The sequence below is a fragment of the Peromyscus eremicus genome, chromosome 9 (assembly GCF_949786415.1).
Source record: "Peromyscus eremicus chromosome 9, PerEre_H2_v1, whole genome shotgun sequence".
NCBI classification, from domain to species: Eukaryota; Metazoa; Chordata; class Mammalia; order Rodentia; family Cricetidae; genus Peromyscus; species Peromyscus eremicus.
Genome location: NC_081425.1, coordinates 64,016,696 through 64,160,874, shown reverse-complemented (window position 1 = coordinate 64,160,874; position 144,179 = coordinate 64,016,696). Strand labels below are relative to the sequence as shown.

The window sequence follows — 144,179 nt, the reverse complement described above, 5'->3', positions numbered from 1 at the left end:
AAAGACTTAGTAAAGTGAGTATTAATATTTAACTGCCACATACTACTGTTTGAAATAATAAAATGTGTGATATAGCCTGGCCTCAAAGTTCTGACTACATATTTTAGTGGCAGAGTTGACACTAAGGTGGATAAAATTCAGACAGTTTTCCAGAAAGACGGCTTCAAAGAAAGAGTCAACATGGAATCTGGAGGCTAGGGGTGTAGCCAAGTGGGGGACCACCTCAAGTACAGGTCTGGCAATAGGTTCAGACCCCAGTGAGGTGTGTGGGGAGGGGGGTGGCTATGGTAGAATTAGAATTGACATAAAAACTAGTATTAAGAATGCTGTAGGAGCTGAAGAGATGGCTCAGTGGTTAAAAGCACTGGCTGCTCTTCCAGAGGGACCTGGGTTTGATTCTCAGCACCCACGTCGCAGCTCACAACTGTCTGTAATCCAGTTCCAGGGGATCTGACACCTTCACACCAATGCACATAAAATAAAAAAATTTTTAAAAAAAGCCAGGCGGTGGTGGCGCATGCCTTTAATCCCAGCACTTGGGAGGCAGAGGCAGGTGGATCTCTGAGTTCAAGGCCAGCCTGGGCTACAGTGTGAGTTCCAGGAAAGGTACAAAGCTGCACAAAGAAACCCTGTCTCAAAAAACCAAAAAAAAAAAAAAAAAAAAAAAAAAGCTGTCTCATGAGCCTGTGGTGGTGTTGTGTGCCTTTAATCTCAGCACTTAGGAGGCAGAGGCAGGCAGTTCTCTGTGAAGTCAAGGCCAGCCTGGTCTAGAGAGTGAATTCCAGGATAGCCAAGGCTACAACAGAGAAATCCTGTCTCAAAAAACAACAAAAAGTGCTGTCTGAGGACCAGGATTGGCATGTAGTCAATGAAGCCCTTTTCCTCCTGCCATCCCTCTATATAAAACTGTGTTAAAGGTTAAGCCCTTCACAACTTCTCTGTAAAACAGAAATAACTTCTCTCTGTTATGTCATTTTGCTTATAACTTCTGGGACCTGCACAGCTTCGGGGATTGGCCTAATTGAGATGTCTTAGGGATTCTATTGCTGTGAAGAGACACCATGACCACGGCAACTCTTTTTTTTTTTTTTTTTTTTTTTTTTTTTTTTTTTGGTTTTTCGAGACAGGGTTTCTCTGTGTAGCTTTGCGCCTTTCCTGGAACTCACTTGGTAGTCCAGGCTGGCCTCGAACTCACAGAGATCCGCCTGGCTCTGCCTCCCAAGTGCTGGGATTAAAGGCGTGCGCCACCACCGCCCAGCCACGGCAACTCTTATAAAGGAAAACATTTAACTGAGGTGGCTGGCTTACAGTTCAGAGGTTCAGTCCATTATCACCATGGAGGGAAGCATGGCAGCATGCAGGCAGATATGGTGCTGGGGAAGGAGTTAAGAGTTCTTACATCTTGACTCACAAGCAAGAGGAAGTGGTCTGAGACACTGGGTGTGGCTTGAGCATAGATGAGACCTCAAAGCCCGCCTCCACAGTGACACACTTCCTCCAACAAGACCACACCTACTCCAACAAAGCCACGTCTCCTAATAGCGCCATTGCCTATGAGCTTATGGAAGCCAATTATCTTCAAACGACTACATGGGGCATCAAGGGAATAAATAAAGGATAGCTTTACAAAAGGATTGGGTGGTCTTGGCTGTCTGATAGAGAAGACTCAGCACCCTATATCTGAGTCAATGCTCTATTGGTGTGAAGAGACACCATGACCATGGCAAATCATATAAAGGAAAGCATTTAATTGGGGCTGGCTTACAGTTTCAGAGGTTTAGTCCGTTATCATGATGAGGAGCATAGAGGCACAGAGGCAGACATGGTGCTGGAGAAAGCTGAGAGATCTACATCTGGATCAGCAGGCAGCAAGAAGAGAAAAATCCACTGGGCTTGGGCCCTTGAAACCTCAAAGCCCTTCTACAATGACATACTACCTCCAACAAGGCCACACCTATCCCAAGGCCACACCTCCTAATCCCTCTCAAGTAGTGCTACTCCCTAATGACCAAGCATTCAAATGTATAACCCGGTGGGGGCCATTCCTAGACAAACCACCACACCCTGGAAACTCAGTGTGTGTTGACCAGAGAGGCAGGTTATTGCATACAGCTGAGCACAGGAAGAAGGGCCATTACATACAGTTGAACAGAGAGGCAGGTTATTGCATACAGCTGAACAAGAAGGCAGGTTTAACTAATCTCTGTAAGGGAGCAGTCTTCAGGCCATTATGACATCTGGGGGGCAGATTACAGTGGACATTTTCTATTCACACTGTCAACATTTTTACCCTAACCAGAGGAAGCTTTGCCGTTCTGAGCCCTGACCAGGGAGGGCTTTGTCAGTCCCATGGAGCTGAAAGCTTAGGTCCTTACATGGCTGTGCCCATGTCAACAACATACATTCACCAAGGACTTACTGGTTCCCTACACTAGCTAAAAAAACATAATAGACCACATAAGCTAGAGCAGTGGTTCTCAACCTTCCTAAGGCTGCGACACTTTTAATACAGTTCCTCATGGTGTGGTGACCCCTAAACATAAATTTATTTTTGTTGCTACTTCATAACTGTAATTTTCCTGGTGTTATGAGTCCTAATGTAAATATTTTTGGAAATTAAAGGTTTGTCAATGGAGTTGTAGCCCATAGGTTGAGAATCACTGAACTAGAGGCCTAAAACAACAGAAATGGATTCTCTAAGTTCTGGAAGTGAAAAAAATCTAAGTCAAGGTATTGAGAAAACCACATTCTCTTGGAATAGAATAGTGAGAACTCCTTTTTGCTGGCTTCTATTTGTTTGATTTTATTATTGTTTTGAGACAAGATCTCAGTATATAGTCCTCAAACTGACAATCCTCCATCCTTAGTCTCCCAGGTGCTTGAATTAAAGATGTCCTCTGCCACACCTAACTGTGGTGATATATTGTCCCCCGCCCCCCCCCAAAAAAAATAATGTGTCTCCCAATAAAATTTACCTGAGGATCACAGGAAAAAGCCAGCCACTATATTAACATAGAAGTCAGGCAATGGTAGCACACACCTTTAATCCTATCACTTGGGAGACAGGGATCTGTCTGGATCTCTGTGAGTTCAAGACCACACTGGGAACAGAGGGAGGCATGCTAATACATGCCTTTAATCCCAGCACTAACCATAGAGGTCTGGAGGTTTGTACAGACAGGAAGTAACAGAGCTGGGCAGGAAGAGGAAGTGATGTAGCTGGGCTGAGAGAGCAAATGAGAGAACAGAACAGAAAGGTGTATAGGTGTGGGTAGACAGGAAGTAGCTCACTTTGGAAGTTGCGGAGTTGGTGAGGTGAGGTTAGCTGTGGCTTTTCCTATTCCTCTGATCTCTCTCAGGCTTTAACTCCAATTTCTGGCTCTGAGTTTTTTATTAATAAGACCATTTGGAGGGGGGAGACAGGGGAATCCGTGGCTGATATGTAAAATTAAATTAAATTATAAAATAAAAAAATTTAAAAAAAAAGAAAAAGAAAAAAATAAGACCATTTAGCAATTCATCTACACCTATGTAGGAAGAATCCTTCTTTGTTCCTTCCTGCTTATGGCTGTGGCCATCAGTCTTTGGCGTTACTTGACTTACAAGTTGTCTCGATCCAAGATCCACCTCTATTGTCCCCTGGTGTTTTGTTTTCCTGCCTTTTTTTTTTGCTGTCTCTTAGATTGGATTAAGGCTGAGCCCTACTCCAGTGACCTTGTCCTAACTAGTACATGCATAAAGATTATTTCCAAGATTATTATTCCTAATTCCTGGGGGATAACCACCTCAGCTTATCTTTGGGGAGGCACAACTCAGTATAGAACATAATTTTGAATCTAACTGAAATGAATCATCTTGCCTTTTACTTTGGAAGTTCTTGAAGGGAAGAAGTACTTATTGCAAATCAGTGCCATATGGGTAAGAAATATTTGGCAACTGTAAAACAAATGTTTGAAGTTTTCTGGCTAATGATTCAATCAATCAAATAGTCTCTGATTTCTAAGTGAGTACCCCATGTGTCCCAAAAGATATTAACTTTACAAGGAAATATTTCAGATCCACTTCCTTGTCTTTTTTTTTTTTTTTTTTTTGGTTTTTTGAGACAGGGTTTCTCTGTGTAGCTTTGTGCCTTTCCTGGAACTCGCTTTGGAGCCGAGGCTGGCCTCGAACTCACAGAGATCGGCCTGCCTCTGCCTCCCAAGTTCTGGGATTAAAGGCGTGCGCCACCACCGCCCAGCATCCACTTCCTAGTCTTAAAGTCATCTTTGGGGCAGGTTGTGATTTTTTTTAGGCAGGGTTAGGTTTACAATAGCCCCCTGGTAACATTCTGGAAATATGTCTATCTTTGGTGCTCACAGGCATGCATTAACTCATGCTCTTGCCTGTAAGTGGTAGGAACCAGCATCCCAAACCCCTTCTGTTCCTCATTGGGAGCATGACTTCACTGCATCTCTGCCACTGCTTCGAGTTAAGGTAGGGTCATGATGTGAGTGGAGAAACTGTATTTGATGACCCGGACCACGGGTGAAAGAATAGTGAAGAGAGGAAAAAAAAGTCTTCAGACTAGAAGACCAACTGGAAGGCTGAGGCAGTTCCACAGGCATGTTGAGGGTAGCCTGAGGCAGGGTTGCGTTCCACAGGCATGTCGAGGGTAGCCTGAGGCAGGGTTGGGTTCCACAGGCATGTCGAGGGTAGCCTGAGGTAGGGTTGGGTTCCACAGGCATGTTGAGGGTAGCCTGAGGTAGGGTTGGTCGCAGAGAGAAGCTGTTCCGAGCTTCAGATCACCTTTGTTGCACTGATCCAAAATACAGCAGTGATAGAAGAAAATGGAGACTGAGAAGACCACACCCTCCATCCCCAACCTTTATTTTCTCCACATCTGACAAAAGAAATAGAAAAAAAAACAAGCCTTCAGTCTCTCAGACAGTGGCCTCCTTCCTTCCCTCCCAGCCTCCCCCTTCTCTCTCCTTTTTGCCAGCTGCCAGTTAGCCTGATGACTGATTTCTGGGTTCTCCATTGCAGCCACCAGCAGGAACCTAAATATAGGTCAAGTTCTCTCTCTGGGTTGAGGGGTAACAGGAAATCATTAGGACTTACATAAAGCACATGGATGTGGGTGTGGAAAGAGTGAAGGTGAGCCAGATGTAGCACACCTGAGATCCCAGCACTCAGGAATCTGACACACTGAGAATCTGAAGGCAGGCTGGGTGGGCTACAGTAAGACTTTGTCTCAATAAACAAAGAAATGGATTTATGTATGTGAACTAAAGCACAATTCCACAACACATGAAGAAATCTAGTATTAAGAAAGGATGCAAGGGACTGGAGAAATGGCTCAGAGGTTAAGAGCACTGACTGCTCTTCCAGAGGTCCTGAGTTCAATTCCCAGCACCCACATGGTGGCTCACAGCCACCTGTAATGAGATCTGGTGCCCTCTTCTGGCCGGCAAGGACACATGCAGACAGAACACTGATAAATAAAAATAAATCTTAAAAAAAAAAAGGATGCAAATAAAAAATCAGCAGAAGAGGGCTGGAGAGATGGCTCAGTGGTTAAGAGCACTGACTACTCTTTCCAGAAGACCCAGGTTCAATTCCCAGCACCCACATGGCAGCTCACAACTGTCTATTACTCCAAGATCTGACACCTCACACACTCACATATATGCAGGCAAAATACCAATGCACATAAAATAAATTTTTTTTTTTTGGTTTTTTCGAGACAGGGTTTCTCTGTGTAGCTTTGCGCCTTTCCTGGGACTCACTTGGTAGTCCAGGCTGGCCTCGAACTCACAGAGATCCGCCTGGCTCTGCCTCCCGAGTGCTGGGATTAAAGGCGTGCGCCACCACCGCCTGGCAAAATAAAAATTTTTAAAAGGAAAGAAATCAGCAAAGGAAATGATGAAGGGGCTGGGGGTGTGGCTCAGTGGTGGAACATAGATCCCTCACAGGAGAGCACCCTCTTTGAACCCCTGGAAAAGAAGCCATTAGCCCAGAAGGCATGGAAACACCAAGAAACGTTTGAGCAAACAGGCCTTGCCGTGCTCCTGTTTTATTACCATTAAATCACACCTTTCTCCTCCAATCACATTTCCACTCCACCATCCGTAAGAATGGATGGGTTCCCTGTTTGGATCTTCATTTTTAAAGACTCTATGTCACATAAAACATAATGATAAATACATCTGGACGCTTCTCTGTTGCTAACCTTTTATTATAGGTGCCTCAGTGATGGAATTCACAATGGATTAGGAATCATTTCTTGACACACTACCCACATAAAAATCTTTTTGAGAACTGCAGGAGGGCTGTGTCTTGCTTTAGGAACAAATGACTCAGAAGATTCTGCCAACCAAAAAAGGCAAGTTGAGGCACATGGAGTATGAGAATGCAGAATCAGAGGCAATTCATGATGGTCACTGAGGGACCAGGTTCTAGACATCCCAAACTTGAATCCCCCTGATGGTGTACAGGGGTCTGGGGCTTTTCAGGATTTTGTATGTGTGCTAGGGATTTTATGTAGGGCCTCAAGAAAAGCATGCACTCTAGTCCTGTCCCACTTTACCCTCAGCCCATGTACAATAACTCCCCAAGAGAAAGACACAGATAACCCCACTGATTAAGCCAATTAAAAATATAAGAGTTCTTTCATTTTTGGCCAGTGACTAAGACTGGGCTTATGCCTCAAAGTCTTTTGGTGTCAAAGCTCAGAGGGACAGCATTTTTAAAGGCAAAAAACACAATTACATCAATGTTCGATGAGGGTCAGAGTAACATTTGTTTTGACAGAACATAGTAGTTATTTCAGACACAACATGGCAATTAATTTTGGCTTATACCTTCTTCAGTTATTTTAGTTTAAGTTTGTATAAATATTAATTATTTTGGTTAATACTCTGGACCATGGTCAGGAACATGGAAATCTCAAATGTGTTGCCAAGGCAGACATGACTGTTGCAGGAGTAGAGGGCTGAGAACTGTCTAAGCAATTACAAAATGAATCAGGGCAAGACGGCGTTACCTTCGTCACCTCATATGGATGGGCTATTATAGATAAAGAATAAAAAGATGGAGGGTGTCATAACACAGTTTGTCACAATTAGAGTGTTTGACAAGGACAGTGCTGGATGGTGATTAGCAGTGCTCACTTGTAATTGTGATAAGTACTGGGTGTGTGTGATGCCCCCAAGGCACACATTTCCTACCTTCTAGGTCCCAGGTTCTGTAAAAAGGACCAAGACCTTAACACAACTGACTCCATGATGGAAGTACCATTCAGGTTGTAAAACTCATCACATAGACAACACCACCTACGGAAACTAAAAAGCCTAATCCATCAAAGTCCATAATCCTGGGAAAGTCTCTCTAAATGAACTAACTTTGCTTTTTGGCTTCTGTAGTTCTGATTCTTGCTAACTGTTCTTCTTAAATAAAGTATGTCAACCCAGGACATGTTTTTTTGTACTTAAAAGCTTGCCCTGAGAATGGCGCAGGGCTACACTGGGATCCCGAACACCCGTGTAGTCACCAGCTGGCTTATAAAGACTTTCTATTGGCTTAAACCCATGTCTGAGCAGTCTTCTCTGGCGGGTACTGTTAATCCCAATGGCGAGAATAAGACCACTTCCACAATTTGAGCCAAATCTGAAGTAAGCTTGATTTTTTTTTTGTATTAGGGTGCACCCAAGAGCTGGCTAGCAACTCCCTCCTAAGTCAGGTTAAAAAGAGCAGCCCCGTATCCACCTCTTGGGCCCTTTTAAGGAGTAAAATCATGAGTGGTTTTACAGAAGAGAGACAGCGGGGCAATAAGGAAATAAACAAACAAACAAACAAACAACCATGTCACCATGTGGTTAGGGAGGGATCAGGGAGGTGAAATGGCCATCCCCTCTTATAACAGGACTAAACCTAACAGGGCCAGTTGGTTTTTTCCTTTCCCAGGGGCCAGTTTACTAAGACCTCTGCCCCATATTACCCCACCATCCTATGTTGACTCATGTCTGGCTTCAATCAGACCCTCAGGAAGCATGTACAGACTAGTCTGGTAGCCAATCAGGGTCCTACCTGACCACAAGCAGGAACCGTTCTAGCTATTTTCAGTCAAACAGGCCCCTGACACAGCAGACAGACCCCTGACACAGCAGACAGACCCCTGACAGACACTGCAACCACAGCACCACAGGTGCTGACCAGATGTCACCAGCCAATCATAAAATGACTCCTGTACCAGTAAGAGTCTATACCCAATCACTTCAAAGTACACTTAACTACAGCTGGAATTTCCCTAGCCATGCTTAAAAGGCACCTGCGAGCTTCTCCTGGGGCTGCCACTTTGATTTTGCCGCTTTATCTGATGGTTTGACCCCAGCATGCTGGAACTTTTTATTCAATGCTTTTGCTGATTACACACATGACTGGTGGTCTTTTGTGAGACTTCTCGAGGACCCTAACAAGAGGGTAAGGGAGGGTAAGGGTATTTTCAAAAACAAGTCAAGGCCATGGGTTGGGGAAGGTCAGGTCCCAGAAAAGAGAAAGCAACTCAGCTCTTATAGTAAATAGAAACTTATTTTTTAACAATACAGCATAATGGCTCCTGCCTTCAAAATGGAGTCAGGCAGGTTCAATATACCATAACAGGTTCTTATGTTACTCAGGGTTCCCTAGAGGAACAGAGCCAATGGGAATTTATAAATTATATATATATATATATTCAGATTCAAATTAGTCAGCTTTCAAACAATAACAACAGCAGAGTCAGATTTGAGAGCTGAGAACCTGATTGTTACTTAGTCTTGAGGCTTTGTGTCTGAGTGGCCAGAGAAGTCCCCCAGGAGCTGTCTCTCACTAGGCTCCCTCCTGACGACCCTTAGTCGCCCAGTCCACAAGGCAGGGTGCCTCAGCAGTCCCAGGCTGGTGCCCGAGAGCCTGGATGGTTCCTGAGGATTAGCTGGTCCCTAGCCCATGTTGAAAGCTTGGGAAAGCTAGTTGTGATGTCAGTGAAGGGAACGGCGGCAGTGGCGGGGCAAACAGCGGCAGTGGCGGGGCAAACCAGCAGCAGGAAGGAAGGCCAAGTGAGCTAAGGGCAAGATGATTTTCCTTCTTCCCACGTCAGTCATGGCAATCAGGACAGTTGTTCAGTTGAGGAGCCACGCTCCAGTGATTCTAATTTGTAGCAAGTTGACATTAAAACCATAATAGTTCCATCCTTAGTACCCCAAAACCAACCAAACAAAAACAAAAACAAACAAACGAAACAAAACAAAACAAAAAAACAGGAGGCACAAAGTCTGCTCTGAAGTAGCTTTTTTTTTTTTTTTTTTTTAATTATTGTTTGTTTTGTTTCTGTTTGTTTTTGAGACCCGGCTCCCCATGTAACCCAGTCTGACCTTGAACTCTTTATTCTCCTGGGTTTTCTCTGCAGTGCTGATGGTACAGGCATGTGCCACCAAGCTTGCCTCTATATGTGATCTTTGTACATTAGGGCCTGTAGAAACCTGCAGTGTAGATCAAAATGACTAAGGTGACTGACTGTCTTAGTCACTGTTCTGTTGCTGTGAAGGGACACCATGGTCAAGGCAACTCATAAAAAAAAGCATTTAATTGGGGGCTCACAGTTCTAGAGGGTTAATCCATTATCATCGTGATGAAAGGTAGACAGGCATGGCACTGGAGCAGTAGCTGAGAAGTTTACATCTTCATCCACAGAGAGACAGGAGGAGAGGGGGAGAGAGGGAGGGACCTGTCATGAACTTTTGAAACCTCAAGCCCACCCACAGTAACACACCTTCTCCAACAAGGCCACACCTTCCATACAAACTTCAGCACTTTCCCAGCATGAGATTCCTGAGGAAATTCCAGTTTCCTGGAGCCAGCATTTCAATAATCTGATGATCAAAGGGGCCCAAGTGTCCCTGTTAGCATCCCTTCCCTACTGCCAGGTCACATACGCATCTGGTAGCGAACAGGCCCAAATCTTGACACCCACCCATTCTTCTCCAACCATGACTTTTGTTATTGTTTGTTTTTTGGCTCTTAGCTCTTTACTGTTTACTCTTTGGGGGCCCACCACTCTGCTTCCAAATAAATCCACACGGAGGCTTATTTTTACTTATAAATGTCCAGCCTCAGCTTGGCTTGTTGCTTGCCAGCTTTTCTTAACCTTAAATTAACCCATCTGTCTTTTGCTTCTGGGCTTTTACCTTGCTCTATTTTTGTATATCTTTCTTTCTTTCTCCATTGCTGGTTGTGTAGCTGGGTGGCTGGCCCCTAATGTCCTCCTCCTTCTTTCACTCCTAGATTTCTCCTTCTATATATACTCTCTACCTGCCAGCCCTGCCTATCCTTTCTCCTGCCTCGCTATTGGCTGTTCAGCTCTTTATTAGACCATCAGGTGTTTTAGACAGGCACAGTAACACAGGTTCACAGAGTTAAACAAATGCAACATAAACAAAAGTAACACACCTTAAAATAATATTCCCCAACAGATTTTGCTGAATGTGGAAGTGACATTTGATGGTGTATTTTTATACAGCAGAAGAAAACATGCTTTAGTAGAGTTTTAGATTCTGGTGGGTTTTGTTTGTTTGTTTCCTTATTTTTTTTAAACTTCTCAGACCATCTTACTTTTATAGATCAGTTGGAAAATCAGCACAGAGAATTTCTGTAGAGCCTTCACCCAGCTTCCCTGAATGTCAGCTTACAAAACTGCCAAGTATTTATCCAAACTCAAAAATTAGCATGGGTCCAACAATATTACCTAAGCGACACACTTCACTGGGATATCACAGTTCCTACCAAGGCCCTTTTTCTGTCCCAGAATTTCTCATATATGTGTAGGTGTTGGGCTTTTTAGTCAGCTCTAGTCTGGCTATGGTTTCTCAGCCTTTCTTTGTTATGCATGAAAAACACTTTGGAAAAGTACTGGCCAAGAGGCCCAGAAAAGACAACACAGTATTCTCACTTGCATTTGGATTCGAAACAATCAGATTCACAGAAGCAGAGAGAAGAATGGTGTTTACCAGAGGTGTGTGTGTGTGTGTGTGTGTGTGTGTGTGTGTGTGTGTGCATGTAAGAATGTTGTTACAATGCTTCAGTGAGACCAAAGGGATGCATTTTAGTCCTTGGTGGCACAGCATGGTGATCATGATGGTATTTTGCATGTTTCATATTGTTGAGGGTAAGTTGCAAATGCTCTAACTACAAAAATAGTATTTGAGGTGACAGGTGTATTAATTTGACTTAATCATTTCATTTTTTGTGTTTACATATGTATATATATATTTACATATATGTTTTGTGTTTACATATTTGCATATATATAATCACTTAGTACCTCAATATATGCATTATATTTTTTTTTATATATTTATTTTGGTTTTTCTGAGACAGGGTTTCTCTGTGTAGCTTTGCACCTTTCCTGGATCTCGTTCTGTAGACCAGGCTGGCCTCGAACTCATAAAGATCCTCCTGCCTCTGCCTCCCGAGTGCTGGGATTAAAGGTGTGCACCACCGCCGCCTCGCTTTTTTTTTATGTATTAAATTTATTTTGGCCCATTTGCTATATTTAATATTACTGTGTGTGTAGTCAAAGGACAATTTGTTGACATCAGTTTTCTCCTCAACCTTTAAGTGGGTTCTAGAGATGAACTTGAGTCACAAGCCTTTCAGGCAGGTGATGAAGCATGAATCTAATTAATCTTATCAATTAAAAACCCAGAGTCGGGCTGGAGAGATGGCTCAGCGGTTAAGAGCACTGGCTGTTCTTCCAAAGGTCCTAAGTTCAATTCCCAGCAACCACATGTTGGCTCACAAGCATCTGTAATGAGATCTGGTACCTTCTTCTGGCCTGCAAGCATGCATGTAGGCAGAACACTATATACATAATAAATAAATAAATCTTAAAAAAAAACAAAAAAACAAAAACAACAACAACAAAAAAATCCGGAGTCAGGTATTATGGTGAAAGCTGAAAGATCAGAGAATCAGAGCAGCTAGCCAACAGAACCTTCTTACCTCTACGAAATCTTGGACTGAAATGGGGGGATCCAGTCTCTACAAATCCTTTGACTGAATGGGCCAAGATCTCCACCCGCTCTCGCTTGATCCTCCCTAGTGCTGGGATTAAAGGCGTGAGCCTCCCATGTGCTGGGATCAAAGGCTTGATCCTCCCTAGTGCTGGGATTAAAGGCGTGAGCCTCCAATGCCCGGCACTGTTTCTCTTTTAGACTGGCTCAATCTCACATAGCCCATGGTGGCCTTGAACTCTTGATCTTCCTGCTTCCTCCTCCCAAGTGCTACCATTGCCTAGTCTCTATGGTTAGCTGGTAGCTAGCTCTGCCCTCTAATCTCCAGGCAAGCTTTATTGGTTAGAACACAAACAAAATATCATCTAATAAGGTGCCTTTTCCTGAGAAACCATCCTGTGGGCCCCCTTCTCCCATTTACTATAAAAGACTTAGTCCCTCAACTGCCAAAGCTACTTTAGTTAAAAAAAAATATATTTTTTTTCAATTTTGAAAGGAATGAGCTATTGTAGAATTTGAGGACAAGTCCTGAAAAGAAGAAAAGAAAGAAAGAGAGAAAGAAAGAAAGAAAGAGAGAAAGAAAGAAAGAAAGAAAGAAAGAAAGAAAGAAAGAAAGAAAGAAAGGGTTTGGAAGCAGAGGATCTCTGGGAATTCAAAGTCAGCCTGGTATACAAGTAAAGTTCCAGGCCAGCCAAGGTTACATAGTGAGACCCTGTTCCCCACCCAACCCCAATCCAAAACAAACAAAAAGAAAAATGCTGTTCAGGTATTTTGTAGAAAATTCCTCAATTTGCGTTCATCTGATGATGGTTTCTCATGACTACACAGAGGTTGTGAATTTCTTTCTTTCTTTTTTCCTTAAGATTTATTTTATTGTTATATGTACATGTTATTGTTTGTTTTAACTCTTTGTGGTCTTGGTCTTTTGGGGGTCCTGCCACCCAGCTCCCAAATAAATCACACACAGAGGCTTATTCTTAATTATAAATGCCCAGCCTTAGCTTGGCTTGTTTCTTGTCAGCTTTCCTTAACTTTAATTATCCCGTCTACCTTTTACCTCTGGGCTTTTACCTTTCTTGCTTCTGTATATCTTACTTTCACTCTTACTCCATGGCTGGCTGTGTAGCTGGGTGGCTGGCCCCTAGTGTCCTCTCCTCTTTTTCTTGCTCTTTCTTCTCTTTCTCCCAGATTTCTCCTATTTATTCTCTCTTCCTGCCAGCCCCACCTATCCTTTCTCCTGCTTCGCTATTAGTTGTTCAGCTCTTTACTAGACCATCAGGTGTTTTAGACAGGCAAAGTAACACAGCCTCACAGAGTTAAACAAGTGCAACACATCTTTGCATCGTTAAACAATATTCCACTTCGTGAACAAATGTAACACATCTTAAAATATTATTCTACAACATCGATGTGTGTGCCTATGTGAGTTTTTTTTTTTTTCTGGTTTTTTGAGACAGGGTTTCTCTGTGTAGTTTTGGTGCCTGTCCTGGATCTCACTCCGTAGACCAGCCTGGCCTTACAGAGATCCGCCTACCTCTGCCTCCCAAGTGCTGGGATATAGGCATGTGCCACCAACGCCTATGTGAGTTTTTATGTGCACCATGAGAATGTAGGTGCCCACAGAAGCCAGAGAGTATGGGATCCTCTGGAACTGGAGTTACAAAATAGTTGTGAGTCACCTGAGGTGAATGCTGGAATTTGAACCTTAGGCTGTTTACAAGAGCAGCCAGGGCTCATAACCGCTAAGCTATCTCTTTATTTGCCTGGAGTTGTGAATGATGGGAAAGGAAATCATATAGGCAATATGCGGTGCCAGAGGCATCATGCTAAGTGCATATGTCATCTGCACAGGACTTTCTGTAACACTTGGTTTTGTCTTAAGGTGACATCTCCATGTTTATCTTAGTTAGGGTTCTATTGCTGGGATAAATACCACCGCCCAAAAGCAACTAGGGGAGGAAAGGGTTTATTTTGCTTACGGTTCCATAGTACAGTCCACCATCTAGAGAAGTCAGGGCAGGAACTCAGGGCAGGAACCTGGAGGCAGGAGCTAATGCAGAGGCCATGGAGGGGTGCTACTTACTGGCTTGCTCCCCATGGCTTGCTCAACCTGTCTTCTTTTCTTATTTTTTTTTTGTTCCTCAAACAATGATAATTTTATTCTACCATTTCCACCTTGTCACGTGCCCTTTTCCCCACCACTTCTTGTAGGTTGTTTTACTGAGCATGACATACACTTGAACTCTTTTAACACACTTGGCAAATGTGCTGAAAGATTTACACCCTGATGGTCTAGCAAAAGTGCCCACAATGCCCAAATCACTCTGCACAGTACTATAAGCCTGAAGGAATGAGGTCAAGTCCATCAATTCTCACTTGGGTCAACCTGTTTTCTTATAGAACCCAGGACCACCAGCCCAGGGATGGCACCACCCACAATGGGCTGAGTCCTCTCATACCAAGCATCAGTCAAAAAAAAAAAAAAAAAAAAAAGTACCAGGATTGTGGCAGGAATGTGACAATGATCTGTGTACCCCAAGGAGGACAAGGGGAGCCATAACTGCTGTCTGAATGCTTGAACTGCAAACACCAACAGGAAGTCAACAACAGCTGTATCTACATCAACAAAATCAACACAGGAAATGGATGAGAGGACCATCCATGCCAGAAGGGCGACCACAAGTAGGTGGTGTTCTTCCATACAGTGCCAGGCTTAGGATGCCAGGTGCCTGTACCATGTAGGCACTGCCACACACTGTGGCCACAGCCTGGGGAGTGACCTCTTTCTCCACCTATAATAAGTGCTAGTTTCTGGAGAGAGAGAGAGAGAGAGAGAGAGAGAGAGAGAGAGAGAGAGAGAGAGAGAGAGAGAATGCAAATGTACCACAGGCTTGCCCACAGTCCAGTCTGGCGAGACATACTCTCAACTGAGGTTCCCCTTTCCAAAATGACTCTAGCTTGTGCCAAGTTAACATAAAATTGAGGCATCACAATGGTAAAGGCACGGTTTACCCCTTTCTAACCCGGATCACTTGAGGAGAGTTCCTTTTCCACCATAGAGTTACAAAGGAATCATCCGTGCTGTCTGGGCACGCTGGCAGGCCACACAGGGATTAATCAGCACTCAGGAAGGAGGTAAAGGAGGCTTACAAAGATGACGTTTTTCTCTAAAATATTTACTGGTGACTTCAGTGTTAACCAACCTAAGCCATAGCCATGGCTCTGCTTTCTTCCCTCCCTCCCTGTCCTGTGTCTGTCTTTCTCCTCATCGTCTAGGTCTATCTTTCTATCTGATATTTTCTCATTCCTCTCTCCTCCACCCAAGAACCCTTCAAGAGGTGGGAGCAGGTCGGAGCTGGACTCCCACAGACTCCTTGGTGAGTATTTACCATCTCTCGGAAGGCTGAGCGTCTTCTGCCTATGTTGGGCTGTATTTGAAGAGGAAGGAAATAGACCTTGGCCTTTGTTCTTTGTGTGGTGGCTTGGATGGGAGTGGTCCCCAAAGGCTCCTATGTTTGAATACCTCATCTCTGGTTGATGGAACTGTTTGGGGATGATTAGGTGGTGTGTCTTGTGAAGTAGGTGTGTCACTGGGGTCTGGCTTTGAGGTTTCCAAAGCTGGCCCACTCTGTTTTCTCTCTCCCTTCTTCGAGGTTGTATCTCAGGATGTGAGCTCTTGCGACTGCCCCAATGCCATGCCTGCCTGCCTGCCGCCATGCTTCCCACCACGATGGTCACAAACTCGAACCCTAGGAAACTGTAAGCCCCAAATAAACATTTTTTTTGTAAGTTACCTTGGTCAGGGTATCTTATCACAGCAATAGAAAAGTAACTAAGACAGTCTTCCTCTAGATACGTATCTATTTTTATTTTGTGGCATGTCATTCCCCCCCCCCCCCCCCAAGACAGGGTTTCTCTGTGTAACAGCTTTGGCTGTCCTGGAACTCACTCTGTAGACCAGGCTGGCCTGGAACTCAGAAAGATCTGCCTGCTTCTGCCTCCTGAGTGCTGGGATTAAAAGTGTGCCCATTACTGCCCAGCTGCATGTGGTCATTTTATCAGTCAGAGTCCACATTAAGTATTATAACAGAAAGTTTGATTTTTAAAAGACGAAGTGTTTACACTAGGTATTAGGGAATTTTAATCACAGAGAGAACTGGAGTAATCCCTGTTGGAAGCAGCTATCGTGTTTGGGGCCTGGCTACAGAGGCAAGATGTTGGAGCTATTGCAATCTAAAAGCTTGAGGGAGCAGCCCTGCCTGCTCAGGGAAGAATGCCTGGAGGCAGGGGCTGGTGCCTCTGGGGGTGGGGTGGGGAGAGGACACACAATGAAGCTGGTTCTGGGCATGCCAAAAAAAAAAAAAAAAAAAAAAAGAGGCAGCCAGAGACTGGTACCAGAGGGTGCAGGGATGAAAGCTGAGACTGGAGACATCAAAGGGCTTGTCTTGGGACTCCAGGCTTGCAGCCTCCCTTGTACTGCTCACTGTGGGCACAGCCCAGGATGCTGGCAGCAGGTACAGGGAACCAGCATCCCCCATCGCTGCCTGGCATCACTGTGTGCGTGGAAAAAGAATGCTGGAGCAGTGAGACATAACAGCTTCGCCATCAGCAGGATCCTGCAACTTCGTTTATCCACTCACACTTTACACGGCCGCCTAGAATTCAACCATTTAATCCACCTTTCCATTTTCACGGTGCTGGATAGTCATGTGGTTTCCAAATTTTATTATCTGAAAGGATGCTGCACCGAACAAACTTTTCCTTTTCTTCGGATCCTAAACTTTTGTACTCGGGGCTACTTCATACAGTTATGACTCATATACTTGAGGAGAAAATGTTCATAGTTTTTATTTTTCTGGGCCTTAGTGTTCTCACAAATATTGTGCAAACTGGAGTGTTCTAAGCAAAATGTGCTCTGTGTTCATTCTCCTGGAAGGAGGATTGATTCCTACCAAAACAAAGGTGAGCCCCTCGCAGGCGCACGGGACAGTGTTCAGGGAAGCTTTGGTGGTGGTGACGCCGAAAAAGGAACTTCACCACCCGGCCAACATTCCTTTCCTTCCCCTTCAAATACAGCCCGATGCAGGAAGCGGGCGCTCGTTCTTCCCGAGAGCTGATAAACACTAAGTCGTGGCAGTCCACAGCCCGGCATTATTTTTTTTCAGGTGGCCTTTGAGCGATCCTGTGCCTTGCCTGGGCATGCTTTTGGAATGCAAGGGTGCCATCTTGTGGAACTTTTGTATTGAGTTCTTTTTCTTTGAAAGTGGCTGTAGTTATGCGGCAAGTGCTTCGTGTCATCACTGTTTTCTCTTCTAGTCTCATTTACTCTGGGACACTGAAGTAGTTGTACCGTGAATTTGCACTCCACATTTTGAGAATATGCATTCTTTCTTACGATGAACCTTAATGTGCCTAAATTAAAGAAGAATTTTAATTAAAAATGTTTTCATTTATTTTGTATGTGGGTGGGAGAGCCAATCTGGAGGTTACAGGGTAACTTTTAAGGGAGTCAAGTTCTTTCTTTCCACCCTGTGGATCCTGAGGATTGAACTCAGGTCATCAGCCTTGGTAGCAAGTGCCTTTAGCCATTGAGCCATCTCATAGGCCCCTGAATATTTATTTATTCTTGAGACAGGGTCTCTTTATGTAGTCCTGGCTGTCCTGGAGCTCTCTGTGTAGACCAGGTGGCTTTGAATTCAAAGAGATCCTCCTGCCCCTCTCTCCCCAGTCCTGGAATTAAAGGCATGCGCCACCACACCTAGCACCCTTCAATTTTTAAAAGAGTTACAATTTATTTTATTTTGCAGTGCTGGGCTGCAAAAATCAAACTGAGCTCTGGACACATCTGATTCCCTCATCTGTCCTGTGCTGCCCTCTCTACCGAGCTGTGTGCTTATCTGCAGTTTACAAAGCCCCTACTATGTGCCATCTCAGTGGCTCTGATTTATTTTTATTTATTTATTTATTGTCCTGGCTGTCCTGGAACTCACTCAGTAGACCAGGCTGGCCTCGAACTCACAGAGATCCACCGGCAGTGGCTCTAATTTCTGACTTACATAAATTGTGGTTGCTATATATAGATCTCATTTCCCATGTCTTAAGCTTATTATGTTGGACGCATATTCCTGCTGACTCAGGCCACAGTTCTAACCAAGCACTGTCTTCCTTGGCTCATTTTATTTCTGCCTTTCCTTAGTGATGAACACTGGTGTGGGCAGTCCTGGCAAGAAAGCCTTGGAGTCACCCTCGAGCACATTAGCCTGCTCCCCTGGGTGCATCTGTCCAGGAGGCAGGCTCCTTCTAGGTTTCCTTAAGACTGCCTATAGCCAGCAGGCACAGGGATCTTGTTTCCTGAATCCATGCTAACCTTTGCAGGATCACATTTCTACTTTTTGCCAATCTGATAAGTATGGATTGGTATCTTGTCTTAATTTGTGCTCTGCTTACTAGTGAGTGCAGTGCTCTCTTAGGGACTCAGATCAAGCTGTGCACTCTCACATCTCATGGTGAACGCAGTCATCAGCTCCCTTCACTCCTTTCTGACCTAACTTCTCACTGTTGCCCAGGTTTGCCTCAAAACCTTGAACTCACGTGATCCTCTCCTCAGCCTCCCAAATAGCTGGGATTACAGGAGCACCCAATTGTGTCCAGCCTCTTCAATTGTTCTCTACCCAGTTGCTAGATATTCTAGAGGGCATTGACTCAGGCTATTCCAGAAATGTGAATTTATTTAGGGAAACTCTTCCAATATAGTTGTGCCTCAACTCCTGGTTACACACTATTTTATTTTATTTATAATTCATGTGTGTTACAGCTTTATCTTAAAAAATGAATGTGTGGTGCAAGCCTTTAATCCTAGCATTTGGGAGGCGGAGGCAAGTGGGCCCAGATTCAAGGCCAGCCTGCTCTACAGAGTGAGTTCCAGGACAGCCAGGGCTACACAGAGAAACACTGTCTCGAAAAAAAACAAAAAACAAACAAAAACTCCCCCAAAAAAGGAAAAAAAGAAAAGCAATAATGGAAACAAACAGACAAACAAATGTTTTGAAAGATTAATAAAGACTGCTATAGTTGGGATACTTTTATATTTAATCCTTTTATCATTTATTTAATTTATGTGTGTGTATATGTGTGCATTCATGGGCTACTATATAACTGTGGGAGCCAGTTCTCTCTTTCACTTTGTTTTGAGGCAAGATCTCTCGTCTCTCTGTTGTAGAATATTAAGATATATTACATTTGTTTATGCTGTGGAACATTTCTTTAATGATGCAAAGATATGTTGCATTCTTTTATGTTGCATTTGTTTAATTCTGTGTTACTGTGCCTGTTTAAAACACCTGATTGGTCTAATAAAGAGCTGAACAGCCAATGGCAAGGCAGGAAAAAGGATAGGTAGGACTGGCAGGCAGAGAGAATAAATTGGAGAAATCTAGGAGGAAAAGAAGTAGCAAGGGAACAAGAAGAGGAGGAAGCCAGGGGCCAGCCACCCAGCCACCCAGCCACCCAGCCACCCAGCCACCCAGCCAGCCATCGAGTAAGAGTGAAAGCAAGATATACAGAAGTAAGAGAAAGGTAAAAGCCCAGGGGCAAAAGGTAGACGGGGTAATTTTAAGTTAAGAAAAGCTGGGTAGCAACAAGCCAAGCTTAGACTGGGCATTTATAATTAAGGACAAGCCTTAGTGTGTAATTTATTTGGGACCTGAGTAGTGGGCCCCAAAGAACATAGAGCCAAAAGTTTGTTGTTAAAAAAACAACAACATTTTGGCATACCAACATGGGGCTTGAACATCCCTAGGGTCTGAGAAAGCTGAAAACAAACAAACAAAAAAAAAAAAAGAAAGAAAAGAAGAAAAAAATATGGATACCACTCTTTTAAGAAGTTCTGATGTACAGAAACAGCCTTTTTCACATTAAATAGAAATGAAAAATGCCTGCCACTGTGCAGGGCACTGGCAGTCCAGAGTTGGGGGTTTGAATGCAGTTCCTGGTCCAATGCACCTCTGACCAGGCCATGAGCTTTAGGCTTGGCTCTCAGACTTGAGAAGCAGGTGCAGCCAGCAGATAGAGCAGCAAGAAGGATCCAGCTATAGCTTAGCAGTTTAAAGTTTGCTCACACAGTCAAAAAAGACTAGAGATACACAGTAAAATAGGTCCAGATTAAGAAAAAACAAAAACAACAAAAACCTCTAAACAGGCTCCAGTGTGTTTTACAATGTGTGTAGGCTCAAGAAAGAAATAAAAAGAGTATGGACAATCACAGAAAGACATAGTTTAAAATAATAAAGTCTTCAAAGAGAGCAGTACAGTAAAAAAACAAAATCCACACAATGATGGAAAATACACAGGGAGTCTGGATCCTGTATTTTATTGTGTTGATTTTGAACTTTTTTTTGAATACTGATGAGCAAATACTAGACAGCTGCTAGAAGACATGGGATTGTGAACAGTACTGTAAAATTGAACTAACCTAGATACTTTAGGGCTATCTTAACTTTAAAGCAGAAGTCAAAAAATGTATTTGTAAAATGGAACTTAAAATATGCATTGCTTTGGAGAAGTGGTTTTGTGTTTGTTTCTACAGGAAACAAGAGGCTGTGGATTTGTTCCAGGTTAATATGGATCAAGTTTGATTAAGGGAGACCTCCTGAACCTTGGAAGGTGATATCAACAAAGATTATAGCTGGTCTTCCCAGGACTTGGCCATTATCTCAAATTTTCTAAGGGACCCTAAAGATGTCTTTGCCCACAGACAGAACATGATGCCCACATTCCCAAGAGGGGTGTGGGAGACTTTTGGCTATTTGGTAGGTTATGGATGTTTGCTATATTTAGGGGAATATAAGAATATAGGATAAAAAGACAACTAGCAATCTCAGATATTTTGCATTGGCATGGATTTTGGTATATTGATACAAATTTAACGTTAATTTTATTGCACTGTATATATATTTCTACTTTTGTTTAGGGTATTGTACTTATGCAGTTCATTTAAAAATGAAATGTATAAGTAAGAAATGTGGTTAGTAGTTAATGTATAATAATTAAACTTGTAATAATTAGGTATGCTTTCAAGGTTAAATAAATATATTTTAGATTAAATGGTCTTCAAATACTTTAAAGACCTATAGAATATGGCATTTACAACATTTTGTTAACATAAGGTTTTCATGACAATGAGACACATCTGCTCCTGGCAGCACCAATTTACTTCAGAGATGATGGACATTGAAGAAACTCCTTGTGGAGTTTGCTTTCATTGTGGCAAGGTTAGACACTAGGCAAAGAAACTGCTGTTGCCTTTGACTGCTGACAATGTGCTCTGTAGACTGGACATGCAGGACACACAAGAAAAAGACTGCTGAACTTTGCCAAAACAAGGCAGGACAGTCCTTCAAAATTCCTGCTTCACAGAGGAGTCTGCCAGATATTCTGCAGGACACAGAGGAAAGCAACTGATGAACTTTACAAATACAAGGTGGGATAGTGCTTCAAATTTCCTGCTTCAGTGAAGTCTGCCAAATACACTAGGCCTGTAGGCCGAAGATGAGTGCTCCAAAGTTGCAGAGGAACTTTGGGTGACTGTCTAGGCAGCTAAATGTCTCTGTTGTTAGATAATATTACATCCTTCTGGATATTTGATGGAGTTAAAGACTAAATTAGTTGTATTTCCTTAGCTATGATAGAAAGTAAGTTAGGTATAAAAATTTGGACTAAGATAAGATATATAATGGAGTAGTTTAAATATGGTAAGTATAAATGGACTGAATACTGTAAATTAATTCTTACTTGATAACTGTTTTTGTTTATGTAGTTCTATTATATTAAAGTTAAAACCTTTCATTTTTATTTAGACTAAAAGGGGGAAATGTGGAATATTATTTTAAGGTGTGTTACATTTGTTTATGCTGTGGAACATTTGTTTAGTGATGCAAAGATGTGTTGCATTCTTTTATGTTGCCAGTTGTTTAACTTTGTGAAGTGTTACTTTGTGTTATTTTGCCTGTTTAAAACACCTGATTGGTCTAATAAAGAGCTGAATGGTCAATAGTGAAGCAGGAGGAAGGATAGGTGGGGCTGGCAGGCAGGGAGAATAAATAGGAGAAATCTAGGAGGAAAAGAAGCAGGAACAAGAGAACAAGGATGTCAGGGGCCAGCCATACAGCCACACAGCCAGCCACAGAATAAGAATAAGATTTACAGAAGTAAGAGAAAGGTAAAAGCCCAGAGGCAAAAGGTAGACAGGGTAATCTGGTTAAGAAAAGCTGGCTAGCAACAAGCCAAGCTAAGGCTGGGGCATTTATAATTAAGAACAAGCCTCAGTGTGATTTATTTGGGAGCTGGGTGGCAGGCCCTCCAATAGAGTAAAGAGAAAAAGCAATAACATCTCTCACTATGCAACAGGTGTGAAATCATCCTGTCTTTTCCTCCCATCTCTTGTAGGAATGCTGAGATTAGAGATGAGCCACCATATCCAGTCCTTTTTGTGGGTTAGAGAGACTAAACTCATGTCATCAAGCCTCTGCAGCAAATGCTTTTATCCACTAAGCCACCTCACTGGTGGGATCTTAAATGTCCTCCAAAAACTCATGTTTAAAAGTTTGGTCATCATTTGGTGCTGTTAGGATGCAGTGAAGCCTTTAGAAGGAGCCTAATGGGGAGGGCTTTGTGTCATCAGGAATACGTCCCCCAGGGAATGAGAGACCTTTGTTGCTTGTTTCCTCTTTCCTCTTCCCATCATTGCCATCTTGGACCCACAATAGAAGCCTGCAAGCAATGGGTCTCTACCTGATCATGGCCTGGAAAATCTAAACTTATGAGCTAAAAGACCTTTCTCTTTTTACCAGTTGATTACTTCAGGTATTCGTTACTGGGGTAGATATCTGAGTAATAAACGGACATTATAAATATCTGTTAAAGATGGTGGTGGTGACCAGCAAGATGGCCCAGGGTGTAAAGACAGTTGCTGACAAGACTGAAGATGTGAGTTTGATCTCTGGGACCCACATGGTGGAAGGACAGATTTCCTCAAGTTGTCTTCTGACATCCACAGGCATGCCACGTCACACATGTGTGCCACCCCCCCCCCCCAAATACATGTAATTGAACTTAAGAAAAATATTAGTGGTTGTGGGGAGGAAAGTAGGAAAGGATGAGAATTCCAATGTTAATCATTTGTTTTTTCTTGCTATTTCCAAATACTTCTCTCCAATCTATTGATGAATCTTTACAGATATATTAAGATATAATTCACATCTTATATTGCTCACTCATTTCAAGTACACATTTAATGGGTTTTATTACACTGCTAATCTAAAAAATTGTGATAAAATATATATCACACAAAAGTGGAAACTTTCAGTATTTACAAATGTGTGACTCAGTGACATCAGTCACACTGTTATGTAACTATTACCAATAAGTGTTCATAAAATTTTTCATGAACTTGAACTAACATTCTTCAACACAAGTAACTGCCCAATCCCCTTCCCCCACTCAACTCTTAGCTCTAGGTACATGACCACAGTACATCAGTCCTTTCTGCTGGCTTTCATTTTGCATATGTAATCTTTTCAAGGTCAATCTGTGGTATAGCATGTGCCAGAACCTTAACCCTATATAACAGTAACACTGCACTGTATGTATACAAAACATTTTGTGTTTCTACTTATCTTTTGATGGACACTAGAGTGTTTACATATATTGCCTAAATGTACAATGATTATCAGCATGTAAGTGTTTATTTGAATTCCTAGGAGTGTTTTTTTTTTTTTTTTTTCTCAACGTGACACAAACTAGGATTATCTGAGAAGAGGAACCTCAGTTTAGAAAATGCTGGGATAAGACTGGTCTGTAGGCGAGTCTGTGGGGGCATTTTCTTGATTAATATCAGTGTGGGCAGGCCCAACCCACTGGGAGGAGTGCCACCCTTGGGCAGGTGGTCTCAGGTGGTGTAAGAAAGCAGACCCAGTAAACAGCACGCCTCCAAGGCCACTGTCAGTTTCTACCTCCAGGTTTTTGCCCTTTCTTCATGATGGGCTGTGATCAGGAGATGTAGGCTGAAGTAAACGCTTTCCCTCCCAAGTTGATTTTAGTCATGATGTTTGTCATAGCAACAGAAAACAAACCAGAACAAAAATTGGTACCAGGATCATGAGGGATTGCTGACAGACCTGACCAGGATCACAGGGGATTGCTCTGACAGACCTGACCAGGATCACAGGGGATTGCTCTGATAGACCTGACCAGGATCACAGGGGATTGCTCTGACAGACCTGACCAGGATCACAGGGGATTGCTCTGATAGACCTGACCAGGATCACAGGGGATTGCTCTGACAGACCTGACCAGGATCACAGGGGATTGCTCTGATAGACCTGACCAGGATCACAGGGGATTGCTCTGACAGACCTGACCAGGATCATGGGGGACTGCTCTGATAGACCTGACCATGTTGTTTTGGGGAGGACTGTGAAAGGAATTCGGAATTCTGGGCTAGAAAATTATTCAGCGTCCAGAGCTCAATGAGCTGTCATGGGAGCATGGAAGATAGGAGTATGTGGATATGTAGTTTTCCAGCATATTTTGTTGAAAACCAAGCTCTTCCTTTTACTTAATGTTCTGGGTGCCTTGTGGAAAACCATCTCATCACATCTGTGGGGCGTCTCTGCTGTAATCCATTAGTCTGGCAGGTGTGTACAATCTTTAGGTTGAGACACATCATTGTCACCATGTCCTTTAGTCCCACCACACAGGAGGCAGAGGCAGGTGGATCTCTAAATTCAGGGGCATCCTGGACTACATATCAGGGTCTAGGACAGGCAGGGTAACATAGGAAGACCCTTTCTCAAAACAACCCGTGCCCAACTACAACAAGCCCACAAAAATCTCCTAACATTTTATGATCTGTGTTGTGGTGACACCGTTTTTGGTGAGACACAGACAAATGTGCTCACCGGACAAAGGACAGGGTGCTGGAGAGATGACTCCAAAGTTAGAGCACCTGTGTTCTTGCAGAGGACCTGGGTTTTGGTTCCCAGCACCCACATGGTGGCTTGCAATGTCCACAGGTACACACAGGTGCACACAGTGTAGGTAAAACATCTATACACATGAAATAAATAAAAAAACAGACCAAAGTAACAGTATCATCCCAGTCTAGCTTGGTGAGGTAATGGGTTTATTGGGGTTGTACTTCAGGATCACGGATGAGGGGTTATAGGAACAGGGGCTTCCACACACATGTACATGCCCACCTGTACACACATACATAAACATGTACATACATCTCCCCATAACATGATTTCATATTGATTTTATTGCCTTCTATTTTATAGTGCCATCTTGAATGTTTCCCACAACCCAATATATCTTATAAGACCTTGATCTTATGATGTGTGTGTGTGTGTGTGTGTGTGTGTGTGTGTTTAGGAAAGTGTGGTACTCAGCTGTGTCCTATGCAGGCTGAGCCTCCAAACTCATGTGTTTGGGAGAGGGTAATGTATTTATATCTCAGAAGCATGGAAAATTTAAAAGAAAGCACATTTTTCTTGTATCAATGTACATACTTTATCCTGCTTCCAGACAAGACACTGTCACATGTTATTTTCAAGGCAGGGAACACACTGCTAAGGAACAGTCCCACAGGACAGAACACAGCGAAGCAAAACGGGAGCAAGTGTTTGACTACATTCACTCCCCGGGAAACCACAGCTTCTGGCATCCATCCCTGTCTTGAGAATTAAGTCCCTTTCCCTGGGGCACTTGCTTAGCCTTCTAGAGAGCATTTCACATCCTCATGTCCAAGAGCTCAGTGACGACCTAGAGCCTCCAGCCTACCAAAGCATCTCTCTGCATACAGGCCTCTGACAATGCAGTGTGTGTTTTTGTAGAGGAACACTTTGTTCTTTTTATTATAAAGAACTGACTGAGTCACAGCTGGTGATTTGGCTTTTCTGGTAAAGGCACTTGACGACCCAAGTTCAATCTCTGGGACTCCCATGGTAGGAGGAGAGAACGGCTCCCACAGCTGGCCTCTGGCTTCCACATGCACACTGTGGCACACACTTATTCCCCCGCCCTCCCGATTTCCTGAATCAGAAAATGAGTACATGACATCTCTACATTACAAAGCAACTCAATGAAGACTTAGAGAAAAACAGTTCATTCTTTGAGAAAATGTCTCAAATTCTGGCACCTCAAACGATGTAATTGCTACCCATCTCTTCCTTAAAAGGGGCCCTTTCCAGCTTGTTTCCAGGCTTCCTTGACGCCCTTGATGCTTTCCTTCTTCACGCATTTCCAGTATTCTTGCACGCTCTGCTGCTGCGGCACCTGTTAGAGAGAGAAAGACCAGCAGTCACTGGAATCAGGCTAGACCAGGTCTCCTGTCTTCCGGTCCTGCTCATTGCCTTTCCAAACTTCTTTAAAAAAGCTGAGTATGGGCATGGTCTCCTGTCTTTTTTTTTTTTTTTTTTTTTTAAAGACAGGGTTTCTCTGTGTAGCTTTAGTGCCTGCCCTGGATCTTGCTCTGTAGACCAGGCTGGCCTCGAACTCACAGAGATCCGCCTGGCTCTGCCTCCCAAGTGCTGGGATTAAAGGTGTGCGCCACCACCGCCCGGCATGGTCTCCTGTCTTATGGTCCTACTCACTGCCTTTCCACACTTCTTAAAGAAAGCTGAGGGTGGGCTATGTTGCCCAATGTATGTAATGAAGACCATATTTATTAACTTCCCCCAGATTACATGTGCTATGGGAATTGGGATCTCTTTTCTAAGTTGTAAATGAATAATCTTATGCTACGAACACAAACATCAATTCTCTATTATCCCTCTTTCCTGGCTCTCTTCCTAACTGTGTACTTACTGTCTGTGGAGATGCTTTAGACCCAAGTTATAATGCAAATTTCTTTCACGAGAGTATATCTTGTAGATGCTAATGCAAACAAAATTCTGGGCTTCATTTGTTCCCTGGTCAGAGCCCAGCACATGACTATGAGCAGCCACGACAAGTATTGAGAGTTCTGCATGCTTTATATTTAGTTCCCAGTATAGCTATTGTTGGTAAATCTATTAGTTTTCTTACTTATATAGATGAGGTTTCTGAGGCACAGAAAAACTAAGTGGCTTTTCAAGATTCTCAGTCAATACACGACAGAGCAGGATTTGAACCTAATGATCCAAGGTCAGTTCCAAAGTCAGATCTAAGGTCAGATCCAGAGTCAGACTCCAGGTTAGACCCAAGGCTGTGATTTCTGAAGAGTGGTTTTTCTACTAGATTCAGATTTGTGCGTGTGTGCGCATGTGCACAAATATACAAGTGTGTGTGTGTGTGTGTGTGTGTGTGTGTGTGTGTGTGTGTGTGTGTGCGCGTGCCTGTATGTCCAAGCACATGTGCAAGTATGTACTATGACCGAGGTCCGAGGATAGCCTTGGGTGTTATTCACTGGCCTGAAGCTCAAAAAGTAGGCTAGTCTGGCTAGCTAGCAAAACCCTCAGACCTGCCTATCTCTGCCTCCCCACAATTGAGATTACAGGCACATGCCACCATGCCTGGCATTTATATGGTTTCTGGGGACTGAACCCAGGTACTTACTAACTGAACTATTTCCCCAGACTCAGGTTATTTTTTAAAGCAAAGAAAACACTAAATATTATTCTTTGTAAAAGACAGCTCAGTGTTTTGGTTGTAGTTTATAGTTTCTGTATAAACGATTAAGATTCCACTTAACATATTACATTTGTCCTAAATCCTAGGTTTAATACCATTGTCACTAACATGTAAGAACACAGGTTTAAAAAAACAAAACAAGAAATAAACTAAAAATCTGTTACCCATAAACCTCGATGCATCCTGTTTTTCAATACTCCAAGAAACTCCCCGTGGCTTAGGCACTCATCACCGTCCAAGTCAAAGATCTTGAAGACAGTGTCCAGAATATTGTTCGAGAGTTCTTGTCCAGTTGCTACTTTCACAGCTCTCTTAAACTCCGCTGAAAAGCAGAACAAGAGACTGCCAATCAACCAGATAAATTAGTCTAAGTGACGTAACCCACAGTGCCATGATTTGTGAGGTGTATTCAAATCATGCATTTGGTTGAGAAATGCCATGAGAGTAAAGCAGGCCATTTCCAGTTAATCGAGGCTCCTAGTAACATAGTTAATTCCACTCCCTTCCCTCTTCCCCCTTCTTGAGAGTAAGAAAATAAAAGCAAATAAAGTAACTCTTGAGTGTGCTGGTGCTACGAACTGAGAATGACCAAGATGCATTATTTTACTGCTTGCTAATCATCTCCTTATCGGTATCATCTACTGAATGGTGAAACTACTTACAGACAATAAAAATGAAATGATCCATATCTTACCCAGTCTTACAGGGCGATGAGCTAAGCTAAACATTTGCATGGCGATAGCAAAGTCTTCCAAATGCGTTGTAAAATGGCAAAATGACTTGAACTCATCCAAACTAATGCTCTAATAAAAAGAAAGTTTTTTAAAATTACAATTTTGTATATACATCAAAATCTTATTGATGTTAAGTCTTCTATCCTAAAGCTTATGAACTTCGATCTCTCTAAGCAAGTTGATGAAATGTTAAACAGGATAAGAACAGATACTAGATTCTCAGCTGAGGAAGGTCCATGAGAACAAGGGCTACCACGTGCTGTGTGGACCGGGTTCTCTGGACCAGCCCTGGTTTCCTCCTTAGGCTCATTCTGAAGTTCTAACCCCCTGGTAAGGAGGCTGCGGTCACAGGAGGGTTGCAGCCTGTAAGGCTGATGTCTGAGGGAATACTCATTAGTGCCCATTGCCGCTCTGGTTCCCGTTCTCCCTGCATACATGTGCACACACCCCCAAAGCAGCAGTCATACGACAACACAGATGACACTGTGTGGAAGCTGAGAGGAATTTCACCAAAAAACCAGTTCAAACCCAGCCTTGCTGGCATTTGATCTTAGACGTCACATCTCCAGAACACAGAGAAGACAACAGGTTTCTGTAGTTTGTGACCATGGCCAAGGAGACTAACACAGCCTGTTCAGTGGGCTACTCCTACTTAACTGGTGTACAGGCACTGAGCAAGGTGGCCTATGCTGAAACTTCAGCTCTGCCATCCATGATGTGTGAGACCTTAGCCTAAATCACAGGCAGGCACCTCTTAGGTTCCTTTGTCCAAGGTCTATGGAGTATAACAATGACATATGAACCCTGGTCTATCTGATTTCAGTATCTATGTACTTAAAAACAAACAAAACCTAAGTTAAAAAGCTACTCTTTCCAGTAAAAAGAAATCAGAGAGGGGCTGGAGAGATGGCCCTTCCAGAGGTCCCGAGTTCAATTCCCAGCACCCACATGGTGGCTTACAACCATCTATAGTGGGATCTGATGCCCTCTTCTGTTATAAAGCCATACACTAGATAAAGCACTCATACATAAAATAAATAAATCTTAAATTAAAAAAAAAAACTCAGAAAACTCTTCTCCTCCTTCAACCGATGATGCCTGGATTGATCTCAAACTCATTATCCCTCTTGCCTTGATCTCCAGAGTAGCTGGATTATAGGTACACGCCAGCCGAGCCACAGTGTGAAAGTTCTCAATCTTACAGAAAATTCTTCCAGATCTTATCTTTGCAGGGCCTTTTAGGACCTGCCCTCTATCCACACATGGTCTACACAAGTCTCACTGCTTTCAGTTTTTGTGGGCCTTTGTGGAATAATTAAAGTTTTTTTTTTGTAAAAACTACAACAAATTAAAAAATTTATTATTTTTCTTGTGTGTCTGGGTGTTATCTATGTACCACTTACACGCCTGCTGCCCACGGAGGCCAGAGAAAGCATCAAGCCCCCTAGACGGAGTTACAGACAGGTGTGAGCCACCATGTGGGGGCTGGAATCAAACTGGGTCCTCTGCAAGAGCAGCCAGTGTTCTTAACCACTGAGCCACCTCTCCAGTCCCAACAAAAAAACTGTGAAGAATATACGACCAAGGTTAAAAAAATGTCAGCAGTGTGAAGGATAAGGAGCCTTCCTTCCTCCTCCGACCTCTTCTGACCTCACTGCAAAGGCATGGACAGCACCTGTATGCTTCCAGAAACACACAGCTCATATAAAAACAGCTGTGCACCCCACACAACACAGACTGCCCGTCCGACTCGGGAACCACCTTCTCACGCGTTTCTGCACTCCACCTTTTTCTTTTTCACAGTGAATTTGTCAGCAGTTGTGAACAGGGACCATTTCTCTGTATATCTTGTCATGATTTTAAAACAGGCATGGAGTGCAGCCATTCCGACGCCCACTTCTCTCTCCAGCATGCTGAGGCCTGAACGCAGGACCCTGTGCATGCAAGGCTTTTCCACAGGTGGAAACGGCACCTCATTCCCATCTGAACCCGAACATCCTCAGAATGAGGTTTTACACTGTGCATATGAGATTTCTCTTCTGGTGACTGTATGTCCTGTCCTGGTGACAGTTATCATTGCTGTGATGAAACACCATGACCAAAACAACTTGGAGAGGAAAGGGCTTATTTGGCTCACACACCCACATCACTGTCCATCACTGAAGGAAATCAGGTCAGGAACTCAAGCAGGGCAGGACCCTGGAAGCAGAAGCTGATGCAGAGGCCATGGGTGCTGCTTACTGACTTGCTCAGCCTGCTTTCTTATGGAACCCAAGGCCACCAGCTCAGGGGTGGCCCCACCACACGGGCACCCTGACTACACAGTGTTTCCCTCAGACAGAGGACTACTTTGTTTACAGCCAGTATAATAACAACAAGGCCTCCTTCTGCAGAGAGGTCAGGAAACCTTGCTTCTGGCCTCTTCTGAAGGACTGATGTGTTTGACTGTGGATGATCTCCTGCACGGCAGCTTTCCTCAGGGACTCTCCCAATCACTGTTAGGGCTTTGGGTAGTAAGGGTAAATTAACACAAACAGGATGCTCACCCTCGTGCTGTGAGTAATGGTTGTTTTGTTTTATTTATTTTTATTTTTTTGGTCTCTGACCCAATAATCTTGTATCTTCTGTAAGCATCCATTAAATTGTGCAGGGTAATTTGGAAACATAAAAATTTCAGATACTTTGTAGTAGTTGACAGACTGATCTTTTAAATTCTCATATAAATAGAGAAGTCGCAGATCCTTCTGAGTGTTTGAGAGTCATGGGTTTTAAGAGTCCATCCTGTGCTAACTAGCTCCAGCTGTCAACCTGACAGGCCCAGGAGGAGCATTTCTATGTGAAACACTTGTTTCCTCTTCCACACCAGCGGCAGCTCTAAAACCAGCTGTTTCCTTGTATCTAATCAGGTTGTAAACATTTCTTTCCTTTTAAAAAATTTTTTAATTTGGGTTTTTTTTTGAGACAGAGTTTTTCCTTGTAGCCCTGGCTGTCCTCAACTAGCTTGTAGACCAGGCTGGCCTCAAACTCAAGATCTATCTGCCTCGGTTCTGGAGTACTGGGACTAAAGGCGTGCATCACCACTGTAAATGTTTCTTCATTTTAAAAATTAAATTATTTTTTTTTTTTTGGACAGGGTTTTTCTGTGTAGCCCTGACTATCCTGGAACTGGCCTTATCTGAGCCATCTTTCCCTAGTTCTGGGCTCCAGGGTCAGGGTGGGTTTCTTTAGCCAGCCCCTTTTCCCTACACTCCTGGCTGTCACTCTATAGACCGGCTGACCTGGAACTCACAGAGATCCACCTGCCTCTGCCTTCTGAGTGCTAAGATTAAAGTTGTGTGCCACCATGTCTGAATCACTCATATTCTATCTTTTCCCTTTTGTTGGAAGTAGCTCTAAAGGCTGGAGAGATGGCCTAGCAGGTACTAATACTGGCCGCTCTTGCACAGGGCCAGAATTCCACCCCCAACACCTAGAGTGGGTTGCAAACTCCTGTAACTCCAGTTCCAGAGGATCTGACACCTTCTTCTGGCCTCCATGAGCATCACATATACACATTCATAAACACACATGGGCACACATAAAAAAAAAGAAAGGGGTTCATAATTTAAAAAATAGAAATAGTTTTTAAGACCTTATATAAAAATACTTCTTCATGCCAAATCCATTTTGCTTACATAAAATTACAAAGGAAGAAAAAAACTGTTGACAAATGCCTGTGGTTGCAGCTCCTTGGGAAGCAGAGGTGAAAGACCACCTGAGCTTCCAAGTTTAAGATCAGTCCCTGCAATATGGCTAGGCACAGATTCAAAACAAACAGAAATATAACAAACAATCCCTTGAAATTTCACTAGTGGACAGAGGTCTGAATGAGAAGGGCACCCATGGCTCACAGCTCATATGCTTAACTACCTGGTCCCCAGCTGGTAGAACTGTGTGAGAAGCGTTAGGAGGTGTGGCCTTGTCGGAGGACGTATGCCACACTTTGAGGTTTCAAAAGACATGTGTCGTTCCCAGCGTCTCTCTCTCTCTGCCTCTAACTTGTGGCTTAAGATTTGAGCTTTCGGCTGTTCCTGCCACCATACCTTTGCTATGTCACCATGGACTCCAACCCTGAAACCGGAAGCCCAAGTTAAATGTTCTCTTTTGTAAGTTGTATTTAGTCATGGCGTTTTATCACAGCAACAGAAAGTAACTCAGACACGTGCAAAAGCCATGATTGCTAGTTTGGTGATTATCATTTTGTATCTCATACACACATCATACTTTCTCCCTTAAAATGTGTACACAGGACAGCCACTTCTAACATACTAATGACATAACAGGCATTTCACTGAATTCATATTGTTCCTAGTGGTTTTCAAGTGGGTTCTGTTGGGCTCGCTGGCTGGAGTCAAAGCCTATGTAAACAGGGACAACATGGCCCCCTTTCACAGTTTTACAGTCTTTACCAACAACCTTGCTCATTTTCACTGGCTAAGCTCTCCAGAGCAGCAGTCAGCACTGGGGAGAGCCCTGTCCCACCGTGGAGCTGCAGGGCTCAGAGGCTGTCCTCTGTCTGAGGCAGCTCACGACAGGGAGACTGTACACAGAAGATGTCCCTGACCGCTTTCATGCTTCAGTAACAGGAGCACTGTCTCAGGTAATTTAGAAGTTACTTTCCTCGGTTATATGAACTTTCTAGTTTCATTTCTATCCCACGTATAAGAAAAAGGCGTACCGACCTCTCCTACCGACAACTTTTCTCTCACGTTTTTCCAGTAGATGTCTTTGTTTTCAGTGTTAGTGAAGAAAAGGAGCCACTCTGCAAAGTCTTCCTTTCTCATGAAATTCAGACCCTTAGAAAACTGAAGGAATTCCATTTCTTGAACTTCTGTTTGTAAATTTTCCATAAATCTAGATATTAAAATACAAAATTGGTATAATCAGCTAGTGGCATTCCACCCAATATTGTAAGTGGGGCTTCACCAAGTGGCTGGCCTCTGGCAGGAGAGCATAAGGAAGCATCAGGGCTGTGTCAGAGTGTGGAGGAGCAGCCAGAGAAGCCGGTGAAGTCCAATAGTCCAGCATGTCTGTGCAGATTACACCTGGCAACCTAAGCTGTGATCAACGTGAAGGCGTAAAAGTTATGCAAAATGTTGCTTTAATAGATCCACAGAAACTAACATCCTGTGGAAAGCATTTCTTCTAATGTAGAAACATCAATAACTGGAAAAATTAAAGTTTAAGAGAGGACATTCCTTTTAGCTTAATAATGAATGGACACCAACACAGGGACAATGACTTTGTATCAGAAGCTTAGGTCTACATTATCTGAGTTATCAGGGCAAAAGTGTGAAAGTCTACAACTCAACAAGCCTTTTCTTTTCTTTTTCATAAAAACAGCATGGCACTTTGAGCAAAGTCACACCAACAGCTTCCTGGGAAGGTACAGGTTGAATAGCTGCAAGATCAAACTTTTACTTCTTGAACAAGAACCTAGAAGAGTTGCACTAGGGATTATTACCCAAGGCATGTGAAAGCCATTCTGAGCATCCTATGTTTTCATGTGTTGCAATCTCCTTTAAAATACATTTTTATTTGTGTGTGTGTCATACCACAGTTTGAAATGGGTGCAATAGATACATGGGATAAAAAAAGACACCTTCAGTCCAGTGGGAGAAAGCACCATTGTTAACAGCTGGCTTTAGGGTCTGCATTCTCCTGCAAACTTCCTCGAGTTACAGGCATGTGCAGCGGCGTCTGCTTCCTCACCAGGCCCTTGTGTTTACAGAACAAGCACTTCACAGACTGATCTGCCTTGGGATCATTACAGAGTCTTTACTTGGAGATGAGTGTGTAGCACAAAGAGATGTGCACAACAGAGCTGTGCTGTTCCTCTCACCTGTCTTCTGAGATAGGAGGAAGGCGGTAAGAGATCGGTAGGCTGACTGAAGAAACGGAGCAAGAGGCAAAGAACTGTGCTGGGTTGCTGCAGCACTGGGGGAAGTGAGGAACCAAGAGATCACGAGAAGGGAATTAACGGTATTTGGTGACCAACTGGACAGAGGAGGAGGAGAAAGCAGAGGGGCCGCCTCGTCTGAACGGCACTGACTACAGTGTGCGTCTGCTCACTGGTGTCAGTTACGAAAAGGAAGAACACGTGTCTCTTCTCGCTTCAGCTTCCTTGCAATGCCAAGGGCCTTTTAAAAGAAAACCATCTGATAAACATATGAGAACCCATATAACTTCATGGGCTACACACCTTCACGGGGGGGGGGGGGTCTCCCCTTCATCTACATGGGGTAAAATCAGCGAGTAGGTCACCTCTTCATTGACAGAAGCACTTAGTGCAATGCATCTGAATGGTGTGCATGTTATCACATAGCTTGCAAAAGGGATTAGTGTTTGAGACACGGCCTGACATACAACACACACACACACACACACACAAAATCTCAGCAGAAATGCAGTGAGCTGAATAAGGTGCAGGCCCTCTGCTTTCCAGATCAGTATTTTTCTGGTGTTCTGATCTGCTGCTTTCTAGTACCTGCTGAGAGACTATTCCAGAGAGCACTACAGGGAGGCCCTGGGAGGAGGTAAGCAGGGCTCCACTGTGTTAATGTCAGCAGAAATCAGATACTCTATTGGCCCAATTTTACAAAGAAATGAATTCAGGGAAGTTAAGCAAACTGCTTAAAGTCAGTGTTAGCATAAAGCTTTATCCGAGACATGGAGCTGCCTGCTTCCTAATGCACTGTTCCAGCTGCTTTCATAATATAGCTGTTGGGTTATACAGATTATACTGGGCCTCTACAGAAGAGGCCTATGTAGACCAGAGCTGAGTCCCCACATCTCAGAACAGCTTCATTGCACAGTAACTCCGGCTGAGATCAGCTGGTGCTGGCCACAGCAGAGCTGCACTCAGGGACACAGCGCATGGCCTTGTTTTACATTCAATGTGGCTAGCTGTTTTGTGTTAAAAACAAAATTGTTGGGCAGTGGTGGTGCATGCCTTTAATCGCAGCACTTGGGAGGCAGAGTCAGGTGGATCTCCGTGAGTTCAAGGCCAGCCTGGTCTATAAAGTGACAGCCAGGAGTGTAGGGAAAAGGGGCTGGCTAAAGAAACCCACCCTGACCCTGGAGCCCAGAACTAGGGAAAGATGGCTCAGATAAGGCCAGTGAAAGAAACACAGTTTGGCTCAAATCAGAGTTATCTCTGCCCCTGGCTAACAGACTTGTGAAACCAACCAATCACAGAGTAGGGCAGTAGAACCCTGGCCCTGGGGCCCAGGACCAGGGAAAGAATACAGCCTGGGTTTGGGACCTGAGCCACAGAAATTAACACTTTATCCCCAAACCCAGAACCAAGGAAACATGCCCTGACTCTGAAACTAGTGCCAAAGAAACACTCTTGGTCCCTAGAGTCAGAGTCAGTGAAAGAAATGTACCCTGGCCTTAAAAGCTAAGAAAGGCCAGTGAAAGAAACACAGTTTGGTTCAGTTCAGAGCCATCTCTGCCCCTGGCCAACTGACTTGTGAAACCAACCAATCACAGAGCAGGACAGCAGAACCCTGGGCCCCAAGTCAACCCATGGTTGACTCCACCCCCAAGACATCCTATACAAACTGCCCTGCTTGATCAGTTAAAAAGAGCTGTTTTCTCCACTCTGGTAGAGGCAGCCACTCTCCTGGACTCCTCCTTCCCAAATAAACCTTTTTCTCAAGAGTTTTGGGTGTGAAGACCTTCATTCACTGGCATAGAGAAGATCCTCGCTGAGATGTCCCTTAGTGAACAGAGCAAGGAGGAGCTGAACAGAAGATCCTTGCTGAGACATCCCTCAGTGGACAGAGCAAGAGAGAGCTGAAAAAGTAACACTTTTCTCCAGAGCCGGAGGAGATTGCTACATTTCTGCAGGGGTTTCCCTTTTTGCAGAGTGAAGCAAAAGAAGCAACATCCTAGGTCAGAGAAGCAGAGCTCTGCTAGGAAGTCCCCTTAAAGGAGGGCTGAGCAAAGCCCAGCTGTAGTGGCTCTCCAGGAGAGGAGCAGGATTGCTATATCCTGCGGGGAGTCCATCCCCCATCACACCAGGTATAGCTTGACTCTCCCGAACAGTCAGGATACCTTTCCCTGCAGAGCTCTTGGCAACTCCACGCCTGACTCTCAAACAGTCAGGATACCCTTCCCTGCTGAAGCAGTTCCAGGCCTGACTCTCCTGAGCAGTCAGAATTCCTTCCCTTCCAGGGCTGAGTTGTCTCTTTGCATCTCCAGCCATCAGAGCTATCCTAAAGCAGCTCCAAGTGTCCAGGACACCTTTAGGGCTCAGCTGTCCTGAGCAGCTCGAGGTGTTGGGGATACCTCGCTTTCCATGGTTGAGCTGTCTCTTTTGCAGCTCCAGCCGGCAGAGCTGTCCTAATCAGCTCAGGTGTTGCCTGACTCCCCAAGTAGTCAGGATACCTTTCCCCAGAGTTGCAAAACTCACATTTTGGTGCCAAAACACGGGACCAAACCCACAGAGTTGCAACAAATTTACTTACAAGGAGCACACAAAGAAACCCTGTCTCAAAAAACCAAAAACACCAAAACAAAACACCTTTGAAGTGATGCTAGGGGTATGTCTCTTAGTTGGCAGTATCAAGTAACCAAAAAGAACTATTACGTTTTATAAATGACATTATTTTTTAAATAGGCTAGACTACTTTAAGAATAGTAACTTTATGTTTTATAGGTTAAGTTCTCAGTGATAAATACCTTAAAGAACCATAAATAGAATCTTAGTCTAGAGCAGTGCTTCTCAGCCTTCCTAACACTGCTACCCTTTAATACAGCTCTTCATGCTGTGCTGACCCCAACCATAAAGTTATTTCACTGATACTTCATAACTGTAATTTTGTTACTGTTAGGAATTGTAATGGAAATATTTTTTGAGACAGAGGTTTGCCAAAGGGGTCATGACTCTAAAGCTGAGAACTGCTACCTTACAGTCTGCAGTTCTAGGAAATGAGGATATTCAGTTTCTTCATTTTTTTCCTTTTTCTTTTCTTTTTTGGCTTTTTGAGATAGAGTTTCCTCTGTGTAGCCCTGACTGTCCTGGAACTCATTTTGTAGACTAGGCTGGCCTTGAACTCATAGAGATCTGCCTGCCTCTACCTCCTGAGTGCTGGGATTAAAGGTGTGTGCCACCACTGCCTGGCCAGTTTCTTCATTTCTTACATATAAAAATTTCCCAAATTTTATGTTTACCTTCGAAATTCTTTATAATGAAGTTTTTTTTCTCCTCTTTTCCCAAAGAAACGCACTTGAAGGGTTGTGTTAATTCCAGGCTCTTTCACTGTTGGTTCCTATAAGAAAGGACAAAAAGGAACCTGTGGGTGGGAGCTTGGGGAAATATCCACAAGTGTGTCCTATAGGACAAGAAGGGAGTGAGGGCAGTCATTCCTGCTTATTCCTTGACTAACTCCCCCCCTCCACTTGACATCCTTTTGTGATAAAAGCCCTACAGAAACTAGTACAGAAGGGACACGTCCTAACAGAACAAACCTACAGTTGAAATTATACTAAATGGGGGAAAGTAAAAAATCTAGAAAGAGTCCAGGGTGTTCATTCCTTGCCCTCATTCGGTACAGGTGAGATTACAGGTGTGTGTTACCACACCTGGACTAGTGGTGTAAGCCCCTTCTACTGCTCCTTGAAATGCTTTTGACACTGCTACCCAGAAGGCTCTCTGCAGCCCACACCACACTGGTCTGGAGTCTAGTACCCTATGCTCCTGTCTTCAGTGCTGACTTCTCTCTGTATAGAGTGGCAGTTCAGTCAGGGGCTGTCTAACTCAAATAACTGAAGGAGGGAGCTCTTTGGCACCTCTTAGTAAAGGCCTGTGTCCCACACAGGGCCCACAGACACCATTAGCTGTGAAAGAGTGTCTTTATTCTCTCTCTCACTGTTTGGCTATAAACTAGAAATTTTTATTTTTAGATTGAAATTTCCACAGTAGTAAGGTTCTACATATCTAATGAAGTTAAGGGTATCTGCCTCAGGATTACAGAATCAGAGGACAAATCAATTAAATAGCCAAATGTCCCCAAATTTAAGCTCAGAAAAAAACTGTTTTATTCCCAAAACACTATATAGTATTTACTGATGGGCTAGCTATTTAATAGTAGGTGACTATTATGATTGTGCCAGTAATCTGAGTAACATTCAACTTCATAAAAATATGATCCTTGTTAATTCTGCGGGGTATAAGCTATGTGTTTAGACAGAACGTTACACTTCCACATTCCCTTCAGAAGGATAGCTTCTACTTTTGACATTTACCAAACATCAGACCAAATGTCAAAGCATGAATAAAAGTTTATGGTAGCTAAAATATTTTTATTAATTCTTGGAGAATTTCATACAATGTATTTTGATCATATTTACCAATTCTTCCCCTTAATTCCCTGGTAATTTTGTTTTTCTAGTTAGATTTAGATTAAGTCTTGTTCAACATAAAATTAAATGAAGTGACAGTCTCACATAACATCTGCTTTAAAGTCCCTATTTATGAGTTGCTGATTTTACTTTACAAGTCTATTTTAACTTTTGTTCTTTTAAGACAGGGTTTCTTATAGCAAGGATGACCTTGACCTCCTGGATATAGGACTGCACCTCTATGCTTTATTTATGTGGTGCTAGGAACTGACCTTGGATTCTGTGCATGCTCTGTAAGCCGATACACTGAGCTGCATTTTCAGTTTCCTTGCCCATTTCCCCTCTTTAAAGATCTGTGTACATGTATGTCTGTACACCAGAAGAGGGCATTGGATCCTATAGGCTTAGAGTTATAGACAGTTGTGAGCTGCCATGTGGGTGCTGGGAATTGAACTCAGGACCTGTGGAAGCGCAGCCAATCCTCTTAACTACTGAGCTATCTCTCAAGCCTTATCTTTTTTTTTTTTTTTGAGTTAAGGATCTCACCATAGCCCAACTTGGCCTTGAAGTTGCAATTCTACCTCAGAGGTCCAGATTCTGAGATTCAAGAAGTACAGCACTGTTTTAACAATGTGAACATACTTTGCTCTAAGCAAACAAATATTTCTAAGTTTCCATTTGTTTCAAGGAGTTTCCCATTCATGTATTATACATATCTGCCTTTGTGTATGTGTGGTGCATGTGTGTAGATGCTCAAGGCTGACACAGGAACTCCTTTGGATTACTCTCCACTATACTGAGGCAAGGTCTAACTGGGCCCTGACTGTCAGAAGCCCTGTATCTGCAAAGCTGTGATCACCATGGCCGCTCTACCTGCCCAGTATGTACATGAGTTCAGTTCTTATGTTTCCACACAAGTGCTTTAGACACTGGGCCATTTCCCCAGCTCTTAATTATTGTTATTTTTAACAGTGTTTGTGTGTGTGTAGGCCAGAAGACAACCCTAGGTGTTACCCTCAGGAATACGTCCACTTCTTTGGAAACCAGGTCTCTCACTGGCCCAGAGCTCACCAACTAGGTTAGGTTAGATGAGCTTGCCAGGGAACCCCGAGGATACTCCTGCCTGCCTTCCCAGTGTTGGGATTACAAGTGTACACTACTAAATGTAGCTTTTACGTTGGTTCTGGGGATTGAGTTCATGTCCTTGGGCTTCTAATGCAAGTGCTTACCAACCGAGCAATTTCCCAGCCTAGACTAACTTAAGTAAAATACTTTTTCTTCCTAAAAAGACAACTTTGGCATCAGGATTAAATCCTCCCTGCTGTGCTGTCAGTGGAGGGGAGGCTGTTTTGGTTTTTGACAGGGTCTCACTGTGTAGCCCAGGCTCGTCTTGAACTCACAGAGCTCTGTCTGCCTCTGCCTCCCAAGTGCTGGGATACAGATGTGCTCCTGGCAGAGGTTGTGATTTTTAAAAATTTACACATTTTGAAATAGATATGTTCTAAAGATGGAGTGATTCAGAAGTTTAAGTAAATCTCACAGGATGGAGTTACATTTAATAGAACATTGTCAGTCAAAATGTATTGGTATACACCACTAGTGGAAATAAAAATTCATGTTCCACAGGACATACTGGTTAATATTCATCAAAGTCTGTTAACCTTATCAACAGTCATACTCTTGATCCAGCAATTGAATTTGTGGTAAGTTATCCCTAAGATACAGTCACATGCCTATAAAACAGTGTAATCTTAAGATTATTCCTTGCAGCTTTATGAACTATGAAAGAGATATATGCTAAATATTCCCCAAAAGGAAATGACAGCATAAATATTATAGCCATACAACAATGTACTTTGAAGCCACAGTGAGATGAGATATTGAGCTATGGGGACAGTTGTGTGTGTAGAGTACTGACCACACAGGAGTGGGGACTGAGTTCAGGTCCTCAGAACCTACGCACTGTCAGCACAACAGCACCAGTTCATGATCCCAGCACTCCTGTGTGGAGATGGGAGGTGCAGAGGGGAGAGTCCTAAACAAGGCAGGCAAAGACAGACATCAGAAGTTGGGGTCTGACTTCCACACCTGTGCTGTGGTACACACATACTCCCCACAAATTAAGAAAAATGTGTGTGTGTGTGGGATATACAGTATACTACTGCTTATATAAAAATGAAAATCAAACTGGGCATGTTGCACTAGGGAGGCTGATGGAAGATTGCTAGAAGTTCAAGATCAGTCTGAGCTACAAAGTGAGACTTTGTCTCCCAGAAAAACAAAAGAAAAAAAGCCCCTGGCTATACATAGGAACCTCACTCGATGCCCAGGGCAGGGGCCTGGCACTGGCAGGACAGCCCTGTGCATCTGCACATAGCTGTGTAGCTTGGTGGTATGTAGGCTAGACACCAAGTCCTTCATGAATCCCACAATAACCTGGGATGACAGCTGTTACTGACCCGTGTATTTGGAAGGGTTTCCTTACATACCTGGTATTCTGTCTCATTAGTCTTCACTGTCTTGAAGTCATCTTGCTTACTTATGATCTTCTGCAGCTGAAAAGATTACAGAAATGAGCTTACAAGTCTGTCTAATAAAGGTTTTGAGTAATAAAGTAACCTGGAAACAGATGCTAAACTGTCAGAGGGCATCTAGCTGTCTGCGGCTGACTGCTTGCCATGTAAGACTGCAGGAGGAAGCAGGTAGAGAGGCCACCCTGGCCACAGTTCTCTGCTTAGCTGCAGCTCCTCCCACAGACGAACTCTAATGGCTGCAGTCTGCAAGGCTTCTACCTCGTCTTCCTTCTGGGCCATTTTTATTCAGGCACGTTTCTTAAACCACTGATAGTTTACAGCCACATTTTCAGATCCGTACCACATACAAGGCCACTCCTCTATACATGCGCTTCCTTTTATTTATTTGTAACATGCTGAAATACTTACACTTTTGTTAATTATAAAACTAACAGTTTCTTAAAACCGAGTATGTTAAGTAACCTACCTACCTTTAGAGTCATTTGTACCAGTCTTCACATGGAAAGCAAATTAAAAGAAAAGGATTAAAGAGAAATGAGATGTACACACAATCACAAACTGTGGTTTAAATCAACTAGGAAAAAGTCATCAGGACTTTCTTAAAAAATGTGACTTGTTGGTAATTACAAACTGCTAACATTAAATCACAAATTATCAATCTAAACTTGGCACCCGGTTCTATGTTTGGTTAGACAAATGGCTTGTGCTGGGTTCTCTAGAGCCCTCCCTCCCCTGTACTCAACACCTCTGTGACTTAAGGGAAACAACTGAAAGCTTGACACTGGTTTCACCTTGTGTTGAAAACCCAATGGTACAGTGCTGGCCCACTTCTCGCACTCTGTAGCCCTCCCTTTGCCCCACACCTTCACTTCTTTCACGCAGACATGAACATAACCCACTAGACTACCATGTAAGGAGCACTCAGCCTCAGGCAGGAGCACTCTGCCATGCTTGGCTCAGCTGGGCTTCACCTGGTACTCCCTGCTTGGTTACTATGGACAATGCATCAGAGAAGATTACACACATTAAAACCCAGATCCTAGCCTTGCATACTTGAAAATTTTTCTCTCTGTAGTTCGTCTGTCCTTCCTGAATGTCCATGGAGGCAATTCTGTTTTTGGCCTCTAAATTAACTTCACCTGGTTTCAAGCGGAACTGAACACTGCACACTGTTCTCTGTGTGTGTGTGCCTGCATGGTTGTCTTGAGATTAATCCCTGTGGCTTGTTTCTATTCACCGCTGAGCTTTGTTGTACTGTCTGACTACAACACTATTCAACTTATTCATCTGCCGGTGATCCATGGCTGCGGTTTTGGCTATCTATGAATCACACTGTCATGACCATTTCTGTAGAGTTCAATTTTATGGACGCTGGTTTAATTTTTCCTTGTCTAGATATGCAACAGGGTAACTGCGCTGTTTAACTTTATTTAAAACAAAACAAAACAAAACAAAACAAAACAAAACAAAACAAAACCTGTCAAACATTTCCAAAGTGAACTGAAGCCTTGGCTGTCCTGGAACTTGCTATGTAGACCAGGCTCCCATTCACAGAGATACACCTGCCTCTGCTTCCCAAGTGTGGGATTAAAGGCATGTGTGCCCAGCCATTAAATGAAGTTCTTTCTTCCTCCTTCTCCTCCTTTTTTTCCCCCCCCTGAGACAGGGCTTCTCTGTGTAGTCCTGGCTGTCCTTAAACCCTTTGTAGCCCAGGCTGGCCTTGAACTCACAGAGATCCGCCTGGCTCTGCCTCCTGAGTGCTGGGATTAAAGGCGTGCGCCACCACCGCCCGGCTCTGTCATGGACCTCTTTAATTTCAGCTATTCTCTTGGGAGTGAGGTATGTGTCACCATGGCTTGCATTTCCTTAATGTAAGGAGCAATTTTTCCACATGCTTATCACTCATCCATATATTTTTTTCTTGTAAAATGTCTATTATAGTCTTGCCATTAAAAAAAAATCACCAAAGCCAGGTGGTGCTGGTGCACGCCTTTTATCTCAGCACTCAGGAGGCAGAGGCAGGTGGGTCTCAGTGAGTTTAAGGCCAGCCTAGTCTACAGAGCGAGATCCAGGACAGCCAGGACTACAGAGAGAAACCCTGTCCCGAAAAACAAAACAAAATTTACTAAGCTATAAACTTCATTATATACATTCTATCCCAATCTCTACGGTGTCTATTTTCTCACCATGTAGTCTAGGCTGGCCTTGGACTTGCCTCAGCCTCTGAAACATCAGTATTACAGGTATTCACTCATGTCTGGCACACTCATTTACCCACGGTGTTTTCCAGCAGAAACTTTTCACTGTGGTGAAGACAAGTCATCATGGCTGTCTTTTGTGGATGCTGCCTTCAGTGCCCTAAGAGACTGCCTTGGGCTGGGGATGAAGTTCAGTGGTAGAGCATTTACCTAGTATGTGAGAGACCTTGGGGTTGCACGTCCCCAAATTGTAAACAAAAATACAAGAACCATAACATACCACACCAAACCAAATTACTCAGCCTCCCCTAGATTCTGAAGATATTTGATGATACTTTCAACCCAGAGGCTTTCTTTTTAATTTTCTTTTTATATATTCTTTGTCTCTTTCACATCATGCATCTTGATCCCATTCATTTACCTGTCCCTTTGAATCTGCCCTCTGCCCTTGCAACCTCAAACACCAAATAAAATAAAAGTTAAGAAAAAAAAGAAGAAGAAAACATCTCGTCATGGAAGCTGCAGTGTGGCCCAGTGAGTCACTCAGTACACCCTTTAGTCCATACATCTTTACTTGCAAGTGTTCACTGCAAAGAGTCATTGGTCTGGTTCGAGGCCTCTGATTTCTGCTACCCTATTGATGCTGGGCCCTCACTGGGACTCCTCTTGGATATCCTGTTGTTGTCCTGTGTCATGGAGATCCTGAAGCTTTGGGTCTGCAGGACTGGCTCCTTTATGCACTCCTGCAGATTATGGATGGGATGGGCCAACTCACAGCTCTGGTTCTGTCAATCCAGAAGTTTATTTTTGTGTATGGCTAATTTTCCTTTCATATCTCTCAGTTATTCTAGCACAATTTGTCAATTAAAAAATTCTTTCCCTATTTATTGACTTGGTGCCTTTACTGAAAACCAAGTGAGCACAAAGTATGAACTTTGTCATTTTCTACTGATTGACCTCCACGTCAGTACCACAGAGCCACAGAGCCCTGTCTGAGTCTGTCAGCTGCTGCCTCAGCCAGCTTCGCTTCTGTTTCTCAAGACTCATGTCTCAGCCCTCTATTTTGACATGTACACTTAATTCTTCTTCTTATTTTAATTATTATTTATTTATTTTTATTTTTTTAAATAACAATTTTATTAAGAGTTATTTATTTTACGCATATGGTGCTCTATCTGCATGTACACCTGCACGCCAGAAGAAGGCATCAGATCCCATTATAGGTGGCTGTGACCCACCATGTGGTTGCTGGGAATCGAACTCAGGACCTTTAGAAGAGCTGCCAATACTCCACCACTGAGCCATCTCTTCAGCCCTATTCTTTATATATTTTTTTTGAGACAAGGTTTCTCTGTATAGCTTTGGAGCCTACCCTGGAACTTGCTTTGTACACCAGGCTGGCCTCGAACTCACCGTCCAGCTTAATTATTTTTAACTTTTTAAACTAAGCCTTCTATTGCAGACCTGGGGATTAGAACCCAGAGCTTTGTGCATGCTAGGTAACCCACACGTTTGTAAAACCACTTTGCCAACGTCTATAAAAACACCTGCTTTTCGTTTGCTTGGGAAGTTGATTCATCCGACAAGCTCAGGGAGGCAACAGCTCTGCTGACTTTTGCCTCCTTATGTTCCCACCAGCAACTGGGCAACACTTTCTTTGCCTGAAGACTGACTTACTTTTGGAGAGTTTTGCCTGCATGTATGTGTGTGTACCACGTAGCTGCCTGGTGCCCATGGAGGTCAGAAGGAGGAACTGGATCCTCTGGAACTGGAGTTATGGGTGGTTGTGAGCCATTATGTGAGTGCTGCAAGCTGAACCCGGGTCCTCTGCAAGAGCCACAGTGTTCCTAAGGCTGAGTCATCCTACCAGCAACACCTGAAGCTTCAGTGCAAGTTTTCTGTTAAACTTACTTGTAGCTACTTTCTGTTAGTTCATATTGTCCTAAGTGGAGCTGACTGTAGTTTTACTTTCCAACTATTTCTACCCTAGGAACAGATTTCATTTCTGCACACTGGTCCTCTAGCTGGGGTTCATTTTAAACTCGCTTGTTCGAATGGGCTGTACGTCTGTTGTTGGTTCCTCGTGCCAGCTGGAGAGAAGCCACATTTGGCTTATTCCATTCCAACCTTTTCACCTGTTTTATTTTTTCCTCTTGAATGGCTGCTATCACGGGAATGTCTATCAAAACACTGAACATAAGAGTTAAAAACAAACTTCTCCGCCTTGCTACTGTTGCGGTGTGGAAGACATCCAGGATTTCCCACCCTTTAAGCAACATGCTGGGTTTGCTTTTTAGTTGCTTGATGCTGGGGGCTGAACTCAGGGTCTGATGCAATTTAGCATGTGAGCTACTGAGCTATCCCCCAGACCCTGTAAGCTCTGGTAAATGCTCTTTATCAGAATGAAGACACTGTTTTCCTACGTCACTGACTTTTCACAATGATTCATTTGGTTAAGTGCCTTGTGTACACCGACATGATTAGCTGGGCACGATGGTGCATGCACAGACCTGCAGAACTTGGAGGTGGAGGCTGGAGGATCAGGAGTTCATGGCCAGTCTGGGTGTTACATAAGAGTTGTCTCAAAAGGCCAAAGGTCAACAAAGAAACAGACAGCATATGTATACATGGCCTCTCTGCTGTTACTCTGTCGGGATGGTGGCCTGCACCCACTGATTTCTTCCTGTCGAGCTCACTATCTGGACCTCATCTGCACTTCACACAGGGACTGGTTTGCTTTTCTGGGGAAGTGCAGAATTCTGTATTGGGTTCGTGAGGACAGGACTAGAAATACTTCTTGGCAGGTCTTTCCCAACATCCTGGGCTTCCTTTCCTTTGTCTTGTGTTTCTAGAGGGTTTGTAGACGTTTGGCATTACCGCCTTCTTAATCCCAGTGAACCCATCTGCTCTTCAACGCCTCTTTGTGGGGAGATTCTGGGACCGTGATTTCTAGGCTTCTAATAAAGAGTTGTTCATATTTAGATACCATGTCTCGTTAGTTGTGTTTAAGACATGAGTCCATTTCTCTGAGCACATATGAACTGGCTGCCACAACACTCCATTTCTGCATTTGGCTTTCAGTGGCATCTGTGACACTGTCTCCTTTGATTCAAAGTACTGTTAATGTATCCTTCCTTTCTAGATTATTTATTAATATGAAATTTGTCACATAAGGGGTCAGAGATGGTTCAGGGTTAAGAACATTTGCTGTTCTTGTAGACTCTACAGTGCTTCTCAACCTTCCTAATGCTGCGTGTGACCCTTTAATACAGTTCCTCTTGTGGTGACCTCCAACCGTACAATTATTTTGTTGTTACTTCACAACTGTAATTTTACTACTGTTATGGATTGTAATGTAAATATCTGATATGCAGGATATCCGATATGCAACTCCTAGGTTGAGAACTGCTGTGAGGATCTGGATTTGGTTCTGAGCACCCACAAGGTTCTAAGGAATCTGGTGCTCTCTTCTGGCCTTCATGGGCACTGCATGCATGTGGTGCACAGAAAATAGGCAGACAGAACACCCATACGCATAAAATAGAAATAAATAAATCTCTAAAAAGTTATTGTGTAAATAAGTAAAATTGAAAAAACCACACATGGATGCTTGGCCTAAACATATATATGAGTGCACACTACATGCATTGCTGCCACGTACAGAGCCCGGAAGAGGGCGCTGGATGCCCTAAGCTAGAGTTACAGACAGTTGTGAGCTGCCAGGGGGTGCTGGGAATTGACCCAGGGCCTTTGCAAGAGTAGGTAGTGCTCTTAACCTCTGAGTCATCTCTCCAGCCCATAAATAAAAATTTTAAATAAATTTTTTAAGATGGATGTAATCAATAAAATGGCTAATTATAAATTTTCTAGACAGCTTAAAACTTGTTTTCATTATGAAACATTAAGTACAGTTAAATTTAATCTTCATATAGTCTTTCTTCAAAAAGTTACAAAACAAAGAAACCAAAAAAATATGTGATTAGTTAATTAAAGTAAGAGTTTCTTAGGAGGCTTATTATAACACAGTGTGAAATTTAGAACAGCAAGAGTTTTGTGCTAGATAAATCTTATCATGTCAGGCTTTACCTAAAACACTTCAGTTTGGATTCAGAAAGAGGTTCAGATAACCTCTGAACACTGAAGATTGTAGTGGTTAAAAGTGCTTGCGGCCAAGCCTCGGAACCTGAGTTCAATTCCCAGGACCCACAATGGGAAAAGAGGGAACCAACTCTCACGAGTGGTCCTTTGACTTCCACACATAGGCCGTGTGTGTGTGTGTGTGTGTGTGTGTGTGTGTGTGTGTGTGTGTGTGTGAGAGAGAGAGAGAGAGAGAGAGAGAGAGAGAGAGAGAGAGAGAGAGAGAGAGGGAGAGAGGGAGGGAGGGAGGGAGGGAGAGAGAGAGAGAGAGGGAGAGAGGGAGAGAGAGAGAGAGAGACTAAATGTGACTTAAAAAAGATTAATAGTGCTTGTATTCAGCTTTGTACTAACATTTCCATTTGAGAGTACGACCCTAAACATCTCAGTTTGACACTCAGGCAAGAGGGGCTTTCTCTTCCCCTAAGACACTGACATGGTAGCGTAGGACCCGGCTCATGTCACAGCTGCATGTGCCTGCTCCGTGGGAATGCACTGCTGGAGGAGCTGGGGAGAGAGCAGTGAGGGACAGAAAGCTCCCCTGCTGTCACTGAACTTCCATTCTAATGAGCTGAAGAGAGCAGACAAGTAGAGCAATTGCAGGTGCTGAGCACTGTGAATAAAACTCTGAAGCAGGGGACAGGAGAGACTACTGGGGGTGCAGGAAGCTTCCTCCAGGCAGTTCTGCATGATTGAAAGTGCTGAAGGAGTGCAGCAAGGACATCCAAGCAGAGGGAAGAACAAGGATCTGGGCACAGGAGTGCCAGGTCATAGAAACAGAGAGGTAGAGTAAATTAGCTGTGGAAGACTCTCAAGGTGCCCCTTTGCTAGACAAATTCTGAATGACAGAGGACGTATTGAATGGATTTCTGAATCTCTGTTGATCAGCACTTTCAATTTCAGGCAGAAAATGAATTAGGCAGAGTCAATTTTACTCCTCTTTGCTTCTAAGACAGTTTACATTCAGGAATGGGAGAATCATTACAAAACCAAGGAGGATAAATTCTACCAAAGGCTTTTCTCTGTATTTAGCAGCAACTCTAGCAGGTGCATTTAGTTTGATCAACTCCTAACACTCCTATATTAAGAGCACAGTCATTTCCACCAGTATGAAAGCAGCTCGGAATGAAGGGACCACCTAAGGAGCCGTTTCCCTGGTGAATAGCCTGGTCATTAATCTACTGTCTAGAGAAGCTGCTTAAAACCCTGGCACTTGGCCCACAAGCAGATGCACCATCTATCAAGGTGAAGATTACATGGATCAACTCTTACTGGCTTTGATCACTGTCCACACTGTTTATCACACCTGACAGAGAGCAACTCACGGAGATGGCGAATCTTTCACCAGTTCTCAGGCTGAAGAAGTAAGCCCCGTGCTTCCTGACATGGCGTTTTCATCTGGATGTTAATAAAGCACAAATGCTCACAAGTATTGAAGTTACAAACCGAGGCAATTGCGTGTTAGGACACTTTCATAAGACAGTACATTGGTGTATCTTATCACTGCACCCCACACCTGGCTCTTTCAAGAATATGAATATGTATGTATGTATGTATGCGTGTATGTACGCATGTATGTATATGTATGTGTGTGTGTATATACTATATACTTAGGTTTATTAAAATAAGGACCATGGAGGTGAAACAATTAACATAATTAATATAAATATCTTCCTTGAAATCCTTTCTTCAAAAACTGACACACGTGTCAATCCCCTTTGGCTATCAAGTCCCATTTCTACAGCCAGCACTAAGAACCCACTATAGGCATCTAAGGTTGGCTTTATATCCTTAGCCTTCCAACAACCAGGGATGCGTCCTAATAGTTTCCTGTTTTCTTTCTATATGTGGTGCCTGTGCATGTGGAGGTCAGGGATCAATCTTGGGTATTCTGCCATTAGTCACCACTGTCTGGAAGTCATCTTGAGTACTTACCGTCTTCTGTAGCTGACAAGATTTCAGACGAGCTTTCATGCCTGACTACCAGCTTTGTGATTTTTGCCTCACGTCACCCCCCCCAAACATTAATAAAGTGCAACATAACTCTGGGCTTTGGAATTGTGATGGTGATACCTGCAGGGGTCTTGTTCACTATACTGAGAAAATAACCTCTAGCTGGGCAGTGGTGGTGCATGCCTTTAATTCTAGCACTTAGGAGGCAGAGGTAGGTAGGTCTCTGAGTTCAAAGCCAGCCTAGTCTACAGAGAGTTCCAGAAAAGGCAGGGCTACACAGAGAAACCCTGTCTCAAAAACCAGACAAAAAGAAAGAAAGAAAGAAAGCAAGCAAGCAAGCAAATCACCTCTAACTCCACTACCAAAGACATATGCTTCATGAGTACCAGGAATAAAATCACAAAGTTTATCCAGGTCTCAGAGAATAACACATGTGCCAATTCTTTTTAATATATTTTATTGATTTATTTTTACTTTATGTGGACGTCTGTCTGTGTGAGGGTGTTGGGTCTCCTGGAACTGTGGTTACAGACAGTTGTGAGCATTGGCAAGCCTACTTTTCGAGGGTTCCACTCTTTTACAGTTCATTCTCTACCTCAGTCTTTTTCTGCTCTTCCTCTGTTCCAAGACTTTGCAATAGTTTCTTGTACAAAATAAATCATTTTCAAAGTTATAGTATGAAACTGTGTCAAAAAATTTTACGAGGTGTACTTTACACAGAACAAAATACACCTTACATAGCCACGTAAGCACCAGTGATCAAGACTTGAAGTATGTTCAGCATTTCTTCTCTCTCCCTTTCCTCTTGTAGGCAATCGATCGACCCTTACTCCTTCCTGGCTGAGTCAACCGGGGTCTGCTTTCTTTGAGTACAGACATGGAGAACTGTATATACACAGAACCGTAAGTTTGGACTTTTTCTTTCATTTGAATTCATCCGTATTGTTGATTACTTAATACTCTGTCCCTTTTTGCTGCTGAGTGGAATTCTACTACATAAACAATGTTTATTTATTTAGTCACTTGACAAACATTTTGGTTGCTCCTGGATTGGGGTTATTATGAATAAAGCTGCTATGTGTATTCATATTCAAGTCCCGGGTGAACATATGTTGTCTGTCTTTACTATTTTTTGAGACAAGGTTTTACTACGTAGCTTTAGCTGGCCTGGAACTTGGTATATAGACCAGGCTGGCCTTCATCTTACAGAGATTCACTTGCTAGCTATTTTGTGTTTTTGAGACTGGTCTCTCACTGTAGCCCAGGCTGATTAAGAATTTACTCTATAGCCTTAGTTGGCCTAGAACTCATGGCAATCCTTCTAAATTTACTAAATATTGGAATTACAGGCTTGAGCCACCACACTCACCTATATATTCTCTTTTCTTTGACTACAGATCTAGGAATAAAATTCTCAAGTAATATGCTACGCATGTATTTAACTTCGAAAGCAGATGGTGATTCTGTTCTTCACACCGAGCATCATCTTGTTTCTAGCAACACACACACACACACACACACACACACACACACACACACACACACATAAATAAATAGAGTGCTATTTGCTTTACACCTCCTCAGCTGGGCATAGTGGCCCACACCTTTAACACCAGTACTAGGGAGGCAAAGGCCAGCCTGGTCTACAGAGTGAGTTCAGGACAGCTAGAGCCACATAGAGAAACCTTTTCTTGGCAAAAAAAACAAAAAACAAAAAAAAACCCACCAAAGCCCCAAACCCCTAAACCCAACCAACTAACCCATCAACCAACTGAACAAAACGCCACAAATCAAAATGCCACAAATCAGTCATGTATGTACACACATAATTTGTCATTCACATATCCTCACTGGTTTATCATTGATGCCTATAATCTACTAAATTCGTTCTAGGGATCCATACACATTTTCTCCCTCTGCATTTAACGACAGAGCACACCTAACAGTTTGCACTGAGGTATTTCTTTCACATCAGCACCAGCTTTTAGGAAACAGAGTGGAATTCACTGTTTGGAGGTTTAGAACTATGTCCTCGGAAAAAATATTATTAAACACTTAGTTGTACTTACAGTCTTTCAAATATTAGCTGTACCCAGTTTCTAAAAAAATTGTGCTAATTCATATTTTTTGGCATATTATTCTTCACAAAGGCTTCCCTTTCTATTATTTGTTTTTGATATGAGAATAATTTAAAACACATCTCTAACATGTATTCTTTAAAGCACATATATGGTCTATAAAGCCCTTTTTACTGTATAATTATGTACTGAAGTCCTGAAAATACAGATGCTCAAACGTCACTTCTCCTTTTAGAACCTTATGCTCTAGTCACTTGTCAGTTTTTCCAAGACTGTATTCAGAAAGTGTTTTTATTTTATTTATATATATATAATATTACACACACACACACACACACACACACACACACACACACACACACACGTTTTGCCTGCATGTATGTTTGTGCACCATGTGTGTCTGGTGCCTGCAGAGGTCAGACGAGGGCATCAGATCTGCAACTGGAGTGACAGTCAAAACCTGTCACGTGGGTGCTGGAAATGGAACCCAGGTCCTCTGCTGTGAGTGCTCTGAAGTGCTGAGCCATCAGAAAATAGTTTTTAAACATGTAAATGGTTTGACAGTTCATGTGCAAACAGTGACTACTGTTCTGACTTTGAAGGAAATGCACAATCACTGCACAAGCACCAGCTGTTCTGACAACCCCGATCAAGCATGCGCTCACCTTGACAAACTCCTTTCTTTCAATCATCTCATTGCCATCTGCATCCAGCATTTTAAAAGCAACATGGAACCCAGTGTGAGGTTCTGCAAGGAAGTGAACAATGGACAATTATTTCATTGTTGGCAAAATGCTAAGCATTTGTACCTAGGAAAAACTTCAAATTTGAAATAAATAACCAAAAAGTATATAAGCAAGAGCTAGACAGAAAGAAGGAGGATCTGTTTCATATTTTCCTTCTTCTTATTATTTTTTTCTTTCTTTCTTTTTTCAGACAGGGTTTCTCTGTGTGGTCCTGGCTGTACTGGAACTTGCTCTGTAGACCAGGCTGGCCTTGAACTCAGAGATCCACCTGCCTCTGCATTCAAGCGCTGGGATTAAAGGTGTGCACCACCACCCGGCTAAGAAGGTTCTTTTCAAGTAGTACTTGATGTTGAAGCTCCTGCCTCTCAACATCTCCCAGGGGGCTGTGGCTGGCCTGCTCGCCCTTTGCAACAGATTACTGTGAGAACTTGTTGATTCACCTCGCCTCTGGCTTTCTTGTATTCTCACAGCACTCCTGCTATTTTCAGAGCAGTTATTATTACTATTCTTTTTTACTTTCCTTCCTAGTTGTAACTTTTTATTTCGCCACTTTTTGACAACTACAATAATGTATGCCCACATAGCCTTTAGCCAGCTTCCTCTAGGGGTTAACACTTTACATATCCACAGCACACTTATCGAGACTAAGATGTTAACATTGTTGAAGCATTACGAACCATGAGCAGCAGGTTTTATGATTTTCACTAGTGCTGTGTTTTGTTTTAGAATCAATGTAAAGTATTCTGCATTTAGTTACCATGTCTGCTCAGTTTCATCCACGTATAAGAGCTCCTTAATCATGTCTTAGTTTCCACCACTGGAATACTTTTGAAGGGCAAGAATCCTGTTCAATGTCAAATAAAGTTGTTTTTTAAAAATATCCCTAAGAGGCCAAACATGGTGGCCCATGCCTTTAATCCTGGAGGCAGAGACAGGAGGATCTTTTTGAGTTCAAGAGAGTTCCAGGCCAGGTCACACTGTGAGACTCTTCATAAAACAAAACCAACCACCCCAAACAAAACACAAAATTCTCTCTCTCTCTCTCTCTCTCTCTCTCTCCCTGTGAAGGCTAACTATGATTTTTCTCTTTCTTTCTCAGAGAACACTATCCATGACTTTTTTCTCTCTTAGACAACACTGACCATGATTTTTCTCTCTAATTTTCAGACAACACTAACCATGATTTTTCTGTTCAGTAAATGTTCTTTCTGTCTCAGAAACATAAAGTTACAGGGTGCCATAGTGTGTGGGGTAGAAGAACACACTCTAATTTAACATTATCATTTTGTAGAAGTAGAGATTAAGGTTCATGTGTACGTGGTGTGTACATTTGAGTCTGTGCACGTATGTGTGGAAGTCAGAGGCTGATGTGGACAGCTTGGGTCACTGCTCTCACTGAAGCCAGAGCTCTACCCACTATTTTACTAGACTGGCTAGCCAGTGAGCCCCATTCCCCAGCACTGGGGCAAGAGGTACAAACCCTATGCCTGTTTTTTCTGAATGCTAGGGGTCTCAACTCAGGCTGTCATGTTTGTATAGTAATCACTTTAACCCACAAACACCACATTTCAAGTCCTGTTTGTTCAGGATGCAAATGCCACATGACTGTTGTAAAGAGAACTAATATACTTACTTGTGAGGATTGTAAGTAAGAAAAGATACTCGGTGTATGAAATTACCCCTGAAGGAGAAAAAATAAGAACAAGTCAGGAGATAAATTTTAGATGAGAACCATGGAAATAACCAGTATTGAAACTTCATCTTTGTAAAAACTGATTTTTTTTTTATTCTCCCTCTGGTATAGTAGAAAGCACTGTATTTGATATCAAGAGTTGAAATACAGCCAGTGCTTAAAAAGAAAGACACCATGCTTCAAGTTTTACCTCCAGCAAGGAGGTCATGATAGTGAATCTTATGTGCCAGTTTGATTGGGCAAGGATTGGACATTTTTCTGTGTGTATCTATGAGGTTCTCCAGCTGAAGTCAGCCTATGAACTGGTAGACTCAGTAGAGGAGACTGAGCTCTCAACGTCTGGGCATCACCTAGTCTGTCCAGCAAGTGCTGAGGAAAGAAGAATTCGGGCCTGCCTTCCCTTTCCTTACCTGCTGGACATCCTCTACCCTGAGACTGGGACTTCAATTCCTGCCTCTCCTGCCTCTTAAGACTCTGGGCTGAGACTGAATCCCACCATGGCTCTCGGGTCTCCAGCTTACAGAGGTCACACACACCTGCAAGTCTCCTTGTGGGCTCTGCTTCCTTGAACAACCCTGACAGATGCTGCTTAGCAAGTAACAGAAACTCACTAGCATTTCATCTGTAGGTTGTGCCATTTAGACTCAGTTTTCCGGTAATACCTCACTTGACTGAGGGAAATTTAAAATTACAGTAGTACAGCTCTGGAGATACAGAAACTCAAACTGTATTAGTTAAACTAATGTAACAATTCAATTGTTGTTGCAGTAACTTTCTGTCTCTTTGAGAAACCATTCTTTTTCATTCTCAAACATGCAGTTTAGGTGGGATGCCTTGCTTTTCCTTCCATTTCCACGAGGCTGAAGGAAGGATGCTATTTTAGTTAGGTTTCTATTGCTGTGATAAAACGTTGTGACCAAAAGCAACTTGGTTGGGGAGAAAAAGGTTTACTTTCGTTTACAGTTCTATATAACAATCTCACATATGAGGAAGTCAGAGCAGGAAGCAGAGACAGGAACCTGGAGACAGGAACTGAAGCAGAAGCCATGGACAAGTGCTGCTTACTGGCTTGCTCCCTATGGCTTGCTCAGCCTGTTTTTCTTATATCACTCAGGGGTGCCACCACACACAGTGAGCTGAGTTCTCCCTTATCAATCATCAATAAAGAAAATGCTCTACAGACTTGCCATAGCAGCATTTTCTCAATTAAGATTGCCTCTTCCTGAATGACTCTAGCTGGTAAACAGGTTGCAGGAGTGTGGTTCTAGGGAACTGGTTCAGGGATAATTCATGACCTAAGTTGGGCTACTTTGAGTGGTACTGCATGATTTCTACTGAGGATGCTGGATCACTGACTTCTTTCGTGGAAAGGATGGTGCGTGTTCTCGATGACGTGAGAGTTATACTCAGGACTATAAGGCTATGGGTAAAGTGACTGGAACTGACACAAGGCAGTATTCAGAGCCTGAGAGTCCATATTTAACTGGGAGGCTTCAAAGATGGGTACTGCGTATGTCTAAGCTCCAAATTAAGGAAGCTTTAGGGCAAGCTCTGTATTTGGTCACTAAATAAAACTGTTGTCTCTGGATCAGAAGCACAATTTACAACTGAACACACTTTATCATGAACAACTCAACGACAGATAAAAGTACACAGAATGATACTTATATATTAGATAATGATATAACAAAACCCAAACTTAATAATTATCAATTTGTGAGCCTTATTTTGTCTTTTAATCCCCACCTCTCACTAGATTATTCTGAAACAAATCCTACGTATCATATCGTTTCAAAGCCTCACAGGTAAATACTCAAATGCTCTCTATTTACTTGATTTTAGAGCAGTTGTGTTCTCTCAGAGTGAGGACATGTAGTCAGTCTTCAGACACTTCTTTCTGAAGGCTGTTCAATGTTTACATAAAGGGAAAATAAATTCTATGTGTTTGTCATATCTTGCTCCTGGCAGAAGTGCTCTAATGTTAGTTTGAGGATCAAAGCATTTCATCCCTTGGCAGCCTGAAAAAAAGTGGAAAATAGTGTTTTTCTATATTTCAAAGGAATAGAGCAAAGGGGGAAAAAGGCCAACTTGTAGATTGTCCTGGGCTTGGCGCCAAAGGAGACCTCTCTTGTCTTTAAACACAGGTAAATGTCCTTTAAGCATAGATGATTTTTGAAAAGGAAAATCCCAGCGACCTTCTCTGAAACACTGACTTCAGTAAGAGGTTTAAATAAGCACAGTTGAGAAAGGGTAAAAACAGCAGCTTGTGCTCAAGATTCAGGACAAGCAAGAGAGAGCCCTGCAGCGCCCCTGCAGCTACCTCGCTACCTCAGAATGCACTTGTAGAGACACACATCTGAGGGCACACGCAGGAAAACAGCTCAGCGCCTATCTGTTACTCGGAATGGGAAACTGAATGCTGTAACTGGCAGTTTCAAAGCTGCATGATAAACAGGAAATTTTTATTTATGTGTATTGGTGTTTTGCCCACATGTCTGTGCACCATATGCATGAGTTACAGACAGTTGTGAGCCGCCGGGTGGGTGCCAGCAATTGAACCTGTGTCCTCAGGAAGAGGAGTCAGTGTTCTCAACCACCAACCATCTCCCCAGACCAAACGGGAATGTCTCTAAAGCTTACTTTAAAGTTTTGATAAAGAATCTTTAAGGGCTACTAGGAACGATGAGTGAACAGTTCCTACACTTTCAGAAATATTTTAAAGTTGGAACCACACTCAAACATGGTCTGTTCAGTAGCAGCATTCCGAGAACAGTATTTCCCAAGGTAGCTGGGTTATCTCTCTTCCATGGGGATCTTACAACAATGTGTCTTGTAACTTATGGTCAGAACACCCTTGAGGCAAGTGTGATATCGAGACTCTAGCTCAGTTAAAAAATTCAGAATAAGCAAAACTTATAATATACTTGTCTTTCTAACGCACAGTGAATTATTTCTCTTCCATCTCAAGAGCATTCCACCTTTTGTTGGTTATGTTATAAACTGTGACTGATCTTATACGGGGTGAAATGCAGTATCTTAAATTGTTCTTTACACATTTTTATTAACATTAGCAGTGAAGTCCGGGTGAGCCTTTCCTTCTTCCTTGGAAATACAGAATTCAACAGAAAACTACAACAAGCAAGCAAAATCCCTGTTTAACCCCTCCTCAACTTTTTTCTATCTCTGATGACTAGACTTCATTATTAGTTAATGCACCAGACTCTGGAATCCCTGCTGAGATAACGGAAAGTGGAGAGAGCGTGAGTGCCAGAGTTTATCTATCCCTGCTTCCTCCTGGTCACAAATACAGGAGAACTGACTGTGCTGACTCAGAACACATACATCCCTACGAATTCCCCATATGAAAACTGTAGGAGGTTATTACCTCTAAAGCTCATAGGTTTATTCCGGTGCTGTGATTGGGAGGGATCCAACTGGGAGGCAGTGGTTCTCAACCTTGCTAATATTGTGACCCTTTAATACAGTTCTCATCGTAGTAACCTCAACCATAAAGTTATTTTGTTGCTACTTCATAAGTGTAATCTTGCTACTGTTATGAACTGCAATGTAAATATTTGATATGCAATCTTTTCACAACCCACAGGTTGAGAGCTGCTGCAATAGGGGTTACTACAGTGTAAAGATTATTGGGTAATTCAGTATAAGCAACATAATGAAATCTGTACTGCCTGCTACATACCGAGGAATGAACAGAAATGGACACAAGCAGCTATCAATTACTATTTACTAAAATGTACAGTGGTGCGCATACAAGTTTTTATTTTGTGGACTTGGGGATGAAACACAGGGCCTCACACATTAGCCAGGAGCTCTGCACTGAGCCATACCTCTAGAGCTATTTTGAAGATTTATAAATGTTCATTTCCCAAACCAACCACTCTTTCCCCACCATGTATGCTTTCCAACTTCACTGGTAGCTTTCTCTTGACTTTTTAACTTTCTTCTCTTCATCTTCCTTCCTATCTGACTTCCTTTTCTACTATCCTGTTTAGGGTCCATGGATAATTAGTCAAACTTTCTCTAGTAGTCAATATTCTCAATGGCTTTCTCCAGGACTGTCCTCTACTTGACCAACATAACCCTAACTCAATTCAAGTGCACCATTCTACTGTTCCATGGGAGATGCAAGATAATCACACAGCTGACCAGTGGCTCTAATCTTCATGAACTACATCTCTGCTTACAGCTTTTCACAATTATTTTGTTTCTCTATAGTTCACTCCACTATTCTATCTTGTCCAGGCTGCTCCCCAGTACTCGATACCAACACAGTACATCAGACAGGCATCATCTATTCACTCTTCTCTCCTGGGACAATAGAAAAGCTAGCAGCCAGTGGCATGATGGTCTTTCCCTCTGGCTTTCAAAGAACCCTCTTCTCCTTCTTTCTAGGATTTCATCATGTTCAAACCTCCCCCTCTTTTCTCTCATCAATAAGAAATGTGCTCATGTCTCTCCATCATGACTAACTAACATGCCCTCACTATCTGTCTTCACCCCCATCTTCCTCCTTCTACCTCCCCTGCTCATGCCCAGGTCTCTCAACTAGGCTTCATTAAATTGTCTCACGATGGCACCCATTTCTCAAAAATTTGCAACATGGCTTCCTATCTCACCCCTCACTGACCTATATCACTCTAAGTATCAAGTGCTCAGGACAAAAATGGGCTACCAGCTGGTTTATGTGAAAGATGGAGGAGAGGAGCCAGGATCAAACAGAGCAGACTGGATTCCAGAGGGAGAAGGGGACAGCACCGGAAACCACCAAGGGTGACGGGATAGCTTGGAGAAATCATGGCTGACTCAGCCACACAGAGTTCCAGCGGTACAGCTCCAGTGTGGGGGTGGGGAGCAGAAGCCTATCTGGAAGGAAATGCAGGAGGCCATGGCGAGGGACTGGCAATATTGCTCACAGCACAAGTCCACAGTTCTCAGAAACCTCCGTCCAGTTTAGGTTTTGGTGAGAAAGCGTGGTCCACAGTGGTGAGCAGTTCCATACTGTCACTCCTCACGACTTAGAGGGCTGTGGCTGGGTGCCCTCTTGACCAGGAACCTATTGTTAAAGACTGATACTTTGAGGCCTGAGCACAAGGGATAATTACACACCAAAGACTGTGGCTGGAGGCTGGAGTCGGGCAGTGAAGATACAGGAGGAAGTCCTGCTGCTCTTGGCGGCTGGGGCAGACCTCATCAAATGAGAAAACAATGGAGTCTGACAGCCCTAAGCTTGAGGTCAGTGGGTAGGTCAACCTCAAGAGCCATCTATTTGCCACAAGGATCCTGTTGTAGAGACTAAGAGTTCTGAAGCTATAGGGAACTGCCTGTCCACAGCTGCAGCCCTCCAGCAGGGTGTTTAATACTTAGTGGGTTTGAAGGTGAAGGGGACAGGTGTGCCTGGAAAGATCTCAGTGCTGTGTTTTCTTCCTTTACTCCCAACACACTTGGGAGATGCTCTTTGGGATAACAACTAAGTCTCAGGAGGACGGGAAAACCTGCCTGGCCCACAGTCTGCAAAGCTAACTGTGGCCAGCAGAGGGCCCCTATACTCAAAGGGAAGCTACCTAAGTGAAGACTGCCCTGGCTGATTTCTAACCCTTGTCCAGTCCAGCCTCACACCAGTGTGAATCACAGCATGACAGAAGTCTCCAAGTTCAACTGACAGTGCCCTTGACCTCACTGCAGACTCCGGTCCTAGAGTACTCAGACAGAGCCTCTCTGACACTTCATCTTTTGTTACTGTATTTCCCTCTCTCTCCTCTATACTATTCTTTTTATTAGTATTTTGTCTTTTTCTAGTATTTTAAGAATTGTATGTGTATGAGTGTTTTATCTGCATTTATGAATGCATGTGTACCACTTGCATTCCTGGGGCCTCCAGAAGTCAGCGAAGTGCACTGGATCCCTGGAACTGGAGCTATGGATGGGTGCTGGGAACTGAAACCTGGTTGCCTGTAAGAGCAAATTAACTGAAGATTCTTCATTGAATCTCAAGCATCATAGATCAAATGGACCAACGAGACAGTAACACAGTACTCTATCCAACATTCTTCTGAGTACTTCTCTAAAATAGATGACATCATAGGCCGTAAAGCAAGTCTTAACAAATATAAGAGAAGTGAAATAATTCCTTGTATCTCTTCAGATCATAGTACAGTAAGAGTAGAAATCAACAGCAAAAGAACCTATTGAAACTATACAAGTATTTCTGTACTGTACAGTATACTCTTAGGTAACAAATCACTGGGTCACCGAAGAAACCAGGAAGGAAAATGTCAACTTCCTCAAATCAAGTCAGAGTGGAAGGACACTTATCAGAATACAGATAAGGTATCTGCAATGCTTCTAACTATGACTGCTGTTAGGAAACCACAGTGGGGCTCACCATCAACCACATAAAAACCCAGGGCAGAGGAGCATGCTGTAATGGCAGCACTGAGGAGGTTGTCACAAGAAGACCTCCTGGGCTGGCTGGCTAGTCTAGACTAATTGGTGAGCTTCAGGTCAATGAGAAATCATGGCTCAAAAAGGTAGACAGTGTTCTTGAGGATGACACCACAGGTTATCTTTAGGTCTCCATGTGCAACTTCACACATGAGCACGTGCATATACACTGAGAAACAGTCATCTTATATCTGAGTGACTTAAAGAAGCATCTGAAAGTGTTCAAAAAACAAGAATGAGACAAACCCCAAAGCAGTAGATAGCAAGAAATATGAGGGTAGAATTAATGAGCTGGACCAAAAGAACAATACAAAGACTTAATGAATCAAAGTAAGTTTTTAGAAAATAAACAAGAGAGAAAAACTATTGGTCAAATTAAAATTTGTTGAGCTAAACCAAAATGTATATTTTAAAGGTACCTTGACTTCAAAATTTGGATATAAGGATATGTTGCTTTGGAAAAGAGTCTCTGCTTTTGTTTCTACAGAAAGCCAAAGGCTATGGATTTGTTCCAGATTAAGATACATCAGGTTTGACCAGCCAAGACCCCCTGAAAGGTCTCTGATGACACCATGGCCCAGATGATCCAACATCCAGAATGGTTTGAAGGCAACTGGCTCAGACGATACACCCTCATGGACTATTCCATAATCCTAAAATTTTCTTTGTGTCCCCATAAGATACAGCGCCCCCTTCCAGCAGGAAGTAGTAAGATAAGCTACGCCCAAATTCCCAAATTATATGTAATTTTACTTTGTTAAGGTTAAAACCTTCCTTTTCGAAAAAAAAAAAAAAGGGGGAAGTGCTGTGGGATGGTCTGTATGTCAAGTGTGTTACTGATTGGTCAGTAAATAAATCACTGATTGGCCAGTGGCTAGGCAGGAAGGATAGGCGGGACAAGGAGGAGAAAAAAGCTGGCAAGTGGAAGGCTGAGTCAGAGAGACACTGCCAGCCGCCACGATGACAAACAGCATGTGAAGATGCCGGTAAGCCACGAGCCATGTGGCAAGGTATAGATTAATGGAAATGGATTAATTTAAGCTGTAAGAACAGTTAGCAAGAAGCCTGCCATGGCCATACAGTTTGTAACCAATATAAGTCTCTGTGTTTACTTGGTCGGGTTTGAGCGGCTGTGGGACTGGCAGGTGAGAGAGATTTGTCCTGACTGTGGGCCAGGCAGGAAAGAGAGATTTGTCCTGACTGTGGGCCAGGCAGGAAAACTTTAGCTACAAGAGGGAGGATGCAATCAATCAATTAAACATGAAACAGCAACATTACAACAGATACCAATGGAACCCAAAGGCTCATTTGAAGGACTACCTTGAAAATCCATATTCCAAAACCACTAGAAGCGAAGCCACAGCACAGGTACCCGCCAAAGTCAATCAGGAGGACAGAATTCGTTTAGGCAGAGCTCTACCAAGCAAGGAGACTGAAGCGAGAGGCTCTCACAGCAAGCAGCACACAGACTCCTTCCTTCACTTCACTAACCCTACCCAGGAAGAGGCAACACTAACACTCTGCCAACTACTCACGAAGCAGAAAGCTAAGGAAACTGCAAACCTCACTGTGAGAAGCTGGTCTTAATCCTGGTACTAAAACCACATAAGCACACAGCAGCAACAGAAAACTGAAGACCGATTTTCCTGATAAACAGACATAAAAATTCTCAATAATTTGCACATTAAATTTAAGAATGTATTAAGGAGCACAAACATTATGACCACGTTGGTTCTATTTTAGGGATTCAAGGATGGTTCAATATATGTAAACCAAGAGATGTCATATAGACTCAAAGACTGAAATCACATCATCATTTCAATCAGTGCAGGACAATCTTTTGACAAACTTAGGCGTCAGGGTACTTCAGGTGTGCATCTGCATGCCTGGCCTAACTCTCCTCTTTACCATGTTCTCTCAGCCTCTGTGAAACACTCTCAGCGTTTTCCTCTGGCCATTCTGCCTGGCCTTTTTATGGCCTCTTTGCACAGTACTCCTCAGGGTTCTCTGAGGCCATCTTTTGATTTCCACATTGGCCTCATCCCCTACTCTCCACTTTCCCTCATTCCTTCTCTAGGACTTACTCACTGATGTTCTAATAATTTATCTTTAATTGCTTAAAAAATTTGAGAAAGTTATCTCTTAATCATTTATTATGCCATGAAACATCAGTTAAATTGTATGGTATAAATATCCCAGTTTAATTATCTAGTACTACTTAATTAAATAAAATTTATACATAGAAATTTAGTAATGATTAAAAATTACCTTTATCACCCAGGTCTCTAAAAAAGGTTGATCCACAGCGTGCTGTTTGGATTCCTGATAGTACATCCTCGATATCCTTTGAATACACAAGTTAAAAACTTTCAATTTAAGGTATATTAGTTCATTTTCGAGGTCACCCCCCAAAATAAAAGCCCCAGCAATGCTTACCTTTCTTGCCAGCTTCTTGACCAGGGTTTTACCTACAACAAAGAAGAACCATGACTGAGCACTCACATTTCTTCCACAAACTCAGACTACATTAAGGACGAAAATGATCTTTAAAACAAACACCTTACGTAAGAAATAAAGCAGTCAATATCTCTAATGTAAAATCAGGAGCCAAAGAACTCTGAATCTGAACACAAAGATAGTACAGTTTTCTGCAAGATCAATTTTCAGTCTCACACATGTGAAATCCCAGAGTCTTTATTCCTTGTGGGCACTGTGCATTGATTTGTGCCACACGAGTCTCTTTTTCTTTCTTTCTTTCTTCCTTCCTTCCTTCCTTCCTTCCTTCCTTTTTTTTTTTTTTTGGTTTTTCAAGACAGGGTTTCTCTGTGTAGCTTTGCACCTGTTCTGGAACTCAGTTGGTAGCCCAGGCTGGTCTGGAACTCACAGAGATCCGCCTGGCTCTGCCTCCCAAGTGCTGGGATTAAAGGTGTGCGCCACCACCGCCCGGCAAAATGCCTGGACACATTTTTTTTTCTTTTTGGTTTTCAAAACAGGATTTCTCTGTATAGTTTTGGTGCCTGTCCTGAATCTCGCTCTGTAGACCAGGCTGACCTCGAACTCACAGAGATCGGCCTGGCTCTGCCTCCCGATTGCTGGGATTAAAGGCATGCGCCACCACCGCCCGCCTTTCTTGACTTGTTTTTTAAAACCAGTCTTTTGGTCTCCCTGACTCGAAGCAGTCACACCAATAGGGTAGTGTTGGGGAGCTCCCCTGTTCCGTCCGGATCTTAGGACGCACTCTCAAGTGTACCACTTTCCAGCCCAGCTGGAGAGCTGACCAAGACTGTCCTAGTTGCTCTTCATAATGTCAATTAGACAACAGAGACCTAAAGTTCTTTCAGGTTTTCAGGATCCTTCTTAAAAACTTTAGTATTAGCTGAGTGGTGGTGGTGCACACCTTTAATCCCAGTACTCTCCAGGCAGAGGCAGGCGGATCTCTGTGAAGTCAAGGCCAGCCTGGTCCACAGAGTGAGTTCCAAGACAGGTTCCAAAGCTACACAGAGAAACCCTGTCTCAAGCTCCCCCCCCCCAAAAAAAAATTTATTATTATTATTACTATTATTATTATTGTGAGTGTTGGCGTGTGCATGCCACAGCATTTGCAGGGTGATCAGTGGACAACTTTCAAGAGCCCCTTTTCACCACCTTGCTAAGGAGGCAGGTCTCTCATGTTTTCGCTTCCGTGTGTACTCCAGGCTAGCTGGCCTGCAAGTTTTTGGGCGGCTCTCTGGTCTCCACCTCTCATCACACTGTAGAAGTGCTGGAATTACAGATGTGTGCATTTGGCTCTTATGTGGGTTCCATAAGGATTTTCCAAATCCAGAAAAGACAATAAATATCAATGAGAGGGAAAAAAACCCTAGAAATAATAAAAAGTATCTACCTCAAAATTAGTGATGAATATTACTATGCAGTTGTAGAAACATCTATGATCATATCTGTGAGGTTACATGCTACTATCCCAGTATAATTTTTTTGCTGAGCATTATGCACCTGTGAGTGAAAGTTCTTGATTGTCAGGTGCCATCATAGCATCTTACTAGCTAGGTAAATTACTATCTAATCTACATTTCAAGGGTCTGTAATACAGTGTGTATAAGATGTAGTAATATAATGCTGATTACTTGCTCTAGAAAATGGTGCAATATATATTATATATAATGTTAATATTTTATTTATATATGTTAGCTTTTTGTTTGCTTTTGAGACAGGTGATGTTATATAGTCCAGACTGTCCTGGAACTTGCTTTGTAGTACAGATACACCTGAAATCAGCCACCCTTCTGCCTTGTTTCATGAGTTTGTGTGGCAACATGCCCAGGAGTATTTTAACTCTTAATCTAACAGCTTAATTAGGCATATAATTATGGAGGTAGTTTTATGACTTTTAATTAAAATTCAAAATATTTACTTAAAAGAAATTGATCATAATTCAAATTTATCATAATGCTTTTCTTTTTTATTTCTTGAAGGGTAGCCTTGCTATGTAGCTCAGGCTGGCCTAGACTGGTGACCTCCTGCCTTGGTGTGCATCATCCTCTCGATCTCCTAATGCTTTTTCTTAAAGTTTATGTGACAAAGTTCACTCCCATGCCTATTTTATTTCAGTCTTACCAGTTTTTTTTAAAGAGACCGCACTCTACTCAGGAGGCAGGCGAGGCAGCAGTAGCTGGCAGTGTGACTGCAGAAGAGGGTCAGGAGTCTGAGGTGGCTTTTATGTGATAGTTAGATCCCCTTTTTGGACTTTAAACAATACAACAATAAAGTCATGAGGGATAATATAAAAGCTCCTGAAGAAGGGAGACGTCATATCTGCTTAGTTGTGTAGGTGGAGTGCTCAGCATGGAAGTGTGGAATTAATACCTGAACAAAAAAAGTTAAATTTCATAACATTTCTTCTAGATCCTGGGCTTCTAGATATAGTGTTATCCTCATCTTACATATGAAACAAATGAGCAAGAGGACTTAGGTCATAATACTGGCACTGGAATTTTGTATTCTCAACCAGATTTTTGAAAAATCAGGTACTGGCCAACTTGAGCCAAGTGAAGACAGTAACGGACTATGGACTCTTCCTCACAGAACTGACTCATCAGTTTTGTTGTTGTGAATAAAAATTAAAACAGAAACACTGGTTATTTCAAATTGATTACAAGGTCTGTTGATCTGTACAGAGGAATCTGATCATGAAACAGAGGAGTGGGTGTTATAAACACCAGGCTGGTCTGTGGCCTGATGTGCCACCACACCACTCCTCAGTCACAGGAGCATGGAGGCAGGACCTGGGACCAGCCTCTGCTTTATGAACACGGTAGAATTAACGTGGGAACTCAGTGAAATGCTTCAACTGCCAAAGGGGAGAGGTTGCCGTGTTCTGGGCACTACGTACGTCTTCTGGGCTAACACTTCCTTGACGTTATATTCCCAAACAGTACAACCTGGTGTTGAGAAATGAGCTTTGAAAGATGAACAGTAAAACCCCTATCAGTTTCCCATTGAAATAAACACAAAAGTAAAACAGAAACAGTGTGTCTGATAGCTGTTTTTGCAGTGTGAGAGGCAGCAGTGAGTGCGACGACAATGAGTAGATCGACAAGCAAAAGAAATGTCTGCAGAACTTAGAAGAGAAGGGTGGTAACATTCCCGCATTGGAAGGGAGATGCAGTCTGTCCCAAAGATTACAAACGACACCTGTTCTTCAGGTAGGAAATGCAGCCAGTCCCCATTTGGGGACGTGATGATGATGTACCAGGGGACAAGAAGTTTCAAATTATTTGCCACCTTGCAGGGTGACAGCTGACAATATCCTTGTTGGGCTCCATCTCAAGAGTGTACTTGTGTGCTCGTGTGTTTTCAAAAAGCCCAGGGTGAAATGTCATCTATCAAGTGACTGTGAAGCTGGCTACTCTTGTACCAGCCTCAAGTGCCCTGAGAAAACTGATTTTCTATTCAGCAGGAGTAAGGGGGTACAAGACTCCTTAGAGTCCTTGCAAGTCTTCACAGCTGATACAGTTTTTGAACACTGACTTTATAAAGCACTCTCCTGTGCTTTGAAAACTTTTGAATTTCCATGTTCACCACTGCATTACAGTACAGAACCAGCTTAGGTGTCCACACCAGATAAAAGGGAAAAGGAAACACGCTCCAGATACATAATGACACCTTTTTCAGCCACAAAGAAGTTGTGTCATTTGCAAGAAAATGGAAGGAACTGAAGAGCATCATATTAGATATTAGTTAGAGTGGGCTTAGAAAGACAAACACATTTTCTTTCATATGAAAAATCTTAATAAAAAGATATAAAAGAAAGGAAGAGGATGGTGTGGGGAAGAAGAGTGAAGGATGGGAGGCAAACATGATCCAGCTTCCTCCAGGGCAGATATGGAAATACCATCTGTAACTCACTGCTCTGCACACTAAATATGTTACTCAGAAAGGGGGTGATGTTCTCTGTCCATCTTTATTACTCTAGGGTAAAACTGTGCTCTTGAAATCTAAAAGTAGTGCTTCTTGATAAATGTAATGAAATCAAACAATTTATTATTGAAAAGTTGACGAGAAAATTTCCAGTTAGGCAGGAAACAGAATCATTAGATTCTTTGTTTTAGTGGACAATTTGATAACAATCTTAAGAAGTCTCAGTGTTTGTATTTCATGATTACAAGTTCAGAAAATTATTTTACAACCAGTTAAGCAAAAACTTATAAAATAACTATACTTACTATGAAATTATTCATATTAGTAAAATAACTGCAGACAATTTAAATGCTCCAATATAAGGGAACCAATTAAATTATAGCATACAATGAAACAGTCAAACTTTTTCCAAACACCACTGATGAAAGGAAACTACTCATTATGGATTAAACAGAAAATGTTAGGTTGTAAAGCACATAGTAGACAATGCGTGGTCTTACATTTATAAGTAAAAGAGCATGTTTTAAAGGGTAAACCTCATGGCATGTGAACTGTATCTCTGTAAAAAAAATTTACAGGCCCAAAAAAGGTGTGTGCTAATAACGCTGGTAACTACTAGGTGGCGGGCGTCTGGTTCTGCTGACTGTATTTTCTATTCTACAGACTGTAAAGCTTCAGTTTTAAATGGACAGACTTTTTTCTCATTCTCTCTAACTTCATCGTCCCTACAGCACTCTGTACTACTATTCTGTGGCTCTACAAACAGTCAGGAGAGGCTTTGGTGCTAACCCAGCGACACAATGGGATTGACCCCAGGTCCCCGCACTCCCATGCACTACCTTCTGCCCTAGCATAGTGACACATCCCGTGGTAAGTCACTTCACATATGTCCAAATACTTCTCAAACTTAACTGATCGGAGTAATACCTCAAGGGTACTTGACAAAAATACAGGAGCACAGTGAGACTGGCCCACAGAGGCAAGGGAGTGACAGGTCACTTCTGTGCCTCTAGCTCAGATCTCTTGAGAGACTGCTATCTGGCCCCACATGAAACTTTAATAAGGCTACTGACAATCAATCACACTGGCTTTCTTACTCCATTATGTCTTACTGCTGAGGTTACTTCTGCAAGCCATTTGATATGCCTCCTTTTCTTACAACTTGTAACTGCTTTCTCATTCACCGAGAACATAGAAACAGAGGGACGGTATCTATCGCTTTCCTGATGTTATAAAGGGCCTTTCTAAGATCCTCCTTAATTCCAGCTTCCACCATGCTCCCTCACCCTTGTCCTCTCAGGGCCCTTTCCCTAGAAAAATCCTCCCTTCTACCCTTCTGTGCCTCAAATCATCCCCCTCAGTCCAATGTTAAAGATCTTCTTGACAAGTGTGGTGGCTCATGCCTTTGATCCCAGCACTCGGGAGGCAGAGGCAGGCAGATCTCTGTGCGTTTGAGGCCAGCCTGGTCTACAGAGTAGAGTTCCAGGACAGTCAGGGAAGTTATACAGAGAATAACTGTGTCAAAAAGCAAAGCAAAACAAAACGAACCCCCGCCCCCCCAAACTCTTGTGTTGGTCACATTTCCAGCAGCTGAAGGGGAGATGCAGCCTCCTGGTGAACAGGGAGGGAGGTAAGCCCTTTCAGGTAAACAAGACGGGGAGAGGGAAAAGGCTCGAGTTAAGGCAGCACGAGAGAGAGGCTGACCTCCAGCCTTCATTTGCTCAGTTAAAAACAGGTAAAATCTTATCATAAAAGAGAAGGAAGGATGTGACAAACAGGGTGAGAAGTTGAGCAGTTTGGGAGAGCTGAGGAAGAAGGGAGAGAACGGGAACCGGACTAGGACACATGACCGGGAGGATCTCGTGGAGGCTGAATTTAGTGGCTCCCATCTGTGTGTGGCTTCCCAGCAGTTCAATAAAAGGGAGAAGAGGGATACTATCAAGCAGTTATCAGATTGACAAAGTCACAAACCTGTGGCTGCAGGGAAAGTGGAGAAAAGGACCTTGGAATGACAGAACAGTGGACACGAGACACTTCTATGAAGTCAGAGAACAGACATATTGGGTATCAGGTAAAGTGGAAGATAACTAATCAGCTGTTGCCAGAGATGCAAATTCTGAAATGTGACTGTAATTCTGGGACAATTCCAAAGCAGCATGGGATGTGAACAGCGGAGACAAATGTCACTGGGAAGGAGTGCAACAGCAGGGAATTAAGGAGGGGAGACGGGGTCCTGGCAGGGTAGCCTGGGCTGCAAGGAGAGCACACGGCAGAGACCCAGCATACAGGAACCCAGTAAAGGGAGCTGCCAGTGTCCATTTGGAAGTGCTATGCAGAGTGCTTACATAAGCCTCATCAATTGTATTAATAAAGCATTTTATTAACAAAAGGCCCAAAAGATAAATGCCAGGTAAATGAGTTTAAAATCTAATAAATCTTAGAGTGTTTTGTATCATTTCATTTACCCAGAGACCACGGGTCAGTGGTTTGGCCGAGGTTTTCTTTGTTTTGCTGTTCATTGTGATCCGTAGGAATGTAACCAAGATTATCTTATCCACGATGAAAAATGAAGATGAAACATCATATGCATAAAGGATGTATTATCTGGCCTGCAAAATTACTAAAGTCTTGATTTGGCTCAGTGCCTTCTGATGGTTTAACTGCATTCCAATGAATAATAAAAGTAAAAATGTCATAGTCTTTAATCATAGTTTACTCTAGTTCTTTGAACATATTTTAGGGGCTATTTGGATGTCTTTTTCTGTTAAATCTGTTATCTGACTGCTACACAAGCAATTCCTGTTGCTTGCTTCTGCCCAGTGACGCTAAATATTCTTGTTTCTTTGTAGTTTCATGCTTTTGCTATCGGGCCCTGGACATTTCAGATGACACACTGTGGGGGATCTGGGTACCAGCTCCTTCCCCATGGCTCATTTACTGCTTGTGAATGTGCACAGTGTCTGGCTGGACAGTTTTTAGTAAAGACCGTGTCTCACCCTGCCCTCTAACAGAGCTAAGCACTTGAGGGAATGCCCTAGTGAGGCATGGGGTGGTTTTGGAGTTCCTTCCTGACCTCACTAGGGTGCTGAGTCCAGACATTTGGCCCTGTTGACTTGATGAGACTCCTAGACACATACTGCTCTAGAGATCATCTTTCACACTCAGGCTCCCATGAAGGAGTAATTCCCATTGTTGGTGATTAATATTTGTTATGATCCCTGGAAAGCCCCCAGTTTTGTCTCCTTCCTAAGGGTTCTTATGCAAAGCAGCCAGCACACAGGTTGGCCTGTTATCATCACTGAATCTATCCCTGACCGCTCAACTACTTCTCACCACAACCTACACCTATTTGTTTGTTTGTTTGTTTGTTTATTTATTTATCTTAAAAAAAATTTTTTTTTGAGACAGGGTTTCTCCATGTAGTTTTAGTACCTGTCCTGGATCTTGCTCTGTAGACCAGGCTGGCCTCAAACTCACAGAGATCCACCTGCCTCTGCCTCCTGAGTGCTGGGATTAAAGGCATGCGCCACCACTGCCCAGTGTTTATTTATTTACTGTGGAGTTCAGCTGGCCTCACATTAGCAATCTTTCAGCCTCAACTTCCAGAATGTTACAATTAGAGGCATTTGCTAGTGTGCCTAGCTAACCTGTACCTGTTTCTGAGAGTGCTTGAAAGTCCCCATCTTATATTAAACATGAGGAGACGGGAAGCTACTTATGTAACCTATTTCCATCACCCAGGCCTGAGTTCTGCAACCAGACAGAAGGACAATGGTCCTGCTCTTTCTGAGTAATGCCTGGTACAGCAAGCGGAGCCCAGGGCTTCATCTCCTTTTCTGGATACCCTCTCTGCCTTTCAGGTCAGAACAAGGGCAGCCAGGTCTCTAGCGGAAGAGCATGCAAGGCAGAGCCTCCACTCCACAAATAAGGAATGGGTGGAAGAGGGTGCTCCACCCTTCAGCTGCCCCACAGCACTCCACCTCCAGGAGCAGGGCAGGAGTAAAGTTCTAAAGTCAAGTCTACAGTACTGCTCCTCCCCACAGCACTCCACCTCCAGGAGCAGGGCAGGAGGAAAGTTCTAAAGTAAAGTCTACAGTACTGCTCCTCCCCACAGCACTCCACCTCCAGGAGCAGGGCAGGAGGAAAGTTCTAAAGTAAAGTCTACAGTACTGCTCCTCCCCACAGCACTCCACCTCCAGGAGCAGGGCAGGAGGAAAGTTCTAAAGTAAAGTCTACAGTACTGCTCCTCCCCACAGCACTCCACCTCCAGGAGCAGGGCAGGAGGAAAATTCTAAAGTAAAGTCTAAAGCACTGCTCCTCCCAACAGCACTCAGAGCTGGGTTCCTGCTGTGAAGTTTAGAATGAGCTTCCATCTCACTGAGCTGCAACTGCTAGGGAGAGTGCGCGTCTTAGTTAAAGTGCTCACACTCGAACATTTTCTTAACAATTTCAGTAGCTTAACTTAACTTGAATAGGTATTTCTAAATTTCCTATAAAACCCCAGACTCATTTCCAGAGACTTTAAATGTGCTTCTTCATTTTTTATTTTATCAGTTTCAGTGAGCACTGGATCTGTGGGTTCTTTATGCTGCTATAACAGATACTAAGTTTATTCACTCTTATGGATTAGAATTCCCTGGTGTGAACACACCCTGCTTTAGCTATTCTCTCACCAGTGGACGTGTGGGCAGTTTCTAGCTTTTCTGCTAACCTAACATTGTTGCTACAAACATTGTTTTGCATGTATCCTATGACACACCAGCAAGTGTTCCTATTGGGTATAGAAATCTATAGAAATCTATCTAGGAATGTGGATGTTGGTAAAAAAAATTCTGTAATATTTAATTTTGCAAGGCAGGTACAAGTTGTTTTCTAAAGCAGCTGGAGTTGTCCATTTCCATTTCCAACTAAGAGTGTGTAAAAGTCCTTGGAGCTGTCCACCTCTGATCTACAGCCTCCTCAATCTTTGTCGTGAGACTTGCCAATATAACAGGTGTAAAATTTTATCCCACCACAATTACAAACGAGGGAAGAATTTATGTTCATTTTCTTGTTTTCTCTTCTGTGAATATCTATTTCTTCCAGTTTTTAATAGCTGTCCAGAGGAGGGAAGGGTCAAGAAAAAGATCAAGAAGAGGAGAGGACTCTTCCCTCCTAAGTCTTCTTGTGGCAGTTCTAAGGATGGAAGCCTGGGCCTCACACAGCCTAGGTAATCACCCTCAGCCCTCAGGAGGGCTCTTCGGTCGAATCGAATGAGTCGATTAAGAAGTCTGTTTTATTAAATTGACACTTATGTGGAGAGCCTCACAAGAAAGGGGAGCCTGAAGAAACAAGCAAAGCAAGATGCTTTGATATTTATACAACAATCAATTTAGGAAGGACAGACAGAACAAATGAATCTCTTGACTAAAGGTAAATCCTAGGGATGTCATTAAGAGATAGGGGGAGGGTAGAAGCTAATGGAAGCTAAAGGTTACTTCAAAGAACTTGTTAATTGGGGTTGTGATGAATTACTGCAGTCACCGGTCTGGTGAGCAAGGCTGTTTTTCTGGCTTTACTCTGTGAAAGATGTGTCTCTCAAGAGAATCTTTATGGCTTGCTGCATGCAGGAAAGATGTGTCTCTCAAGAGAATCTTTATGGCTTGCTGCATGCAGGAAAGGACAGGCCAAATGGCCCTTTCTGTAGTGACAGTTTCTCTAGTGATGTCACGCTGAAGTAATTACCATGTCACTTGGCATACCCTGAGATGACCCGATCTTCACTCTTCCATGGCATATCCTTTTTTAAAATAGTTTCATATGTAAATATTAACTCTTGTCCATTCTGTGTATTATAAATAAATTCTGCCAGTTTGGGGCTTGTTTTAATTTCTTTAAGGAAACTTTTGATGAATAAAGTTCTATTTTAATATGGCTGAATCTTGTCCTTTGGTTAGTACTCTGTCTTATTTAAGAAATGTTTCTCTATCTCAGGGAGACACACACACACTGCCAAAAGGAGAAACGATGTACACGTGAACCACTGGAGACTCAAATACACATATTAGTAACTGACAGATGGCCAAGCAGGGGGCAGCTGAGCAGAATGGCACCCTCAGCGAAATATATCAACTCTCATAAGATACTCATTTTTTTAAAAGATTTATTTATTTATTATGTATACAATGTTCTGTCTGCATGTATCCCTACCCAGCAGAAGAGGGCACCAGATCTCATTATAGATGGTTGTGAGCCACCATGTGGTTGCTGGGAATTGAACTCAGGACCTCTGGAAGAGCAGTCAGTGTTCTTAACCTCTGGCTGGAAAAATACTTATCTTTTGTGAGAGCAAACTGTTTGGCTGTAACAGTCTAGAGACGACTTTGTTTTGTTGGTTCTCTTCTTCTACCCCACGTGGCTTTGAAGGATTGAAGAATTGAGTGCTCCTATCTTCCAAGCCATGTTACCTGCTCCTCTCCAGGAGTTTTTAATCTCTCAAGTTGGTCCATATTCTGTTGTTGGTTGGTTTTTTCTTTTTTAGGGACCTGCCAACCAGCTTCCAAATAAATCACACAGGAAGGCTTAACTATGAATGCCCAGCCTTAGCTTGGCTTGTTTCTAGCCAGCTTTTCTTATCTTAAATTATCCCATCTACCTTTTGCCTCTGGGCTTTTCCCATTCTCTTACTTCTGTAAATCTTACTCTTACTCCATGGCTTGCTGTGTAGCTGGGTGGCTGGCCCCTGGAGTCTTCCTCCTTCTCGGGCTTGTTCCTTCTTTTTTCTTTCTCCCAGATTTCTCCTTCTATTTATTCTCTCTGCCTGCCAGCCCTGCCTATCTTTTCTCCTGCCTTGTTATTGGCCGTTCAGTTCTTTATTAGACCATCAGGTGTTTTAGACAGGCACAGTAACACAGCTTCACAGAGTTAAACAAATGCAACATAAACAAAAGTAATACACTTTAAAATAATATTCTACAATAATACTCAAGATTCTAGCAGCTTATCAATCATCTTTTAAATACTTCTGACATACGGTCCTGGGAGATTCTGGGTAGCCTTTGATCTGAGCAAGCCCTAACCAACCCTCTGGATCTACCTGTCTCCAGGGTGCCCTGTGACCTTAATTCTGTTGTGACCCTTGATGGACCTGAGTTGTAGATTTTATATTTTTCACCTTTTTTCTTTTTCTGCTATGAGGACAGGAGTGATAATGTCCAAGTTCTCTTCATGTCAGAGGTTAAACTACTTTATTATTTATTTATTTGTTTGTTTTGAGACAGGGTCTCAACTATGTAGTACTAGGTGTCCTGGAACTCACTCTGTAGACCAGGCCAGACTTGAATTCACAGAGAATCGCCTGCCTCTGCCTCCTGAGTACTGGGATTAAAGGCATGCACCACCACATCTGGCACAAACTTCTTTTTAAATCCTTGTTTAGTATCTTACTGTATCAATGTAGGTCTAAATTTTTAAAGTTTTGACATATACTGCTAAATTTCCTTCCATGGGGCTTTATTAAAATAATCTAAGCACATTTTTATTACTTTATTTTCTGATTTCCAAATTGTCATTGTTCCCTCAAGATGAAGTTCACACAGCCTGCCAAGCATTCATTCCTTGGGTGGGTGAGCCGTCACTGAGATCTTTTGTACAATTTAGCCCTTATTTGTTCTTCAATGTGATCACAGGGAACTGCCTCGCCCTCTTCATCTACAGTGACTGGTGGGCTTCCTGTCCCCAGGATGCTGGATCGTGTTCACTCTGCTTTGGCCTGCTCTGCCTTTCCCGGGCACTCCGTCCTGCTGCCTGCTTGCTCACCTTGTCCTCAGACTTCTGCTGTCCACGAGCTTACTCACAGAGACCCAGCATTTTGTTCCATGTCAGCAGGAGAAGGTCTACAGCACCGTGGTGCACACACAACCTGCTGCAGCGAAACCTAGGGTTTCTGCCATCATGGGGTAATTGCGAGTCAGTCTCCTCTTTATAAAGTCCTTGTACTGTTATTTTAATTGTTGCTTATGTGTTTTGCTTCAGGAATTTTCTACTTACAACATAAAAACATAGTAACTCTGAGAAAGGCTCTCCTTAATAGTTAATCTTTTTATAAATATAAAAATAGTTTATTTTTTCCTCTCAATTTAAAACCTTAATTCCACCAAAAACTAATATCTAGTCAAATTATTAAAAAATCTTTTTAGTGGAATCTTAAAAACTCAGTTTTTTTTTTTAAATTTAGAAAAACCCATACAAGACATACAAAACAACTAAGATACGTATGAAAGTTTTTACGAGACAGGGTTTCTCTGTGTAGCTTTGTGCCTTTCCTGGATCTCACTTGGTAGCCCAGGCTGGCCTTGAACTCACAGAGATCTGCCTGGCTCTGCCTCCCAAGTGCTGGGATTAAAGGCATGCGCCACCACTGCCCGTCAATATAAAAGTTTACAACTGTCACATTGTAACAATAAAATGCACAAAACTCGAATGGTGATAATTCAAATGCAAAAAAGCTGTCACCAATTTTGAAAACAGGTTTTTCAACGCTCATGTTTAAGCTTTTTTAAAAAAACAAAAAACCACTCACGCTCTACTTGCTCAAACATTACTGAGAAGAGGAAGTCTCGGGGTGTCATGTAATATTCTCCTTCATGCTCCAGGGACGAAAACTGCATGAACCGCTGTTTACGTAGAGAAAGTTTCTCTATTGGTCCCAAGTTATTTTTCTAAAAGAAAAAGAAATAATAATTAAAAAATGTTTTCAGTATGATTGCCAAACTCAGCTACCCCTAAAATTACATTTAAAGAGTAAGTTAGGTCTCACAGTCCCCAAAGTTTACACTAGTCATACAACAAATATCAACTAAGTCCCTCGGTTTTAGGCACTGAAGGTAAAATACCAACTGGGACTAATTGGAGGGCAGTTACTTTTAAGTGGGAGAATGGCACTGGCAGATGTGTAAAGTCACCGAGATGGGACAGCGGTAGCAGGTCTCTTAGGTGAGACAGGCTGTCTTTTGAAGGGATGGCACTTACAGAGACTGCACACAAGGGTGAGTGAGTCCTGTTCTCCTGAGGAACAATGTCTTCAGGAGGAGCAGAAGGCACTGTCACCACGGTGACAGGAAGAGAGTGGCGGAAGTCACACCAGACAGATGTGCTCCCATGAGGGGCTCTGTCCACACAACTATGAATAGCAAAGTGCAGAAAGGATGCACACGGGTCAGACACTGTTGGTGCTGGAGCCTCAGGTCTTAGGGCCGGGCCTTCCCAACAGCTGAGGTCAGCGCTGAAATATCCCAAGCTTTCTGTTCCACTCAAGGCCTTCAGCCTCTAGTTTCCACGTTATCCTCCCACACGTGGATGAGCCTGGTGCTGGACAGACTGACATGTGGTTGACAACACTGGAGCCGATGTGGAGCCTTGACGTGAGACAGCGCTGCTCACCCTGGACTGCTTTCCTACAGCGCCATTTTCACTGGCCTACGCATCCTCCCAGGACACACCTACTTCTCAGACTCTGCACGGATCCCGGAATTTACCCTGACCTACAGGCCATACACAGTGACTGCCGACTCAAACCAAAATGTAAGAACTAGGAATTCTGGCTGCTTAACCCTCCTCACATTCAAGGCCACCAGAGGCCTCTTTTTGCTGATGTGAGTCCCTAACTAGTTCTGTCCCCTGAAGTAGACAACAGGCTTGCTGAGCGTCCAGTTTTGCTCCTTCTGCATTCTATTCAGTGCCTACAGAATACTAACAACATACACAACGCACATCAATGCTAGCGTCTCTATGTACTTTCTGTTCTTTGCCCATACACTGTTACTATAAAACTACCAAAAGGTGAGGTGGGAACTCGGTACCTCGCACAAGCTGGGAAAGCGCTACCCTGACCTATAACCCCAACCCAAGGGCAAGTTTTATTCACAGGCATCACACTCATCCTCGCAACTAGGAAGTGGAATCATAGTAACGCTTTCTGAATGTTATATATGAAGCACACACACACACACACACACACACACACACACACAGTAAAACATAGCAATATATGTATCATTTTGCTTAACAAAAGAAAAAGCAATGGTAAGTCAGACAAACACTAATTTCCGACAAAGTCTCTTGTGCTTTGACAGTGAATTTGTAAAATGTATGGCCAGGAAAGGGAGGGTGGGTTGGAGCAAAACCAGGAACCTAACTGCATTTGCAAGCCCTAGGGATCAGAACAGAAAAAGGCCAAACATGAGTATGTGTCGTAACTATATGGAAGAATTTTAAAGGCATAACGTTAACTTACTGTCTATTAAGAAAATAGCAGCTGGGCAGTGGTGGTGCACGCCTTTAATCCCAGCACTCTCCAGGCAGAGGCAGGAGGATCTCTGTGAGTTCAAGACCAGCCTGGTCTACAGAGCGAGTTCCAGGACAGGCTCCAAAGCTACACAGAGAAACCCTGTCTCAAAACAAACAAACAAACAAACAAACAAAACCAAAACCAAACAAAAGCAAAATGAATAATCACAACAGAGAATGCACACCCTCAAACCCTGAAATACTATTGGTGCTTTTCTAATTTCTGTATCAAAGTTGTTAAAATTTCCTTTTTTTGGTATTTCCTTTTGTTTAAATTCTTTTCACACCTCAACCAATTCACAGTCCAATACTGTATTCAACCCTCTGTCTATAGGTCTCCTAACCAGAGTGGTGATTGACCGTGTGTCTGTTCTGGTTTCAGGTTGTCTTCTTCCTTGTAACAATTTTAATTCAACCCTCTGTCTATAGGTCTCCTAACCAGAGGGGTGATTGACCTTGTGTCTGTTCTGGTTTCAGGTTGTCTTTTTCCTTGTAACAATCTTAATTCAACCCTCTGTCTATAGGTCTCCTAACCAGAGGGGTGACTGACCTTGTGTCTGTTCTGGTTTCAGGTTGTCTTCTTCCTTGCAACAATCTTACTTTTCCTGGGCTTAATTGACTTGTAGGAACACACAACTTACCGCTCTCTCACAGCAAGTTGTGTAAAAGATACCATATTTCTTTTTTCTAGAAGGTTTGGTCCTAAAAGTTTCTCTACCTTGTGGTTATCTTTTTTTTATTAAAATACTTATTTAATTAAAAACAATGTGCTGTGGGATGTTCTGTATGGCAAATGTGTTGCTCTGATTGGTTGGTAAATAAAACACTGATTGGTCAGTAGTCAGGCAGGAGGAAGTATAGGCGGGACAAGGAGGAGAATAAAGCTGGGAAGTGGAAGGCTAAGTCAGAGACACTGCCAGTCGCCACCATGACAAACAGCATGTGAAGATGCCGGTAAGCCACGAGCCATGTGGCAAGGTATAGATTTATAAAAATGGATTAATTTAAGATGTAAGAACAGTTAGCAAGAAGCCTGCCACGGCCATACAGTTTGTAACCAATGTAAGTCTCTGTGTTTACTTGTTTGGGTCTGAGCGTCTGTGGGACTGGCAGGTGACAGAGATTTGTCCTGACTGTGGGCCAGGTAGGAAAACTCTAGCTACAACAATGTGAATATGTGCATATGCCACATGTGTGGGTGTCCACAGAGGCCAGAAGATGGTGTCAGATCCCCTTAAGACATGGGAAACTGTTGAGATGCTTGATGTGGGTGCTGGGAATCAAGCTCCAGTCCTCTCCAAGAGCATCAAGTGCTCCTAACCATGGTTATCATTTTCCATGTGCCTCTAAGAACCTTTCACTCACAGACTCACATTTCTGAAGAGCCAATCCCTTAGGAAGTAACATTTTATAGAGTTGGATAGTTGACTGGGTTGTTTGCATCCAGTTACATTTTGGCTAAATATACTTTCTAGTGAACAATAAAAGATAGAGGAAATAAGGATCCTTTTTACTAGCTAATTTCTAAGCTTGAAGTTTGCATAGAACTGTAGGTCATGTCGACACAAACAACTTCCAAATGCGACCTGTATCCATGACTCTCTCCATCAGCAGATGGCTGAAACTCTACAATACCGTCTGCCAGCACCCTTCCAATTTAATTTGGTATGGTAGTTTTCTGAATTTGTTACTCCCTAGTATAAACAAACCCATTCTACTAGCCCAAAGCCTTTCCATCCCCATTATCAGCATTGATACCCTGGGTATCCTCATCAGTGGTATTCTCCACAGCCTCTCTCACTGAGATTGAGTACTATCCTATCCAGTCAACAGTACCCTTCTATTTCCTTTATGAAGTATACAGTGGATGCTCCCAGCTCACATCTTACTACCAATCTTCCCTTTCTTTATCATAACTTTACCCTCTTTGATTTAAACACTTAATTGAGCATCTACTAATTTCAGAAACACACTGGGAGCCAGAATGCAAATGAACCAAAGGGGATAACTGTGTAGCAGAAAATGTCAGCAGCAATGAAGTAGATAATTAAGTGAACAGGATGTACAAGGCAGGCTGGGAGCATCTTTATAAGCATGTTCTCTCAAAATACCCAGTTGCAATCAAAGTTTTTTAAAAATCACCCCTGTTTTATAAAAGAAGGGATGTAGGCTTGTTAAGGTCAGCCAGCTTGCCTAGTTTAACACAGTAGTTAACTGATGGCACAGGCCATATGGCCACATGGCACCAACTTCAGTCTCTAACAAGTTCCCAGAGTAGCTCCTGTGAGAGAAGATGCAGTGTAGTAAGATCTCATGTAAATAAGGGGAGGCTATAAACTAGAGTCTAGAGATTAACAAAGAAAAGGTTTAGAATTAGCCATGCTTCAAGTCCCAGGCTAAATATTGCCCATTTCCTAACTAGTATGCATTACTACCCTGGTTATATCAAATCTAGGTTGAGTAGAATGTCCTGAATAGGTTTGTTTGCTACTACAAAATTTAAGCGGGGTAGGAGGTGGGGGTGGGGTGGGGAAGGACTCTGTGAAATTATCATTTTACAAATGAATGTACCAACACAGTTTTGCTTGGGCTATTATTATTATTTTTTAATCAACCAGTACTCAAATTTTAAAAGTAAATTCTGAAGGCTCACAAGTGCAGTAAGTGTATACTGTACCTTTATGGCTATTTTATATAATTTGGATTGACTTGCCAATGCCAGTTTTATTGCTTTAGTCTTTTTTTTTAAAGATTTATTTATTTATTATGTATACAGCATGTATAACTGCAGGCCAGAAGAGGACACCAGATCTCGTTACAGATGGTTGTGAGCCACCATGTGGGTGCTGGGAATTGAACTCAGGACCTCTGGAAGAGCAGTCAGTGCTCTTAGCCTCTGAGCCATCTCTCCAGCCCCTGCTTTAGTCTTTTATCTGTTAGGCTTTATCTTGCTTTACTTTACATTCATAACTATTTTGATCAAATTTCAAACCTACTAGATGGTTTCAATGGACAATAAAGCCAACAGTCAGCCATGATACTACTAAGAGAAAGATGCTTTACTGTGTGATTTCCTAAGGATGTTCTATTATAAACACCCAAATTCCTTCTGCTTGGTTTTCAAGTAGACCACCAAGCCTGGAGTGATGCCTCAGCTTGTCTTACTCTAATGCATAGCAGCACACTGAGCTGCTGCTTTGTACACAATAGAAGTACAGTTGTTATTTACAACCCAGAATTTTTAAAAGAATTTGTTTATTATTTATTTTTTTAAATTTTATTTTATTTTACAATACAACTCAGTTCTACATATCAGCCACGGATTCCTTTGTTCTCCCCCCTCCCGCCCCCTGAATTTATTTATTTTTATTTTGGGTGCACTGGTGTTTTGCCTGCATGTATGTCTGTGTAGGGGTTTTGGGTTCTCTGGAACTGGAGTTACAGACAGTTTTGAGTTGCCATGTAGGTGCTGGGAATTGAACCTGGGTCCTCTGGAAGAGCAGCCAGTGCTTTCAACTGCTGAGCCATCTCTTCAGGCCCCAGATTTCTTTACAAATTAAAAAAAAACCCCTTGTTCTTTTACAGTTCCATACATGTATATTATGGTTACTCACACCTCCACTATTTTCCTCCTATCAACCCCTCTGCTCCCTACAAGTCTCCCTTTCTCACATTCAGTTTTTTTTTCTTTGCTTTTTTTCTTTTTTGGGAGGTGGGGTGGGGTGGGGACTTGTTACATACTAGGGTTAACCAGGGCCACCTGTGTGACCAGGGGTTTCAAATTTTCCATTTTATCCTGGTGGGCTCGCTCACCTGTGGGCACAGAACTGAAGACAATGCCTGCCCTTCCTCAGAATTTACTAGTAGCCGAAAATTCAGCTGCATGAACCTTCTCCATCCATGACTGACTAACGACAGGCTCAGTCTTGTACAGGCTTAGCACAGATAACCTCTGCTGTTTATTTTTTAATTTTTATGTTATTATTATTATTTTTATTTTTGAGACAGGGTTTCTCTGTGTAACCCTGGCTGTCCTGGAACTCACTCTGTAGACCAGGCTGGCCTCCACCTCAGAGATCCACCTGCCTCTGCCTCTGAGTGCTGGCATTAAGGTTGTGTGCCATCACCACCCGCCTTAACCTCTGCTGTTAAGGGATCCTATTTGCAATAGCTGTGTCATGCCCAGAAGACAGCATTTTGCAGCCCTTCTTATGTTCTTTCCAAACTTCTTTCTTTTCTCTGAGCCGTGGAGGTGGTGGTAGAGATGCTCTGTTAATAATAAGTGATGACTTATTCTATGGACTTGTGCAGCCATGAATCTCTGCATTCACCACAGTCCTTTGCAAAGAGAAGCTTCTCTGATTGAGGTTGAGTGTAGAATTCGTCTATGGGTATAAATAAAATATTTATAAGGAAATTTGATGCCATACCAATTTATGTAAGCAACTGTAGTTAAATTCTCTAAGAACTTGTAGCCACTGGATCTTGACTGTGTTCACAGTACCAGGAATAAAGTCCCTCTTGTGAAGCAGGCCTCAGATCCAGTCAGACAGCAAATGGTTACCACCGTAATGTTGTGCCATTAATACCTGTGTGCATGTATTGCCTTCCAAGTTGGTACTGTAGCTTGTAGGGTTCATAGACCATTGATGGATGCCTTTTTGCCCCCAGTAGCATGCTTAGCTCCTTCTGGCAACGTGAAAGCTTGCAAGCAGGGAGGAAGTTTCTGGAGCAGTTCTAGCTTAATTTCATATCTTGCAACAAAGATATGTGGTGTCTTCAGCAAAGGTACAGCCCAGAATTTTAGGAGTTAAAAGGACCTAGGGAGCATCTAGTTCTAGCTCTGTGCAAACACCAGCATCACAGCTTCTGAGTTCCTGACCATGTTTGGTTATACAGGGTACGGCACAGGACCAGATGCCGAATCCTGCTCTAGAGCCTTGAACAGTTTTGCAGCATGCTTTGGCGGGAGCCCTCACTCTTCCCTGTCTGGTTCTTTTGTTCCTTCCCTCCTTCCTCTTGTCTGTTTTTGGCTTATCCCGTGTGCCCGGGCTCTCTTCACCATTCTCCTTTGTCCCTCCTCCTCACATACACACACAGTGCCATCAACCAGCCACACTGTTTGGGGCGCTGACTTCCTTCCTCTCTGTCTTTTCTCTCACGGACTGTGTACCTTTGTGGCAGGCTGGAGTTCACAAGTGAGTGAGGCGAAGGAAGCGGCTTGCAGACTCAGTGAGCACAGTCAGCTCAGTTAGGATGGAGAAGAGGAGGTGTAACAGATGTCAGCTGGCTACCTTGGTTTTTTGAGATAGGGCATCTTACTGGCCTGGGGATCACTAATTTGGCTAGGCAGATTGGCCAGAAAGCCCCATGGTTCAGTCTCTGCCTTCCCAGTGCTGGGACTAGAAGTACATGCTATCATGCCCAGCTTTTAAAATGTGGGTTCTGGGAACTGACCTCAGTCTATTCTTATGCAGCTTGCAGCTTGTCAACCGAGCTATCTCTCCAGTACCAAAGATCATAGATTTTGACACCCCCCCAAATGTATACAATAATCATCACATATAAAGATACTAGGGTTTATAAAGAAATGCAGAAGCAGGATTTTCATATCATGACTGAGCCCTTACACTTAATCTACATATTTAATAAACTTGGTTATTTAGTTTACTACAAACATTCTATTGTAAATTCATGTTTTACACTGAGTTCCATGTAAATATTAACATCCACAGACTCACACTCATGGGAACTGGAATATGCTATGACACCTGAACCAAGTCAGGGTTCTAGTAAGCCCATCACTAATAAAAGGCAAGGTAGACAAAACTTACATGTGCCTTAAGGAAGTAACAATTCTGTTTTTTTGCTTTTCTGTATGTAATAGAAACAGTATTACTATTCTCTTATTTTATCTTTGAGATTATAGTATATTTCCTTCCTCTAAACCCTCCCATAGCCCCCTCCCCCTGGGTTCTCTGAAGGAAAAAGGAGATAGGACAAATGTTTTAAGTGTCCTGTCACTGATACTCAGGGCCAGAATCTCACAAGAAGCTCATCCTCCAGACCGAAAGGCTAGCTGCAAAAACAAAAGCAAACCAAACCAAACCAACAAATTTGTAAGCAGTTATGATTTCTTCCTTTCGCTTCTTGATCAGCTGAGGTCTGCTTTGGCTGGTTTAAAAAGCCTGTCTCAAGCAAGGAATGGTGGCATATGCCTGTAATCCCTGCTGTAGGGATGCTGACACAGGCTACGAGTTCTGTCTTAGGGATAAGAAGCCATGCAAGAAAATGAATGCTTGCCACTGTGCGTATACAAAAACTGGTCAGGCACAGTGAATTCAGCTATGCTCGCTCACTCGCTCGCTCGCTCGCTCCCTCTCTCCCTCTCTCTCAAATCCCATGGGGGAACAGGTCCATAGTTTCTGAGTCACACAAAGCTCTCCACAATGATTTTCCAAAGTGGTAAGCAAAATTAGTGATAAACAGTTGGCATTCCCTCTGCCTGTTCGCTCTTTGGCCACTACCTCAGTCAAGCTCGTGTGTGTGTGTGTGTGTGTGTGTGTGTGGTAATGGGAAAAAGTAAATTCTCACCATTAAGTCTGTATTGATTAAAAAATGCTCCAAATTTCTAGTTTTGTGCTATTCTGAATTCAGGGTGTGTGTGTGTGTGTGTGTGTGTGTGTGTGTGTGTGTGTACTTGGACAAATATTCAGTCTTTACGAAGCTCCCAGAAGTGGGGACCTGGGAAGATAAAAGGCAGAGTGGTATTGAGACACTGTTAATTTTACAAACAAAAAATAGACTAAGCCAGAGTGATGGTATGACATATCTGTGGTAGATAAGGAAGCAGTGGAAATTCTTAATTGTTCAGATTTTATACAACGTCCAACTCCACACTTTTATTTTGATAAGGGTGTGACATGGTTATAAATTTCTTTGAACTTCTGAATCCAAACAAGAAGTGTAGAATACTTAAATTTCTTACATACTACGTCTGAACCATCTGTAAAGCATTTCTCATTAATGTTTTCTATCACATTCTCCATTTTAATCTTTTGCCAATTTTTTTTAAATTTTATTATAAAAACACTGCAAATAAAAAAACCCCACATACTGAAATTAACCAGTCCCAAAGACTAAACAATGTATGCGTAAACACCACATAAGTATCTACTGGATCACAGCCTTCACTATCTGCACGATACAGTTCATTTTTACTGAGCACAATGAGTCTTTGAATGGATCATCCCAAATGTTTGTTTTTTAAATAACGAACTGTGTATTTCACACTGAAAAACTATATAAATGCTGGAGTCCAACCCACTACACTGCTGCAGGGAGGCAGTGAGACAGGGGAGATAAAAACACATGGCTGCAAAGGTTTGGGCCAGCCAAGGTTACCACAGTCAACCACGGCCCCAATGCACATGGTAACACGAGTTACCCTCAGAAGCCACTCACACACAGAAAATGCTGCTAAAATGTAGGAAGATGAGAAGTACAGCTTAAAAGCATTTAATGTAAATCTTTTATGAGAAAAACACCTTCTAACAAATGAGCTGGAATTATCTGGAAGATTCACTGACATGACAGACCTCACACTCTACTGTGCTGTATGAAATCAGCATTACTCCCTGACTCCCCAGACGGCCACAGTACTCTATAGAGTGCACGCTATAGACAAAGCAGGGCTTTGCTTATATAAACTGCAAATGATTAGAGCTATGAGTGAAAACAGAACGTCTTTCGGAAAAGTACAAGTAGACAGAGTTCTACACTGTCATGAATAACTGTTACACGTCAAATAAAACTAAATCACAAGGCACACATGCTTTCATCTTCCCAATAATGTCAACACACACTTTTTAAGAGCTCACTATTAGTTCATTCTTTGTCATAACGAGGCACCAGGAAAAGAACCTTTGTGAGCAAAAATTCAGTGTGCTGACACACAGATTTGGGATTTCAGGAAACCAAGAAAAATGTGACTGAAATTATATCCTAGGGTTAAATCAACTGCTTACAAAAATAATAACTATCAGAAAGCAAACTCTTAACTTTAAGCACTGTACTTTGTACATAAATTTCAGTACTGATGTTGCTGCTCATGCCTAGAATCCTTGTACTGGACCCTGATCTGCATCTGGAAGGAGTGGGAAGCTCCAGGTGTTACTGGCTCCCTTTCCTATGCACTTTGGCCTTTGTGATTTACTCTCATTTTATAGACAAATCCAGGAAATAAAATCTGGGGCCATCAGATCTACACGCTAGTTTTCTTCAACCCAAACAAAACAAAAAACAAAAAACCCCAGCACAATATATCTTTCTGATGACAACTCTTACTTAAAGCAAAAGGTCATTTAAAAAATTTACAAACTAACGAGATCAGTAAGTTCTTGACTGTTACCAAAACACCAAAAACCCAAAAGTAAACAGTGACACTAAAATTAAAGATTTTAAACTTGACTTAAAGGGCCTTCCTTCCAGACAGTAAAAAATGTGTCTGAAACTCCAGGATAACCCAGGCAGAAGCAGTGTCTTCTTCCAGGGAGAACAATGCAGTGTGTCTGCGCCAGTGAACTCCTGAGGCACCTCAGGTGGTGGGGCTGCCAGGCACAGGCCATTAACTGCATGACTCCAAGGGCACTCTACTGCAGCTCAGGTCTGTGGGCAGTAAGGTGTAGACGAAGGAGTGTCTCCTGCTGGTGTGTACAATGGGCCTGCACCATTGCTGTCAGGGCTGGACAAAGGCAAGAAAAGAGCAGAACTCCTACTTCACGTTCCCATCACTCTGTGCCTAGTGAAGGCCCAATGTCAGCCCTTTCCTCCCATGTCCTGTCCAGGGAAGGGCCAGCATCATCAAGTTGTAACTTCATTGGGAGAGGAACATACTATATTTGTGGAACTGATCTAGGAACTGTAAAGCTAAACTGGCGGGTACCCCAAAATGAGAGAACAAATGAAATTGAAAAGCACACCCCCACCGGATATGATCAGCTCCAACCTGAGCACAGGGAGAACTTGCAAGCACATTTAGGTCACAGGTACGTCCCTAGCTCAGTCAGCCACCTCTGAAATCTTCTACTGCTCAAGTACTGTACAGCAGAGGCTACTAGGACCGCTGAGTTCTTCAGCTGGTATTTTAATGCAAAGATAAAAGAGCCTTAGATCAAGATGGACAGGGTCAGGAAAGATATTCACATAATTTTTGCAAATGGCATAACTGGCTAGAATGTCTCCTTAAAATCTAAGGTAGTACCTATGCAAAATTCCGTGGGAACAATGAAGGCAAGAGCAGCAGCAGGGGACAATGGAACCATGTTCTGAAAGAGAACGGGAAGATCAGGACATCAGTGAGGCAACAGACTGTCCGGAGAGCACAGGGAAGAAAGACATGGCACTCCCTGGAAAGGGATCTAGCTAAGTAAAACACAGAAAAAGACCGGTATAGATAAAAAAGGGAAACACCATTTTTCACTGCCCTGTATGTGTGCATTCTATATTTTCTAAAATAGGCTTTCAAATATGGTATCTTTATTGCTGAATTCAATCTTTTAAAACTTGTTTAAACACACACACACACTCACTCAAAAAGCTACAGTGTGGGGTTAGAATTAGCTCTAAGATGATTCTTAAAATGGCCAGCAATATGGCTCAGTTTCAATAATTTTACAATACCTCAAAAAAGACTGATCAATTTTCATTTTCTAAAATAGGCTTTCAAACATGGTATCTTTATTGCTGAATTCAATCTTTTAAAACTTGTTTAAACATACATACACACACACACACACACACACACACACACACACACTCACTCAAAAAGCTACAGTGTGGGGTTAGAATTGGCTCTAAGATGATTCTTAAAATGGCCAGCAATATGGCTCAGCAGGCAAAAGTGCTTGCTGCCAACTCTCTAACCTGAATTAAATCTGCAGAACATACATGGAGAAGGAGAAAGCTGACTCCTACTAGCTGTCCTCTGGCTTCCATGAGAGTATGTCCTTCTCAAGCCCCATAAAACAAAATGTTAAAAAAAACCAAAAACCCAAAACAAAAAAAAAAAACCAAACCAGAGCCATATTTCCTCGTGCCGTAATGTGGAGAAATGATGGCAGCAGATGTGGGCTGTGTCCACACGTCCACCTATGTATCAGCACTGAACTTAATTAACCTGGGAGTTTGGAATTTTTTGTTCCCTCTTACTCCAACCTGTTTGTTATAAACAGAACTATTCCAGAGGAATGGAATAAACACTACTTACTAATCTTACTCTTTATCTGAACGAGATTTCATAAGGTACTTCTACAAATCGACTCTGTTGGCCAGTGTATACAGTTACATATAAATAACGAGGGCTCCACTGCAAAGCAGCTGCCTGAGGAGCCAGCTCCTAGGGAAGAGGGAGGGTTAGAATGCTGGGCTGAGATCAAAGGCTCAGGCCTGCTGGAGGCTCTGTTACCCTAAACCTAGGGAGACTGTTCAGAGACTTGCTAGGTGGAAGCTGGTGAGTGGGGGTGGAATTCCTCCCATTACCCCATGACTGCTCCTCAAACCTGCATCTAAGACTAAATATGCGGGAAAGGAGGAACTGAAAAAAACTGCTGGGATTTGGGGCTATATGAGCATGTGAGAACCATCCACATGGTTCTAGTTATATATAAAATGCTCCATGGATTTCAAGGATTACTTGTAATGCAGTAAAAAATGTGACAAAGGAATTAAGAGCAGTGAGTGATGGGAACTGGATAAAAGAGATCTTTGAAAGCTGATGACTTCTGTTAAAACATTTCACTCATTTATTGCCTTTAAAGCAACAGGTGCTTCACCCTTCTGTCTCTACTTTTTATCCATGAAGTGACAAATTACAAAAAGTAAGTTCTCTGTTCTTTGTTGAACATTCCTTGGTGTCCACATTTCTCAAGAATAAAGTGGGAACAGAAAGGGCCTTTCTTACAGTATTACAGCTTTCAGAACATCTAATACACACACATTGCATTAGACAAAATATAGTAAGTAAGACCTAGTCATCTGGGGCCTTTATTTTGGAATTGGTAATAATCTGGATGAAATAAATTGCTTTGCTTCTGAACACTCTGTGCCACGACTGAATCTCTTAAAGAAAACTTTATGATTGGAAATTTTCACTCATTACACATTTTCTACTTTGTTCCGGATGAAGGAGATTTTATTGTATATGAAACAAAACACCTCAGACTAAATTAGAAATCTTCACTGGGTAAGCGATGTCTCATGATAAGTTCTACAGAATGACGGGGCCTTAGCCAAGGAGACAAAAGTTATTCCCAGAAAACCTGGGCACTGGGAACACCTCCCTGGCGTTTCAGTACTGATTCTCTAGTGATGATACTCCAGCCTTCTTTTGAAGCTAGGGGAGTGAAGGGGGCTTTGCTTAGAAGAGCACAGCAAGAGGAAATGGCGTGTGTGTGTGTGTGTGTGTGTGTGTGTGTGTGTGCGTGTGTATTATATACTGTTGTTATGTTTTATTTCTATTTAACACACAGACCCTGACGCATTTCATCCCCACCACACAACTTGTGTCTAGGGCAGAAAGGCTGTCAGGAAGTGAAACACACATCTTCTCTGTTTTTTTTCTTCCTAACTAGATTACTTAGCACAATATTCATTTTTCCTTCTCCACTACTGCCTTCTAAGAACCACATCATAACTTCTGTGATCTAAACAAGTTTAGCTTAGAACTCAAGTGATCACACACACACACACACACACACACACACACACACACACACATACACTCTAGGGTCTTCAGCTAAAAGCTCAACATCATCCTAAAATAGCACCAGTCTCCTCCACTCCACTTTAATTAAATAGTGTTTTTCTTAAGAAACAGTTGAGTTACTATGGCTTATTCCCTACATAGTAGAAGGTAGACAGCACTGTGTGAACTTTTTCAACAATTACTAACATCAGTATTTAACAAACAGTACACACCTCCTATGACAAAGCACCACGCAGAGATAGAAAGACTATCTGCTTCCCAGTGGAGGGACATTCCAGAAGGTGGTGCTGGACCAGACAGGAAAGAAGTGAGCAGCAGTTATGTATGTTCTGTAAGAGTAACAGTTAAGCTCCCACCATTATTTTTGAAGGGTATAAATCATGGCATTTTGGTTTTCTATTTTTCAAGGATTTTTCTTTTTCCTCCCCCAACCCCCAAAGACAGGTTTTTCTGTGTAGCCCTGGCTGTCCTGGAACTCACTATGTAGACCAGGCTGGCTTTGAACTCAAAGGATCCTCCTGCCTCTGCCTCCCAAGTGCTGGGATTAAAGGTGTGTACTACTACCACCACCTGGCAGATTTCTATTTTTTATGAGATATGCACCAGACTAGTATCTTTAAAGATTTTGTAATTAAACTTATGCATAAACTAGTAAGAACTTTGGTACCAGACCGTTCGTTTGTGGTGTGAATGCTCCTTCCTAGGCAGCTGAGATGCTGAGCAGTTAAGAGGGAACTTTTGTGACAGACATTCTGATCTAGTGGAGGGACCAAAGGCACCCATGCAAAAAAGCTCTTGAGAAACGGAGTTTCAGAGAAGCCTGGAATACTGTGGGGGTGGAGTCCTGAACAGAAGCTGCTGCAGGGACCCAGCACCCAGGATAGTGTCCTGCAGTGTGTGACACAGAGTGGAGCAGGAAGGGCTGGATTAAGGGATTCCCTTCCTCCTCCCACCCCTTCCTGAGAACAGCTGCAGTCCAGCTATGAAGGAGAGGGATTCATTCAGAGATGACTTTGCCACACTTTCCCTGTGCCCCCCCAGTCATAGTACTCCCTCACCCTCCATCCTGATCCTTGGCACATGGCTTCAGCTGCTCCCTCAGTTTAAGTGGAAAACAGTGAGGCGGCTTTCCAAAGCTCACTGCTGACTAGTGACAGCAGTCTCTCAGTCCCCACATCTTAATTCTATACAAACACGAAATTCTTAAAAAAATAAACACCTGGAATGCATGCTGACTGCGTATAAATGAGGACTTATTCAGAACAAAGAAAGAACAGAAGTTTTAGAAAACTCTTAGGTAAATGGCAAGATTCTGAAAGCTTAAATGTATTTGGTCGTAAGTTTCACTAAAGAAGTACACATGAACAAAACTAAAGAAAACAAAGGGGCAGATTAGCAATTTCTCATCAAAAACCATATTTTCATTGATAGTATTGTTCTTTCATGAATGGCCTCTGTAAGAAGCAAACCCATTAACTTAAACTGTCAATCATAGTTCTTATGATTGTTGTCAGGACTGTTTTATAATCCATCTGGGCCGCTGGGGTGTCCTTCGCTTTAGCACTCATTCTGCTGCCTTTAATCGACTTCAGTGAACCTTTCCAGAAGGCGGATAGACCACTTATTTGCTTCTGACTGCAAAGAAACGACGTGACAAAGCTAAGTGTGCTTACAACAAGAAACAGCACGGTCAGGTGTTTCTCGTAGTTGTCCTCCTCCTCCTTGTCCTCCTCGTCCTCCTCGTCCTCCTCACCGGGCAGCTTATTTGTAAAGAGCTAATTACCTTCTCCAAGAGCCCTTCCTGGAGCAGCCATGTGGGGTAGGTGTCCTCCCTGTGAGAACACTTGTCAGAGCTCCAATGCCCTATATTGGGACCTGACTGGAGTACTCAACAACAGGAAATGTACCCCAGTGCCCAGGACACATCGAATACGGTTAGTGCTTTGAAGATACATACCATGACAAGGGAACCAGTAAAATTTAAGGTGTGCTATTATAAAAAAAACTTAAGAGTTTAGTCTTAGATTCAATATACAAAAATCTGCTTTACACATATATCATAAAGCATTAACAATGTATTAAAAGTTTTAGATACCTTGGTGTGTGCTCTGCGACATGCAATTTCACAAAAGAACCACACACATGACCAGAAAGAAAAGCTCTTTGTACTCATTATATTACAAATGCAAATTATGCATATTCATTACTATAGATTTTCAAATGCTCTCCTAAAGGGAAAAGAAGAAACGAAGCCATTGACGGGTACTGGCTGTGTTAACTACACCAGAGGGTACTGCTTTGGTTCTGCTCAGCACAGAAGCCATGGAATCTCTCAGAAACAGGATGCTCTGAACCTGGATTATACCAGCTAGCTATCTCACACTCCCGTAAATCTCAATGAATGATCTGATGGATTTCAGGCTTTCTACATGGTTGGTTTACATCTCAATGGATTTTTCCCTGTGCTTCATCTTTGAGTCCATCAACAGCCTGAAATACTGTATTTCTGAAACAGTTCTGCTAATAGAATGTATCTGCAGGAAACGAGCAGAAAGCCAATGAACAGGCAGTAGCACCGGTGAGGGCACCGAGATGCTGTCCACATTTTGCGGGCTCATAACAAGTCACCAAAAGCTCAAACAATACAAGAACCACAGGCTGTAAGTGTGCAATACAAAGAGCAAACAGGATTTCATAGTTCAGGCAAAGACTGCTCAGGATCCGCTGTGCACAAAGGTAGTAAAATCATCTAAGACCTGGGGTTTGCCAACACTTCCATTCCACTTTTACATCACTCTTTCAACAGAGTTCATGATGATATATGTATGCTCTTATCAATTTCTGAAGATACTTTGATAATGTTTTTTTCAAAAACTCTGTACTGAATTTGATGTGTAATTCCTGAAAAACCAAAAATAAAAATAAAACAACTGGTAAGAAAGTGAACCTGTTTCTTTAATAGGCGCTACCACTACTAGTATCCAGCATTACTCTTTTTTAGTTTCTGCGGCTTTTATGGTAAGTGGGGTCAAACGGGGAATGTGAGTTCTTTACCTTAATCTGAAGAACAAGAAAGCAGCAGTGTGAAACTGCCAGAGAAGCCAGGTGGGTGTGCTTGCTCACACCTGCAATTCACTTGGAATACTGAAGCAGCAAGGTCAGCCATGAATTCCAGACCAGCCTGGGCTACAGAGAGACCCTGTTTCAAACAACTAAACCAAACCAACCTGAAATGTGGTGATACATTGTGTACCCTAATAAAATTTGTCTGAAGATCAGAGGACAGAACAAGCTACTAGACTAAACATAGAGTCTAGGCAGAGGTGGCACACACCTTTAATCCTAACACTCGAGAGGCAGAGATCTGTCTGGATCTCTGTGAGTTCAAAGCCACCCTGGACTACATGAGATTGTCTCAGTCTAGGAGAGAAACAGAGCCAGGCAGTGATGGCACACACCTTTAATCCCAGCACTTGAGATCTCACACCTTTAATCCCAGTATTTGGGAAGCACACACATCTTTAATCTTTAATCCCAGCACTAAGAAGGAGTGATATGGCTGTGTGGAGAAAGGTATATAAGGTGCGAGGAGACAGAAACTAAGGCCCTTTCGGTTACAGCTTTTTCAGGCTGAAGAGTCCTAGAGGTAAGACATGGCAGTGGCTTGTTCCTTTGTCTCCCTGATCTTTCAGCATTTACCCCAATATTTGGCTCTGGTTTTTTTTTTTTTTTTTTTTTTTTTTTTTTTTTTTTTTTTTTTGGTTTTTTTTTTTCGAGACAGGGTTTCTCTGTGTAGCTTTGCGCCTTTTCCTGGAACTCACTTGGTAGCCCAGGCTGGCCTCGAACTCACAGAGATCCGCCTGGCTCTGCCTCCCGAGTACTGGGATTAAAGGCGTGCGCCACCACCGCCCGGTGGCTCTGGGTTTTTAATCAAAAGATCATTTAGTAATTCGAACTACACCCGAACAACACACACACACACACACACACACACACACACACACACACACCCCCCAAAACAACCTGCCAGTGAGTCAAGTGTGCAGAGCTGGTAACATGAGTCAGGCAGCCTGTACCCAATGACGCTCTCAGAGGTATGTAAAGCAAAGAAAGAAACAACAAAAACAAACCCTGGAAATGCCAGTGAATTTAAAATTATTTTACAATTTATTTTTAATTACACATATGCATGTATGTCTCTGTGTGGGTGTGAGGGTATATGTAACTTGAATACCCCTAAAAATCTTCTATAAGGAACAAAACCAGTGGGGTAGAAAGATCGCTCAATGGTTAAGAGCTCTTATGACTAATCCAGAGGACCCGGGTTTAGTTCTTAGAACCATGCGGGTCGGCTCCCAACCACCTGTAATCTAGCTCCAGGGGATCAGGTGCCCTCTTCTGGTCTCCACAGGCACTGGAATGTTTGTGGTCCACATAAACCATGTAGACAGACAGACAGACAGACAGAGACACTTTGTCTCAAAAAACGACTATCACCACCACCAGAAAGAAACAAAACCCGGAGAAAATATGCAATTTTGTAAGTTGTTACAAACTTTGAGGGTAGAATGTGGATGGAGCCAGCATTTGGGTCATCTTTCACTTAGTTTTTTCCCCCTTATTTATATATTACTTATACTTGTGTTTGAGTGAGAAAGTGTGAGTGCACACCCCTGTACATGATGCAGTGGTATGTGTGTGGAGGTCAAAGGTCAACTTTCAAGAGTCATGTTTTTCCTGCCATAGTCTGGGTCTCAGGGTCTGAACTCTGGTTGTTCTTGCTGGCTCAATCTTTCTCTTTCAAAATGTGCCTGGTAAATCTACTCCTATACTGGTGATAATTAATAGATAATGCTAGGCTTGGGGAGAGAGTGGAACACACACTTGCAGCCCCGAGTAGACAGAGCCTGAAGCTCTGAAATGGTTTAGGCACCAGATCTGCCCAGACTCGTTCTTCCTGCCTTGCTAGTGAAGTAGCAAAGAGTAACTTCGAGTTTTCGAAAATTTGGGTAGATTTTGGAACTTTGTTTAAATTAGCTTTAATATTTATAGGCTATTTATTGTTTGTATAGTCTCTCAATTTAAAATTTTGTAAGCTCTTCTTTAAGAATTTATATATGTTCATCACTGATATACATATAAATATATACAAGAAACAGTAATTTTTATATTTACTAGTATTAATAATGTACCTATAAATTTATAAGTAGACCCGCTAGGCTGTGAAAACTTGAACTACTCAACTCACTCACAGGCTAGAGAGGGAACAGAATAATCTTCAAGTTCCATAGATAATGAACAACAGACAAAGGTGTCTGTTCCCATTTGTAAAGTTGTAAAGGGATAAGAGAGTAAAACGGGGCTCACAGAGCATACTGGAACAGAAATAAAAGGCCCAAAGAACTAAGTGGTGCGGGACGAGAGGAAAGGCCATAAAGCACACGACCTCACGGCAATCGCACCTGTGCACTTGGAGCAGAGAAGCCATTCTCTCTCGCAGACATTGGAGACATATTGTGAAGACTTCCAAATGTTAAGAACCAGAAAGGTACAAAGACAGATCCTAAAAACTGAAAACATAGTCCTTTTACTTTACCCTGTATGGAAAAACATCCCGAGTTCTCGTCCATGAAACCTAATGGGAAATGTGTATCTTTTCAGAGACGGCACCTAAGAAAGAGAGCCAACCAAAGCTTGTCTTGATGTAGTCTCACATGGATATCTGTAGAGTTCTGATTTTGTTTTCACTGTTGTTTCCTTAGCACTGTAACAAAGCCACTGTGGATGTCTTCCTTTGTGGATGCCGTCCTCACTGCTCTACACGGAAGCAGATGTCCGAATAAGCAAAAAAATACACCTTTACCACGACACAGGGAAAGGTGCTTTTCCAGAAGGGTAAAGCACCTCACTCTGCTAAGGTGAGAGTGTTTGGAACCACCATAATTATTACCTTCAGAGCTAAAAGGTTTAGTTTTATAACAGAACTTAGGGGGTGTGTGCGCGCGCGCTCACGCAGAGCTACATGTTGCTTGAGTTGGCCTTCAATTTGGTATATAATGAAGGATGATCTTGAATTATTGGTCTGTTTCCTAACTGCTGGGAGTACAGGGCTGCACCACTATGTCTGGCTTTCTTCTACAATATGAATGGGCAATAATTCATTTACTGCCAACTTTCATAATCTTTTGACTATTTGTTAAGTCTCTGAAAAAAAAAAAGCACAGACACGTCCTACATAATTTCATGAACTTAGAACATGGTCCAGTCTGCAGTGTCCAGTAACATACTAGAAGTTCAAGGTCTCTGACCTGAAGCTTTAGGATATATCTTTGTCCCTTCCTGGGTCTTAAAGCATTGTAAAGTTTTAAGTAAGTTTAAAGAAACCTTTCTATTTAAGGTATAGCTTCCAAAGTTCAAGAGTAACTAGTCTTTTCAAGTTATGCCAGGAGGCAGAATTTTTTACATTTCTTTTTTTACTTCACCCTAAATTTTCTATAATATATAAATACTCCAATAAGAGGAAATATGAGCCAGGTGGTGGTGGTACACCTTTAATACCACTACTTGGGAGGCAGAGGCAGGTGGATCTCTGTGAGTTCAAGGCCAGCCTGGTTTACAGAGTGAGTTCCAGGACAGCCAGAGCTATACAGAGAAACCCTGTCTCAAAAAACAAACAAACAAACAAAAAGAGGAAATACAATTTTTAAGAAACAAACAAACATCTCCAGATCCTTTCCTAACATATTTCAAGGAGTTTCAGTAATTATATATTATTTTAGTTTTTCAAGAAATAATTGTCATGGCTATAACATAAATGTACCTAATTGCTGCTGATATCAAATCTACTGGCAAAACATGAAGTCCTAATTTAAAAAGAAAAAGCGCTGAAGTGTTGAATATGCAAGTTTCAATCACTGATAAGACATGATTAATCAGTAAGGAATTTCTGAGAAAGTGTCTTTCTAGAAAATACTACTATACTGATTGTTTTTGTCATCTCCACCCCATGTTGTTTATTTTATGGGTAAGAGTGCCTTATGGACATATGCCCACTTGTGCATGCTTGGTGCCCTGGGAGGCCAGGAGGAAGGCCTGTGTCCACTGGAACTGGAGTTACAGGCAGCTATGAGCGGCCATGTGGGTGCTGGGAACCAAGCCCAGGACCTCTGTAACAGCAGTGAATGCTCTAAACTGCTAAGCCACCTCTCCAGCCCCTTGACGGTTCTCCTTGATCACAGTGGTTTGTGGCCAAATTCCACAGCTTCCTTCTTACTTTGTCTGGTTGTCACTAAACTATCTTTTATACTTAGTACATCTGAGTGAGAACTACCAGGAGGGCTAAGCAAGCTTGCCTTTCCATGCAGGTAGGATGCTGGCTCAGCTAACCATGTAATGATCAGATGAGCCTTCAGGCACTCAGCAGTTAACTGCTTTCCCTTGGCAGTATGGCAGTCACAGCTCCACCTTTGGGGCACCTACTAAGCCACATATAGATAAAGGAGCACTGCCACACAACCACAGTGGTGCTCTGGCCTGGACTTCCATCTTGGAGCAATTCCTCGTATCCCGCAAACTCCAGGACTGTGAGTTTAAACAGGCAGAGAAGCCTTCCTAGGGGTCTGCTTTTGATTTAAGCTGGTTTCTTAATTGGGTGATTATAGCTAAATGAAACTGAAAAAGACTTTGTTTTAAAAACACAAGGATGTGATTTAATCTCTTGACATCCATACTGCATACACAAACCACAGAAAGCAACTCATGTACAGCTTCTTGTACATAACCCCAGGAGACAGCCAAGCCCTTTACAACAAGCCTGCCATACCTTGAGCAGTTTGGTGACATATGCCTGGGCTTTCAAAAATTTCATTCTACCTAACTTAAAAAGCGATTTTCATTTCCCAGGTGCATAGCAGCTAAGGGACTGAGGACAAAGATACCTGGGATCGCCGGGCAGTGGTGGCGTACGCCTGTAATCCCAGCACTCAGGAGGTAGAGGCAGGCAGATCTCTGTGAGTTCGAGGCCAGCCTGGTCTACAGAGCGAGATCCAGGACAGGCACCAAAACTACACAGAGAAACCTTGTCTTGAAAAACAAAAACAAAACAAAACAAAACAACAACAACAAAAGATTCCTGGGATCTTAAAGTATGAGGCTCCTAGTATACGACATATGGAACACTGAGTGTGGGTAAAAAGCTAAGATCGGATAAGGCCTTATTCACAGTAATTACAACTTTTACTCTACATATCATACATTCATGGAACTTTCATGGATGAACATTTTGATGATTCATGAAATATTACTTTAGATTTAAGTTGCATTGAAATCCAGAAACATTAAATAATATGGTTATCTGTGGAATTAGGTTATTTCAGATTTGTTACTCCTATTATAGCATGCACTTGATCTTTAAGGTCATACACTGTTACCAAGAGTGGTTCAGAATATGCACTGGTGTCATTCTCAAAATGTTAAAAGGGCCAAGCCACAGCAGCCCTCATGCATGCAGCACAGGCCACAGCAGCCCTCACAGACACAGCACGGGCCACAGCAGCCTCACAGACACAGCACAGACCATAGCAGCCTCACAGACACAGCACAGGCCATAGCAGCCCTCACACACACACACACACACACACACACACACACACACACACACACACACACACAGCGTAGGCAGGAGCAACTTCTTACTTGGGCTCAGTGAACTAACTAGAGCTAGGGAAGGAGAGATGAACTACCTCCTGCTTTTCTCACTGTCAGGGTTTTTCTTTCGTCCCTGGCCCTGCAGGAAATCTCCTCCCCAGATGTACAGTAAGACAGACAAAGTAGGTTCTGTTACGAGGACAGGAAGACAGGCTCTTATTCCCGTCCTATAAATAGCTACGCCAAATCACAAATTATCTCTAATTACAGGGGATAGCTGTGGCATCTTTCTTTTCATAATCTAGCCATTTATACACTTTGATTTTTTTTGACTTCCATTTGGGTTTATTAACATCAAAGTTTGTCAGCATTTATCTGTTTTCAGGCATTTTTACCTGAGGCAGTAAGATTAAGAATGAAAAAAAAAAAATGCCCCAACCTTCTCTGCATTCTATAAGAAAGCTTTACATTCGCATTGGTCTTATAGAGTTTCATGGTTATCACACTTTCTTTTATATTTTGCTGTAAAGTTCATTACCTGGGCATATCAATTTAAATGAACACAAATACACTCAGTACAGGCCAGCAAGTCTGTTTTACTCACTGGTAATATGTTACCATCTTTTTACTCCTTCGCCCCCCAATACACACCACAAATACAAAAGCACCACTTACTCCTAATGCCGTCCTGTGACTCTGTGATGTGCACACGTCTGCCGCCACTTACCCAACACTTTTCGGTTAGACGAGCATTCTGCTTTAGAGGATGGGAAACGGCCACACAGAGGACTTTGCTATATTCACTATCCGACAGGAAACTCCAGGAAACAGGAGGAAACACTATTTCTGTCATGGGATCAGTTATGCTTCTGCATGAAGCATGTAATGGGCCTGCTCCTCTCCAAACTCGCTGAGTTCCAGTCAAATGTATGACTCACTTGAAGCGCAATGCAGACCTCACAGCATTTTCACTGCCACGGCCTGTATGACTCGTAACCATTTTCTCTCTACTAGAAGCCTGTACCCAGCAACAGCACTTTTCTAAGGCACCACAGATCTTTCCAGTATCTGGTCAGCATAAACAAACATCTGAACTCAGCAGAAGGGCAGCAGCAGAACCAGCGGGGTGAGGCTTACTTTTATCTTCCTAGATATCCTGGAACATTTGATTTATGACAGAAAGAAATTGAACTTTCTCTTATTTGAATGCCCAATGAAGCCTTGAAGTAGCTCCCCACAGAACTTTTATTATCCAGTGATGACATAATACTTTTTAAGTCTACAGTGAAGAAACCTGATAAACACTTCCTCATCATATGATAAACTATTACCAGGAGGAAACTCCGTCCCCTACCTCACCTTCTGATCTAATGCACTGTAAGGACACAGTGTGGTTAGTAGTATTCCTAACAAAAGTACATAAACCACAAGGAAACAGCAACCAATTCTTTTAAGGGACAGTCTACAAAGCAACTAGCCACCACTCAGTGACAGGAGAAATGCTTGGAGAATGGAGATGGACTGAAGCTAAGAGGAAAGGCCCACTGATTTTTAATTAAGTGTAGCCTTTTGTTCTTTTTCTTTCTTTCTTCCTCCCCCGCGTACCCCCCCTACCCCCAACCACTTTGGTTTTTTGAGACAGGGTTTGTGTGTATAGCCCTGGCTATCCTGGAACTCACTTTGTAGACCAGGCTGACCTTGAACTCACAGAGATCCAATTCTCCAATTCCCCAGTGCTGGAATTAAAGGTATGTACCACACACACATTTTTTTGAAACAGGGCTTCTCTGTGTAGCCTTGGCTATCACGGAACTCATCTTGTAGACTAGGCTGGCCTCAAATTTAGAGATCTGCCTGCTTCTACCTCCCAATTGTTGGGATTAAAGGCACACATTTTTTTAAAAAAGATTTATTTACTGATTATGTATACAGTGTTCTGTACTGCATTTATGCCTGCACACCAGAAGAGGGCTCCAGATCTCATTACAGATGGTTGTGAGCCACTATGTGGTTGCTGGGAATTGAACTCAGGACCTCTGTAAGAGAAGCCAGTGCTCTTAACCTCTGAGCCATCTCTCCAGCCCTGGCACACACATTTTTGAGATGAAGTCTCCCTCTGTAGTGCAGACTGGCCTCCTTGAACTCAGAGACACACTTGCTTCTGCCTTCCAACAACATGTTTTTGTTTTAAGAGTCTTTTCTGTACTCATGATTTCCTTTTTCCTAAGGATGAAAATCTGTTAAACAATGAACATATCTTAACTGAAGTGAAGAAGTCATGTCTGAGTTCTCAAATTCTTATGCAATGATAAGCCATGTCTGCCACCAGGCCAAAACAAAGGTTTTGTAAAGCACCATGGGTTTATTCTAAGATGTATACAGGTTTCAGACATGTTAAAATGTGTGTTGGGAGGTGTTCTTGAATAGGTTAAAATATAAGTATAGAGGTGCTAGGATACTCAAATCTATTCTTAAAGTGATTTTTTTTAAAGTTATTTGGCATTCTGATAAGTAATATTTAAACAGTGAGCTAGATCACACTATAAAAACAGTCTGAGCTTCACAACTAGTAATATTGTTATAGACATTAGATTCTTATAAGAAAATACAAATGCTAATAGCATGAATAGCATCTCTGTGGATAGAATCAGGATGAGCAGGAGGAGATAGACAGTGAGAATAACTGATACCAACAGAAACTAAGTGTCACTGTGGGTGGCAACATTTTAAAACTGAAGAGTAATCCTAGCTTCCTAATACTTCTGCAGTCTGTCTTGATGTCCCTGAAATGCTCAATCATAGTAAAAAAATGAGGTGATATTGAAAGGCAAAATATATGTCTAAAGATACGGATCATGGAGGTGATTATAAGGGACATAGATGCAAAAATCATACTAATGCATTATTTCTAAGGTATGCTGACATTTATTATTAATTTTATTATGCCTACCAAATATTTATAAAGATCTACCTTAAAGCATTTGTTGCAGGACATAAGAGGGCAAGTGTACATATGAACTTACAGTGACTGCTCCAGTGTGCACAAGAGCCGGGCAAGCTCAAGTCAGAAGAAATCCCAACATGGAGGGAGAGAGGCATGGAGGGAACTAGGCATCTGATTGCTGCTGGAAGGGGGAGAGTCAGTTTTCTTTAGAGTCAGTTTTCTTTTCTTCCTCTTCCTCCTCCTTCTTTCCTTCCTTTCTTCTTCTTCTTCTTCTTCTTCTTCTTCTTCTTCTTCTTCTTCTTCTTCTCCTTCTCCTTCTCCTTCTCCTTCTCCTTCTCCCTTTCCCTCTTTCTCTCCCTCTCCCTCTTTCTCTCCCTCTCCCTCTTTCTCTCCCCCTCTCTCTCTCTCTCGGTTTGTTTTTGAGAGAGTCTTTCTACACAGCCTTGGCTATCCTGGAACTTACTATGTATTCCATGTTGTCCCAGAACTCACAGAGATCCACCTGCCTCTGCCTCCTGAGTGCTAGGATTAAAGGTGTGCGCCACCATTCCTAGCAACTATCAGTTTTCTTTAATGGTGTGTGTGGTAATCTGAATGTAATTGGCTCCCATAAGCTCAGAGGTAGCGGCACTGTTAGAGGTATGACCTGGTTGGAGGAAGGGTCACTGTGGGGGAGGGCTTTGAGGTCTCCTATGCTCAAGACACTGCCCAGTGTCTCTGTTCACTTCCTGTTGTCTATGAAAGATGTAGAACTCTAAGTTCCTTCTCCAGCACCATGTCTGCCTGCAAGCTGCCATGTTCCACCATGATGATAATGGACCGAATCTCTGAACTATAAGCCACCCAATTAAATGTTTCTCTTTATAAGAGTTGCCATGGTCATGTTGTCTCTTCACAGCAACAGAAATCCTAAGACAGCATGACACCTGGTCTATCAACTACACTTTCAGTACAGGCCCCATAGTTCAGCCACTGCCATCTTCAGCAGCTGTGATGACCTGCCAGAGGCCCTCATAAGATTGGGTCTGTTGAGTTCTCTCACAGGAAAGGAAGACCATCAGACCCTCCTCTAAGACTTCAGCCACTCCCTCCCACCTACACCCCACACTCTCAGCTATGTGTGATTGGGTCCCTGCTGTACTTGGCCTTGCAAGATGCTAGAGTATATGTAGGAGGCAGGAAGTTAATGAAGTGAGAGACTTCATCTTTGCAGTTTGGGGGAGGCTGACACCCATGCCAAGGTAGGACATTTCAGTGACACAGCTGTTTTGTCATCACCCATGCTCCTGCAACTAAGCAAAACAAACTTACTAGTTCACTAGCCTGCACTGATGAACTCTTCCTTTGGTCTACCAGTGCTCTATCTAGGGTGACTAGGTACTTGTTCACATCTCTTCAAAGTTCACATATCAAATCCTTGCTATCACTAGTCAACTAAGAGTTTCCTCGTCCCTTGAAACCTGGTGCAACTGTCTTCACTCTATACCAGTTATCCGTGTATTGTTTCTCAACTCCTCAGCCACTGTTCTCAGGTCTGTTCTTTGACACTGGGGCTGGAATTGGTTATTCTTCTCCTTTGCCAGCTGGAACAACTTTAGCCTAACAACAGAGGACAGTGGACTGATATTGTAAGACACCAGAAATAGAAAGGCATTTGTTCCTATGTCCCAGTCTGTCTTATTTGTTCAGAGATGGACCCCAAAGGCCCACATCAAAGGTTAAGGTCACTTCCAACCGGTAGGTACAATGGTTTTGGCTGCACCTTCAGGAAAAGATCCTTTACACCACAGCATTTCCAAGAAGCTCTACCAAGCAGCTTCCATGGCAATTCCAGAGGGGTCTTGAGTCTCACACAAGATGCAGACATTATTCTATAACCTTCAGTTGAGGTGAGCAGTATTACACAATGCATGCATTTAACGAAAAATTAAAACATTTATTTGCTGATTCATGTTGTATGCATACACATGCACATGTTTGTGGAGGTCAGAGAGGAACTTGCAGGAATTAGTTCTCCCCTTTGCCATGTAGGTCTAGGGACAACTCAGGTTGTCAGGTTTGGCAAATGCTCCTTTACCCACAGATCCATCTTGCCAATCCCTAGCATCTAACCATCCTATAACACCCAAATATATTATTCAGTTGGCTTTTGTCATATGCCAGGACTATATAAATTAAAAATAATCTAATTAGTTTGAGGTTAATTAGTGGAAGCCTCACAATTTAGTTGGAGTAAAATAATTGATTTTACATAAATTCTAAAATTGACATTTGCGCTATTAAATGTAATAGCAAAAGAAAATCTTGCTGTATAGAGACACATATAAATGCTAGTAATATTAAAATCTCAATTTCATATGGATAGGTAAAGGAGATGAAGTTTTACACTTTTGAGAAAATAACATAATTATTATTAGAATTATGGCTATATCAATTTATTTACTCACTTAGTTAATATTTATTGCATTTATATGCCAGTCACAATACACTTGTTAACACAGAAGAAAAGAGTATAGTCTCATCTTCACTTTTTTCTACTGGGAACATGGCATGACATGTCTCTAGGGTTCCAAGAGTATCAGAGTTGATTTGGGACAATGCTTCTGTCTAACCTTTCTATAAATGCCAGCTAAACCAAAGACACTTTATTTGGCAGTACAGTTCAGTTCATTCCATCACTGTTCTATGCACAAAATGCAGAGATAAAATGGACAGACAAATGCCCATTCCAGCAGAAGGCAAAATAAGTAAATAAAATAATTCTAAAAGGGAAGAAAGGAAGAACCCGATTAGTGGAGCAGAAGTTTTTAAGAATTTATAAATACAAATGCAACTAAACCTACTAAGGGGAATAAAATATGAATGAATTTATATAATAAATGTGGACTAACTCCTCACTTTTACTTAGAATAGAGAAATGCAGTAATGTCTACTGTTAGGCCAAATAATTTTACTATTTAAATAGTAGAAGACAAATCTGTCACTGAGAAGCAAAGAAAATAAATCTGAAATGAAGCCAGGGAAACTGCTAGTATCCAATATTCTATATAACTTGACAAAATTTAGAAGCAATTCACTTACTAATGAACCATAAAACAAGTTCTACTACAAACTCTGGCAGGAGGCAGTATTGTGTTACCCTGTTGTACTCATTATACATTCTGAAACAGTACAGTCACATTTACATAAGACATGTGCAATTCAGATCTGTACAGCTTATCTTGTAAACCAGTCCCCTGATAAGGTGCCACCATTTCCTGATTACTGTGACAACTCTGTAACTCGTTTTTAATTCACTCATTTTTCTAAGGCCTTGACATTTTCCCACAGAGCAAAGCAAATATTATATAGCTTGATAAGATGGCGGGCTTCTCAGGGATTGCAAAATGATACTGAGATGCTGTAATAATTATAATAGGAAAGTAACATTTCTATTCAAGACAGAATTTAGAACGTTAGTGCCAGGCTTCTTAAATTTTCCCATCCTGATCCCTTTTTCACTGAACTTTTTTGATAAGACCCTACGAATAGAGATATGCAAAATAGGTATCCAAACCATTTACTGACAGTAAACTATCAAGCTATCTGACAACCACTGCTTTTTATATATACACTTTTACCATTTATTAAAGAGGAAAACACATTTTGGGGTAGGGATGGGAAGATGGCTCAGCTGTTACAAGAACTTGCAGCAAGTTAGGGGACCACAGTTCAGACCCCAGAGCTCATGCAGACACCTTAAAGGCCAGGTGAGCCGGGTGTGGTGGCCTGCCTGCAGTTCCAGTTAGGAAAGAAAGCAGACACGGGTTTCTCAGAGCAATCTGACTAGCAAGACCGCCCCGAATCTGCAAGCTCTAGGAAGATTCCTGACATCCCTCAGACCTCCACTTGTACCCATACCCATATTTACACACAAGCACACACTCTACACACATACATTAAAAAAAAAAAAGAATTAAAAAAAACCCCAATGTTTTTTTGTTTTGTTTTGTTTTTGGACTTGATTGACACTTTGCTTTTCTAGTTATCAATGCAAACACACAATATGCATAAAGACACATGAGCATTTAAGAGCACTTCAGAAACTGTTGGAAGTTATGTCTTAATCCCAAATCAAAATTCATGTAATGACTTTTTAAAATCAGTAACCTAAATTTTTCAAAGCAAATATTTACACATAATACAATTACATATTATATAATAATTTGATACACACAGGAATGGTAGAAACATACTGAATGTCTCTTTTCTGTTATCAAACCACTATGTTTCTGTAAGAGTAGAAAACTGTACATACAGCAAAAAATACTGCAGTTCATAACACACAATAGTCTGGAATCTGAGCCAAAGTTGTGTGTTCAGAACAAGGCTCCGGTGAAGTCATATGTTCTAACACTGGCAAGCACTGCTAGAAACACCTGAGATTCACTGTGTATTTTATGTTTGAATTTTTTTGGTCATGGGTTTTTTTTTTCCTGGAAAATAGAAACCTTTTATTATTGGCAGGTTTTTTTTTTTTTTTAAACAATCCCCAGCCAGTTATGGCTCCATATGCAAGCCTGTATGAGGGTGTCACCCACAGTTAAGTAGTTGGTCCAGTGTGCCTTGTTTGCATTCCTAATTAGACAAGTTTAAATCACAGGTCTCTGAAAACAAAATAACCTCTTCACCGTAAGATGCTTTCTGTGGGGGTAGGAGCGTGCGTGCGTGTGTATGTGTGTGTGCGTGCATGTGCGTGTGTCCCCATGAGACTTTAGAACTCCTGCAATGGCTTCCTACAGTCCTTAAGGGACTGCCACATGGCTTGTGTGACTTGATGAGGTTCCAGGCCACTGCACACATCCATCTCATAGCTCACTCTTTTGCTGAGTCCAACTTTCTCGTAGCTTCCTGAGCAGGTATTCCCTTTACCTAAACCCCCCTCCTTTTTTTTGCCAAATGAATTCCCAAGCAGCCGCAGGACGACCATATCTTTATCATCCTTTCAGGAAACCAGGAGTGTGCTGGGTGCTCTTCTGGGACCCTGCAATGGGCAGCCAGCATTTACAACACTGCATTAAAATTGCCCCTGCTGTCGTCATACTTCAAGGACGTAAGCTGTCTTTCTAACCCGACTCCTTGCACACATCCTTGGTACAAAGGGTTTCAATAGTTATGAGAGGAGAGAAAGAAGGGTTCCTTCTGTCTGCTGCTTCATGACCTGGACACATCTACACTTATTCCTGTTGATCCACACAAACCACAAGCTGTCGGTCACCATGGAAAACAGAAAAGAGTAGGATGCCACGAACACGATTTCTCCACTTTTACTGGAAAAATCATTCAGTGTGATGAACAAGAATGAAGGCTATTCTCGATATTAACCCAGATCCACATGTGGTACTGAGTAAAAGAAACAAAATAAAACTGTGTGCACACATGTGCCCCAAATGGTGGAGGGGGATTAACAGGTCCCTTTATAGGAAAAGGCACACAAATCCCCACCTTAGGGGAGAGTTCTCAAGCCCCAGCTACACTGAACACACTAGTTTTCAGCCACTGTTGAGGAAGGAATGTCCACTGTGGGAGTAAAAGCATAAAAACCCATTTTCAGTTCATCCAAAGAGCAGACCAAGCCGACTTGTATCAACAGACCTTAGAAAGCCACTGATAAGATTCTGTGTTACTTTAGCTAGGCTGAAGGTTACGGAATGGCAGAGAACGAGGAGGATAAGAGTTGGAGAAAGAATCCAAAATACTACACTGGTGTGAACTATAAGGTGAAGTTAGTAATTTAAAGTGGAAATAGGATAGAAGGGAGCCAGAAAACAAACAAAACCAGAAAAAAAAAAACACCTTAAAATTCAAAGGAGGTTGAAGTGAAATCATCTTACAAATTGCTGAGGGCTTGTGGGTGGGAATTAAACTTGGTTCCTAGACAGTGAGTGAGTCACTGGCTGGAAGTGTTTTGAGTTAATAACAGGTCAGGGAATGTGACTACAAAGGCTGTGAATTGCAAAGTTTGAAAGTGTGGAGGGCTGAGGATGTAGTAGAGTGGTAGAGCACTTGCATGGTATACGGCAAACTCAGCAACAGGGGAAAAAAGGTGAATTTATTACTCAAGGCACTAGTAGTTTCTAAGTTAAAATAACACCATGTGGGGAATTAACCTAAGGTTCTGAATAGGATGGAATCGAATATGCAAACAGAAAAACCAATAATGAAAAATAAATTTGTTTGACATAAGATTAACAAAAATGTCAGGGCTGGAGAGATGGCTCTGTGCTTAAGAGCACTTGCTGCTCTTGCAAGGGGCCTGGGCTCAGTTCCCAGCACTCCAGTGGTGGTTTACAAACACCTGTAACTCCAGTTCTAGGGGCCCAACGCCCTCTTCTGGCAACTGGGCACCGTGCCTGCGTGCAGTGTACACACATACATGCAGGCAAAATATTCATACACATAAAATAAAAATAAATCTTAGAAAAACCTAACAAAAAGGCTATATAGCATAAGAAGTTTTCTCCCCCTCAAATCAGATGTGGTGCGAGGCTGGAGTCAATGCATGTATAAGCTATATTGTATCTTCATACTAACAACATTTACCATCCTTTAATTTGTAAGGTTTGCTGCTCTTTATGTTGTATTTTAATGTTTCTTGAGTTTTTCATTAGAACTAGATAATAGAAACCTAACAAATAAAGAAATAAAATAGTACCTTTAATTCTAAGAAAAATTAAAACAAAACAAAAACACTGAAATGTCTCTATTTTAGGTAGTACATTCAAACTCCCCAATGTTTTTACACGGCGATATTTATCTTGAAGTTAACATTTGCACCCTAACAGCCCAGGCGTTAGGAAAAATTGTCTTGCCGAGTAGGCGGGTGACCCCTAAAACATTAAGGCTTAAGACTTAGTAGTCCATAGTAGTCATTAGAACATATGAAATCTGTAACTACCAACTGTTCCAACTTTTATAGTTGTTGATATTTTCAAGACTGGAAAAAGTCATTATAGTAGGACGACTCCACCGGTCCATACAAAGAGGCGATCGGGGAAACCTTTAGCCATAAAGGTTAACGAGGGTCCTTCCTGGGGAGGCAGGGGTCGCCCAGCACCCGCAGATCAGAACGCCCCTTCTCCACCGGGTGGGCAGGGGCGTGGCGAGGCAAACGCCCCCCCTGAGCCACGCCCACACGCTCCCCAGAGGGGGCGGGGGGGGGCGGGGAGGGGCTGCCACCCTCCTCCCGGGCCCTCCGGGCACGCGCAGCGCTCAGGGGTCTCCGGGGCCTCCCGCCCAGGGGCGTCTGAGGGCGGAGCTGTGCCGAGCCCGTCCCGTACCTGCGCCAGCACCTTAAGGCTGCCCTCGCGCGCGGCTGCTTGCACGCGGCCGTGGTGCCACACCGCTCCTGCCCCTGCCAGGGCCACGCCGGCCACAGCCGCTGCCAGAGGGCCGGGACTCGGGACAGCGCGCCGGCCGGCCGCGAGCCCGCGCCGCAGCCTTCCGCCCCAAGCCGCCAGCCGAGCGCTTCTCCCCGCCGCCGCCGCCGCCATCTTTGCGGAAGCGCCTGCGCGCCGCGCCCCGCCCCCCCACCTCCTGTGGCCGGGGAATTCACGAGTGGCTTGGCTCTCGCGAGATCTCAGCCGCGGTGGCTGGGGGGGTGCTGCCCTTCCGCGTGTGAGCGAGGTGTGGTTGCCCCTTCGACGTTTCAGAGTGGTTGGAGGTGACCCTCCCGTTCGGGTGACAGGTTCGTAGGCGAAGGACATGAGTTAACTGGAAGGTTGTACAAACAAGTCGGAGGCACCATCCCAATCCAAGACAAGGCTGGAGGGATGGGTCGGAGGTGACTTGCTGCCCTTCCAGAGGACCAGAGTTCGATTCCAGACTTAAAGCCACATGTAACCCCAGCTCCAGGGGATCCAGCGCCCTCTTCTGGCCTCTTAATACCCCCCCACCCCCCCATAAAAATAAAATTAAAATTAAAAAAGAAGAGAGGGAAGTAGGTACTGGGTGGAAGGCTATGACTATGTATATATCAGACAAGCTAGATTTTAAAAGGGGGGCAAATAAAAGGGAATAAGCCGGAAGGACGTTTGATGATAAATACGGAGACAAAATCGTTTTAGCATGACTTTTCATTTGCCAGACTTCTCTGGAAAGTGGATGTCAGTGTTACGTGGGTACTTTTGGGTCTGTAGAGGGAAACACTTCTAACAATAAGCGGTAAAGAGTGTTAATAAAGTATCACTGTGAGCATGATCGCGGCAGTAGAATCCCATCCTCAAAAGTGCCTGGGGTATGGGCTGAAAAGTTCTGCATTTTCTACATTATATTTGCCCTAAATGGCACATGTCTGGCTATATTAAGAGCTACTTGAGCCAGAAAGTTGGTTCAGTGGGTAAAGGCACATCATGCCAAGCCTGACTACCTGAGTTGGATCCTCAGGACATACATGGTGGAAGGAGACAAGAGACTGCTACAAGTTAGTTTTCCAACTTTCTGGTCTACGCACAGTTCCAGGCCACCCGTGGCTACAAAGTGAAATCCTGTGTCAAAAGAAAATAAAGAATGTGTGTGCATGCTCACTCTTACAGATTTACATTTTTGCAGCTAAGCAAACTTTAAATTTTATTTTTCAAGACTTACTTTTTTATTTATGTATGTGCATGTGTGGTATGTATGGCACGTATGGGTGGGTGCCCTCAGAGTCCAGAAGAGGGTGTTGGATCCCCTGTAACTGGAGATAGAGGCAGTTGTAATCAACCTGATGTTGGGAATGGAACCCTGGTTCCCTGAAAGAGCAGCAAGAACTCTTAGCTGATGATCCTCAGTCTCCAAAATTTGGTTTTTTAATTGAAGTTAAATGTACACGATGCTAGTATTTTACATATTCGAGTGTAAAGGTCAGTGGCATTAAGTCTTATACACTTGTTATACAAAATCTATCATCCATCTCTGGAATTTTTTTCATCTTGCAAAACTGGCTAACACTTTTCAAGGATCTTCCCCTGTTTGTCCTCTCCTCATGAGTTCCCGGTCTTTCATTTCTATTAAGTAATATCTGATTCAGACTTGTGACAAAGATTTTCTTGAGAACTTCCAGACAAAGCCACTGTATTTTAAACAATTGCTATTTACTTAATGTTCCATTTAAATTTTGTTCTTACAAAACATTGACTGATAGCTATGATCCCACCTGGACTAACAGCAGGTGCACACTATGCCATGCCCCTGTCACCGGGGCCCCACTTGTCTTCCCTAGAGCAGATGTAGACCAGAACCTCAGTCCTGGTTGTTCTTTTGTGGTAGAAAGGTTTCATCCTTGAAGAAAATTTGGCTTAGTTTTGTAGCCTGGGCTCTTCTGTTCTTCACCACTGAGTAAACTTAATATGTTCTTGTTCAACGTCTGAAATGGCCCCAGTCATTACAATCTTTATGTGGGTGTGTAGCAAGTGTGGTGTAGCAAGGCTGTGATGCCCAAGTCAGAGGTGCCAGAATTCCTGATGTATATCTGCCATTTTGAAGTGCTCCAAGATTAAATAAAGACAACAGCGAAATCTGCCATTCCAAATCTAATTTGACAAGTTCATGGAAGCCCACTTGAGTTATCTTCCGTGCCTAATCTTCACTCCCTTTACCTATCCAGTTTGTTCTGATCTGCAACCATAGCTTCCTCACTTCCTCCCAGGTGCTGAAACCCTTTCAACGTGCCTTCCTAACAGGGAAGTAAGTAGACTCACTCTGTATAGCCTTGTAAGCCAGGCCTCAGTGTTTGCGTTCCGGCTCTACCAGGAACATCACTGTGATTAAGGGCACCAAGTCTCAATTTTCTCATCCATAAACAACCCTCTCACAGTTTCAGATGGAAAATGAAATGGGATAATTTATAGGAAGTGATTAGCCAAATGCCTGGCACATGGTGCACTCATGACAGATGGGAGTTAGTCTTAAGATCTGGCGGGAGCTCTGTCATCACACATGAGCCTGACTGGATGTCCATGATTCCAGATCACTAACCCACATTAACCCGAGACTTCCTGCCCCTTCGTGTCTCACCTGATATGCATCCTAGGGTTTATTTACCTCTCTGATAGATTTCCTAATTCTCGACATGTATCATGTTCTGAATCACTGATGCATGGCTTGTTTCTGACTCTTGGTGATTCAATGGATTTCTAGGGCATGCTGAGACACAGTGGATATCTTATCTCGTACCTTACCCTCAGTTTCCAGAAACCACCTCTTTATCTGCTTCAAGCGGTCTAACTTGCACAGCTCCATCACCTACTTAATGGAGTTAACACCTACCACTCAGTCATGGCCCTGAGCCCAAGAGAGGTACAGAATCTCGCCACATCACTCAACATATTTAAAACACTGTTTCCCCCACATTTTGACATCCTCATGGGTGAGAATGTCTTCGTTTTCTTTGTTTTCTCAGCACCGAGCAAACACAATGTCCAGCACACACTAGACATTCAATTAACAGACATAGGAATAAGTGAATGAATCCATGGCACTGATGAAACATTGGGGCACCCCGTGTCTGGGGTGATAGACATGCTTTGCTACAATTACTCTTCACAATAAAAGCCTCGTGTTAGATTTGCAAATTTTTTTTTTAAAGGTGGAAATCTTTGACCTTGCTTGGAAAACTGCTTTGTAATTTGCTTGTTTTCATGTTCCGTGTCCAGCCCCCTCGAGCACTCAGTTAAGAATTAATGTATTCAAACTTTTCTTTTGCAGAGGAAACAAAGTCTTTTAATAGAACCAATCTCTAGCCAGCTAACCATGCTAAGTATGAAATTGTCCCTGGCAGCTGCCGACTATATTGGTCTTTTGAGGCCCTGGCTTTGTTCATTCCTTCATCCCCAGCTATAGAAAAAGCCCTGAGCTGGGATGTATTTTCAACCATGCAGTTTATAAACCAATCCCCAAATAAGGAACTGCTGCTTCTTCAGCTGTAACACCCAGTCTGTTTTAAATGGTAATTGGAGAGAAACAGAATGGTACCACGGATGGTTTCCAAATATTGTTCTTAATTCACTTACTCAGGGCTCTTTCTCTGGAGGAGGGACAAATGTGATATGGCAGAAAAAATGATCACAGGGGTCTTTCCCCCCTACTGATGGAAGGACTAGGCTAGATTCAGCAACAGTGTCAGGTGGTCCTTCACCATGGGGCTGCACAGAAGGGCAAGGATGCAGTGGGCTGGAGCAGTGGGTGAAAAGCATACAGGGAAGAGAAGCAGGCACAGGAAGGATCAGGGGTAGAATGTAGAGAGGACATTCTGTATACAATGTATACAATGTGTGTTTATGAGGCTTGGAGCAGAAATGCTGGGTTGGAGTTGACCTTGAATGTATACAATGTGTGTTTATGAGGCTTGGAGCAGAAATGCTGGGTTGGAGTTGACCTTGAATGTCTTAGTGGCTGGGGTGGGGTGGGAGGATGCAACGTCTTTCACAGTATGTGCATTCATGTGCTGCTTAAAAAGTTGACACATCTGGCGACTGGAGAGAGAGCGCAGTGATTAAGAAGAGCTCTGGATACTCTTGCAAAGGGACTGGGTTCGATTTGCAGCACCTACATGATGATTCCCACCTTTCTATAATGCCAATTCCAAGGTATTTGATTCCCTCTTCTGGCCTCGTCGTACACAGACAGACATACAGGCAAAATACCCATAAACATAAAAACAAAAAACAAAAACAAATTAAAAATATGACACATCCCAAAAGACAATCGTACTGTCTCAGCCTCCAGAATACTGGGATTATTATAATTGTGCTACCATGCTCAATGTCATTATAAGTTTATAGGACCATGGCTGTATATGTGGCCTGTTACTGTCTACAATGCCCTCTTGCTGGCTGTCTAGGGAGCAGTTGTCAGCCCCCTTGACCTTCCACACATTTCCCTGTGGCTTCATGTCTCATCTCCTCCATTCTCATCTGCCCTGAAGCTGACCTCTGCACCTCACACTTTCTACCCTGTCTCTTGCCTGCCCAGACCACTTTGACTTTTCTCACCAATGGCTTTCTGCAAATTATCCTAACTCCTGACATACAGTAATATAGTTTCTTATAAATTGCTGGTCTTGAACAAAGAAATCAACCAGTTCTTCTAACTGAGGAGGACATTGTACTTCTGTAACATCTTAAAGGATGCTATGAAGTCAAATGCTACTTTGATCTTAGCATGCGTGGGATAAATAAAGATTGTGATCTGATTCTGCAAGGCTGTTTACTGTTACATTACAGAAGAATGTGCATTAAGATTGATTATCTTTGGTGGAGGAGAAAAATACGGGGGATTCTTAAAAGATAAGTTAAAGAGGTTGGGCTTAGTCCAATGTTAATGGAGAAACCAGCCCTTGAACGGACGTTATAAAGAACCATTGCTTAGAATAGTTGGAGGTTGAACTATGTTTATGGTAGATAATTGGGTGGTGGAGGGTATGATTCACTCTCAGAGGCCTTAGATGAGTCAAAAGGATTGCTAATTATGTCTTTCTGTGCAGTTTGGGGCATGGGTAAAAATATCTGGGGATCATGATTGATACCAGCATGTGTAGAAATAGGTCAAGATGAAATCTCACTGACAGCAAGACAGCCCTGCCAAGAGGAGCCTTTTCTCTGTCTTTCAGGTCCTCCCCTGGTTCTCATTCCATCCCCATCATCCCAGCTTACACTCTCATTACCTCGTGCTGTGATGATTGCAAGCGTCTCTTAACGCATGCCTTTGCTTCCCGTCTTTTCCTCCTCCCCAGCATTCCATAGCTGGACGTGAGCTCGGTCTTCCTAAAACATTTCTTTCAGCACGCGTCCATTAGCCGGGTGCTTTACCCTCCTAGGCCCCCATCTCCTTGTCAGAAAACGAGAAGATGGGTTTCAGTTTATTTTCCCAGTTCTAAAATTTGTGTTCTGTGCTACTCCAAAGTGGTATTTGTTTTTCATTTGACAAGTTGTATGGAGTGTGAAGTATGTGCCAGGCATGGTACCATGCCCCGGGGTGTGTGTGTGTGTGTGTGTGTGTGTGTGTGTGTGTGTGTGCGTGTTGTGTGAAAAGAGAATTCAGATTTCAGATTGAGCTCCCTGTGTGGTGTCCAGATCTCTCACAGTAGTCTGCGCCTTCTGGGCTTAAGGCTTTACAACATGTGATCTTCATCTATGTGTGTTTATTTATTTCTTAACTCTACACATTTATAACTAAATGTTTAAAAATACATACTAAAAATGTAAATTTGGGTGCTGAGGGAGGACACCGAATTGGGAAAGTGCCTGCTGAACAAGCCCGAGGACTTGCGTTTGGTACCCAGAACCTATATTTCCACTGTGGCATGCAACTGTGCCAGCACAATAGGCTTTAGGGAGCAGAGCCCTGAAGCTTATTGGCCAGCCAGCCTAGCCAGTCAGTGACCTCTGGGTTCAGTGAGACACACTGTCTGAAGTGTTTATCTAATTATTCTTTATAAATAAAAACTTGGGAGTCAGATATCGGGGTGAGAATTGTGGTCAGCTAGTGGCTAGCTCTGCCCTCTGATTCAAAGTAAACTTTATTGTCTGTCTCTGGAGTGTCAGAGTGCAATCAAAATATCACACAATGTTCCCCCTTTTTGTCTTAATAAAAAGGGAAGGTTTTAACTCTAACACAGTACAGCTACATACAATAAGAGCAATTATTAGGTAAGAATTACATTTACAATGTCCAATCCATTTGAATTTGGCAAATTCAGAGAAAATACTCCATTATCTATTTTTTATTTTTTATTTTTTTGGTTTTTTTGAGACAGGGTTTCTCTGTGTAGCTTTGTGCCTTTCTTGGAACTCACTTTGGAGACCAGGCTGGCCTTGAGCTCACAGAGATCCACCTGCCTCTGCCTCCCGAGTGCTGGGATTAAAGGCGTGCGCCACTACCACCCGGCCTCCATTATCTATCTTATCTTGGTGAGTTCAAAGTTTTATACCTAATTTACTTTCTATCCTAATTTGTATTACCAACCTCGAACTACCTTTTAGACCTCAAAACATTTTCTTAGATAAACAATTTAAGCTTTCATGTCTCTCAACCTTATACATTTTACACCTCTTTTGTGAGTTTCTTTTCTGAATTTGGTAACAAGTAAAACTATAACTATCTCATCCTCAACTCCATCAGAGACCTGAGAATGATATAATGTTATATACAGGAAGTGTAGAGCAAACAACTTCCAAAACTATAGAAAACAACAGAGATATCTGGCTGCCTAGACAGTCACTCTTTTATCTTATCATTCCTATATCCTCCTTTTTCTTTTTGGAACTAGATAATCTGAATCTAATCTCCTTTGCTTAGTTTCCTCCCTGACTATGACCAATAGCAACTTGCAACCAACCCCTGCTAAATGAAGATAAACATTGCAAGGTTCCTCTGCAATGTTAGGACATCCTCTTTGACCTACAGGCCTAGAATATCTGACAGACTTTTCTGTGAAGCAGGAATTTTGAAGGACTGTCCTACGTTGTCTTGGCAAAGTTCGGCAGTCACTTTCTTTTGTATTCTGCTTGTCCAGTTTGGATAGCATACTGTCAGCAGTTGAGGCAAGGGCAGTTTCTTGCCCAGTGGTTAACTTTATCACAGAGAAAACTCCATATGGAGGTTCTTTGATGCCCATCATCCTTTTTTGAAGTAAATTAATGCTGCCAGGAGCAGATATGTCTCACTGTCATAAAAAGCCTTATGTTATTAAAATATCTTAAATGACATATTCAGTAGGTCTCTGAAGTGTTTGAAGACCATCTATCTAAAATATATCTTTATTTAACATGAAAAGCATACCTAACATGGCCACAAATTTCACTGTTATAGATGACTGACTACTAACCTACAGTTCTTAATTGTCTTAAACAGTTTATAATAGTAGCCTTTAAGGACTAGAACTTTAAATTACATTTTAAAATGAGCTGCATAGGTACAATACCTTAAACAAGAGTAGAAACATATATACAGTATAACAAAAATACCTTAAATTTGTATCATTATACAAAAATCCATACCAATGTAAAATATTTAAGACTAGTAGTTTTAGTTTAAAAGTAGATTCAATAACTGACTCTTTTATCCTATCATTCCTATATCCCCCTTTTTCTTTTTGGAACTAGATAATCTGAATCTAATCTCCTTTGCTTAGTTTCCTCCCTGACTATGACCAATAGCAACTTGCAACCAACCCCTGCTAAATGAAGATAAATATCCATAATCCACCAAATGACCAAAACCACCCACCCCACCTCTTGGGAATATGGGCGTTGTGTTCTAAAAATTACTTCCTGTTGTCTGGGGGCAACAGTATCCTTAGCAGTCCCTGAGAAAATTGAGATAATGGTCAAGTCCTGGGAAAACTAACTGTAACATTTGTTGTCTGGTGTCTGTGTGATGGGAAAGTGCAGAGATTATCTGAAGTCTTGACTAGAGTAGTCTGTGAGGCTGGACCATCTCAGATAGCAGGTTTGAAGTTGTTCTAGATGCAGAATTTTGAGGAAACTGCAGCAGAGGTGCTCTGAGAAGCTGGATCACCTGGGCTACTTGTCTTTATTGGTGTCTGTCCTTTTCTGAAAACACACAAACTTTTAAAGGTAACATGTATTTGCATTAACACAAGTATGGAAGGTGCAGTGTGTACAAGTCAGTTAAAGATGATTTTTGTGTTTCATGTTTGAACAGGAAAAGGCATCTGTCAACTTTATAAGTTCGTTTGGACTTTATAACCAAACCTCTATCCATGCCATATGAAAAGATGACATGTAATAATGAGTCATGAGGATTCTGTAGCCAACAAGATTTTTCATGTGTCATCCAGTCTCAGAGCTGTTCCCATGTTGAGGAATCATCACCTAACTTGTAGTCTTTCCTGGCTTTTCCCCTCATGTCTGTAGCCAAGAGCCTCAGGAGGTCTCCCCTGGTCAAATCTGATCTTGTTTAACTTTGAAGGAATCCATTTCTGTGGAAAAGCACAACCTCTCCCCCCACAACACATTTCCTGATTTCCACTCTGAAGCCAAGATATCCCTAAAGTATATAGGCTGGTTTAATTCAGAAGTCCCTTCCACAATCCACTATGTCTCAGCAACTGCTGTTTGCTCATCAACATTTAAAAAAATCCAAAGTTAACAAAACACCATACAGGATCTAGATGCCTTGTGTATTTCCCATCCTTATGTGGCTCATTCTTTTTATATTACTTTACTCTTTTTTTAAGGCTATTATTTTTAAACTATTTTTCTATGCCTGTTTACACCTATTTTCTTTTCTTCAGCACCTAAGCACCTTTTTAAGCATACTGTACTTTTCTAGAGGTCTTCTGTGTCTGAACCTGGCTTTACTAAGCTCCTGCAGCATTCTCTGACTGTGTGAGACAAATCTTAAACTGTTAGGCAGCGGCTAGGCACTTTGCAGCACTGCTCTGGTGGCTGGCTATGCCCCACTTGGTTCAGGAGAGCCAACTCTTTACGCCCACAGGCAGTGGCTGGGAGCCATGCCTCTCTATGCAACGAGCATTAGCCAGCCTGAGAGACTGTGGGACCAGGAAGCCATGTCCTGCTACTTGTCCTGAACTTTTCTTAGCTTTCTCAGACCCCATGTTTGGATATTTGAGATTCAACATTGGATGCTCTATGTGGCAAGCTTAGTTATCAGCTCACAAATAACAACATGGAGACTTATTCATTATGAAAGCTTGGCCATTAGCTTAGGCTTGTTCCATAGCTCTTATAACTTAAATTAACCCATATTTTATTAATTTTTATTAATCTATGTTCTATCACAGGCTTTTACCTCTCTCCCATTTTGTGTGTCTGACTCCTTTAGCATCTTGATCTTCCTCTCTCTGCCTGGAAGTCCCGCCTATCTCTCCTGCCTAGCTATTGGCCATTCAGCTTTTTATTACACCAATCACAGCAACACATCTTCACACAGTGTACACAGTCTTCAAAGGGTAAAGTGTAGGGGGACTGAGGAAGACACTCATTGCCAACCTTTAGCCTCCACATTCATGAACACACATACATACATGCCCCTACACACATGTGTGCACACTCATACATACCACACACATTAAAAGATTAAAATTTTAAATTTTGGCATAAAGATGAAATAATTTTTACAAAATAAAGTTTAAAATTTATTCAGAGATGCAACAAAAACTTGCTTTCTCTAAAAATGTTAATGTAAAATGAAATTGGCTTGGGGATTTTGTGTGTGTGTGTGTGTGTGTGTGTGTGTGTGTGTGTGGTGTGTGTGTGTGTGTGTGTACAGTATATGTGCATGTGTACATGTGTTAGTGCAGGTGCATTCATGCCACAGTGCATATGTGTTGGAGGTCAGAGGAAAACTTTAGGTTCATGATTTTCACCTTGTTTATGCCAGGTGTGGTGATTTGAATGAAAATGGCTCATATGAAAAATAGGCTCATATGCGTGAATACTTGGTCCTCAGTTTGTGGAACGGTTTGGGAAGGATTAGGAGGTGTGACCTTGTTGGAGGAGGCGTATCACTGCAGGTAGGCTTTGAGGTTTCAAAAGACTTGTGCCATTCCCAGTTCTCTCTCTCTCTGCCTCCTGCTTGTGGATCAAGGTGTGAGATCTCAGCTGTTCCTGCTGCCATGTGTTTGCTCTGCCATCATGGACCCTAACTTTTTGTAACCATGAGCCCAATTAAATGCTTTCTTTTATAAGTTGTCTTGGTCATGGCACTTTGTCACAGCAATGGAAAAGTAAGACACCAGGCTAGCTGATCAGGAACTTTCTAAGGATTCTCTCGTCTCTGCCTCCCTGGAGGAGTGCTGGGGTTACAGACACATGGAACTGTGCCTGGCTTTACATGGCTTTTGGGGATCTGAACTCAGGTCTTCATATTTGTTCAGCAAGTGCTTTAAGACTGAGCCATCATTGCAGCCCAGCTTGGAAGTTTTTTTGGTTTGAGTTATCTGTGATAAAGACACAAAGTCTGTTACAATGCTCAGTTAATTTAGACATTACTTTTGAATCACTGTCACAGCTCAAGAGAATATCACACAGAGATACATTAATTCCAGAGGAAGGAGTGACTATCGTTAGCCAAAGTAGCAAAATCGTGATATTGTGTCTTTTCAGCCTTTTATAGTGGAATGGAATATAAATATGGACAAAGTTAGAAATAATAAAAATTGAGTATCTGTGTATAATGCACCTAGCCTGCCTCCCTCAATTTTCAACTCATTGTCAATGTTGTTTTGTCTTCTTTTTCTTGGACTAGATTATTGTCAGATTCACTGTATTCATTATTTGTCTTGTTGTTGCAACAAAATACCCTACAAAAGCAACTTAAGGAATGATTTAATTTGCCTCATGGTTTGAGTGATGGGATAAAAGGCATGCACCACCACCACCACCACCTGGCTCTTTTGTGTGTCTTAATAGCACTCTGTAATTCAATGGACACATACAACTTTTCTTGGGAAATAGTTGTATAAATTGTATTAAATGCTAGAAATGTGGGGTGACACCAAATGTGGGGTGTGGTAGCCTGAATGTAATTGGCCCTCATAATCTCATAGGGAGTGGCACTCTTAGGAGGTATGGCTTTGTTGGAGTAGGTATTGCCCTGTTAGAGGAAGTGTGTCACTGTGGGGGTGGGCTTTGAGGTTTCCTATGCTCAGGATACTGTCCAGTGTATCAGTTGACATCCTGTTGCTTGCAAGATGTAGAATTCTCAGCTCCAGCACCATCTCTGCCTGCATGCTGCCATGCTTCCTGCTGTGATGGTAATGGACTGAATTCTGAAACTATAAGAAAGCCCCTCCCATTAAATGTATTATTTATAAGAATTGCTGTGGTCATGATATCGCTTCAAAACAATAAAAACCCCAACTAAGATACAGAGGGCTGGAGAGGTGGCCCAGTGGTTAAGAACACTTATTCACTGCTGCTCTTGCAGAGGACCCAGGTTTGATTCCCAGAACTCACACAGTGGCTCACAGCCCTCCATGATTCCAGTTTCAGTGATCCAGGGCCACCTTCGGATCTCTCTTCTCCTCTGCTCATCTCTTCTTTTTTCCCTTCTCTACCCCTCCCCTTTTCTCTGCTCTCCTTGTTCTCTTCTCCTTTCCCTCTTCTTCACTCCCATCTTGTCTGCATGTCTTCTCCCTTTCCTTTTCTTCCATTAGGTTTCCTCTGCTTTTCTTTCTTCAACTCTCTCTTCTCTCCTTCACTCCTTTCTTTCCTTTCTGGTTTCCTTTTATTAAGCTGTCTGCTACTGCAGTATGATCAGCAGAATCCATGACTTTTACATTACAGATACTCAGGGATAATAGTAAGCCACCTTACTCTGGCTGTGAAAATATCTCCCAATTGTTACGGCCCTCAGGAATGGAACCACTGCCCTTGAACACCAGATCCTTGAGGGCAGAGAATTTTGCCTATTTTGTGTACTCCTAAATCTCTATCTCTGTTTCCTATAACAATGCCTAGCTCACAGTAGGTATTCAACTGCTCTTTTCCTCCTCCTCCTCCTCCTCCTCCTCCTTCTCCTCCTCCTCCTCCTCCTCCTCCTCCTCCTCCTCCTCCTCCTCCTCCTCCTCCTCCTCCTTGGTTTTTTGAGATAGGGTTTCTCTGTATAGCCTTGGCTGTCCTGGAACTTGCTTTGTAGACCAGGCCGGTCTCAAACTCAGAGTTCTGCCTGTCTTTACCTCCCAAGTGCTGGGATTAAAGGTGCCAGTACCACCTGGCTCAATAGCTCCTTCTTAAATGAATAAGCAAATAGATGAACAACCTGAGGAGCATTATCTTCATAATTTTTATTATGACAAGAAAGAGCAAGGGGTTGAAGCTTTGTCTTTGTGATTTGGTCACACACCTCAGAGGAGATGGTGATTTCGTCACGAAGTTCATCACAGGTGTGCAATACCAGCTCAGCTAAAACATTTATTTCTCAAGTAAACTTCTTGAAAATTGTTATTATAGTGTCCTTGGAGGTCAAAAGTATTGGATCGTGGTACTGGAGTTACAGATGTTTGTGAGCCACCATGTGGGTGCCGGGAACCAAACCTAGGTCCTCTGCAAGAGTAATGAGTACTCTTAACCACTGAGCCAGCTCTCCAGCCCCTTCTTTAAAACTTTGTTTAAAATTAGATTCATTTATTTTATTTTATGTGTGACTGTTTGGCCAGAAACACTCTTTTTAAAAAACAAGTTTCCACTCTGTTGTCCAGGCTGGCTTCTAACTCCTGGGCTCAAGTGATTCTCTAGCCTTAGCCTTGCAGGCAACTGGGACTATAGGCATGCACTACTACATTCGGCTATAAACAAACTACAAGAAGATTTTGGTTTTCATTTAAATGTAGATATGGAGAAATATAACAACTGATTATTTAGGCAGAATACAATTAGTGCTCTCTGTCTTGGTTCTGAATATCTATATATCTATATATATCTATAGCATATTACACACACACACACACACACACACACACACACACACACACATGTCCAAAATATTTGAGGAGCTGGGGAATTGGCTCATCCAGTAAATCATTTAATGTGAAAGTATGAGGACCCAGTTTGTACTATGTAAGTACCTATGTAAGAAGCCAGATATGGAGGTACAGGCTTAGACTACTAATGCTGGGGAGACAGAGAGGAAGACTCCTGGACCATCCAGCTTGTCCTGTGAGTGAGCCCCAGGTTCACAGAGAGACCCTGTGTCTAAAACCAAGGTAGAGAACTATTAAATAAGTCACCTGATGTTGACTTTTGGCCCTCACATGCATACACACATATCTCCACACACACGTGTATATACACATATACATACACACCTTAAGAAAATATTTGGAAAAAATTGTATCTGTACTGAACATCTACAGACTTTTAGGGGATATTATTCCTTAATGTCACAATATGACTATCATGTATAGAGAGAATTTATATTGTGTCAAGCATTATATGTAATTCAGAGATAATTTAAAGTATATGGGAGGATGTATACAGATTCTATGAAAATACTGCGCCATTTTTACAGGAGACTTAGCAGCTTCAGAGTGTGGTACTCATGGTGAAATGAAGACCTGGAACCACTCCATTGTGGATGATTGTAGAGTGTTTATTAATTTCAGTGAAAGTCTTACAATAAATTTAAAATAAAAAAATCAGTGAGATAGCACATGAGACCTAAAAAATAAATATAAGAATATTTGTTTGGGGTCTGAGGAGATGGCTTAGTGGGCAAGCTTGAGGACTTCACTTAGAGTCTCTAGCACCCATGTAAAAAGCTGGCCATAGATGTACGTACCTGTAACCTCAGCATTGAGAGGTAGATTGACAGGAGGATCTCGAGAGCTTGCTGGCCAGCCAGCCTAGTCAAAACAGTCTCCTGACATCCTCCCCTGACTTCTGCATGTATGCACAGGGCACACACACCTACATATCCAGCCTAGTCAAAACAGTCTCCTGACATCCTCCCCTGGCTTCTGCATGTATGCACAGGGCACACACACCTACATATCCACATTCATGTATCACCCACAGAGTCAGAATTATTTATTTTTCTCTAATGAAGATACCAAGATTATCAAGGCTGCAGAAAAAGATCCCACATTCTATATTGCAATTTTCTCTAGAGGTGATGGCAGTGATGAATTACACCTCACCAAAAGTGCAGATAAAACTGTGGCGTTAGCCCTATCTGAAGCTTGCTTGTGGTAGAAGGGAAGGCAGGTATGTGTCCTATGGGCCATCGGAATAGACATGCAGCTCCACAGAATGGACTATTTGCGTACTTCTGTGGCTACCTGTGATGGAATGGACTTAAAAATCACTGTGACACTGGGTCCTGATTAGCTAACACATCAAAGGGGTGGATGCAACTTGAGAAAGGTGCACTGAGTTTACAAACCTGGCTATTATGAGTGACTAGTCAGAAAACACAAATATATATGACCAAGTATATCGATATATGTAATATTTACTTATATGTGAAAAAAAAAGAAGTGTTCACTTGAGTCTGTATAAGGTTTCTTTTTGTCTGTGGTAATATGATGTGCCTGGGAGAATGTAGGAAGAAAATGCTGCTAATCCAGATAGAGATGCAAAGTAGACTGCACACTGTAGATCTAAAGCATTCTTATGGGGGTCGGCCTTTGTTAAAATTTCACAATGTTTAAAATCAACAATGTTTGTTGATGCTTTATCAAAGTTTGAAGTCCCCCACCCCTTTAAAAAAAAGAAAGCAGGTGTGAGACTCTTCCAAAATATACTTTCTAAATGCTTTCTTCAGAGATCAAAATTCTAAATTTCAGATTGGGTTAAATACATTTTATAATTCATCCCACAGCTGTTGGAGTTATCATGGAGTAAAATGAGAATTGCTTTGTAGGGCCTATGTCTCCACAGAGCAGTTTTGAAAATGAAACCAAATCTTCACGCTCCACTTGACATGGGGATTTCAAGTCATTTTTACAGGCTTCACTGTAGTTACCATGTGTAACACCGAAAGAGTATTAGAACGCGGTGAGTTCACGGTTAAAACAGAAATTAATAAATGATAACGCAGATTGTATCTTGTCATCTCCTTTTGTGGATTTCATATTTGTACTTTAACCAAAGAACACATTTTCCTGTATAAAGTGTCTCCTTGGGTAATTGCAGCCAGGTCTGCTTCTGTGGCTAGTAGAGCATTTATAATACACGAAAGTCTGTTTGGTGTAAGTAGGGGATGTGGGGACGAGCTCTTAAAGAGGAATCAGATTTTCCCTAAAACACGGTGTGGTATTTAAATAGTCTTTACTAAGTCCCCAGAATGTTCAGAGACTGGAAAATTCTCAGGTGTCCCTCGTAAGGACGGATTTGCTCTTGATTTTTACAAAGCAGTGACTGTCTGAAGTCTCTCAAGGCAAATAGAAAATGAAGCTGGGGGATGGGGTGATACAGGGTCGAACTTAAGACCTGGGGTTCAGTTTCCAGAATTGAAAAAAGTGCAAGCGTCATCTTCTTAGCAGACCCAAAGAAGGAAGCTGAACAGAAATGCACGCACAGGAGCCATCTTTTTTTTTTTTTTTTTTTTTTTTTTTTGCCTCTGACCGGAAAGGCCTTTGGCCCTAGACTGGGAGGCGGGTCACCTGTGAAATTATGCTTCCTTCTCGACTCCATCCCGCTGCCGGCACATTCCTGGGGCGATTTTGCCCGCCAATCTCTGTGGCGTCTACAGACAAATCTCTTTTCAGAAAATCGTGACTTGCTGTCCTTAAGCTCCCAGACTATGAGGGCTTAGGTTCGAACTACAGCCTAAAGATGGAGGATTTAGGTTCATTTTTCAGTGAAGACTGCTAAGTATCAGTTCCACGTTAATTCCGGAAGTTATGGGAAGACTTTCTCTATGCTTGAGACAGTTTAGTCTTCCACTTTAATCTGGGGACAAAATGAAGACACAGTAGCTAAAGAGAACATTCTGTGTAGTATTTTTGTGGTTAAGTGGATAATTCTGATTGTTTAGGTGGAAAGAATAGTAGAAAAATGCAGGTTTTTAATTTCAATGTCTTTCTGCAATATTAAAGAATTTCTTAAATGTAAACCACTGGAGAATGGGAAAGTCACCTTGGTCCTCTAAGGAGGTAGCCTAAGATTGTGGATGCCTCTCCTTGAAAAAGGTGGGGGGAAGTGGGCAAACCTGAAACAAACAAACAAACAAACAAACAAAAAACAAACAAACAAACAAAAAACAAACAGAAAAAAAAAACCAGGCTCATGGAGTCCTCGTCTGTTAAAGCTTTTCTTGAGATTGGAGTGAAAATTGCATTTTGCTTGGGATGATGTGAGCCTGGGCACAGGCCTGTCCTCTGTCTCCTTGGGCCAACTGAGGGAAAAAAAAGAATGAACCCCATTCATTTCTGATGGTTTAACTCTGCAGTCACTCTGTTTTGTGTTTCTCCCAAACCCAAGATGGACATTTGAGACAGGAGGCAGCTAACCTGAATGTAATATTGTGAGCTTACTTTTTGTTAGCTTTGGGCCAGGAAAACATCGATAATTATAATGACCGTCATAAGTTTACCCTTTAGATTTGTGGCCAGTTTAGGGCCCCAAACTGCTCTTCTGGCTCATTATCTCACCAAGTAGTGACAAGCAATTTGGCGACCGCTTCCTAAAACGTTAACGTATGAAAGATTTGAGTAGCCTCCTCTCACGGCCCTTCTAATTCCTTTGCTTCTTGCAGACCCTAACAGTTAATTAGATAATTGGTGAGCTTTCTGCAAATAATCTAAATATCCCATAAAATATAACATCAATCAAAGAACAGCCTATTATATCTTTCACTGAAGTTAGTGTGGACAACTCTATTTAGATTAGTGCTTTTCAACACTATGAGCACGTAAACACATGACCAGGGAAGCTTGTTCAAAGATAAGTTCAGGTTTGGTAGGAACTGGGTGGGGACTGTTTCTAAGATTTCCCAAGAGTCCCTGATGTAACTCAGTGAGAACCACATTAAGTAGCAAGAGTTCAGACTGAGATGGAAGAGTCTTTGTGCCCCAGAAAAGGCACAGTATCTTCCTGTAAGAAGCCTAGAGTTTGGGAGCTGGAAGGATGGCTCAGTGGTTAAGGGCACTTGCTGTTTTTGCAGAGGACTGGGATTCAGTTCCTAGCGCCCACATGGCAGATCATTCTCTTTGGTCTCCAAGGTCACCAGGCACTTACATAGTGCATGAATGCTTAAGTGAGTTGTGAGTGCACACACACACACTGAGGCGGGGGTGGGCGAAAAACACCCAAACATATAAAAAGAGGAATCTTTCAAAAAAAAAAAAAAAAAAGAAGTGTTCACTTTGCACCAGGACATGAAATAAATAAACAAAAGTTAGACATCAGACACATATATCCTGAATATCTCATTTTAATATGAATTGTATTTCATTATGAATGATGGATTTCCCCCAGTTAGAGGGAAGCCCCTCCTGAGCATTGTTACTCTCTAGAAAGTCACTCCATCCACAGTGGCTGTGAAGAAATGCCGAGTGGCTGACATACAGGCCACTTGAACCATCGGATGGAAATCCAAGTGGAGCTGGGTTAATTTATTCCTGTGATGAAATTCCTTTCAGTGATGGGTTATCCAAGTGGCTGCGTGGTGGGGTCCTTTGCAACTTCACCAGTCCCCTAAATGTTTGTGACTGCACAGGCAGAACAGGGGCAGGATGCTCATGAGCTGTCTCTGGTCACTCAGATTCAGGGGTTAGGAGGTAGATGAAGAGAGATACAATGAAAATTGCTAGTATTCTTAAAAGTTGTCTAACGCTGGCTTATTGATACAGTGGGTACCAACCATGAACAACTGTTTAAATTAATGAAGTCAAAAGTTTAAAGCAAGTTCTGCAATTACAGTCACTACAGTTCAAGTAAGTAGATGTCTGGACAGCTAGAATACCTCACCACTTCAGAAGCTCACTTGGGCAGTGCCACTCAAAGAACACAGAGCAAATGAAAGCTTGGCTCCTGGGGTGGCTGGAAGTCTTCAAGACGGACGGAACCAGACTGCAGTTGCTCTGAGGACTGCATTTGAACTGAAGGAAAGGGATGGAGGATGCTGGTGCAGCCGGGGTGCTGTGGGTCTTTGGGTGCTGTGGAAGGAGAGAGTCCCATGGACTGTTTGGGACGGGAAACATAACGAGATGCTGATCTCACATAGAGCTTTTTGACAACTGCTCCTGCTTTCTTCAAGAGACAATACGTAGATGCTGAGGAGGAAGCTGTGGTAACAAAGAAAGATGAGGCGTTCTTTGCCTGCACCATGATCAATTATTTTGCCTCACTACGTGTTTTATGAGCCATGAGTACATGCTCCATTACCTCTCAGATCCATCCTAGAATCCATCCATTCTGTTTACCTGATTCTACAGCTCTTTCTGCAATGCTTCAGCATATTGCTTTATACACATTTTATGCCAGGCTCTTGAACTTTGGGGCTCCCCTGAGGCTCTTGAGTTCCTCAGCTCAGACCACGGAAGCTCCATCTTCTGGGGTTCAAGATTAGAAATTCTGCTTTTATGTCTTATGATATTTTCTGATAATTCCATTTCCATGTATTCATTCAACAAGTATTTATTAAACAACTACTGGATGCCAAGAGTTAGCCGACTCTCGTGTTTTCTCTTCAGTGGCAGCTTCTTTGTTCTGGTTGAGATTTCAAACCTTAATAAAATGAAATTGTCCGGCCAGAACTTAATGTTACAAAATATTTTCTAAGTAGCGCAGACCGCATTGTTTAGTGACATGAGCCAAACGGATTAGCTTCCGCCTCAGGAGGGGAGAACTTTCATAGCTTTCTTCTTGCTCTGAGGTCTCTGATTACTCAATATCCTTAGTCGCTGTATCAGTTTCGTAGGGGTGCTGTGCAAATGCCCACAAGCTGGATGGCTCGAAACGACAGAAGCACATTCTCTCACAGGCACGGGGGCCCCAGCAGAGCCCTGCTTGTTCTGAGGGCTCCGGGGAGAATCCCTCCTTGCCTCTTCTAGCTTCTGGTGGGAGCTGGTGTCCCTGTCCATTGCTCTCTACTGCACTGCTCTGGTCCCTGTTTCCACTGTCACATAGTTGCTGTTGCTGCTGTTGGCACACATGCACTCGTGCGTGCGTGCGTGCGTGCATGTGTGTGTGTGTGTGTGTGTGTGTCTGTGTTATGTTGCAATCATCCCCCTTTTCTTTTAAAGGTACTGTGGGATTGGATCTTACTTTATTCTAGTCTGACCTATGTTCACTTAATTCCATCTGCAAACTCAATGATATCTGACCCATTTTCACACAGGGTCACACTTATTGGTATCTTGGGGGCCATTATCCAAACATATCATTTTGGGGAACATAATTTGACCCACAATAATGCCCCTCCAATCTAGTCCAGAGCCTGGGGCTTTGTTCATGCTAGACAAGTGCTCTGACATTAAGCTCTAGCCTTAGCTGAGTCCCTTCAAATCTAGATACATGTCTGTATCCACTCCAGCCACGTGGAAACAAGACTGCAGATGAATCCTGTAGTTCAGCAAAGGAAGAAGTAGCAGCATCCCCACTCTTGGTCCTCCCAACCAGGAGGCAGATGGGATGAGCTGAGAGGAAGATCAAAGACCAGCAGGGGCCGCGGGCAGAGTGAGGTACCAGTCAGACACCCCGAAAGTTATCAATCACCTCTAGCCCTTTTAACTTGCTCCTTGGACCTTTCATTTTTCTTGAACCACTCTTTTCTGCCACTTGCTTCTTCTCTGTCTTCTCTGTCATCCTCCTTCTCTGAGCCCCAAAGCAAGGAAGAAATATATTAATGTGATCAAAGGACTTCCAAAGGCCATTGGCATGTTCCCATTAGGTTATCAGTACTTTATGAAATGTTATTGTTCATGATCAGGACAACATCCATGCAGCACTCTGAACACCAGCCGAGGGGTAGGGTCTGCAAAGTCCCTTCTGTTCAATGTCCTCAGATCCTTCCATCCTGTCTCATTCATTCCCATAGCACACAGTAGAATGTCCAACATGTTTCTATCGGCGAGGAGAGATAAAGCAAGTGAGGAGAGCAGGAGGGCATCTCAGTATCCTACAGAGTTTCCTCACACTGTGGGTTAACCCATTTTGACTTTAAGGAAATGTTTGGTCATTTCTATTACAAGTATTTATAAAGTGGCCACTGGGAATGAAGGGTCTTGCTAGAATGTGTAGAAATGATTCAGACTCATAGTTCTTGCTTTTGAGAAGCTTATAATTTAGGGGGAGAAAGACTGTATACACTAATTATGATATATGCTACAAATGCCCCAGAAGAGGTTTACTGTGTTTGGCAGAGTAGCAGTCATGATGGGAGTGTTGTTAGAAGAGGTAGACCAGTTCTGGGAATTCAGGAATGGAAACTGTACTCACTAGCAGCTTTCCTGTGAAGGATTCACCATCCAGGTACTTGAACCAAGGTATTGTCATTTGATACAGTGGGGCACAATTGGGAAGAATGCCCATATAGGCAGGACATGGGGAATATGGTGGAAGATGAGGCAGGAAAGCTTTTGAATCCGAGATAATGGGGTTCACTTCAGCTTCTAGGTGGTAATGTTTGGTCTTCATCTTGCGTTTAATAGGGGAGTCATTGGCATTTCTAACTGTAGGAACACCAGAAGGCTAGCTCAAAAACTCTTAGAATGGCCCAGTACTTGGGAAATAAGAAAAAAAAAACCCAGAGAGCTGGGGGCTTGAAGTTCAAGGTAGACTCAAAAGAATCTGCCAGACAAGAGATCGCTGCGGCTGGTGAGCAGGGAGCAACTAAAATCTTGGCACCGTCATGGAAAGGGCAGGGCAGGTCAAGGCTGGGGAGATCTTCAGGGAGATGAGCTGGACTGCAGAATGGGGCTTGTGGTCTCTACAGTCCAGCAGAAAGTGGAGGTACATGTATAGAATTAGAGAGCAGGCAGGCCTAAGCTATTGAGCTCAGATAAAGTGAAGATTATTAATCACAGCGTGAATTCGAGAGAGGAAAGGGTACTCAGCCCTTTTTAGGTAATAGAAATATTATTTTGTCCACCTTTAAATTAAGTGCATCATGATTGGAAAACTAGACACAAAAGCATCATTTTCTAAAGGTGACTGGGTATAAACAGAAAGAACAATAGGTTAAGAAAAGGCTTAAGTATTCTAGGAAGAGGAGAATATGTCTCCCTTAGAGATGATTGATTTAAAGAGTCACACAGCTCTCCCTATCAGTGGACTCCCCGTTAGTGAATCAAAGCTATTGAAAATTACTGTGTCAGAACTGAAAGTTTACAGACTCACACTGTCATGATTCCCAGCAGTACAGATAACTGTCTACAGAGCATTCACATTCTATTAGATATTCTGTCACTGAAAGGCTCTGAGGGCACCTGAGAATCCACAGGTTTTAGACTCCAAGGATCGGGAGATGAGTGTGTCCTGGAAGCAATCCCTGTGGCTATGGACGGACAGCTATGTTTGTTGGTTGGAAGAAGTCTTGTTGGGTGACTGAGGGGGCTGCAGAGATGGCTCAGCAGTGAGGAGAGCCTTCTGCTCTTCCAGAGAACTCAAGTTTGGGTCCTAGCAAATCTGGCTGCTCACAAGCCTCTGTAACTCCAGCTTCAGGAGATCCAGTGCCCTCTTCTGGCTGCTGTAGGCCCCTGCATTCCTGTGCACAAACCCACATACAGACACACAGACACACACACACACACCAAAAATTAAATAAATCTTTTTTAGCAAAATTGAAGATTTTAATTTATAAATTTGATTTATAAATGACCAACACTAGGGTAGACAAGATGGCTCAGCATCCGAGAGCCTGCCCAGAAAGGCTGGCCACCTGAGTTCTATCCCCAGAGCTCACAGCTCCATAAAGTTGTCTTCTGACCTCCATGTGCCCATACACATGCACACACATACACATATGTGCACGTACACACCACACACAAGTTTATTAATGATTGGTAATAGCATCCTTTAGAGCAGTGTTTCTCAACCTGTGAGTTGTGACCCCACTGGGGGTCACCTAAGACCATGGAAACAAAGATATTTACATTATGATTTAAAACAGTTGGAAAATTACACTTATGAAGTAGCAATGAAATAATTTAATGGTTGGGTGGTCACCACAACACGAGGAACTGCATTAAAGGGTCACAGCATTAGGAAGGTTAAGAACCGCTGGTATAAGCTTTTCTTCATAACTGAACTTTATACCCTTTGACCAACATCTTTCCATTTCTCCCATCTCCTCAGTACTGGCAACCACCGTTCTCTCTGATTCTGTGAGCCTGGCTCTTTTAGATCCCACATTAATTTAGAAGTTTATTTTCAACCAAATCATAAAACACAAGGCATGAACATATCAATGGGTACCGTATAATGCTTCCATATGTGTACATATGCATCCTCATTTTGTGTGTGCTTTGAGATAGGGGCTCGTGTTGTCCAGGCTCTTCTTTTTTTTTTTTTTTTTTTTTTTTTTTTTTTTTTTTTTTTCGAGACAGGGTTTCTCTGTGTAGCTTTGCGCCTTTCCTGGAACTCACTTGGTAGCCCAGGCTGGCCTCGAACTCACAGAGATCCACCTGGCTCTTGCTCTTCCTCCCGAGTGCTGGGATTAAAGGCGTGCGCCACCACCGCCCGGCAGTCCAGGCTCTTCTTAACTTACTGTGTAGCTGAGGATGACCTAGAACTCTTGATCCTTTGACCTCCACCTCCCAAGTGCTGGGATTACAAGTGCATGACCACGCCCAACTTTATATCTTAAACTTTTGAATTGAAAGAACTGACAATTTTGTCTGTATTTTTGGAACCATTCACTATTTAACGTCCCTCTAACATTTGAACGTCAGTCTCTCTGTGTTTAGAATTTGTCTTGATGCTCACCTTTTTTTTTTTTTTCATAAGATTAGTCCAGTGGATAGCACGAAAGTGAAAATAGTCTTTGTAAAACATAAATAAAATTGAAGGAAAAGTACAACTGCTTGGCATGCCTTAGTGCCATGGTGCTTCTGCTGTAGGTGAAAACAAAATGGTAGTTCCATCATTTCATAGTCTTAAAGCCAACACCCCTCAGTCCAATTTGTCGTCTCAAGTCACAGTCATGTCAGCTTTTCAGCAACAGGTGGCGCTAGCACACAGCCTCTCATCCCCATGGATACGTCAGCAGTGCTCCCAGGTGGCAGGGAGGTGTCAGAAACTCAAGTTGCTTGAACTCAGGGAATTTGTTCTGATGCCTAGATATGTGGGGGAGCCATGTGACATGAAGGTTGTTCTGGGGCAAGAAGACGATCCATGTGCTTACACTACTAAGATACACAAACATAGCTTGTTGTAGTCAGCAGTAAAAGAATACTAGATTGTGCCTGTGAAGTCGGCTGCAATGCCTTGGCAGAAATGGAAGTGTCGGGGAAGGAGTAAGAGGGGGTTTGGACAATAATTGAATGGCTTGGACATTTGAAACATCAGTAAAAGGTGCCTGACACTCCCTATTTCTTTCTAAGAAGTATAGAAAGTGAGATGTTCACATTAGATGTCTAAGAAAATGTCCTCTGGGGAGAACACCACCCATAAAGATGAAGAATGGGTGATATTACCATATGATACTGGCAGTCACTCACAGCTCCAAGTCTGCAAAGCTCGCACAGGTGGAAAGTTCCTCTCATTAAAGTCTATTTAAGGAGCACTGCAAATTGCGTGTTTGTCCCCAGATTGGTGCCAATTACAATCAAACAAAGACTTCTTTCTAAATAAGCCAAGTCTAATTTTATACCACCACATAAAAATCTAATTGCTGTTAAGTGTTCTCTTTAAACTAGAAACCTTTATTAGAAGAGCAGAAGGCTGAAGAAATGGCTCAGTGGGTAAAGCATTTGCTGTGTAAGCATGAGGAATTGAGCTCAGAGCCCCAGGACCCAAGTAGAGCTGAGGACACCTGTAGCCCCCGTGTTCCTATGGGAGATGAGAGGTGGAGACAAGAGAACACCCCAGAGTTTGCTGGCAAGCTAGTCTACTGCACACTGGAAACCTTGTCTCAAACAAGACAGAAAGCGAGGACCAGGGCCCAATGCTGTTGTCTGACCTCCATATGTACACCCACATGTACATGTATGCCCATGCCCATAGATGGACAAAAAGGAAAAGCCCAATTAATGGATTAATTTAGTATCACTGATTCTCCTTTACCTTGTTTACAAAATGTAAAAGATAGAATATTCAAAATATCCCTCTATTGTTCTAGAACCTTTAAAGAACCACAAATGCTTTGAATTATAACTATCTTATTGTTTTAAAAGTAATTGTTTAAAATTTCCTTTCTACTTTTGACTCTGTCCTAATATCAAACATCTACTGGAGGCTAGATTAAAGATCAAGTGTTTCTGGACTTCATGGTCTTTGGAGTAAAACTATATTCCTTTGAACACACACATATATATTATATACTTTTAAATATATTTTCTAATGAAATTTATGGTTATCTGTCTCCTCCTCCTCCATTTTCATGATGGGGATCAAACCCAGGGCTTCGAGCATGCTAGGCAAGTACTCACCAACTGAGCTACAACTCCATACAGTTACCCATTTCTGTTTGCCCACTGAAGCTGTAGATATATGTAAAATGCTATTTTTTTTAAAACAAGGCACTTAAAATTAGTAATTCCCTTTAGCAATTTAATAGGCTTGGTAATGGCTTAACCCCTATTGATAATACAAAATGCATTGGAAGAGAAAGCATTAAAAAATAGCTTCAGCCGGGCGGTGGTGGCGCACGCCTTTAATCCCAGCACTTGGGAGGCAGAGGCAGGCGGATCTCTGTGAGTTCGAGGCCAGCCTGGTTTCCAAAGCGAGTCCCAGGAAAGGCGCAAAGCTACACAGAGAAACCCTGTCTCGAAAAAACCAAAAAAGAAAAAAAGAAAAAAGAAAAAATAGCTTCAAGAAACACATACAACTCTCATAACATATGGCGGTTTAAAGGACTAGGTCAAATTCTACTTCTTTTGTAGAATCCCTCTCGCCATCCCTGATCATCCAGTTTGACTGAGCTTGATACTTAGGTCTTTGTATAGTTCTCTCCCAGAAGACCTGAGGACACTTGAAGCCAAATTGTTTTCTTGTGTATTTTGCTGATAACACCAAAACTACGCAGAGAAACCCTGTCTCAGAAAAAAAAAAAAAAGTGAAGGTTGAGTGTTATCAGCTTAGATAACTGAACATCCTCAGAACGCCATCTCCTTTATTTCCTCTTTGTCTTTATGATAATTTATATCCTACCATTTATTCTTTCCCTCTTACAATTCTTTGTTTTCCTTTCTTGTATTAACTTCTTAAATATAAAATTAAATCTTCATCTTATTTTTTTCCTTTTTCTATGAAGTAAAATTGGATTAAAAGAGTGAAGAGTCAGTCTAAGGAAAAAAAATCTTTGACAACTGTGTATGTGACAAGGAATTAGTATCTACAACCTATAAGTAACTAGAAAGTTAAACCAACCCCCTTAAATCATCCAGGCAGTAAGTGGGATAACAAATTGAGTACAAAGTTCTCAAAAGGAAGAATACAAATGGCCAACAAATTTTTTTTAAAATGCTCATTATCTTTAGCCATTAGGAAAATGTGAATTAAAAGTACATTGGGAGTCAGTCTACTTCACACCATTCAGAATGGCTTATCAAGAGAACAAACAATAAATGCTAGCAAGAATGTAGGTAGAAGAAGAGCCCTGTGGAAATGCAAACTGGTACAGTAATACAGAAATCAGAATGGCAGTTTCCAGAAAGTCAAATGGGAGACCCCCTTGACCCAGCTCTGACTTTCCAGGGTATTCCTTGAAGGGCAAGAGAAGTAACCCAGATAAATCATAAAGATAAATAGTCCATGTCTTCTCACATTTATAGGACTGAGATGTAGATTTATATATGCATGTATAAGTTATATGAAAGTCCAAAAGGGTCTAAAACAGAGTATGTCTAAAGGGAGGGGATGGGGAAACCAGGGTGGGTAATTAAACACGTGACATAAAGGACAAAGGGAAAGTGGAGGTGGGTGGCCAGAGAAGGGAAATGGAGCATGGGGTAGGTGGGAACCATGGCTTCCCCACCATGATGGAGAGAAGGGAAATGGAGCATGGGGTAGGTGGGAACCATGGCTTCCCCACCATGATGGAGAGAAGGGAAATGGAGCATGGGGTAGGTGGGAACCATGGCTTCCCCGTTATGATGGACTGACCCTCTGAAATTATGAGTGAAAATAAACCCTTATTCCCTTGGTTGTCCCTGTCAGGCACTGAGGTTACCACGCAGCAAAACAGAGACGTGACTCACAATACCATTGCTGCTTTGTGATCTGTCTTTTAAGTTTCAACAATCTTTTTAAAACTTATAAACAACAGTTTAAAATACATCTAGATGTACACTTGGGAAGTAAAGCATCCTTTACCTCTTAAAAAAACCAATTAATTGGGCTAGAGAGATGGCTCAGAGGTTAAGAGCACTGACTGCTCTTCCAGAGGTCCTGAGTTCAATTCCCAGCACCCACATACATGGTGGCACCCTCTTCTGTGTACATAATAAATAAATAAATAAATAAATAAATAAATAAATAAATAAATAAATAAATAAATACATCTTTAAAAAAACCAATTAATTGTTTACACTTAATAAATAAACAAATAATAAATTTAGCGTGTGTGTGTGTGTGTGTGTGTGTGTGTGTGTGTGTGTGTGTGTGTGTGGCGGTTTTACACATTCCATAACACACTTGCAGAGATCAGAGGACAACTGGGAGTCACTTCTTGCTTTCTACTATGTAGGTCCTGGGGCTCAGACACAGGTCATCGAGCTTAGCAGAAGTGCTTTACCTACAAGCCTTCTCACCAGCCCTGATTAGTGCATATTCGGAATACCTATTGGTTCTCGAATCTAGTACTTCAGAACTACCTAGGAGCTTCTGACTAAGTAAAATGACAGACTAGGTAGGTCCTCTCACTGTGGAACAACTGAATTTTTCATAAGGCAATGTAAAAGATTGCCTGCCCAAATAATGTGCTGCATCTAATATCTGAGAATTCATGTGTTTAGATCTGTAAAATTGTGCCACTGTCTTTTCAACAGTTGCCTCCCATCCATTTCATTTTAGAGGTGTCATTTGTTTGTTTTTGAGACAGGGTCTCACTATGTAACTCTGGTGGTCTTGGAACTCACTCTATAGACCACACTGGCCTTGACCTCCCAGAGATCCACCAGCCTCTTCACCTTGAGTGCTGGGATTAAAGGCATGTGCCACCACTCTTGGCCTATTATTAAGAGTTGTACTTCCCACTATATTTACCAGTTAATCTTTTAGTTTTCTTGTCCCTCTCTTTGGAATATTGAATAATTTCCTCAGATCGACTTCCAATATGATGATTTTAATTTTACCTCTGTTTTCTGATTTTCAACCTTTGGCCTTTAATTTATGAATTGCTACTTTTCATTTATAGATTATGTGTGTTTTACTTTTGATAATTTCCTGTTGACTGCTAATGTTTGTGATTCAGTTTATACATGATACACGAGTATTTTTTAGGCTGTAGGTGGAAATGTAAATATCTGAGAAATCTGAGTGTCCAGTTCTGTTTGTTTCTGCTGATTCTTGCTCACGGTCATTTTTCTGTTTTGAATTTGTAAGTTTTGATTGAAACCTCATATTTGGTTGATCTTAATGTCTGGAAAACCTGGAGATCTATTAACTAAAGGTACGTGTAGATGTAGGAAGCCATAGTTTTCACTGCACTTTTGTAGTCTCTGGTCAACTTCTTGCCTCTTAGCTTAACACCGTTCCTTAGTCCTGGCTAGATTGATGTTGACATTTATCTCCAGAGCAATGCCTCCCCTCTCACCTGCACTGAGAGCTTGCTGCTTATTTTTCCTCCTTGAGGGTTTCCACCATGAACCAATTAGAATAGGCCAAGTCCCACGATTTTAGTCTGAGTGGTCTAAAATAGTAGAAGTTGGAATCTCAACCCATTCAAGGCCTTGCTCTAGGCCACAGCAACTACACACACCAGCAGTCCATCTACGGCTAAGCTTCTAGTATGTCAATATTTAGGAGAGTGTGGTGGAAAGCACACTCAATCCTTACTCTCCCCACTCAAGTCTGATCCTTGTCATCCTGTTTACTAACTGGCCAGAAGTATTCTTGACCTCTGCAGCTGTGAGAAAGCTGGGACATTCAGCCTTCTGTATTCCCAGGAAGGAGAGGAGAAGCAGGCTTTGGTGAGTCCTAGGAATGCCCAACACGGCTAACTACCAAAAGCCCAGTACCAAGGCTCAACTGTCTAGTGTGTACTGCTGCACCAGAAGGTTCCAGATAACTACCTAATATTGCACTGGGATTTGAGAACCAATAAACGTCACACAGGCTGCTTTGAGTCCTTAAAAACTTGAGTGACTACTTTTTATGCACTCTCGGGAGTAAGGAGATAATCGCAAGTGTTTTTACTTTCTTCGAGTTTAATGGGCTAGAATAGAGTGGACATGAACAGAGAGAGCACACCACAGTGCGTATGACATAAGGGAGGCTATTTGAAATCAGTACAGTCAGATAAGATTGGGGACAGGAACAATGTGGGGAAATTGCACAAGCATACCCACTGTCACTCACCACTTATCCTTCGAAGTAGCTGAACCTCCTCAGATTCCGAGAAATATCCATAGTCATGTGTGGATGAAGTTATTACTTCTGGGTAATTTAGGATGTGTAACATCAGTGGAATTAGCTCTCCTAAGTTCTGACTAAAATGATTATTATTTTTAACTTCTTTTATTTATTAGTTTTGAAATTCCAGTTGCATTTACTCATTATTGCTTACTAGTGTGTGTTAACGCACACACTTGTCATATCATCCTTGTAGCAGTCAGAGGACAATCATGGGAGTCAACACACTTCCACTGTGTGAGTCCTGGGGATCAAACTCAGGTTTCTAGGCTTGACAGCGAGCAAATTTACCCATGGAGTCACCTTGCCAGCTCGAGATGAAGAAAGTCAATCAGTTGTTCTCCTCCAGACCCTAGCGAAGTTTATTATGGTTCTGTCTCTGTTGAATGGATGTTACAGGGGTGTGAAGAGCTGTTACCTGAGCAGCTGGAAGGAACAGGTTCAATAAGAAGGAGTCTCTTATGTCACAACACTATTAAAGAAACAAATATAGAGTTACTTGTGTTTAAATCTATTTTCAGTATTTTAAAATTATATGTTGCATGAAAACCTTAAACTTGAACAGGCTTATTGAACCTCTCATTCCTCTGTCTGAGCAGCTGCCAGAGGCTGATGATTATAATTAGTGTTATTATTGTTAATAATAATAATTAATAAGAAAGCCTGTTTTAAGATGTGATGCTTTTAAAAATACTACTGAAGATGACAGAGCGTATATCATTTTTTCCCCCTCAATAAAGTTTCAGGTTGTAAAAAAAAACATCGTAATTATTATTTCCTACAAAACACAACTTATTTTAACTGGTATTATTTCCTCTAGCCAAGATAGTTAAAGAAAATAGCTCTGAAAAAAAATATACCCAAACTTTAGGGGTAAGTGTTACCTGAGTAGAGGGCTGTTCTTGCTGTTCTAATGCGGGCATTGTTAACAAACAAGCAAGCAAGCCTGCTTGCCCATCTCATGCCTCAGGATGAATCTTTGCCTTTACTAGGAGTTCACTTTACTTTGGAATGACTATTTAGTTGACCTCAGAATTTTAAAATACTTTTTCCGGTCATAAATTTTGGCATAGTATTCTGCAAAGTTCTGAAATACTGACCAAGAAAAAGAAACTCCTCCCCCCCCTTAGCACTTAACTATGTAATAAAAATAGGAGAGCTAACTTAAGCGATGCCACGCACATGCCCAGCACTGGTACTGTATGGTGAGCGATGCACGGGGCTCATTCAGTCTCCCCATTATTTTAACTGATATTATTTTCTCTAGCCAAGATAGTTAAAGAAAATAGCTCTGAAAAAAAATATACCCAAACTTTAGGGATAAGTGTTACCTGAGTAGAGGGCTGTTCTTGCTGTTCTAATGTGGACAGAGGCAGGTGGTCATCTGTGAGTTCGAGGCCAGCCTGGTCTACAGAGTAAGTTCCAGGACAGTTAGGTCTACACAGAGAAACCCTGTCTTGAAAAACCAAAAAAGGAAAGAAAGAAAGAAAGAAAGAAAGAAAGAAAGAGAAAGAAAAAAAAAGCCAGACCCCCAAATCTAACTAATGAATTTTCAGTAGGATAAAATATGTAATTTGTAATTTCTTTTTCAACTCAATTCCTTTCCAGAAAAAAAAAGAATCTTTATAATTGTAAGTCTGGAAGAAACCTTTGAAGTTATTTGCTAACTATGAGTTTAAGAAGGAAATAAGACAAATCCAGAGACTCGTGTTGAATCCGGCAGAACTGAGTCAAGTATTTTCTTCTAAAGACTTTATTTTTCAAAAATTTTTATTTTTATTATTATTTTTTAAATATGTGTGGGTGTTTGGTGGTTTGAAAGAAAATGGTACCCAAAGGGAGTGGCACTATTAGGAGGTGTGGCCTTGCTGGAGGAAGTGTGTCACTGTGGGAGAAGGCTTTGAGGTTTCTTTTGTTCAAGCTTCCCTTGGTGTGACAGTCAGTTGACTTCTTGTTGCCTGAAAGGTGTAGGACACTCGGCTATTTCTCCAGCACCATGCCTGCCTGCACGCTGCCATGCTCCTGGACATGATGGACTGAACCTCAGAACTGTAAGGGAGCCACCACAATTAAATGTTTCCTTGGTAAGAGTTGCCGTGGTTGTGGTGTCTCTTCACAACCATAGTAACCCTAACTAAGACAGTGTGTTTTGCCTGCACCACATGCCTGTGGAGGCTGGATAAAGATGTTGGATCCCCCAAAAGTGGAGTTACACATGGTTATGGGCTTCCATGTAGGTGCTGGGAATTGAACCCAGGTCCCCTGAAAGAGCAGCCAGTGCTCTTAACCACCAAGCCATCTTTCTAGCTGTCCCCGCTCCCTGCACTGGTCATTGGGCCTCAAGAATTTTGCTTCCTATCAAATAGTTTAATAAGAAACAAATCCTGCCACACTAGGCTATTGATGAAGTCTTGCTAATTTCTTACTAAGTCATCACAAAATGATATTTTATACTTTTCTTTTTTCTTACCTAGCCCTTCCCCCGTCTCCTCCTCTCTCATGGTTTGTAGTTCTGGGAGTGGAACCGAAGGCCCCACACATGCTATCCACGTGCTCTCTCCCCAACTATAGCCCCTACCTTCATTTTACTTTTAAAAAGTGCCTATGTTTATTATTATTTTGTGTGTGTGCAGACGGATGCACATGTGGCCCATGAGGCGCATCGCAATGATGGAGGTCAGAGATTAACTTTTGGGAGTCTGTTCTTCCCTTCCGCCATTACATCCAGGGTCCAACTCAGGCCACCAGGGTCACCCAGCAAGCACTTTTATCCACTGAGTTACCTCACTAACCGTTTCTTTTGACTTTTTTTTTTTTAATTTTGAGACAGGGTTTTGCTGAGTTACCCAGGCTGTTTTTGAACTCACTCTGTAGCCCAGGCTGGCCTTGAACTTGTGGTTCTCTTGCTTCAGCCTTCCTAGTAGCTGGGATTGCAGGTTGGTGCCACAAGATCCGACTAATTCTTTTCTCTTCTTCCTTTCTGTTGTATTTTTTCTCTTAATAGATTAATTCTTGTATGAGATGCATCCAGTTTCTTTTAATTGGAGGTGATCAGAGGATGAATATACTGTTTCTGATTGAGTATAAAAAATAATGATGTAAAAACAAAACCAAAACCAACCAAACAAACAAAACGCTCCACATGTATCTGAAAACACCCTGGGAAAATGTTTTACCTTCTTCACATTCTATTGGAAGTCAGAAACTGCCGGATCCTATAGCATATGGTCACCAACCCGATGACACTCTGTTTTGGGGGCCTGTTTGCACCTCACACCTCTGTGTCAACATCGACAGCAGTGGCATTGCGTTTGTTCAACAGGCTCTGCACTGACCAATGCTCACCCTAGCAAATGCTGTCCCTAGGATCTGATCATATCTTTAGCAACGGCAGCAGCAAGGCCTCATGGGAAAAGGCCTAGCCCTGGTCATAGGAGTGGTGGCATTGCTAATGCATGGATCCATCATGTCCTGGAATTTTATCACTTCTAGGATAGTGGAAAGGCCATATTGCTTGATAGCGGAGGGTCAGCGACAGGAAGGAACGAGTGTTTGTGAGGTGCTTACTCAACACAATGACAATTAGAGTCTGGAATATCACCTTACTCAGCCACTGAATTCAAACCTGTGATTTCCATTTGCTAGACTGGAACATTCCATTTGTAAGAAGTGGGCTGACTTGCCTAAGGTTACTCAGCTTACACAGACAGGTCCAGGACTCACTCCATGTGGTTGGTTTTAGATCTTTATGTTGTTTTCCGATTCCCACTGTGCTGCTGAGCTGTGCAAGTCCCCAAGCTCTCAGGACACGTGGCTTCTGCATTGGTTGGGCCAGAAGAAGGCTCTGGTTGGATCTTGCTGGGAAGAGAAGACAGGATCTCCCTCTCTCTCTCTCTCTCTCTCTCTCTCTCTCTCTCTCTCTCTCTCTCTCTCCCTCCCTCCCTCCCTCCCTCCCTCCCTCTCTCTCTCTCTCTCTCTCTCTCTCTCTCTCTCTCTCTCTCTCTCTCTTCTCTCTCTCCTTCTTATGCCTTCCATCTCTTGTTTACCTCTTCCTTCTCTCCTCCTCCTCCCTGTCTCCTACCACCCTGCTCTGCCTTGCCCTTCTCCATGGCCAAGCCCACGGTTCACCATAGCTTCTACCACAATTCAACTGGACCCTGGCTCCAGGAACACCACCTCCCTTTTAGTTCAGGGTGGTGGCAGTTTTCTGTTGGTTGTTTATGCTACTCTGCCATAGCTTCTATCACCAGGTGATCCATTTGGTTTTTCAAGATGTCTCTGCTTTTCCAATTGGATCTTGCATCTATTCCATGTTTTACTTAAAAGCTGATATTGACCAAAAAAAAAAAAAAAAAAAAAAAAAAACACCAAAATCTGACTTAATCCCAAGAACTCACACTTGATGTGTGACTTCTCTTTTTTATTTTTATTTTATTTTATTTTATTTTTTTTGGTTTTTCGAGACAGGGTTTCTCTGTGTAGCTTTGCGCCTTTTCCTGGAACTCACTTGGTAGCCCAGGCTGGCCTCGAACTCACAGAGATCCGCCTGGCTCTGCCTCCCGAGTGCTGGGATTAAAGGCGTGCGCCACCACCGCCCGGCTTCTCTTTTTTAAAAAGGAAGCTTCTTTTTTCTTCTTTTTCTTCCTCTTAGGACTGTTTGAAGATCCATGGAGTCAAGGAGGGAACTCCTTGTAGTCAGAGGCATGCATTTTAGTGCATATTTCTGTCACTTACAGAGTCACGTGTGGCCGGTACCTTGTCAAAGTTCTTCTTCATGCAGGTCTTCTGCCTGGGAGGCCTTTAGATGCCACTGCTAGGATCTCACTGATTTTGGTTGTGTTGGGTGTGTTCTGGAAAACCCAACATTTCTGAGTCTTCTGGTGGTTTCTGAATGTAGACTGGGTGAGAATTAAACCATTGCTTTGCATCAACTGCTTCCAAAGTGTGACCCTCGACCAACAGCCTCAACATTGCTTGGTGGCATGGGAGAGGTGCAAGCCCCAGGGCTCCAGAGCCCCAGGCTCAGAGTCTTCACAGTGGATCCCAGAAACCAGCATTTAACAACCACCCCGAGTGAGTCTGATGCCTGCTGACGCTTGGGCAAAGGTGCATTAGGCAGATGAGCATTCTGTGCCTAAGAGGTTTGGTTGCCCGGACCTTCCCTCTCTCTGTCCTCTGCTCTCACCCACCTGGCAAAAGGGAGCTGCTTTTACCACCACAGCCACAATTCCCTTTGCCACTTGCTGCTCCAATATGCACGCTAATACTTGTATATCTATCATGGTTGCTACTTCTAGCAAGTCATATGTGTGGGTAGAATTGATAGGTATGCAACCTCTTGTTATAAAGCACGCCTTGCGTGTCAGAAACTGCAAGATGCCGCAGCTGAGACGACGGTCCCCAGCCTCCCAGCGCTGAGAGCGGAAGAGGCCTCAGATGAGGCAGGAGCAGTTCAAATGCATCACATTGGTTGCTGTGGAGGAGTTCTTGCCCTGGCCTGTCTTCAAGACTTAAGAACAGCAGTATGGCTGCTCTGAGGATCACATGATCACAGACCTACTTTCCCATAAGCTAACGTTGAAAAAGGCAGGAAGTAATTCATTAGATGTGGATGAATAAGGCTATGGTGGCTTCAGTATCTTCCCAAAGGGTGAGGTCCCAAAGGGAGCTGACTTGGCATCTCTATAACCCACAGAGGTCCCGACGCAGGAAATTTCTACAAGGGTAACCTGCAGATGGGTCTGCCTAGCTAGCCCAGGAACTTGAAATTTGGAGAAAGGACCTCTGACTATAGGCTGAAAGAAATCATCACGCTACTGTCTAGAAGGACATGCACTCGCTTGAGCAATAGTGACCTTCAACACATTCACAGGATTTGGGACACCGGTTCAGAGAAAGATGGCAATTTAGGATAGGTAGTACCGGCTCTCTCCACAAGAGGGAGCCTAGATTCCTCGTTTGTGTTTTCTGTCTGAGAACACAAATTGTATTTTCATTCTGCCACAAATTAAACATGTGTGACTTCTGTTTTATCATTGCAGGTTTTATTTCATGTAGTTTTGATGGTTCAACGATGTTCCAAACAGTTACATCTTTTTCCTTTGGGATTTTAGGATGCCAGCTTAAGACGCTAGAAAAACACGGGCGGTGTTTCTGCTAACAGTCTCCTTTTACGAGCCTGATGCTATTTGGATTATCTGCAAAAACATCTTCTTCATTAGTGCCTACGAACAAGATCTGTCAGTGAAACCGTCTCCAAAATATGCCTCTGCATATTTGGAAGAATATTTACATAACACAGAAAACAACTCCTTGATTCATTTAAAGTCATGAAACAATTGTGTGGTACGTTTTCTTATTACATCACTTTGGAGACCTCGCTGGCAACAAGCTGGGACCTGAGTAACTTGGCTCCTTTTTTCAGATGTCACTTTGGAGTATGAGAGGGGCTGTCTATCCAAGAGGAGGGCCTATGTGGGGTGGGGGTGGGTATGCTGAGTGGGAGAAGGAAGTGGAAACTCCCCCAAACGGTGGTTTCTGGGTTTGGTGTAAAATTGCAAAATAAATAATGAATGAGGCCGAAGAGCAAAGAAGAGGAGAAACTCTAACGTCATTGGATTAAAGTCATCAAAAGTCAGGCCCTGAGGCCAGGGCTCTATGATACTTGAGGGTGAAATACACTGGTGCACAAAGCAATTTTTTTTTTTCATTTTCTGCTTTTCTAGAAAATTCCATATCTTCCTACCAAACTCTCTCCTAACAAAACCTTTTCAACCAAATAAATATGCCACAGGCTGAGAGGACCTCCAGGTTACTTTTCCAATTCTGTATAGCTTCCTGCAAAGATAGAGAGATTAGGTTCAGAGAGGATGGCTCAGCGGGTGAGGGACGAGGTCACACGTGTGAGGAGGCAAGTTCTGATCCTCAATGTGCACAAGATAATCCAGGCACGGCAGTGCATGCCTGAAATCCCAGTGCAGAGACTGGGAGATTTCTGCAGTTCTCTGGCTAGCCAATCTGGCTAAACTGGTGAACTTCAGATCCAGTGAGGTACTCTGTCTCTTTAAGAAAGACACTTGTCGTTGGCTCCTGGCTTCTAAAAGCACACACATGGTACACACACACATGCATGCTTGAATATGTACACACACACACACACACACACACACACACACACACACACACACAAGGAAAGGACGATTAGGGATATTAGCACTTCAAAAACTACTAATTTTTGCCTTGCGTTGCTGCAAAATCTGTTTCCTTATCAGAGGAACAGGAATT

At 42.5% G+C, this 144,179-nt stretch overlaps 1 protein-coding gene across 1 annotated transcript; it reads right to left on the bottom strand.

Moving 5' to 3' along the window:
* Positions 1 to 25,186: 25,186 nt before the first annotated feature.
* On the bottom strand, positions 25,187 to 108,242 carry Micu2 (mitochondrial calcium uptake 2). Its single transcript, XM_059273072.1, has 12 exons — positions 108,030 to 108,242; positions 75,591 to 75,729; positions 63,050 to 63,081; positions 62,882 to 62,957; positions 54,092 to 54,139; positions 52,378 to 52,460; positions 41,305 to 41,370; positions 37,646 to 37,743; positions 33,148 to 33,319; positions 28,387 to 28,495; positions 27,857 to 28,014; positions 25,187 to 26,357 (listed from the first exon to the last, which is right to left on the bottom strand). The coding sequence occupies exons 1-12, from the start codon at positions 108,240 to 108,242 to the stop codon at positions 26,253 to 26,255; spliced, it is 1,299 nt and encodes a 432-aa protein (XP_059129055.1). The 3' UTR covers positions 25,187 to 26,252.
* Between the last annotated feature and the right edge of the window lie 35,937 nt (positions 108,243 to 144,179).

Coding starts and splice junctions, on each gene's coding strand:
- Micu2 (XM_059273072.1), bottom strand. CDS start 108,242: ATGGCGGCGGCGGCGGCGGGGAGAAGCGCTCGGCTGGCGGCTTGGGGC. Junction 63,082..75,590: donor AATGTTTGAGCAAGTAGAGC/GTGAGTGGTTTT, acceptor TCTTTGTTGTAG/GTAAAACCCTGGTCAAGAAG. Junction 33,320..37,645: donor CATTATAAAGAATTTCGAAG/GTAAACATAAAA, acceptor TTTAATATCTAG/ATTTATGGAAAATTTACAAA.